This window comes from Saimiri boliviensis, chromosome 7 (assembly GCF_048565385.1).
Source record: "Saimiri boliviensis isolate mSaiBol1 chromosome 7, mSaiBol1.pri, whole genome shotgun sequence".
Lineage (NCBI taxonomy): Eukaryota > Metazoa > Chordata > Mammalia > Primates > Cebidae > Saimiri > Saimiri boliviensis.
Window position 1 is genome coordinate 79,349,219 of NC_133455.1, and position 134,896 is coordinate 79,484,114.

The 134,896-nt window shown below is 36.8% G+C and overlaps 1 protein-coding gene across 1 annotated transcript; it reads left to right on the forward strand.

Moving 5' to 3' along the window:
• The first annotated feature begins 39,997 nt into the window (after positions 1-39,997).
• On the forward strand, positions 39,998-120,971 carry LEMD3 (LEM domain containing 3). Its single transcript, XM_039471847.2, has 13 exons — positions 39,998-41,561; positions 82,551-82,588; positions 87,203-87,269; positions 90,071-90,138; positions 109,334-109,413; positions 109,496-109,641; positions 110,767-110,868; positions 110,970-111,072; positions 111,715-111,893; positions 113,637-113,718; positions 118,303-118,408; positions 118,495-118,573; positions 118,776-120,971. The coding sequence occupies exons 1-13, from the start codon at positions 40,040-40,042 to the stop codon at positions 118,937-118,939; spliced, it is 2,736 nt and encodes a 911-aa protein (XP_039327781.1). The 5' UTR covers positions 39,998-40,039; the 3' UTR covers positions 118,940-120,971.
• Positions 120,972-134,896: the final 13,925 nt, after the last annotated feature.

Sequence of the window (134,896 nt, forward strand, 5' to 3'; positions counted from 1 at the left end):
TTATCCTTCATTCTGTGTATGTGGTGTGTTATATGTATTGATTTGAATATGTTAAACCATCCTTGCATCCAGGGAAACAACTCATTTGATTACAGTGTATACTCCTTTCAGTGTACTATTAAATTTGGTTTGCTAGTATTTTGTTGAGGAGTTTTGCATCTATATTCTTCAGAAACACTGGCATGTAATTTTTTTCTTGTTATGTTTTGACTTTGAAATCAAGAGAACACTGACTCCATAAAGTAATTTTGGAAGTGTTCTTTTCAATTGTTTGGAGGGGTTCAAGAAGGATTGGCATAACTTTTTCTTTAAATGTTTGGGTGAATTCACTAGTGATGTAATCTGGTCCTGGGGTTTTCTTCACTGGAAGGTTTTTAATTATCTATTTAATCTTCTTACTCATTATTGGTCTCTTTAGATTTTCCAATCTTCATGATTCAATTTTGGTAGGTTGTATGTATCTAGGTATTTATTCATTTATTCTAGGTTATCTAATTTGTTGACACACAGTGATTAACTTTGAATAGTTAACTTACTTGAGATTTTCACTTGCTTCTTTATGTCGTTTAATAGTATTATCTAAATCTTTTACATTCAACATGTAAAAAGAAGAAAAAGTAGTAAAACTATTTCACTTTGTTTGAAAATATTTAATTTTTTTCAGAGAGGTGGAATCAAAATTTCTTGTCTTTTCACAAATGATGATTGTTTTGGAGTCTGCTATAGTATTATTAAAGGTCAGCTATCAATATATTTGATAAAGGCAAGTCTTACAAAGACCTCTCTCATTTTTCCAAGAATACCAAGGAACTGAATCCACTCTAGAGCCTTGCTTACAACTTATTATAGTCTACAGAATTTTACCTTCTCTTTAGGCTCCTAGCACCATTTGGGAGTCAATGTAGAGTCATGGAAAGAATACAGACTGTGGAATCAAGACTTCTCCCACTTCCCCTCTCACCTCCTAACCTCCAATTGATTACGTATATGAGGACTCCTTATTTGATTAGCTACTTCAGCTCAGATTCAGTTTAAGGAATACTTCTGGCTTCACAATATCCCGAAATATAATATACGCTTCATGAGTATCTATTAAATATATATTGAGAGAGTTATCACAGTGTTTGGCTGGTTTCCTTTTGAAAGTTACTAGTTTCTTTCAAATTACTATAGGCAGTCTATGAAAATTTACTCTTAACTCAGGCCTTTCTAATAATATAAACACCTGCAATATTTATCACTCATTTGTATGGACCCGCATAACTTATTCCCAAGAGGCATTTGTTCTGCCTTTTGGAGATTGCAGTAGAAAGTTTTGTATATTGCAAACAGAAAGGCATTTTCTCTGCCTTTAGGGTAGATAATGGGGGTACAGGTCTAGGTTCATCAACCTTAGCAGCACCAACTAGAATCTCAAAGGAAGGAATGTAACTCTAAAAACCCTTTCCATATGCTAAAAGAAAAATATTCATAATTAAAAACTTTTGCCAAAGACCTTATATATCATGGAATTTGCCTTATTGATTACTGACAATCCCACTTGATCATGTTTACACATCTTTCAACGTGCTATCAAAATCAGTTTGCTAGTATTTTGTTTAGGATTTTTGCATTTATATTCTTCAGGGATATTGGCCTATAACTTTTTTTAAAATAAGAGTTGAGTTCTGCCAGATAGGGTGGCTCATGCCTGTAATCCCAGCACTTTGGAAGGCTGAGGCAGGTGTATCACCTGAGGTTGGGAGTTCGAGACCAGCCTGACCAACATGGAAAAACCCCATCCCTACTAAAAATATAAAATTATCTGGGCATGGTGGCACGTGCCTGTAATCAAAGCTACTTGGGAACCTGAGGCAGGAGAATTGCTTAATCCCAGGTACTTGGGAGGCTGAGGCAGCAGAATTGCTTGAACTCAAAAGGCAGAGGTTGTGGTGAGCTGAGATCATGCCATTGTACTCTAGCCTGGGCAACAAGAGCAAAACTGCATCTCAAAAAAAAAAAAAAAAAAGAGTTGAATTCTTGTGTCTTGCACTCATTCTTGAGAATACTTAAGACCTGAACACGATACATTTCCTTTCCATGTATGGGAAATCAAACAATACCAGATTGTGTGACTGACTTTATTCTGATGAATGCTGAATAGCATTGGTGCCAGTAGTAACCTTCTTCTTAGAAAATACATAATTATAGAATTTTAAAAGGAGACCTTCAACATTTCAAGGGAGATCAGCTAATTACAAAAAGAAGACCTAATGAAGGGATATTACCTTGGCAGAGTTAACACTAAAAAGTTTTGTGCAGACAAATCTAGTCTTATCAACTTCCAAGTTGATCAGGACCTCAGATTGCTTCAGGCTAAAAAATACTCAAAACAGACTGGCATAAACAAAAATGATTATTCATTAATCTCTATTTTGTGTCTTTATTTTTGGGTCAGTCAGGCACAGTCACAAGGTGAGACACAAGAGAAGCTCAGGAAAACAAAGTTTATTGTACTCACGGGTCCCAGAAACAGGAGGAGGCTCAGCAAACCACACAAGGCCACATGTGGGATAAAGCCTTGGCTATGGCCTTTACTGGAGTTTCCATGGAAGAGGCAGGGCAGGACAAACAGCCTAGGATTGGTTGTTTGAATAATTTCAGGAGGTTCCAAACTTTAAGGACAGTCCCTATCTGCGTGGTACCTGGCCCTGGAATGATTAAAGCAAAAGAATATTGCTTCCTAGGATGTAAGGGTAATAAACAGGAGATATGGCTCTGAACTGGTTAGTTTGCATGTCAGAGGTATGTTATTTTTGCTATTTCTAAGAATTGGCTTGTCCCCAGAAGGAGCGGTCTCTCTCCAGCAAGAAAGATTTTTAAGCTGTCAAAGCATTGTAATTTACAGAAAATAAACACATATAAGCAATACAATATCCAATATGGAAGTCTATCTCTAGAGACTAGAGCACAAAAGTAGCACTTCAAGATATTCCTTTCCTAGTGTGAACTTACCTGGGAAATTCAACTGGTAATCAAAAGATTGGCGAACATTGATCCAGGATGATCATCCAGCATGAGACTACTAGATGGCAAAAGAGATACTTCATCTTGGCCAGTGTGACTCAACTGTAGCCTACCAGGAAGCATTTTAGAAATATTTCGGTTGTTGAGCCTGGAGAGTACTTCGGGCTCTTACAGCTATAAGCCAGGGATGGTAGATACCCTGCTATGCTTGAGATAGGACTACACTGGAATTGTCCCAAGTTTACATATCTTCTCATTGCCCCAGCGGAGATTTACGTAGATGAAAAAACCTATTCATACTTATCCGAACCCTAGAAACCTAGCTGCATTTTATATTAAAAAACACTCAAAAAAATATTTTTTTGAGAGAGTCTTGCTGCAATGCCCAGGCTAGAGTGCAATGGTGTGATCTCACTGCAACTTTCACCTCTTGTGTTCAAGAAATTCTCTGCCTCAGCCTCCCGAGAAGCTGGGATTACAGGCATATACACTAAATTTTCCAGAACTACAACTCTTGTGATAAGATTCTCTGAAAAGTACACTGCCATGTGTGTATCTAAGCAACAATCTTGCATGTTCTTCACATGTACCCCAAAACCTAAAATGCAATAAAATTAAATAAAATTAAAAAGAAGAAGAAAAAAGATACATTGTCAGTAAAAAAAAAAAAAAGAAGAAGAAGAGGAAGAGGATTCTCTGAAAAGTAAGAAAGTAAAATTCTACTTGGATTTGTTCTGATCCTTACTAAGAATTGTTCATATTTTAGAAAAATTACATCATCATACCTCTGATATTTTTCTTTTTATTTTCCTGTATTTTTTAACGCAGAACAGCTTTTGATCTTGTTACTTCCCTTAAAACAAAAACTTTTTAAAATCAAAGTAGATGTAAGCATCTCATTACTTCACTTGTGCTCCATACTTGTCATTGTGAATACATGATTTTATTAATTACTCTTTTGCTTCTTTTATTTATGTTAGAGTAGTATAGGATTTTTTTGAAATTATATTTGTCAAAGTAGATAGTATTATTTATGGATTCTATTTGAAGATTATAAAGAGATAATAGCAGAATATCTGTTATAAAAGGGAAGCTTTGGCTCATCCTGTGAAGGGTATATGCTCTATTATTCCATTTATGTGACATTCTAGAAAATCAACAGAATGGGGAACACATTAATTGTTATCAGGGACTAAGGGTTTGAAGGAGGATTTGATTACATAGGAGTAGAATGAAGGAATTTTTTTTGGAGAGGGGTTCAGTGTTAACTGCTGTGAATATTGACTATTGTGGTAATTTCATGACTACTTACAGTTGTCAAACATTATAGACATAAACATCAAAAAAGGGAGTTTTACTGTATATAAATTTTAAAATAAATTTAAATAATTTTAAAGCTGGAGGACAAACACAAATAAAATCTGAATATGAAACAACCAAAATGGTGGCATTCAGTCTCATGTTAAGAACCACTGAACTAGGCCTTTGAAACCCATGATGACATTCCTGCCTCCAGAAACAGTTCACATCTCTAGTGAATGAACTATTATTCCCGTCAGGGTCAATTTCATTCTCCTGTGACTAGTGTCAGTTATGTGGAGAAAAAAAATTCTTTTTATTGACTTCATGGTAATGAATGAACTATATTTCAACCAAAGCCAGCAACATATTGGCAGTTAGAATGAAAACTTAGTTTACTTAATAATTCTAATGATCTTTTTACTATGCCATACTGCCTCACTAGTTTTCTGCTAACGTGAAAGAATACTGTGAATTCTTAAGTCTTTCCATTCATTGCTGGCATTACACCTCTAAAGTAAAATAAAATAAAATAAAATAAAATAAAATAAAATAAAATACCACTACTCACATTATAGTGCCACCTGAGTTTACTAAGAAAGCAGAAAAAAAAGCAATTTTCTTAATAACATTAGCATTCAGATTCCTAGAGAAAAGTGTACTGTAACGTCACTTCTCTTGACACAAAATACAAGTCTCTTGTGTTTTTATAAGGTGTTTACAATAGGTTAGTGTTTTGGCTAGGGTGTTAAATGCTTTTTGCCATTTATGTTATATTCTGTAGCCTTCTAAAACTGTTTTGGGAAATTTTAACATGTAGAAATATTTAGTTCACTTATTGCAAGCAATTAAAATAGTTAAGGGAGGAACATTAGCTAATAAAATGTCTTAATTTGGATAATATCCAAATAATAGGTGTCAAAATGATGAATTAATAGCTCTTTAAATTGACTTGCCAAACAACTATTCAACCAATTAAGCTTTATGAGTAAGAAGCAAGACTATAACATTTAGATGACTATTAATTGGCACCTATGCTAAAAACCTGTAATTGAAATTGAGTATGTTTGGCTTTCTAAAAGAAGAACCAAATAAATGTTGGTTTAATAAATTTGCTTCATGGCAATTGACATTGGAATTGAATGTGAATTCAAATAATTTAGAAATAATAAACAAAATGTACTTTTATGTATTGCACACTGAATCTTGGATTTGAAGGCAGGATGAGAGTTCTTCGTGCCCACATTGCACATTGTACTATCTGTAGCACATAGTCAGCTTTCAAGAGGTATTCCTACTTCAGCTACTCATGACTGAGTTTGCAATTATCCTATCCACCATCAGTTTAAAATTGGTAGTTGCCATGATTTATCTAACAGGGGAGTGAGTAGGGTAGAGGTATAGATGAAATAAGACTGTCCATGAATATTCAATTAAGATAAATATAAGCTGAAATTTCTCCTCCTAGCTATGATGGAGTAACTGGAACTGGACTTGTCCTCCTATTGCAAACAACTAGAAAGTTGGAGTCTCTGAGGGGACCAAAAGTGGGGAGGCTGAGGTAACTGGAATTTGTAGAGCAAAGAACTTAAAGAGAATAGAGCTATGGAAGGAAGGAAGGTAGGGAAGGAAGGAAGGAAGGGAAGGAAGGAAGGAAGAAAGGAAGGAGGGAGGGAGGGAGGGAGGAAGGAAGAAGAGACCAGCAGAAAAGGAAGAGAGAAAGAGAGAAGAAAGATAAAGAAAGAAGAAGAAAGGAAGGAGGGAAGGGAAAGCAAAGGAAGGAGGAAAGAAGGAGGGGAGGAAGGAAAGAAGAAAAAAGAGAAAAAAGAAAAGGAATGTAGAAGACAGGAAGGGAAGAAGGAAATAAAGAAAAGAAAAAGGAAGGAAGAAGGGAGGAAGGAAGGAAGAAATGAAGACAGGAAAGAAGGAAGATAGGAAGGGGGAAGGAAGGAATTCTACATTCAATGATAATATTCTTCAATAAATTAATAAGAAATTTAAAAATTTCAAACAGGCATTGAAAGAATTTGTCACCAAAAGACCTGCATTTCAAGAAATACAAAAGGAAGTCTCAGGCTGAAGGAAAACCAGAGAGAAATCAGAAGTGCTAAATATGTAGATTAAATATAAAATAATATTTTCTCTTTTAAAAAATTTTTTGAAAAAGAATTGATTCTTTGAAGCAAAGATAGTAACAATGTGAAGTTTATAATACATAAAAGTAAAGGTTATAACAACAGCACAAAGAATGAGAGGGTGGAAATAGAAATATCTATTGTAAGCTTATTATATGTGAAGTGGTACAATATTATTTTAAGGTGAATGTGTTAAGTTAAAGATGAATATTATAAATCCTAGAAAAAGCCAGGCGTGGTGACCCATGTCTGTAATCCCAGGATTTTGAGAGGGCAAGGCAGGTGAATCACCTCAGGTCAGGAGTTCGAGACCAGCCTCGGCAACATGGTAAACTCCATCTCTGCTAAAAATACAAAAAATTAGCCAGGTGTGGTGGCACACACCTGTAATGCCAGCTACTTGGGAGGCTGAGACAGGAGAATTGCTTGAACCTGGGAGGCGGAGGTTGCAGTGAGCCAAGATTGTGCCATTACACTCCAGCCTGGGCAACAAAGTGAAACTCCATTAAAAAAAAATCCTAGAAAAAGCACCAAATAAATAAATAAACAAACAAACAAATAAATAAATAAAGAGGTGTAGCCAATAAGCTACTCTTAGAGATTAAATGGAATACTAAAACACAGTCAATTAGTCTAAAACAAGGAAAAAAGGAACATAGAACAGATGTGGCAAACAGAAAAAAATAGCCAAATGGTAGATTTAAAGGTAACCATGTTATTAATTATAGGAACTATAAATGTTCAAACACCGCCATTTAAAAAGCAGAGATTGTCAGGATTGTTAAAAGAAAGACTCAATGATGCTGTCTATAAAAAAAAAATGTATTTTAAATATGAAGACTCACATAGGTTAAAAGTAAAGGAATAGAAAAAAAACATATACCAAGAAAACACTATAAGAAAACTGGAGTGGATTTCTTAATGTCAGGCAAAATCAGCTTTGGGAGTATGAATACTGGCGGAGAAATTGTTGAAGATGGGTGACTGATAAAGAACAGTTCACGACACTATTCTATCTACTTTTGTTTATTGTTGAGATTTTTCATAATAAAACAATAAAATTGAGAAGTGAAAAATGTGTTAAGACAATCAAAAAAGTGCATGCACGTGTGTGTGTGTGTGTGTGTGTGTGTGTGTGTGTGTTTACACTGAATATACTCATCACTTATTTTGGTTACCTATTTTGAAACAAAAATAGCTTTAATGTTTTTCCATTAGCAGTCTTATATTAGAGAGGCCTACTCTTTTCTTCTTTTATTACTCTAATTTCTCTTATAATGATTATAATACGCACATTTTTAAAATAATGATACCTAGGGATATTAAGAAGGGTTAATAATTCTCCTGGTGAATATGAGTATTAAGTTCTGGAAAATGGTGGTAGATTTCAGTTTTAAAGAATTCCCAGAATTACTGTATATTAAAACACTGTTTGAAACTCTTATTTTTAGCTATTTTTTTCAAATACTCCGTAACAGAAAAGAATGCTTTTTGTTATTAACAGAATGTTTTTCTTTTTTTGCAAAAAAAGAGAAGCAATGTGATAAAAAGGCATTTAGTTTACATGACAAAAATCACTTCACAAGAGAGGTACTATAAATAACATTTAGCCCAGTATTGAATAGATTTTATCATTTAACTTCCTTTCTCCCTATTATTTATTATTCTTACAAGAATTTCATGCAGTTTATCACAGATAGGTATTATTTCATTTTCAATCTCAGCAAGGTTTTGTAGATAAGCACCTAAGCTATTCTCATATTCAGAAGTTAGAAACAAAATATGTTTATGCATTTTGTTTTCTAATTTACCAGGTATCACTCAAATTTCCATCAGAAACTGAAAGATAATACAATTTAACCAAATATACTGCCTTAAACAGACAGCATTTTTTGTTACTCAGTAATTTTAACCTTGTAAATTTTTATGAAACCATACAAAATCCTTTCATATGGTAATTCATTAACATTTATTTAGCAAATATCATGTGCCAAGCACTTTTCGTGAGCAGAAACACAGCTTTATTCATTTTAATTTATTCCCTAATTTGTTTTGACAAGGATTTTAAAAGTGTTTAAAAGATACATTGGATATAACTAGATTGCATGCATTTTCCAGCCAAGGACCATCTTACTAAGTCAGAACCTATCATTGCATGCCTCTGCTCCAACTTCTCCAAGAGCTTCCTTTCCCTCTCAGGAAAGAGCCTGTCAGTTGCTTGTATTGCTCCATTCGTGGTTCTCAATCCCGGATGCATGTTGGAATTACCGAGGGTCCTTTTAAAACCTACCCAAGTTTAGGTTCTATTTCAACCCAGTGAAGTCAGGATTGGTTGCACCCAGTTGCGGCTCTCCGGGCAATTCCAATGTGCATTCAGGGTTCAGAACATCTACTCTGTACCCATCAAGCTTTATCCAGCGCATACAATCTTCCCTCATCCCTCCATCCCCCAAAACCTCTTCTGCAACTTTCCTCACAAACCATTTCTCTCAAGCCACACTAGCTCCTCAAGGATATTCCAACACACTGGGCATACTCCCAGATCATGGCCTTGGCCTCAACTAATCCCTCTACCTGCAATTCTTGCAATCCCAAGTCTTGCTCCTTCACTTCTTTCAGGTCTTTGCTCAAATTCATCTTTGAATTGAGGGTTCCCTGTGTCTGCTTTTTAAACCATACCCTCCTTCCACCATGCTCTGATACTCCCTAATCTCCCTTTTCTGCTTTATTTTGATTGGCAGCACTTTTCACCCTCTGATTTATTATACATTTTATTTATCCATCTGTTTATTCTTTCTCTCTATGTGTCTGTAATCGCCACATCTTCCCACTCCTCAAAACTAACTGCTCTAAGCAGGGCTTTGTCTGTTCCATTCATGACTGTATTCTCAGAACCTAGGACAGTGCCTAATACTTACTTGGCACACATTGCCTGTTTGTCGAATTAATTAAGAGAAAACAAAACAACACCTTATATAGGAAAATGGCATGAACCATCTCACAGTAATCCTTACCACAACACTAGGAAGTAGATACTTGTAATTTTTTTCTGTCTCTGTCCTTCTCAGGCCACCTCCCTTTAATATAGAAGAGATACTTTTCTGGACCACCACACATTTTGGGCTCATTCCCATCTGCAATCCCAAATCTGTTGCTATTCTCATATGATGCTCTTGGCTTCACACAAGCATCAGGAGGAAGTGAATGTGGGGTAGACCACACGTTCAAGCTTGCATTCCCCACTCACCCCTTACATATTAGTACAGATATATCACATTTCGGTGAAGTCTTGGGGAAGAAGAGAAAGATGTTTATGTTAAGGAAGTGCAAAAGTAGACTTGAATATTAGACTTCCTTTTCCTAAAAGTTCTATATTGGTTCACCTTGATTCAAACTGGCTTTCTTTCTACACAGACTCCAGGCTTCAGCATGGTCATTTACCTCGTTTCTTCTCCTCTCTCTCCCGTGTTCTCCCTCATCCCTAATTTCTATTTATTTCTTCATTAAGTACAGTTTAGCCATCTCTTTAGTTAAAATTTCTCCTTCTAATACATACTCTTAGGCCCTACTTGCACTTACAACTCTTTCTTAAGCTCATTTCCTAAATAAAAATAGCTCTCTTCTACCTTAAGAAGAACTACATTGCCAATCATAGAAATAATTTTTCTCTGTTAAGAAGTAGTTACATAGGACCAATGTGGTGGATCACGCCTGTAATCCCAGCACTTTGGGAGGCAGAGGTGGGCAGATCATGAGGTTAGGAGTTTGAAACCAGCCTGACCAACATGGTGAAACCTGTCTCTACTAAAAATACAAAAATTAGCTGGGCATGGTGGCATGTGCATGTAATTCCAGCTACTCAGGAGGCTGAGGCAGGAGAATCGCTTGAACCTGGGAGGCAGAGGCTGCAGTGAGCTGAGATCATGCCACTGCACTCCAGCCTGGGCGACACAGCGAGACTCTGTCTCAAAAAAAAAAAAAAAAGTTACATAAAAGTTGGGTGCAGTGGCTCATGCCTGCAATCCTCACACTTTGAGAGGCCAACATAGGAGGATCACTTGAGCCTAGGAGTTCAAAACCTGCCCGAACAATATAGCAAGTCTCCATTGCTAAAAAACACCACCTCTTAAAAAAAATTAGCCAGGCATAGTGGTGTGTGCCTGTAGTCCTAGCTACTGAGGAGGCTGAGGCAGGAGGATCACTTGGGCCCAAGAGTTCAAAGCTATAGTGCATGATTGTGGCCCTGCACTCCAGCCTGGGTAACAAAGCAAGACCCTGTTTTTATGTTTTCAAATTATATACAAAGAAGGGAAAGAGGTTAAATGACTTCCCTAAGGTAAAATATCTAGTAATTAGAATTCAAATCTAGATGATCTGTGATACCTATATTTCTTGATTTGTTGATGATTTTTTTTTAAAAAGCTCTGGGTTATGTAGACATTAGCATTGCCATTTCACAGAAAAAGATACCATCTCATTTTGTTCAGCTTTGTTTATAAATAAAAAGACACTGGTCTTTTCATTATCACACTGTAACAAAGCTGAAAAACCTTATGTTGAAAAATTGTAGGTTTGGTTTGTGTAACAAATATAACTGTCATGTTCTATTTTGAGAAACTATAAATTAAGGGAGATATATAATTATAGCCAACAATTTATAGCATTTTCCAGGTAACAGGCACTCTTCTAAGCATTCTACATGTGTTAGAGTACATAACTGATATAACCTATATGACAACCCCATGAGGTGGGAATTATTATTATTATTATTATTATTATTATTCTCACTTTATAGTCACACAGCTAGTAAATGATAGAGCTGGGATTTTAAACCAGATAGTTTGACTCCAGAGTATGTGCATATTACAGAGTATATCACTCTGTAATATGAAGAAACCACTCCTACTTTAAATTCTGACCCTGCCCACACATTTGAGGTTTTACTATATGCCAGACTATTCTAAGTGCTTTACGTATCGTATTAAAATCTATTTAGTCTGCTATTAACAAAATACCTGAGACGGGCTAATTTATAAAGAACAGAAATTTACTTCTCACAGTTCTGGAGGCTGGGAACTTCTTAAGGTCAAGATGCCAGAAGATTTAGTGTCTGGCAAGGGCTGCTCTCTGCTTCCAAGATGGTACCTTGAACACTATGTCTTACGGTAGAGAACAAAAGGGGTGAAAGGGAGCTAGCTAGTTCTTTTGGGCCCTTTCATAAAAGCACTAATTCATTCATGAAGGCAGAGCCTTCAGGACCTAATCACCTCGTAAAAGCCCCACCACTTAATACTACCACACTGGCAATTCAGTGTCAACACGTGAATTTTAAGGGGCATTAAGACATATGTCGTGTGTCATTTAATTCTTACAAACTCCTGATGAGGTAGGCATTATCACCCACATTTTATAAATATGGAAAGTAAGGCTCACACAGCTAAATTACTCATACACACTAATGGAGCAAATAGATGGTAGAGCCAACACTTAAATCCACATCTTACTATATTATAATATATTCTCTTTTCAGAATATATAGTGCATATAGAAACATACACATACAAATACATACAAAATACATGGAAGTTATCAGTGAACTTACATGTTAAAAAAGAAATGTGAACTTTTGATTTTATTTTCAATTTTTAAAAATACAATAAAAATGATTAGAACCATGTTTTTCTCTCGACTTAAGGGAAAAGCTAGTGTCCTATTTTTTGTATCTCAACACTAAGCACAGTGCTGGTGAATGAAAGAGCAGATATTCATTCCCATGAATAGGGATTTACTTCTTAAATCCTTAATTTTGGATATGATGGACTCCTAAAAGTGGGGCTTGTGCTTTAAGTGTGATAGATATTGGAAGTTATCATATAAGCAGGAGAGACAGTGTGATATTTGGAAGGTATTTGTCCTCACAAATAAATTAGCTGTAAACATTTGGCAAAATGAGAGCCAGTCAAATAATATGTCTGAAATAAAATAGCTATTAATATGGGGGATTTGGTTAAATAAACTGCTTTTTGGGCTGTGGAGAAAATAATTATAGTCAACATGAGAGTTTAAGATTGTGTGTGTTTTTAAAAAGAAAACGGATAATAAAAGTGTCCCGAACACAGGGTAATGTCAACCTGGAAACAGTGCTTGGAAAAAAGCACCTGATGGAGAGTAAGAGCAGTGCTTCTACATAGGTTTCTGCAATGAACCATCCTGGGCAGAAGACTAGGATGGGGTGGTAGGAGCTGTGGTCCCCAAATATGTCCTAATCTGAAACCTGTGGATATGTTACTTTACATGGCAAAACAGTCTTTGCAGATGTGATTATGTTAAGGATATTGATCGTGAGATTATCCTTGTGCATCCAATATCGTATCAAGGGTACCTGTAACTGGAAAATGGCAGCAGGAGAGTCAGAGTTAGAGAAGGAGATGTGACATCCGTAGCAGAGATTGAGATGATGAGCTTTAAAGCTAAAGGAAAAGATCATAAGCTGGGGAATGCAGAGAGCCTCTAGAAGCTGGAAAAGGCAAGGAAACAGTTTCTCCTCTAGAACCTCCACATGAAATGCAGTCCTGCCTATGCTTCAATTGTGAGACCTGTTTTGGACTTCTGAATTTCAGAACCATAAAACAATAAATGTATTATTTTAAGACACCAATTGTGTAGCAGTTTGTTACAAGAACAATAGGAAACTAATACAGAAGCCAAGTTATCAATCATCATCACAGTCCAAAAAAGCAGTTTTTAAAGAGGACAAGGCTGAGCAAGCAAAATAATACATCACAAAGAATAAGATTAATAAATGTGACTAGGTAAAATTTCCATATATACCAAATAAAAGACAAATGGCATACTGAGAAAAATGCCTGCAATAAATATGGCAGAAAAGAAATACCATTATTATTGATAAAGAGCTTTTCCAAATTAAAAAAATAATAGCATCCCTATGGCAAAGTAAGCAAAGGACATCAATACATAATACTCAGGAGAGTGCAAATGGCAATAAGTATATGCTTAAAAAATAACCTCATTTCAGATGAAGAAATACAAATTGAAACAAGACTGAAATACCATTTTTAATTTACGAAACTGGAGCAGGCTTTTTAAAAAAATCATATTTAAACTTAGCAAGAATTCCAATAGTAGTCTTAGCCACTGCTGATAAAAGTGTTTAGTCATGAACTCTTTTTGGAAAACTATTTACTAATATGTATTCAAAGGTTTTAAAATGTTTACATTGTTTGATCCAGTAATTCTACATTTAGTGACTGGGTTGGTAATTTTTTTGCCCCATACACGTCTCTATTCCACCTCCTCTTTGTCCTACTCTACGTGTTGTATGGATTAGATTCACAGAATTCCTTGCTCTATAGCTTCTAGTAGGGTTTAGCCAATAAAGGCATTAAAGGAGCTCAGAGGGAAGAAAGGAGATTTGGGGGTATTTATTCCCCCTAAGTGCTCCCTCCTTGTAGCCATAGTTTCGTGAGTGGCATCATTCCTCTAAGTCAGTCTTTCTCAAACTTGAGTGCATCAGAATCATCTTGGGGCCTTTTTTTCTGACTCAGTAGGATGGAGACAGGGTCCAGGAATTTGCATTTTCAACAGGTTCCAGATGTTTCTGATGCTGCTGATCACAGCACTACATTTGGAGAAGCACAGCATTAAAGCGACAGTTCCCCTGGGGCAGTCTCTATTCCTCAGCTGAGACTTTCTGTGTGTTCCAGTGACCCTATAGCCTCCCCTTTCTCCTTCAGATCTAGGTGCAGGTAAGGGTTCTTTGACAATCCCTAAGTGTTTCACTATTCCTTGTTGATTCCCTTATAATCCTGTCTCTTCACCTCTTATAATCAGTCTCTTCATTAAATTCTCTTGAACACTTTGAATGTGTGCCATCAGTTTCCTGCTAAAATCTTGGCTGATGTAGAAATTATTTGTCCTGGGGAAATAATCAAAGATGAAGACACAGACTTATGGTAAGGATATCTTTTTGCAGCATAATTTGCAATAGCAAAGACATTAGAAACAAGGTATATATTCAACAACGAGGGAAACTTAGAATATTATGCACCTATGAATGACTAACTACATAACTATACTGACTAACCTGGGGAATACTCATGATAAAATGTTTAAATAAGAATAAGATATAAAACTATACTTAGAGAACATTTGCAATTTTGTAATTACATGTGGATATGCTTGTATAAAGTTTAAACTGAGGTGAAATTGAAAAGAGTGTAGTTTATGTGACAATGACTACATGCACGGTTTGTTAGAGGAGGATTTTCTGTGCTGGTGTATTTGTTTCTTTCTGATTGTTTTGAACCAAAAGTGTAATTCCAACTTAGTTTTTTTTTCTCCTTTATTTCCAGTTTGTCTCAGCATGAATACCATCTTTTATATAAAATACAAATATACTTGAATAGAAAAGGGTCAGAATTCTATTCTAGCAATGGAATTAATTCCTTATGTCACAACCATTTTCTATACCACCCCTTTTTAATACATGGATTCAGACAACTGTAATCCACAGATATTTACTGAGAGCTTGCCCTCAAAAAAATTGACACTCTAGGAGGAAACGTAAAACACAAGGATGCAATCTGGGACAGTAGAAAAAACACAACTTGGAATGAAAACTGAGTTGGAGTTGGAGTCTGGGCTATGTCATAATCACAATTAAGCAGTTCATAAAATCTTTTGCAGAGGATATAGTAGAGTGTAAATTATAAAGCTCAATTATGTAATCAAGGAATCATGAAAAGCTTTTTCACTAGAGTCTAAATGCTCTGTGGCATGGATAATAGCAGGTATATGTTTACTAAGTCGAAGTTAACATTAGTCTGTCCTTTTAATTCTTCTCCAGTTCAGAACAGACATACACATTGTTCTCACTGCATAGGCATAATTACAAAAGTTTTGGCATATTGATTACGTTAAGAATGAATATTCAAAAACCAGAGCTGATGGTTAAAACAGAGGTGACATTATTCTTAGAGGGGAAAATCAGAATACTCTGATTCTTAATTATGGTGGGTTTTCATGAAGAAGGCTGGAAAGGCTTCTTAGGAATCTAACTTATGGAAAGAAAATGTGCAGTACAACATTGGTGTAAGCCAGAGGTAAAATGATAAAGAAAAATTATATAGCAGAAAGATGACACAATAGTGGACTAATGGCATCAAGCTGATATTGATTGAAGGATTCAAATAAAATTTGAATGTATGAGAAAATGGCCCATCAAATTGAGGGACATGAGCAACCAAAATGCCACGATAGTTCAAATTCTGATATTTTCTGTCTTAATTACAGCATTCTGATATTCTAATTATCCCATTCTTTCACGCCTACTGAACCTATTTGTTCAAATAATAAACTCCAAATCTTTAGTTTTCTCTGTTCTTTCAGAATATCTACCTACCTACTGCAGCACATTTGCCTTCCTACCCTGTATGACCCTATGGCCAGCCTTGCCAGTAGTACTCTTGTTTGAACATTAGCCTGCACTCTGTGGTATTTGCCAGTCTTCAAGCACAGGAACTCTCTACTGTCTGCATTCTTTGCTCATACTCAAAAACTGCCACACCTGTCTATAGAATCACAGAACTTTTGCCTAAAATGGTGATAAAGAACACAATAAAAATTCTCTTCCAAATTCCCACCAAATTAACCAGGAAAATACATGAAATGAGGGAAATCATCTATGAACATAAGGTAAAATAAAAGATAGAGTCAGATTCTATTAAGAAACAAAATGATCCTTCTTACCTACCTGTGAAGTAGGATTGAAATACGACAAACTTTCTTCTTGAAAATTACTCATTGCCACAGTGACCGTGACTCAATAACTAAAGTTATCAACATTCTACTAATTCTTAGTTACCTAGGTCATTTATTATCACATAGGGAAGCAGTGGGGTGACATTTTCAGGTATCCAAGGACTCAGAAACCAGATTGTTTTCCCAAATAAATATCCCGATGGCCTACTTTAGGACCCCAAGATATTAATAAAAAATTAGATTCAAGGAAAAAAACGTGGTGGCTTAAATGAACTGATCAATAAGATGAATTAAATATATAGAGATAAATTGAATTTATACAAATAGTTTCTAAATTTGAAATAAAGTTTCTTGGAACAGATTATTTATACTATTTAGTACAAAGACAATTATGTAGTTTATGGCTACATTTTAAATGCAAAAGAAAAACAAAAACAAAAACACAGGAGAGAAAGGAGGAACGTCACCAAAAGGAGACAAAGCCTTGGGTGAAATGTTCTTCAAAAAAGGGAACCAAGTTCTTACATTGTCCTTGATTTTAGTAATTAGATGGTAATGGCCTAAGAATGGCTTAAAGTAAACAAGGTGCTTTGTTTATCAATTATTGCAGAGAAAAAGACCAAATTAATAGTCCATATCTAAGAAGAGGAAAGAGATTATAACTCAAAAAGTGTAAAATAAGACATTTTATTTCTGTAACAATTAAAATGGTCATTTGCTGATTTTTCTGCCCTGCACCTCTGTATTTTCCTGAGAAAAGAACTCTATTCTCCCATCCCCACTGTAATCATAGACTCCAAATGGAGATAATGTGGTTTTAGATGATCTTATTTTCCCAGTCTAGATAATCTAGAAGTGACTCTTTAATTTAAGCTGAGTCAGTCATAGAACCTCATCTTTCTTACCCACTTGCCGTCCAGCCCTGTGCAGAGGCACGCAGACACCTGGCACAAACTGTGACCATCATACTTCTCCGGCATTTGTTCAACTGGATCTGCTGGGAGACATTTTTTTCTCCAAGGACATAGAGCTGAGAGATGTGTGGTGTGTTGTAGGTGGAGGAAACTAATCAGAGAGAAGCAAAGAAGGGAGGCAGAGTGAGAAAATACTGGTGGTATTAAGTGTCTGGCTCAATGGGTCTCTAGCTGCGCTCGTGTAGGAACCAATGAATTTCCACTTGCCTAAGCTAATTTGAGAACAATATTTACATCTTGTAACCATATACTAAGTGGAATAACTATGATTATAAATGCAAATAAGCTTAAATCTCTTTAAAAAAGTCAAAGACTCAGATTGGAATGGAAAATGAAATCTAGTTATTTAAAGAAAGATATCTAAAAGAAATAACAAAAAGATTAAAATAAAATAATTTGCAAATACAAACCAGATGGATATAGAAGGCAAATATAATTCAAAGCTGAAAGCATTCAATAGCAAAAATATTGTCCCTTTGTATGAATTAATAGCACGCTCCATAGAAAAGACATAGTAAGGCTGATGTAGCTGCTTAAGAATGTCTTCAGGGAACTTTTCTATTTCTGTTTCACCATCCTTGGCATGTGGCCCTCATTCTGGTTACAAGATGGATGCTTTAGCTTCAGACATCACTTCTGTGTTCCAGGCAGAAAAAAGAAGGGAGAAACAAAGCAGAAGGGATGGCATCTAAATTAAGAAAGTAAAACTTTCTAGGAATCACTGGCAGGCTTCTGTTTTACATCTCATTGTTAAGAAGTATATCATACAGCCATCCATAGTCGCAAGGGAGGCCAAGAATTTATAAGCAGGGCACAATGACACCCCCAAATCATAATTTTGTTACCAAAAAAAGGAGAGAATGGAAATTGCATAGACAACTTGTAGTGGCTGGCACATCTGTCAAAAGCAACATAAATTAGCCACTCTCACATCTTTTATAGTCCTCTGGTTTTTATGACAAAGATTTTTCCTAAACACTCCTTAGTCTGTTTGTACAGCTCCTGGCCTCAAACTTCCCCAGGGAAGGTGGAGTGACTTCTCTGCTTAGTGAGTTTAGGGTGAGAAACAGGCATACATAGTTAAGTTGCCTCTTTTTTTCTCTTTACAGGAAACACATTTTGGTCCACTGCACTATGACATCGGCATTTTACAGCACTGGGGTCATTGTGAGGAGGTCTTGCTTTTCCAGATATGCCTGGAGTGCTGGGATGGGTGGGTAAGCATGCCTGGTTCTGAGTCTCGGTGCCATACATATAAGCCACTTCCTTCCACGTGGCCTTTATCAATACTTAGAAGGATATTTAGAATTAGCTTGTCAAGTTCTTTCTTTCTTTTTTTTTTTTCCTTTTTTTGATACAGAGTCTTGCTTAGTCACCCAGGCTGGAGTACAGTTATGCGAGTTCAGCTCACTGCAACCTCCACCTCCTGGGTTCAAGCGATTCTCCTGCCTCAGCCTCCCCAGTAGCTGGGATTACAGGTGCCTGCCACTACGCCCAGCTAATTTTTGTATTTTAGTAGAAATGAGGTTTCACCATGTTGGCCAGGCTGGTCTGGAACTCCTGACCTCAAGTGATCCACCTGCCTCAGCGTCACAAAGTGCTGGGATTATGGGCATGAGCAACCCTGCCTGGCCAGCTTGTCAAGTTCTGTAAAGAAATGGGATTTTGAGTGGTTGCACTGGTATCCTATGTTTAATTTTTTGAAGAATTGCCAAACTGTTTTCTAAAACAACTCTACCATTTTCCATTTCCACAAACAATATGTGCATGTGTACATATGCAATGTGTGCATATATATGTGCATATGTATATATACAACACATACATGTTGTATATATTCTCATCAGACATATAATTTGCCGATATTTTCCCCCAGTGGGTTTTTTCACTTTCTTGATAGTATCCTTCAAAACACAAAGGTTTTAATTTTCATAAAGTCCAATTTATTTTTTTATCTTGTTTGTGTTTTTGATGTAATGTATAAGGACATATCATCTAAAGTCATGAATATTTATACTTTCAGTTTTGTACAGGAGTTTTATGGTTTTAGATCTTACATTTAGGTCTTTGATCCATTTGAAGTTAACTTCTTTAGTATATATTATGTGATGGGAATTCAATTTCATTCTCTTGCATGTGGATATCCAGTCATCCTAGCTGCATTCATTGAAGAGATTATTTTTTTCTCATTGAATGATTTTGGCACCCTGTTGAAAATTAGCTGGCCACACGTGTTTCGGTTTATTTCTGGGCTCACAATTCCACTGCATTGGCCTATGTGTCTATCCTTATGCCAGTACCACACAGTCTTGATTACTGTAGCATTGTAGTGAGCTTTGATATTGGGAAGTGCGAGTCCTCCACTTTTGGCTTTTTCAATATTGTTCTAGCTATTCTGGGTCCCTTGCATTTCCATAGGGTTAGCTTGACAATTTTTGCACAAAAGCCATTGAGATTTTCACAAAGATTGCAATGAATCTGTAGAGCAATTTTGGCAGTTTTGCCTGTAATTTCAGTTTAAATTCCCTCTTTAATCAAGAGTTATTTAAAAATTTTGCCAATCCTTTTGTTGCATTCTTTTTATTGCATGACTAGAAACTCTGAAATTGTGCTTTCTGTTGCTTAGATTTTGTTGAAATTATCTTTGTTCTCTAATCCAAAATCTATTTATTTGATAATGTGTCATAGACATTTGTATAATCATCTGTGTTCATGTCTATATATGTTCACACTTTTAAATTGTTATTAAATCCTTATTTATTTTTATTTACTTGATATATAAGTTTATAAGAGGGTTTATTGATAGTTTCCACCATGATTGTGGATTTGTGATTATTTCTATATTTCTAACAGTTAAAAAAGATGTAATTTGAAACTCTTGTTAGACCGTTAGGAATGTTAACTATCACATCTTCATGGTCATTTATTTATTTCATTTTTTTCCTTGCAGTGATCAGAGGACAAACTATATCCCCTTCAAATTTTTTTATACATATTGAATTTCTTTTTTAATAATCAATAGCTGAAATGACTGAACATGCTCGGAAGAAGACATTACACTTAAGTGCTCTTTCCATACCCCTTCTACAGCCCCCTCCTCAGTACTTCCCATCTTGAAATCATTTAGGCTTTTATCTCTGCAAAATTCATCTTTATATTACATATTAATCATGAATTAGGCATAATAATAACTTTCAAAGTTTTTATTGCAATAATTAATGCCTTTAAAGTGCTTTGTATGATGCCTGGCACATACTAATCACTCAGTAATATTTGCAATGATGATGAAAAGTATCAATATTACTGTCATTCTGCACAGAGCCATTCTTCTCTTTCTATAAGGTCTCTTACAGTGACCTTATCTTCAGCTTTTACTATCACTACTGCCTGGATGATAAACCTAACTTGACTCTGCTTGGGAGTTCCTTGTTTTATTTTCCATTTCCATTATAGATTACCACTTAAATATTCCATCAGAACATCAAGCTCAGCACATCCAAACTAGACTATCTTCTAGCTTCCCAATTTCCATTCACAAAACAAGCGTTCTTTCATTTTACTCATCTGAAATGTTGGGGACATCTTTGCTGCCCCTTTCAACTTGCCATCAGCATGACAATTGAGCCAGTGTCTGTATCAAGCAGGTGCTCATTTAATGTTTGCCTTCTTTTCTCCTTTAACTTTGATATATTGCTAAGCCCTGCAAAAACTTTTTAAAATGCTGGGTCTATTTATCTTCCCCTTTATGGCTGCTTCCTCTCAATGTATTTTTTAAAATCTAATATTGAGTAAGACTTCTAGGTTTCCTCCTTATATTTTGGTTTCTTCTTCCTTCTACTTGTTTTGTAGGTTAATCCTGTTTAAATATAGTGCTAATCATACATTTGTTATATCCTACCAAACTGGCTCCTTGCTTTGAGCAGGAGTCCAAAGCACTTGGCCCACCACTCCAGGCTTTTTACTGATATGGATCTAACCTATATCATCCACTTCCTGCTTTACAGACAGTATGCATCAGTTAAAAGGACACACTGCTGCCTTCCTGAAAACACCAAACTCTCTCTTAATGGAGTGGTTTAATCCTTGATATTCCTTCTGCCCTGAAAGCTTTCTTGAAGCATCTCTGACTATCAAAATCCTACTCATCCTTCCAGGGCCTTCTTAATAAAAACCACTCTTGTCAAAAAGCCTTGATTCACACACCACATATGATTTGCCTCTTGTAGAAGTCACTATAGCATTTTGTATGTCTCTTGTAGTGATGAAAACACTTTTGCTTTGAATTACAGATTTTTAGGAGTTTTTATCTTAATCATTTACCCAATTTTAAGATTTATATTTTTGCTTTTACCCTACTTATATTTTAAATTTTTGTAGATCCTTCTTAGTGTAGCATATTTCACAAATTAGCACTCAGTAAATATTTGTTGAGCTTAACAGAGACTGTATCATTTAAGGCAAAGCAAAGATAAATAATTATCTCTTCAACACATGGTGTGGGGAAAACTAGATATCCATATGCAGAAGAAAGAAATTGGAACCTTATCTCACACTATATACAAAAATCAACTCAAAATGAATTGAAGATTTAAGCATAAGACCTGAAACTGTACAACTACTAGAGAAAACACAGGAGAAAGTCTTCTTGATAATGGCCTGGGCAATTGTTTTTTGGATAAGACACCAAAAACACAAGCAGTAAAAGCAACAATAGCCAAGATTGCATCAAACAAAAAGCTTCTGCACTGCAAAAGAAACAATCAAAACAGTGAAAAGACAATCTATGGAATGGGAAAAAAATTTGCAAACCATGTAACTGTTAAAAGGCTAATATCTAAAATATAGAAGGAAATCAAACAACTTAATAGCAAAAGCAACAGATAACCTGATTTTAAACTGGGCAAAGGACTTGAATAGACATTCCTCAAAAGAAGACATAAAAATGGCAAACATGTATGTGAAAAAGTACTAAATATCATTAATCATCAAAGAAATGCAAATCAAAACCACAATGAGATATCGCCTTACACTTGTTAGAATGACTATTACCAGAAAGACAAAAGATATGAAAATATATGTGTGGGCAAGCATGTGGAGAAAAGAGAACCCTTGCATGCTGTTGGTGGAAATGTAAATTGGTACAACAGTTATTGAAAACAGTATGGTGACATTTTTGTGCACACACACACACATACACACACATATATATATCTCACATACATATAAAATAGGGTATTATTTAGCCTTTTAAAAGAGAAAATTCTACTATTTTAGAAAATGTGAATAAACCTGGAGATTTTGCTAAGTGAAGTAAGCCAGGTACAGCAAGACTAATACTGCATGATCTCACTCATGTGAATTCTAGAAAATCTGAACTTATAGAAGCAGAGAGTAGACTGGTGGTTACCATGGGCTGGAGAATGAGAGAAATGGGAGATGCCTGTCAAATGGTACAAAGGTTCAATTATGCAAGATGAATACGTTCTGGAGACCTAATGTACAACAATGCTACTCCACTTAACAGTACCACATTGTATAACTGAATTTTCTGAGGGTAGAGCTTATGTGTCCTCAACCCACAGAAAAAAGAAAAGAAAATGGTAACTATGTGAGGTGATGCATATGTTAATTTGCTTGATTGTGGTAATGATTTCACTGAATGTATATAGTGAAATACCTCAAGTTATATATCCTAAATATGTACAATTTTTATTTGTCAAAGATACCTCAATAAGTCTGAAAAAGAGATGATTCTGAAAGGATAACCAAGGTCTCTGAAACAAGGCTATATAAAATAAAGACTTGTTTAAGTACAGAAAGGCTATTTCTATAAGGAAATCCTTGCTTGGAGAATGAACTAGCTAAATACGTTTCTGAATAACACAAGAGAAGCATATACCATTTTTATGGTGGTAGACCTGAAGGAAACATGTACTTTGCAAGAAAACCAGACCACAGAAACAGCTGTGGCATATGAATAGAAGTCTTTCTGAATATTTGATGAAGTGCCAGAGGTTGGCTGTTGCACGGTTATTAGAAATATGTGGCTGTTGCGTACAGTTACTTAGAAATGTTGCCTCTGGAAAAAAAAAAAGAAAGAAAGAAATGTTGCCTTTGTTAATACTGACATCGTAATAACAACTTTCAACCACCATACTGTATGGTCTGAGCAGATATAAGAAAATAATGGAATATAAATCTAGAAATGCAGGTTGCAACTTAAAGTTCTTTGAATACTGGTACACTTTCAGTCTCTTTCCTCTCTCTGCATCAAAACTTTAGGAGCTATTTTTGGTATCTTTTTTATTTTGACCATCATAATCATTTATAGGTCAATTGCTAAGCCCTTTTAATAGCTTTTGCATCAGCATCATTTCCCTCCTTTCTATTACTGCTGCCACATTGGTTCATTTGACATCTTCCTATTTATTCTAAGTAGGCTAGCTAAACCCTCACCACCAGGGTCTCCTTCCAATCTATCCTACTCCCTGCTGTGTGGTTAATTCTCTGGAAGTACATCTCTATGATGGTGTTCACAGGCTCAAAACCAAACAAACAAGAAACAGCAGCAGCAACAACAAATTACAATGGACTGCCTACTACATAAAATCCAAATACTGTAAGATTAGGGAGAGAGAAACAAAGACCCAAGAGGAGTGTGGGTACCTGTCTTATTGTTCCTTGTTAGTCTAATATATCAGTTTCTCTTCCTTTGTTTCCTCCTTTAAAAGTTAACACTTCATAGGCGGGTGTTGAACAATGAGAACACGTGGACACAGGGAGGGGAGCATCACACACTGGGGTCAGTTTGGGGGGCTAGGGGAGGGTCAGCAGGAGGTGGGGAGGTTGGGGAGGGATAACATGGGAAGAAATGCCAGATATAGATGATAGGGGACTGGAGGCAGCAAACCACCTTGCCATGTATGTACCTATGGAACAACCCTGCATGATCTTCACATGTACCCCAGCACCTAAAGTACAAAACAAAAAGTTAACACATCAGGTAATTCACTAATATTTAGGTAATGTGTCCATTAGATAATTCTTTTTGCATAGCAAATGGAAAAAATACTTAAAGCATTCATCATTTCCAGGGTTGTTACCAGTGTAGAAAAAAAGATATGGATATATGCTTCTGGGGGAAGTATAAAATGGAATTGGTTTCATGATCAGAGGCACATATACTATGTAGTTTGGGTTTTTACAGTTTAAATAAAGTTTATTAGAATGTAATTTACATGTAATAAGGTACATCCACTGAAGTGTACTGTTAGGTGATTATTTTTCAAAAGTATATAAACACTAACCCAATTAAGATAAATTTTATCAATCCAAAGAGTTCACTCACATCCCTTTACTGTCACTCTTTCTCCACCCTTTACCAAAGACAAACATTCTGCCTTCTTTTATTATGGATTATTTTTTTTCTGTTCCAGAATTTTATGTAGAATCATATAGTGTATGTTCTTTAGTGTTGAGCTTCTTTAACTAGAGTAATGGTTCCGAAATGTGTGCAGATTGATATGTAGCAGTACTTTATTCCTTACCATTCCTGAGTAGTTCAAATGTAGCTCCCCTAAAATTTGTTTGTATACTCACTTGTTGATACTTTTAAAAATTATTGCCTATTATGAAAAAGCTGTTACTAAAATTTGTATGTAAGTCTTTGTGTGAACATGTGGTTTTATTTGTCTTGAGCAAACACCCAGGAGTGAAATTGCTAGCTTATAAGGTAAGTATATATTTAGCTTTATAAGAAGCTTCCAAAATGTTATCCAAAGTGGATGCACCATTTTACATTTCTACCAGTGTTGGATGAAAGTACTGACTGCTCCACATCTTGGCCAACACTTGATATAATCACTTCTTAAAATTTTAGACATTTTTGTAGGTGTATAGTTATATTTTATTGTGTTTGAATTTGCTTTATTCTAATAACTAGTGGTTGGACATACTATCATATGTTTATTGGCCATTTATATATCTTCTTGTGAGATAAGTGTGTTCAAATGCTGTAAATTAAAATGTTTAATTTTTTGCCTTTCTATTATTTATGAGAATGTAATATATTAGTTATTTACCAGTTGTGTTATGAATATTTTCTCCATCTGTGGTTTACCTTCTTATTTTATTAAAGATGCTTTTCCATGTGGCACATTTTACCATGGAATACTACACAGCCATAAAAAAGATGAGTTCATGTCCTTTGCAGTGACATGGATGAATCTGGAAGCCATCATTCTCAGCAAACTGACCCAAGAACAGCAAACCAAACACTGCATGTTCTCACTCATAAGCGGGTGTTGAACAATGAGAAAACATGGACACAGAGAGGGGAACATCACACACTGGGGTCTGTTGGGGGGATAGCAGAGGGTGTGAAGATTGTGGAGGGATAACATTAGGAGAAATACCTAATGTAGGTGACGGGGGATGGAGGCAGCAAACCACCATGGCATGTGTATACCTATATAACAATGCTGCACAAGCTGCACATGTACCCCAGAACTTAAAGTAAAATAAAATAAATAAAAAGATGCTCTTCTGAGAGCAGAAGTTTTTAAGTTTTTAGTTTTACATGCAATTTAAAAAGCAGGCATCACCTAAAGCAAAAGAACAGAGGTGATGCCAATTTTGAAGAGCAGAAGTTTTTAGTTTTATAAGCAAATTGCCTGCAATTTCTCACTTCTTCTTTAATGACCAAAGTTTTAGAAAATCAGGCTTTAAGAAAATGCAAGCCTCAGCTTTAGTTTTCTACCTGTCCGTTATTCACTTGGGATGCTAGAAAATTGTAGAATTGGGATAGAATCCAGAAAAATCTTACCAAAGTCCAAGAATGAGACAGCCATTTTTGTTTATATTAATAGCTATGTTTAGTGGGTATATAATATGCAATGAACAAGGTGCTAAAAACTGTACATTTAATATGTAATCTTTACAAAAAAGCCCTACTAAAGAAACTGGATGTGTTAGTCCGTTCTAGCACTGCTATAAAGAAATACCTGGCTGGGTGTGGTGTCTCACGGCTCACACCCGTAACCCCAACATTTTGGGAGGCCGAGGCAGATGGATCACCTGAGGTCAGGAATTTGAGACCAGCCTGACCAACATGGTGAAACCTTGTCTCTACTACAAATACCAAAAAAATTAGCTGGGCATGGTGTCATGCACCTGTAGTCCCAGCTTCTTGGGAGGCTGGTTCGGGAGACTTGCTTGTACCTGGGAAGCAGAGGTTGCAGTGAGCCAAGGTCATGTCACTGTACTTCAGCCTCAGCAACAATGTGAGATTCCATCTCAAAAAAACAAAAAAACAAAAACAAAAGCAAAAAAAAAACCTGAGACTGGGTAATTTGTAAAGAAAAGTGGTTTAATTGGCTCATGGTTCTGTAGTCTGTACAAGAAGCATTGTGGCTTCTGCTTTTGGGAAGGCCTTAGGAAACACAATCATGGTGGAAGATGAAGGCAAAGCAGGCACATTTTACATAGCTGGAGCAGGAGCAAGAGAGTTATGGGGGAGGTACCACACACTTTAAAATGACCAGATCTCATGAGAACTCACTCACTAGAACAGTACCAAGGGGAATGGTGCTAAACCATTCATGAGAAATTCCCCTCATAATCCAGTCATTTCCCACCATGCCTATCTCCAACAAGGGGGATTACATTTCCACATGAGATTTGGGCAGGGACACAGATCCGAAACGTATCACTGGGATTTAGAGTAAAAAAGTTATATTCTAAAAGCATACACATCATCGGTGGCAGAGGTAAAGTCTAACTGACTCTAAAGCCCTTTGAATCTTTGAAAATATGCAGTATCTAAGAAATCTTTTGCTGGGCACAATGGTTCATGCCTATAATCTCAGCACTTTGAGAGGCCAAGGCAAGAGGATCACTTGAGCTTAGACTAACCTGGGTAGCATAGTGAGACGTCATCTCTATAAGGGATTTTAAAAAATTAGCTATGTGTGGTGGTGAGCACCTCTGGTCCCAGTCACTTAAGAGGTTGAGATGGGAGGATTGCTTGAGCTCAGGATCTGTAGACTGCAGTGAACAGTTACATACCACTGCACTCCAGCCTGAGTAGCAGAGTGAGACTCTGTATCAAAATAATAATAACAATAATAAGAATAATAATTTCCATTGTTTGTTGCTCATATGTAGAAAAATAATTGAATTTTTAATGTGGAATTTTTGTCCCAAACCTCGCTATATTTACTTAATACATACAGTAGTTTTACTTAAGGTTCTCGATGTTCCAAGTATAAAATCATGTTATTTCTTCCTTGATATGTGTATTCCTTTTGTTTTTCTTGCTGTAATACACTGGTGAATTTATAGTACAATTGCAAGTATGATATATTAGATATGACATGGCATTTCTTTTCCTTTTTCCTTTTTCTTTCCATTCCTATTTTACAAATGACTTGGCATTTATTTTCACTTTCTTTGAGTGTGACTTTTGTACTGAAGTAGATGGAAAGCAAAATGGTAAATTTCCCTGACTTGCTTGCCACCAGGATTTCACATTTCGTTAGATTCCACCAATTTGATGCACCTACACACATTTGGAAAAGTGGTGCTAAACAGGACGTCCCTTTACTTCTGATTTTGACTATTTAATAATTGCAAACATGGTTATAGAAATGTGGGGGTTTATGCAGTGTCTGGTCTCCAGTTTCATAGTTCTCAAGAGGAAATTGCAGTGGTAGCGGCGTCAGCTTCTTGAGTTCTGAATTGCAGCTACAGTGTTTGTTTTGTTTCAACTTTAATAGCACTAGTGTCAGATTATTGATTACCAACCTTCCCAATTATGGCAGGGGAGGTAACTCCTCTGGGAGGTCAGTTTCATGGTGTTCAGGGAATCGCTCCTGGAGCTCAGCTTATAACCCACTCTTTCAGCCCTTCCAGTGATTTTATAATGATCCTTGCATTAAATCTATTTTAAGTACTTCAGATGGTTTCTCTCTAGGACAGACATTCAACAATGGCCTCAGTAGCCAATAATCAGCAGAGGCAGAGATAAACAGTTGAGGGATAAGAAATTAAGTCTTTGACTCAGAGACAGGTGTGCCAGAGTCTCCATCACAAGAAAAGAAAGCACTATCCTAGTTAGCAGGGAACCAGGACAATAGCTTCAGAACAGGCTGTGCTGCAACACAACGTGTGGGTTGAGTTAGTAAACCTCCTTCTTGGGAAATGGTTTCCAGACTTCCATTTCTAGTCATCCTTCTCTACACAAATTTTAGTTTTTTAGCGTCTTTATTTTTTATTTTTTATTTTTATTTTTATTTTTTTTTGTGGGTGGACAGGGTTTTGCTCTATCACCCAGGCTAGAGTGCAGTGGTGTGATCGTGGCTCACTGCAGCCTTGACCTCCTGGGCTCAATGTGATCTTCCCAAGTAGCTGGGCACAAGGTTTGTGTCACCACACACAGCTAATTATTTTTAAAATTTTTAAACATTGTTAGTAGAGACAGGGTTTCACCATGTTGTCCAGGCTGGTGTTGAAATCCTGAATTCAAGTGATCCTCCCACCTCAGCCTCCCAAAATGCTGGGATTACTAGTGTGAACCACCCTGCCTGGCCTTAACTTTTGTATATAACCAGCAAAGTTCACTCCAAACATCCCTCTATCACTGCAGTCTAGGATTGCATTAGCTTTTTTGGAAGCTGTGTCATAACATTGGATTACATTCTGTTTCCAGTTAACAAAAATTCCCACATCTTCACCCAGTAACTTATGTTAATTCAAATCTACTTACCCTTGTATTTAGGTAGTTGGTGTTTTGAAACTATGGAAGTACTGACCAAAAAATTATCTTCTTTCACAGAATTCAATTATTTTTGTTCAAAGAAATTTGCATCAATGCCTTTAATTGCTCAGTTTTGCTACTATGGCAACACTGTTAGTTGTTACTATTTTTTCAGCCATTACATTTCTCATCAACTTCTTCCTATTTTCCAACTGGCATGTAACACGAAAGTTTGTTGTTGTTCTCATTTTGTAGCTGAAATTATTATTATTATTATTATTTGAGATGAAGTTTTCTTCTTGTTGCCCAGGCTGGAGTGCAATGGCGCAATCTCTGCTCACTGCAACCTCCCCTTCATGGATTAAAGTGATTTTCCTGCCTCAGGCTCCAAGTAGCTGGGATTACAGGCATAAGCCACCATGCCTGGCTAATTTTGTATTTTTAGTAGAGATGGGGTCTCGCCATGTTGGTCAGGCTGGTGTCAAACTCCTGACCTCAGGTGATCCACCTGCCTCCATCTCCCAAAGTGCTAGGTTTACAGGCATGAGCCACCTTGCCTGGCCAGGTTATTCTGATAGATCATTTAAATATTTCTCCTAATAAAACTAATTGTAGAGAGAAAAGTTAAATAGGATTCCGAAGGCCTGAGTACTATCCCATCTACTAGCTTAGTGATGTTGCAGAAGTAAATTAAACTTTCTCAATTTCATCACCTGTATAAAATAAGAATGTTGATAACTTGCATCTAGTATTGAATAAGCTTATTTTAAAGTTCAGTGACATCATAGAAGTGCCAAAGGAGTATTGATTTAAAACAAGAAAAATGGCCAGAGATCCTAAATTGAGTTATAATCAAACTAGCTTTTCTTATTCTGCTACTTTTTTCAATTAAAGCATAGTTCCATAGTATAGAGAATTGGTCTGGAATTTAGGATACCTGGGTTCCAACCCTAATTTTCTCACTAACTAGTGAATAATGTTGGACAAGTAATATAACCTAATAGGCTTTATTTCCTTAACCAAAAAATATAATAGGATTTACCTACATACTTTTTAAGATGCCTCTCAGCTCTCTGAATTTTAAAAAATCTGTCATACTGGCCCACACTCAAGAATCACTTAAATCTTATTTGCCCTTTTAATATATCAAGGTACATCTCTGGTGGCATTTATGATTATTTTATTTACGACATAATATTTAGGCTGCATTTCAAATAGAAGCAGTGGTGCAGTCCTTATAAGAGCAAAAGGCTTTTCAAGGAGTCCTAAAATACCAAAGTGAAACCAAAAGATTTCAAGTAATTCAAGTAATTCAAACAACTATTTGTACTAAACTGGAAAGAATTTGGTACTCACTTAATATAAGTTTTGTAACTCAGGTTCCCAACTATGGTACTAGAGACTTTAATAATAAGAATACATCCTGCTTAAATAAAAACAGTTAACTTTTAAATATGAAATTTTAAAAATGCAGATAGTATCAATCAATTTTTTCTTTCCTTTAGAAAAAAGTGTACCACTTGAACTTTTATGCCAAAAAATCCAAATTCTAAGAAGCGAACCTAAGTAAATATGGGCAATAGAAAAAAATGACAGACAATTTGGGGCATTAATTCCAGTTTTTCTTATGAAGCATATTTTTATTGAAAACATGATTGAATATTTGACAATTAAAGTAAATATTTATGACCCCACTATGGTGAAGTAACTTTTAAAATTTTTGTTTATTACTTCTTACAGGCATATATTTGAGTTCCTTAACCTTTTGAGAATCATCACCCTTAGGTCTTTGTACAGAGTCCATTATCCATTGGGAGAATAAATGGTTGAGGAGAGTCTTCCGGAATGTAGCTTAAAAGCTAAGAGGTATCACTTTCTTGCTTTTCCTCCATCTCACTGTCATCTTGTTTTCAGTTTTCTCTGTAGGCTCTTTCTCATCTCCTCCAACTCTACATGTTGGCGTACTTCTGGAATCAGTTACCAGATCTTTTCTCTTTTCTATCCTGCTAATTTCCATGGCTTTACATTTCATCTCTCTGCTGCTGACACACATTTATGACTTTAGCCCAGAGGTTGCCTCTTGAACTCCAAGCTCATGTATACATTTTCCCCAAACTCCTTTCCTTGGAAGCCCCAAACATCACATGTTCAAATGAATCCCGTGAATTCTCTAAAGATTTACTGTACCCCAGGCAGCTACATCTCAGTAAATGGCAACTCCGTTCTTCTGGATGCTGAGCCCAAAAGCCTTGAAGTCATTCTTGATTGCTTTATCTCACATCCACAATCTAATTTGTAAGGAAGTCCTTTAAAATGCACTCAGAATCCCAATACTTCTCACGTCTTCTCACTACCATCCTGCTCCACTGCTCCAAATCATACTCTGTTCACCCTAGATTATTGCAATAGCTTTCCAACTTGTCTCTTTGTTTTTCTCTTTCCTCTTCTAATGTCTACTTTGGACACAAGAGGTCTTAAGATGTAAATTATATCACGTTGCTCCAGTCCTCAATGCTCCCTCCCCCTACAAAGGCTTGCCATCTTATTCAGAGTGAAATCCAAAGTCTTTATCATGGCTTAAAAGGCCCTACAAGATCTGTACTTCTCCTCTACCACTGATCTGATCTTATTGCTCATGGCTAGTGCCCCACTACCCATCCTATATCAGTGATATTGGCCTCCTTTCTATTCTAAGAATAATCCCATTTTGCACATTCCCACTCTGGGGTTTTGCCCTTGCCAATCCCTTCTCTCGTAGATGTCCACCTGGCTTACTCCCTCACTCTCTTCAGATACCTGCTCAAATGTAACCTGATCAGAAGGGTTTTCCTAATCATCCACATAAAATATGTAGCATCATTCACCTGAAGCCTTCACTTTCTATACCATTATACCTTCCTTTGTCTTTCTTTTTATCACCTATCTCTGATATATTACATATTATTTACTTAATATCTATCTTCTTCAGCTGAAATGTAAGATCTAGAATGTCTATTTTATTCATTGTTATATTCCCATCACCTAGAGTGCCATGATATTTGTTGAACAAATGAATAAACAAACCAGATAGTCTTAACCAAATAGTCAGACAAAATGTACAGGGGCAGGTAAAAGTAAACATGCTATTCATTGATTTAATACAGTGAAAACAACTGAAATAGAGTTATATATGGCTGAATCTCACAAAATATTGAGCGACAATGTAAGTTGCAGAAGGCTATGTAAAATGTGATATCATTTACACAAAATATAAACAAAATATTTTATATACATGTGTGTATGAGAGAGAGGAGGAAAGAGAGAGAGAGAGACAGAGAGGAAAGAGATAATCCATAAGAATGACAAATACCAAAATTATACTACAAAATAACTGGTTGTTAACTGAGGGGGGTGGTAATGGGCATGGATAATGACATTACTCTTTAATGTCTTGAATGTCAAAACAAAAAAAAATAGTTATGTAGACCATACTGAAGACTTCTTAGGGGGCCACAGGAGAAAATTTATATCTCATACAATATGACCAAATAAAATTCCCATTACACACATTTGTTTTGCTTCAGAAACCTTCTGCACTACCAGGCATCTGGTGTTTCTACCTTAAAAAAAAAAAAAAAAAAAAAAAAAAAAAAAAAAAAAAAAAACTTATTTTGGGAAATTTCAAACACGTAAACAAGTAGAGAGATTAATACATTAAATCCCCATGTACTGGGATTTCTGCTTCCTGTCAAAATGGCATAAGAGAGACTGGATTTATTCTGTAGCCTGAAACAAGTTTCAAGACAATGGGCAACAAAGGATAGTTTGAGAGAGAGGGGAAACAAATAAGGTGAGGCTAAGATCGTCCCAGTTTATTGTCAGGAGAGATGTTTCAGGCTATGTAGCAGAAAGGAGGAGCCCAATGACCATTGCCATTTATTGTAAGCCTGTTCTTTAGGGCCAAATGAACAATGAAAGGATACACAACACTCAGAAACATTCCTCTTGTGTGAATGGGCAGAAAATGCTCTCATTTAGAAGCAAGCAGCAGAGGTCAGGAGCAGGTCTTAGCCATGGGTAATGGAAGAGGAAGCTTTCTAGCCCATCAACAAAAACTAATATTGGCCCTCTTCCCTTCTACCCTCTTTGTCCTTTAAGAAGGTTTAAGCTTCTGAGAAGAACAGACAAGAAACATGAAGGGATAAATAAACCTAAGTTTAAAAGTATTATTAAACCAAACCCTGGTGATTCTTGATGCCTGTTTCATATGAAGTTCTCTTACAACAAATAAAATAACATTTAAAGAAAGGTTTCTATTAGTAAGAATGCATAATCATAAATGGAGGTGCTCAGACCTCTTTGTTTACACCACTGCTCATATCATGTGGGACAGGAAAGCATTGATATTAAAACGCTTTCTGCTGCTTAATGAAACCAAACCTCTAGAGCACCCTGGACCGATCCTCTTTGCAGATGCATTCCTTAAAATTCATGCTCAATTTGTAGACTCATATTTTTCACTTATTTTTATAAAATCCAACAGGAGGCCTACTCCTAATGTATTTCTTTGTGTATACCTCAAAGTCTTTTTAATGCCACTTTGTGACATGTGGTATCTCTTTACTATTTATGCAACACATTTGTATTGAGTACTGTGCATAAGACAGTAAGCTAGGAGACGGGAGGGATGCAAATTTCAAAAAGGCATAGACCCTTATCTTAAGGAATGCAGAGTCTAAGGGGCAAAATAAAGCATGTGTTTATAATAAAAAGTAAAATAACAAATACTATAAGAAAGTGCTCTCAGAAAGTTTTGGATTTGGAAGAGATCTAAATGGTAAAGTACCTTTACTAACTTTAGAGATGAAGAAACTGAAAGCCAAAAGATTAAATGACTCATTCCATGCAGTACATGGGACAGCATGGTGGGTTAGAAAGAACAGTAGACTTAAGGGTCAGACAACCTAGAGTGATTTTGAATTTCAGTCCTTGCTAGGTTGCACAAAGGACAAATGATAGAGCTTTCTATCCTGATTGAAGAACAGATGAGACAATAAACGAGTTTTATAGGCTATGAGGCAAAATAGAAATGTAAAATATTACTACAATTAATTGTAGAACTGGGAGGAGAACCCAAACCTCCTAATTTTCAGCCCCTTGTCCATCATGTATTAAAGTGAAATGTTTTCTCATGACTTTTACTTAACAATTTAGGCAATTCACTCACTTGCATAGTTAGAGTAGAATATAATTATCAATCATAGCACACATATGTTGTTTACTTGAATCCTATGATAATTTCCCACCTGTTTGAGTTATATATAGAAAAATAAAGCAGATACTCTCACTACAAAACTTTCTTGGCTAATTCTTACAGTAACATAGGATAAAAATTTTATCCAACATTTCTCAATACCATGTTGTATTTTCAGGATGTTTATTCTGGTTTCCTCCTTATAAGCAGTGTTAGTGTTGAGGAATGTAAAAAAGAAATAAACATCAGGAACTTTGTACATCAAAACTAATGAACACATCCTAAAAGCATTTTAAGAGAAGAGATAACATCAATATAATATTGTGCTACTTCTTTGATCTGCTAAAGAGGTAAGTGATATAATCAGTTTTATATTTCTGAGTTTTCTTTCCAGTTGTTGCATGTACCAATAAAGCTAAGAAACAGGTTAACTGTAAAAGCCTTTGTCCTCTTCCTCACCCCATTACAGATGTCTTCCTCTTCAGGGTGGGTGAGAAGGAGGGAACTAAGTTATTTTTACCACCAATTACTGTATGATTCAACTAAAGTATTCAAGGTTGATATGGTATAGCAGAAAGAACAAGGAATTTGGATTCAGAGGTCTTGGGTTTCAGCTTCTCATATGTCTATTGCGAGGAGTCAAGTAACTTTTCTAGCTTTCAGTTTTTTCATCTGTAAGAGATGAAGACTCATACAACCTACTCAATGGGTTGTCAGATGAATTATATAAAAGTATATAAATGAAATGATTTAAGGCAGCTAAAAAGACGCATATCATATTAGGAAGATAAAGGAAACATTAAAAACATGTTAAATATATATTTTTCTTTTTTTCTTTTTTTAGAGACAGTCTCTGCTCTGTCGCTCAGAATGGAGTGTAGTGGTGAAATCACAACTCCCTGCTGCCTTGAACTCCTGGATTCAAGCGATCCTACTGCTTCAGCCTCCCAAGTAGCTGGGATTCTGGTGTACAACACCATGCCTGGCTACTTTTTATTTAATTAAACTTTTTGTAGAGATGGGGTCTTGCTATGTTGCTCAGGCTGGTCTTGAACTCCTGAGCTCAAGTGATCAGCCTCCCAAAGCACTGGGATTACAGGCATCAGTCACCATGCCTGGCCAAAATAAAAATTAAAAAAAAAAAGATTTTAAAATGAGGCACACAAAAATAAAGCTAGGACATTTAGATGGACTCAGCAGTGAGGTTAATTTATGAAATATAGGCTATGTAGCCCTATACACTTGATCTGACTGGACCACAAATTTGAGTAAAAACTTCTTAGCTGTCATCTCAAAAGGGGAAACATGGCAAGTCACCAAACAGTGGTTATCTGACAAAGGAAAACTTAAGACAAAATAAATTTGACAGAGTTTATTTAAGCAAAATAATAATTAATGAGTTGGGAAGCATCTAACCAAAAAGAGTTTATGAACTCCACTCTAGCAGCCTAACCAGGGAGGTTTTGTTTGTTTTTTTTTTTTTTTTTTTTTTTGCGTTTGTTTGTTTGTTTGTTTGTTTTTTTGTTTTTTGGCTCAACATGGAAACAAAGAAATTACCTGATTGGCTACAGCTAAGCATTGGCCTTATTTGGGTATGGTCTGATCGGAAGTCTCTACTTATGTATCTAGTTATATATCAGCTGTTTGGATGTTTGTGATTGGCTGAAGCTGGTGGTTTTTTTTTTTTAAAGTTAGTCACAAGATCTGCTTCCAGTTCAGTTTCAGATTTGCTTATATAAGAGCTCTAGGTACACAGACAGCCTCAGGCTAATGGTCTTCTTGCTATTTTCTTTTCTTTTCTTTTCTTTTTTATTGAGACTCAGTCTTGCTCTGTTGCCCAGGCTGGAGTACAGTGGCACTATCTCGGCTCACTGCAACCTCTGCCTCCTGGGTTCAAGCGATTTTCCTGCTTCAGCCTCCTGAGTAGCTGGGATTACAGGCACAAGCCACTACACTTGGCTAATTTTTGTATTTTTAGTAGAGATGGGGTTTCACCATGTTGGCCAGGCTAGTCGTGAACTCCTAACCTCAAGTGATCCACCCGCCTCAGCCTCCCAAAGTGCTGAGATTATAGGCATGAGCCACCACATGGGCCTAATGGCTTTCTTCTTATTTGCTTGAACACATCCATAAAGTAAAAACAAATTAGTAGTTTTGTGATTTCTCAAAAAGTTCAACATAGAATTACCATATAATCTGCAATTCCACTTTGAAGTATATACCTAAAAAAACTGAAAACAGCTATTCAAACAGATACTTATATGCCAGTGTTCATAGTAGCATTCATTATTCACAATAACCAAAGGTAGAAACAACTGAAGTGTTCATCAACAGATCAATGGATAAATAAAATGTGGCATATTTATAAAATGAAATATTTTATTATTCAGCCATAAAAAGAAATGAAGTACTGATACATGCTGCAACATGTATGAACCTCGTAAACATTATGTTTAGTGAAAGGAGCCAGATACAAGAGGTCATGTAATGTATGAACCCATTTACATAAAATATCCAGATGAGTTAAGTTCCTAAAGACAAGAAGTCTATTATAGTTGCCAGGGGCTGGGGAGAGAGGAGAATAGGAAGTGGCTGCTTAATGGGTTCTTGATCTACTTTCGAGGTGATGAAAATGTTTTGGGACTAGATAGAGATGACGGTTGTGCAACATTATGAATGTACTAAATACTACTAATTTATATTTTAAAATGATTAATGTTGCCAGGCACGGTGGCTAACACCTACAAAACCAGCACTTTGGGACGCCAAGGCAGGTGGATCCCGAGGTCAGGAGCTTGAGACCAGCCTGGACAACATGGCAAAACCCTATCTCTATTAAAATATAAAAATTATCCAGGTATGGTGGCATGCACCTGTAGTCTCAGCTATTTGGGAGGCCGAGGCAGGAGAATCGCTTGAACCCAGGAGGCAGAGGTTGCAGTGAGCTGAGATGGCGCCACTGTACTCCAGCCTGGGTGACGGAGCCAGACTCTGTCTCAAAAACAAAATAAAATAAAACAATTAATGTTATGTGGATATCATTTCAGTAAAAATTAAAACAACAACAAATGAACTCCTCTGGAAAAATACAACTGTTTCTAATGATGGGACCAGAAACGACATTCTTTAAGGAAATGAACTCTCAGCATCCAGCCATCCACATTTTAAAGAATAATGAATTAAGTTTCTGAGAGCCTAAGATTTGCCCTAAATCCCATAACTTGAAACTGTAAACCTTTAGTTCCTGGTCCAAACGTTGCGGACCCAAAGGGCTGAAATGACCAATGACTGTTTACCAAGCCCCTTGATCTTCATTAACTTTTAATTGGGATTACTTAATGCCTTACACAAAGTTTGACTGTTTCCATTTTTTGTCTATGGATTAGCATTTCTTTTAATTGCTATTACATAGAGTTCTCAGGAGCCATGCTACTGAAATGGCTGCACACAATGCTTACCTTTATAATATGACTAACATTTGTTGAGTGCACACTGTGTGTTAGGTATGGTGCTAGGCATTATGCAGATATAGTCTTATTTACTCCTTAAAACAGCCTTCTGAGGAAGTTTTATCACCCTTCTTCTGTTTGTACAGAAACTAAAGTTTGAAAGGATGAATTAACTTGCCCAAAGTTACAGGCAGAAGTATAAATGGTTCAACAGCCCCTATAGGAGGTCATTTAAAGGTTCATAAACCTCTATGTTCATGACCTCTAAGTTCACTGACAGCTATGATTCCTATCAGAGAAGCCAGTATAGTATAAAACAAATGTTGAACCAAGAATGAAAGTAAGAGACAGGGCTGGGTCCACATCTAGTTTTGTTTAACTCCAAGGCTCACAGCTTAACCACTCTGCTACATGGAGACACAAGTCCGCTAAGTTTATAATAATTTTAGTCCCCACCCAGATAATTATGGCAATAAAGTCTGGGTCATCATCATCATAGCCACTATAATTTACTTTGCAAAATTCTCTTATAAGTGCATAACAGTCATAGATTCAAGAACATTTGTAAATCTTAAAGGCTCAATAATTAAAGGACAAGTGACTGTCCTCCACATAAAAGCTTTTTTTCTTTTGAGAAGATGGCAAGCTTTTGCTAGGAAAAGTAAAAAATTAGGGTTAGTATTATTCTGCTGTTTGATTCTGGATATTGAAAAGCTAGTATCTATGCTTTTTTTTTTTCTTTTTCTTTGAGAAGGAATCTCACTCTTGTTGCCTAGGCTGGAGTGCAGTGGCGGGATCTCAGCTCAGCTCATAGCAACCTCCACTTTCCTGGGTTCAAGCGAGTCTCCTGCCTCAGCCTCAAGAGTAAGTTGGGATTACGGGTGCCCATCACCACGCCTGGCTAATTTTCTTTCTTTCTTTCTTTCTTTCTTTTCTTTTCTTTTTTTTTTTTTTTTGGTATTTTTAGTAGAGATAGCGTTTCACCACGTTGGCCAGGCTGGTCTCAAACTCCTGACCTTGTGATCCACCCTCCTCTACCTCCCAAAGTGCTGCGATTACAGGCGCGAGCCACCGCGGCCGGCCAGATCTATACTTTTGGCTAACATTTTTTTCTGTACAGGGGTGTAATGTAATAGGTAAAATAACTCATTCAACAGAAAAAACATTATTGTAGTATTTTGTAGCTCCTAGGATTGAAGAACTTTAAAGAATTGTCTGTCTGCCAAGGTTTGGGGAAATGGGAAAATAGGAAGAGATCTTTACCACACTGGGCACATTTCAACTCTCTGGGATTCGTTTCCTATTCTGTAAATGGAAGAGTTGGGTTTCCAGGTCTTTTGTTTGTTTTTTTGACTTTGTGTGAAGGTTTCTCCACTTCACCTGGCACTCGTCTCATTTCAAAATATTCATCTCATACTATCCTCTCTTTGCAATTCTTTAAGTCATTCAACAGATATTTATTGAGCGTCTACTAGTCTCATGAATAACAGAAGCAAGTTTCCTCCACATGGGGAGCTTATTATAGTCTAAAAGGATAGGACAATAAATAATTTTGAAAATAAACAAATACAAATATTTATTAATAAATAGCAAATAACTATTGGTTGGAAAGGTGCTAAGAAGGAAATAAATAGGGTCATGTGTTAGGTCTCTGAGAGTCTTAAAATGAAGCAGATAAGCTCTTTCACTTTCAAAAATGCTGACGTAGTAAAGTCATTAGGTTTCAAAAAAGGAAAAAGAAAGATAATGTCTTCTAATTAACTAATGAACGAACAGCCATTACTCTAGAAGAAAATTGTATTGTGATTGGTGTACTCTGTATTTTCTCGGAATAGGAAACGCCTCTCAAAAAAAGCAGCGAGAGAAAGTCACTTAATTTTTTTTTTTGTAAGTCAAGCGAAAGACGAACTGAAAATAGACACCCTGAAGTCAGACGAGAAAGCTGCCAATCTAGTCTGGCCAGCAGTATTTCTTTCAGTCGGTCTAGGCTCCCTCGGCAGTGGGAATCCAGATGTAAAGAAAACTTATGCCATGAACTTCAAGGTAGATTTCAATGATTACTGCCCAGTGGCAGGAACCTAGGATGGAGAGGTCAAGGCGTGGTTTAGGAAGAGACAGCTCCCGGGAATGGCACTTGGAAGGGCAGGGCAGAGAACAGCCGGAGATGGGACGGAGAGGAGGGCGAGAATGCGCCGACACCTCAAGGTGAGAGAGTAGACACAGTCTCTGCCGTGGGAGCCGCTCACTGCTCAGGTGGCTCGTTCCCGCTCAGGTGAGCTCCTCCCGCGCCTCCCATTGGCCGAGACGTCCGCGGCGCTGGGAGGGCGACGCAGCGCGGTCTAGTTCAGGGTCTAGGGCGGCGCGTCACTTCCGGTAGCGCGGAGCTTGTAAAACACCCTGGAGAGAAAATGGCGGCGGCAGCGGCTTCGGCGCCTCAGCAGCTCTCGGATGAGGAGCTTTTCTCTCAGCTCCGCCGTTACGGCCTGTCTCCTGGACCAGTGACGGAGAGCACCCGCCCGGTCTACCTCAAGAAGCTGAAGAAGCTTCGAGAGGAAGAGCAGCAGCAGCACCGGTCGGGGGGCCGCGGCAACAAGACGCGGAACAGTAATAACAATAACACGGCAGCCGCCACGGTCGCAGCCGCGGGACCAGCGGCAGCAGCGGCCGTGGGGATGGGGGTCCGGCCGGTCTCGGGCGACCTCTCCTACTTACGGACCCCTGGGGGCCTGTGCCGAATCTCGGCCTCTGGCCCGGAGAGCCTCCTGGGGGGCCCCGGGGGCTCCTCCGCCGCCCCCGCGGCTGGCAGCAAAGTGCTGCTGGGCTTCAGCTCGGACGAGTCGGACGTGGAGGCCGGTCCCCAGGACCAGGCCGGCGGCGGCGGGAGGAAAGACCGGGCTTCGCTCCAGTACCGCGGGCTCAAAGCGCCGCCGGCGCCCCTGGCCGCCAGCGAGTTGACTAACAGCAACTCGGCCGAGCGAAGGAAGCCGCACTCGTGGTGGGGGGCCCGGAGGCCGGCGGGCCCCGAGCTGCAGACCGCGCCGGGGAAAGATGGAGCGGCGGAGGACGAGGAAGGGGAGGGAGAGGACGGCGAGGAGAGGGACCCGGAGGCCGAGGAGCCGCTCTGGGCCAGCCGGACCGTGAATGGCAGCCGGCTTGTCCCCTACAGCTGCCGGGAAAACTATTCGGACTCAGAGGAAGAGGACGACGACGACGTGGCCTCCACCAGACAGGTATTAAAGGACGACTCCCTTTCCCGGCATCGGCCCAGACGGACCCATAGTAAGCCTCTCTCCCCGCTGACTGCTAAATCGGCCGGCGGCCGGCTGGAGACTCCAGTTCAGGGAGGGGGAGGACTCGCGATGAATGACAGGGCGGCGGCTGCCGGGAGTCTAGACAGGAGCCGAAACCTCGAAGAGGCGGCGGCGGCGGAGCAGGGAGGAGGGTGTGATCAAGTGGACTCCAGCCCCGTTCCTAGATACCGTGTTAACGCTAAGAAACTGACCCCTCTCCTGCCCCCGCCACTTCCTGACATGGACTCAACCTTGGATTCGTCAACGGGCGCCCTTCTGAAAACCAATAATCATATTGGCGGTGGGGCCTTCAGTGTGGACTCCCCCAGGATTTATTCTAACAGTCTCCCTCCCAGTGCGGCGGTGGCCGCCTCTGGTTCACTCAGGATCAATCACGCCAATCATACGGGCTCCAATCATACCTACCTGAAAAACACATACAACAAACCGAAGCTTTCTGAACCCGAAGAGGAACTTCTCCAGCAATTTAAACGGGAGGAGGTGTCCCCAACAGGGAGTTTCAGTGCCCACTACTTGTCGATGTTTCTCTTAACCGCCGCCTGCTTATTTTTCCTAATACTGGGACTGACTTACCTAGGAATGAGAGGTACAGGAGTGTCTGAGGATGGAGAACTCAGCAGTAAGTATTAAATCCTGTGGGTAAGGTAACAAAGGGAATGTTGTTAGTGGTCCGCTTTAACAGCTCTTAGCATTTTACGTGAAGTGACTTACCTGCAAGAACAGGGTTTTACCCCAGCAGTGAGTGTATGTGTCATCTTTCATTAAGAAAGAACACCATTACCGAAATGATAGCATATGGCTGGTTTTAAAAGTTTTCTGCATGATGTGTTGTGAAATTCAAAACAATTTATAGAAGAATATTATAAACTTGTTAGTAAAACTCATTTGTATATGTGACTTAATTTTCTTTTAGGCCTAAATAACTATTTGCGCAGATGCCAATTACTCAACAGATTTGAGGTATTAGGATAAAGACACACCGTAAATGTAGTGTTTTTTCAAATTGAGTTGTGATTCTAATAGGCAGTGTACTAGCTCTTGAAATTTGAATTAAATATTTTGTAGTATTAACTGTATGCATAAGTTCGGATTAAATATTTTGTGGTATTAACTGTATGTATAATTTCTTCATAGTGAATGAATACAAAAAAGCAGCAAGGCACCCCTCTCAATTGATTTCCCAACCCAAAGCACTTTCCCTATCATCTGTACAAAAAATAGTGGTGGTAGGGCAGTGCAGGAGCTTGCAGTCAAATTTCCTTGGATTGGTTTCCAGGTCCTGCTGTTTACTTGCTAAATGACTGTAAGCAGCTGTGTTCATTGTAGAAATCAAAGTATCTCTGCTCTTAAACACAAAAAGAAGATGAAAGAGACCATTTTGTGTTCTGTGAAGGAAATAAGGATGAGTAATTGACATACACAACTTTTTTTTTTTTTCCTTTTTTGTAAAAAATTTACCACACTACACTCATGTAGGTGTACACAACTTTAGATTGAACGGAGGAGGTACTATCTGAGGTGTGACCTGAAGCAGAAGGAGACAGTCGTGTGGAGAGACAGGAGACCATTCTGGGCCGAGATTGTAAGAGGAAAGGCCTTGAGTTGAGCAAGAGCCCTTCTTCTTAGTTACTGTGATTAAGCATCTGGAGCGAAGGGGAGAGAGTAAGAGTTAAAGCTTCTGAATTTTCCTAATATGTAAAATGATGCCACTTTGACTAGAATGATGTTTGTGAAGATTAAAAGAGAAAGTAAATTAGTACAAAATGGATTTCTGAATACATAATTTCTCAATGTTAGGTCCCTCTCTGCATTCCCCTTGAAGGCTTCCTGCTCTTTTCACCCAAGCTGAATTCACTGTATTGTGATTTGTATTTATAAAATTGGCTTATTAGTTTTATTTCAAAATAGAGTGAAAGATGCAGTTAGCCAACTTAGATAAAGAGTAGGAATCAAATTAGTGTAAGGTTTGATTTAGGTATAGCCAATTCCAAGACAGTCAAATAACTGATTATTACTATATTGCTTAATTTAAGGGGTTACAAGAGGAATGAAATTCAGCTCTTTATTTCCTGGGAGCATGATTGTATTGTGTCCTGCCCCAAATATTTGGGAGAAAAAAATAAGGGCACACTAGAAGTTAAACTAGTAAAAGTTCACTTAAACTACATTACCTATCTGCATCTGTGTCTGTAACAACTATATGATCTGGCTTCTTTTCTTCTTTTTTTTTTTAAATGGAGTCTCACTCTGTTGCCAGGCTGGAGTGCAGTGGCAGGATCTGGGCTCACTGCAACCTCTGCCTTTCAGATTCAAGTGATTCTCCTGCCTCAGCCTTCTGAGTAGCTGGAACTACAGACATGCGGCACTATGCCCAGCTAATTTTTGTATTTTTAGTAGGGAAGGGGTTTCCCGATGTTGGCCGATCTGGCCATTTTTAAAGAGCTAATTGCTTTACACCTATTGTATCATTTAATCTTCCCAGCAATTCACAGAAGCAGGTGGAATTATCTTCATTTTATGGGTGAGGATGATACTAAGTTAAGAAATGCACTGAGTGTTGAACAGTTAGTGGTAGGGCTAAGATTTAGTTTCAGATTTTATTTCCACCTATAAAGACCATTTTAACACTATTTTGGGTATTGCTTGTAGATAGATTTCTAAATAGGTGGATACCTTTATTATGATTAACAAGATAATTGGTAGGACTTCATACGGAATTATTGATAAGCACAATTCTCAGTGAAGGTGATTTTCACATCTTTCTCATCAGTGTTAAGATGAATGACTAATGTGATGTACTAAAATTTCAGGTAGAATATGATAGGAATGCTAGGATTTTGGTACTCTCTTCGCCTTCACTGATAAGGAAGGAAGGAAAGAAATTATATTTGCATTTTAGTAAATGGTAAATGTGAGGTAACCTGGTCGTTGGAAAGAACAATGGCTAAGAAGTAGAGGATCTAGGTTCTAGGACTTGTCTGAATGACTGTGGTCAACCTCCTTAATCTCTGAGCCTCATTTTAATATACTAAACGGAAGTAGTAATATCTGCTATCTCTGGGGTTGTGAAGGTCAAGTGAGACACAGTGTTAAACATAAGGTGGTATTATTCAGAAGTTTAGATAAAATTTGTTATATTCCTGGTAAACTACAGTATATCTAGAGAGAGAAATAGTTCAGACATTTCTATAAATGATATTTAGTAGTGCATTTCTTACCTGTTTAACATTTGGTTTTTATCCTATTAAATACACATTATTGAAATTAGTACAGAAATTTGAATCAAAGTGTAATAAATCCTTAGATATGTGATATACTTGACATATTGTATGTATACCCTGGTGGAAAGAAGTGCCTGCTAACTTCAGTTAGTCTGCGCACCTAACAGTGTTAGGGTATCACAAGTGAATAATATTTTCACTCCATTCCATATCCTTTGGCATATTATGATACTTAACCATAGAGTTCATTGGTCAAATAGTTTACTTAGGGAAACACTTTTACTTAGAGTAATAGTTGTCACCAAAAGATTGTAGGCTATATGTGAGATTAGGTTTTAGGAAGGTTTTATTAGTTATTTGAATTACATAGAACATATAATAGATCAGTCTTTTAAATTGTTCTTAATCATATAGTCTTTGAAACTTTTTCATCGGTATCCTATTTTTTATTAATTAAATTGCTGTAAGTCTCTTCTTTCTCATGTATAAAACTAGGGAGTTGGATTAGATGATCCCTAAGCTCTTTCCAGCTCCAACGTTTCAGATTCTAACTTTGAACTGCCATACCAAAACAACTCAAGGATCAACCTGCAGAGTAGTCACTTGTTCCACAGGTGATTAGATCATTATAGCCCACCAAATGAAAATAGAGAAGCAGAATAGATTGACTATTCTAGGCTCATGTGATCATTATTAAATTTTTTTTTTCATTTATAAAAGACATGACTTCTGCAGAAAGTTTGAATAGAGATGAAGGAAACAGTGAATGATTGTTGTATGCCTCTCTTCCTAGCCTCCTATGCAGTGCCCATATAAATAAGTTCAAGTATTAGATCCTTTCTGACCTTTCTTAATATTTTTCATGTAAATACATCTGTGTGTGTGTTATGTGTATGTGTGGAGATTTTCATTCAACAGTAAGAGTGTCTACTATGTACCGGGCACTATTTTAAGCAGCAGGGATATGTGGTGAACAATATGTTGGTTACATAGAAGATGAAGTTTCTGTTATGGAACTTACATTTCTAGGAGGGGAATGGACAAGTAAATAAGAATTTCAGATAAGGTAGTTGCTAACACAGCTATTGCTGGCAACTTTTGGGGGCTGAGGTGAAAAGATATGCAATATTACATACAGGTGGGCAGGCCCTTCTAGGGAAGGTTGTTTGAATTGAGAGATCTGAATGACTTGAAGGAACTAGCCATTGACAGTCAGCGAGAAGAGCATTCTGGCCGAAGTAACAGCAAGTGCAAAATTCCTGAGGCAAGAACAGGCTTGCATGTTGAAGGATCAAAAAGAATGGTTAGTGTTGTTGAGATATAGAATGAAGGAGAAAATGGCATACCATGAAGTTACAGGTAGGTATGGTCCAGATCATAAGGGACCTAAAATGCCTTGAGGGCCATTGAAGTAAGTCAGAATTTTAAGTGACATTATAGCATGCATATTCTGCAATTTGTTTTTTCACTTAACATTGTATCATGGGTAACTTTTCCATATACTGATTTTAAGTACAGAGGTATAATTTTAATATCTCATTTCCACTAGTCCCTTTCTCTTATAGAAATGATAAAATCTCTACCATTCTAAAAATGTTGCTCTTCAACCCTCTTTTCTTCTCTAGTTGTTACTCTATTCTCAACCAAGCTTTCTGCCTCTATTTTCTTCCCTGCCATTCACTCAATCCTGTCTAGTTTAGCTTTCTTTACCAGCCATTCCTCTGCTATGTCTCTTCTTAAAGTTACCAGTTACTCAGTTTTCAAATCCTCACGTCTTTGGTACATTCAGTGCATTGACAACTCACTTCTTCATGAAACTCTCTAAGCTTCTGTATCACCACTCACTCCTTGTTTTCATACTCCTGTCTGCCTGTTTTAAATATTGGTGGTCTCCACAACTTTATCTTTGGCTGTCTCCTTTTGTACACATTTCCCTAGGCAGTTTCATTCACTCTCCTGGCCATTATCTTCCAGTTTTGTATTTTTACCTTGCATTTCTCTCCTGAGATCTAGGTATACCTATTTGTTTACTAGACATCTTTTGGGTACACTGGAAGTATGTACCAATGCCATCTGACATTTTCCTTATCTTTACCTTGTTTTTGTCCCTCTTCCCTGTTTTAGTTAACGGTGCTTCCATCCACCCAGAGCTCAAGAGAGAAACCTTGTATTTACCTAGATTCTTTCCTTTCCCTCACCCTCCTACAAACTCCCTAACATAATTGGTAACTACAAGTCCTGTAGTTCTGTCTTCTACATATCTTCTGAATTTTTTTCTGTCCCTTGCCACTATTCTAGGTTAGTCTCTTGCCTGAACCCTTTTATTGACCTAAAATGGTGTCCCTGCTTTTAAGATGTAGCTCTTCCAGTCCATTTTTCAGTACAGAGCAGTATTTCTAAAGCACGTATGTGATCATCCCCTCTTGCTTAAAATTACACAATGGCTTTGTCTTAGTTATTGGCCAAATTCTAAACTCCTTAGCTAAACTAGTCATGATCTGACTATGCCTGCCTTTTCTACCAGTTCCCCTCATCACACTTACTTTCTAGAAAACTGAACTACTTGGTGTTCTCTGAGTAAGTCATGAAATTTGTGGTTTTCTGCTTTTACACAGGTTATCCCCTTTTTGGGGAATGTTGTTTCTTTATTGTTTAACTGTGATTCATTCTTAAGTATGTCATCTCCAGACATCTCTGACTCTCTGTCTCTTTGCCCCAGAGTTTGGCCCATCATTTTGTACTCAAATAAGATCTTAATGCATTCATCATAGCATTCAGGACAAAGTATTATAATCGTGTGTCCATCATGCCAAATAGATTACAGATCCTTTCTTTAGAGTAATCTTTCTATGGGAGTAGAATACAGTGGTAAAGAGTACAGGCTTTTTACTCAGTTCTGATTTTGGCTCTACTTTTTGAAGTAGACTATACTAGAGATGTAATTGCCTCATACTAAAAATGCAGATGATTAATACTATCTGAGGATGACTTGGATTGAGATAATGCATCTACACTAGTGTTGTTGTCTGGCACATGGAAATCTCTTAGTAGATGGAAGTCACATTAGTATCTTCAGCACAGATTTGTTGATTCACATTAGTATCTTCAGCACAGATTCAGCAAATATTTGTTGAATAAATAATCACATATTAGATATCCAGTATATATGCACTGTTAACTCATATTATCTAACTCAGTAATTGGTTATCTACCCAGTATCTGGTAAGGATATATAAAAGAAATCTTATTTCTGTAGAAGCCTCCACACCGCTAATAACAGTCATAGGAAATGGCTAAGAAATATACAGGATATTGTGTGGTGTCACACTTTTTTATAAAAGGGGAGAATTCACTGTAAATTCTCTAATGATCAGTCTTAAATGATCAAAAGCTCTCAATTCCACATTTGGATTTTATTCTGTAGGTTGAGTAATGGGAATCCATAGAGGTGGTAAAGTAGAGGACAAACATGATCAGATTGATATTTTAAGAAGGATAAACAGGTGATGGTGTAGATAATGATAGGGTTGGAGGGAAGTAGAGTCGTAAAACCTGAAGGAGGTTGATGAGGGGGAATGGAGTTGGGTGGGCCTATGAATGAAATAATTCGTTTGAAGAAAGAATCAGTTTCTTTTTTTTTTTTTTTTTTTAAGATGAAGTTTCATCATGTTGGTTAGGCTGGTCTTGAACTCCTGACCTCACACCTTGGCCTCCAAAGTGCTTGGATTACAGGCATATGCCACCATGCCCGGCCAGATTTTTTTTTTTTTTTTTTTTTTTTCCCTCGAAACAGAGTTTCACTCTTGTTACTCAGACTGGAGTGCAATGGCATGACCATGGCTCGCCACAACCTCCGCCTCCCGGGTTCAAGTGATTCTCCTGCCTCAGCCTCCTGAGTAGCTGGGGTTACAGGCATGTGCCACCATGCTTGCCTAATTTTGTATTTTTAGTAGAGACAGGTTTCTCCATGTTGGTCAGGCTGGTCTCAAACTCCTGACCTCAGGTGATCAGCCTGCCTTGGCCTGCCAAAGTGCTGCAATTTCAGGCATGAGCCACCGCGCCCAGCCAAGACATATGTTTTGAATATGGAGAATAAAGGAGAGATAGGAGTCAAAGAGTATTCTGGTCATGAGCCTGGATGACTGAGAGAATGGTAATATCGTTGGAGGTATTAGAGATGTTGAAGATGGATCTTGTTTAGGGAAAAGTGGTTTAGGGAAAATGAGTTTACTTGGGGCTCACTGTTTGAGTTGTTCAAGTGAAAAATTCTTGTAGGCTCTTGTAGATACAGAATTGGAGTAAAGATGAGAGACTGGTGCTAAATGTGAGTACTAGTAGTGTTTACTAAAGGAATAGATACTTTTAAATATTTGTTCTTTATATATACATATTTTATTTAAAACCTAGACCAGTTGTTACAAAGAGGTACCATGTTTTATGTCATTGTAGTTTAAAAAAATATTTTTACTCTTAAAAGTGGACTAGCTAAAAGGTCCCGAACTTGTAATCTAAAATGAACATGGGGAATAAGGATTTTGAAAAGTACTTGTTGTTCTCATTCTTTTTTTAATATGAGACAGGGTCTTGCTGTCTCACCCAGGTTGGAGTGCAGTGGTGTGAAAATGGCTCACTGCAGCCTCAACCTCCCCAGGACTCAAGCAGTCCTCACAGCTCAGCCTCCTGAGTAGCTGGGACTAAAGATCTGTGCCACTACACCTGGCTAACTTTTTGTATTTTTTGTTGAGAGAGGGTCTTACTTTGTTGTCCAGGCTGGTCTTGAACTCCTGGGCTGAAGTGATCCTCTCACCTCTGCCTCTCAAAGTGCTGGGATTACAGGTGTCAGCCATAGCACCTGGCCTGTGCTCTCATTTTTGAAGAATGAAAGCTCCGTGTTATGTTTGAAGTTTTACAATTTGACTACTTTGTAAGAAAATAAATCATAGATCTATGAGAATATTCCTGTCAGTGTCAGGGATTTGCAGCAGTTTGATGATTTAAGAAATTAAAGTTTACTCTTTGGAAATGTTTTTCATTTGAAAATTATCCCAGGAATGATTTAAAATTAAAAATAACTTGTGAATCTCTACAAATGTATCCACAGAGACTAGTTTGTGAATACACTGGCATAGGTATCAGAGAACCTGGGTTTCAGTATGGGCCCTTCAACTTGCTAGCTTCTTTTTTTTTACTAAGGCAAGTTGCTTAGCCATTGTAAACCTCAATATCTTCATCTGTAAAATAGGTTAAATGAAAATTAAGTAATGTGTGTAAAGTAAAACTCATACATGGCACATAGTAATAATACCTAACCCTTATGTAGCATTAACTGTGTGCCAAGCACTGAGCTAAACAATTGTTATTTAATCCTTATGAAGTAGGCACTTATCCCATTTTATAAGTAAATAGAGGCACTGAGAAGTAACTTGCCCAGGGTCATGGAGCTAGTAAGTCAGGTGGCAGTATTTGAACTCAAATAATGGCTAACCATTCTTCTAGATTGCTTTTTAATATGTATAAATACATAAAGGACTTGTTATATGTTCTTTCCTATTATTGTTATTATCAGAAAATTGTGAAGAGTATAGATGCATAAAATCCTAGAAGTGGCAGGAATAATCTATGAAACCTAACAACTTTAGGAAAAGTTGTATTCATTCAACAATTATGAATCACATGGAACTGTTTATCCTTAAGGTTTTAGATTAATTCATCAATTTAAGGGGGAGGGGGCATCTGCTATAATACAAACTATAATATTTAATATATTGAACAATAATACCATATGATAACTTTCTAATTTTTAAAAGATTTGGACAGTCTCAAATCTGGTAGGGAAAGAGATCATTTGATTTTTATTATCACTTGTTCTTTCCATTGTTCGTTTTTAGGATATAAAGACCTTTTGTACCTTTGTTCTCCTTTTTTTGCTCTTTTTAGATTAACTTCATATTTTCCCTTTATATTTATGTTTGTTTTAACGGAAATGATGCGTTTGATAATTTCAGTGACCCTTCAAAAAATTACTTTCATGATACCTAAGAGTTGGGAAGTTTTTAAAGCTTGCTTCTCCTTGCTCATTGATTATTCAATATTAACCCTGCCTTTCTGAAAAATATGTTATATAAATAAAAGGAAATTTACAGCCTCAGTGCAAAGATAATTACATAGTTTATCAGTTGTTTAAAAGAGAAGTATGCCTTAAACTGTTGGCTCTCTCCTCCAAAATATAATTGTTAGTAAATAAGTACTACTAATGTCTTTGTGAAAATTTTATTACTAGTGATATAATTTAAATTAGAGTAAAGATATATTCTAGGGGTGGGGAGAGCATTAGGAAAAATAGCTAATGTATGCTGGGATTAATACCTAGGTGATGGGTTGATAGGTGCAGCAAACCACCATGGCACACGTTTGTTTACCCATATAACAAACCTGCACATCCTGGATATATATCCCAGAACTTAACATTTTAAAAAAGGTTTATTTTAATCTTTATTACATACTAAAAATTGCTGCCATTTAATTTGGGAATATAGCTTAATACTAATTGTGGCAATTATTCTCTAACAGTTATTTGCTTATAACTTTGAATTTTGATTTCATCTTTAGAATTTATTTTTAGCATAGATTTTATTTTTGGAGACAGAGTCTTGCTTTGTCACCCAGCCTGGAGTGCAGTGGCACAATATCAACCCACTGCAGCCTCTGCCTCCCAGGTTCAAGTGATCTCTTCCCTCAGCCTCCCAAGTATCTGGGATTACAGGCACATGGCACCATGCCCAGCTACTTTTCGTATTTTTTAGTAGAGATGGGGTTTCACCATGTTGGCCAGGCTAGTCTTGAACTCCTGACCTCAGGTAATACATCTGTCTTGGTCTCCCAAAGTGCTGGGATGACAGGAGTGAGCCACTATGCCCAGCCTTAACATAGATTTTTTTTTTTTTCAGCTCTTCTGAACTAATTGGGTAGTAAGTATGCACCAACAATTGCTGTCCTGTCCTGAATGTGACATGAATAGAAAAAACCCTTTAGTAGCAAATGGGTATTTTAGCAAGTAGCAGAAAATTAATTTTGTTTTTCAGTTAGCTCATGTATATCTGAGTATGTATACACACATACACACACACACACACATAATTTGCTGACTATAGCTAATTCCTGAATGCATGCTATACTTACAAAGGAAGCCTTTGCTCTGTAGGAATTCACCAAGTTATAACTTTCAAAACATATATGAAGAGGATTGTTGAAATTAATTAGAAGGTGGGGGGAATCTTAGAATATCTATTTCTTCTAGCCTTTGAACTACGGCTTGGAACCTTGGTCAGCTTTAGTTATGACTTCCGTGGTTTTTAAGTGTATCTCCCATGGGATCACAAATGATATTTTTTGTTTGATTAGTTCACTTGAAGAAACATTAAGTTTCTCCTCATTTTTTAATTTACTCACCCATTCACTCAGATTATTTATTGAGCACCTATACTGTGTACCAGGTAATACCAGAAGATGAGTATATATAATACTTTTTAGAACTCTAGGAGTGTCAGTCTCACCCTTATCCCAGCCTTGGCTGACATTCTCTTCTTTTTCCTAAATATTTCTGCCCCAGCTAGCCTCAGAATTGGGATTTTGTTACCATGCAACAATGTTTCAGAATTATATATTGTGACTTGGGAAACATACTTTAAAAATTAGTCTCTGTAAATTTGAGTATACCATCTGGTTAAGCTTACCACAGTGTATATATACACGAAAGAAATAGTTGGATAATTTAAATAATACATGTTGATCATTCCTTTCACCTTTTCTGTATTACCATTTTCTCAATTGGGAATTCTACCTTTAAAAACCATACAATTTAATAAATGTAGGTTTTATTGCAGGTTTCTAGGAATAATTTTTAAAAAAGGAAGAGACATGAAGAATGAACTTGCCAAAAATGAAAATGTTTTAAAATCCGAACATTTATGATTATGGTTCAAGATGTTCTAGAAATACTCATGCTTTTGACAAAAGTGTTATTTTGTTATTTTTTTTTTTAAATGTCATCTCTAAATGTCCCTTCTTTCAGATTCTAAAGCCTTAGGTGATAAGAGCAAACATTTATTGAGAATTTCCAGTGTGTGTGAGCACTTTATTTTAATTTTCATGAGGGTAACTACTCATGCCATGTCTGTGAATAAAACAGATAAAGGGAATAAGGTTATAAGTGATTTGTCCAAGGTCCCACACCTCGGTGTTGGAGCCAGCATTTGAACCCAAAATCTGTCTTTAGAGTTCACAGTGTTAACTACCAGACAGCAGTAGAAATGTTTATACTTTATCTTATTGTTAGCTACAAGCTTTATTTGGGCAAGTAAGGTATACATAACTTCTGGGCCTTGCTTTTTGCATCTATTAAATGAAGGTATAGTAAAATCAGCTCTACTTCAAGCCAGTAATTTTTGGAGAGAACTACTGTGCTAATAATGTCTGTAGAGATGCTTTGGAGAAATTTGGAGTGATACATAACTGTAATTTTAATATTATAAGTTAGGACTTAAGAGCTATAGTAGTTTAATTTAAGCAACACATATTCAGCACTATGACATGTCCTGTCAGTCATGTTAATAAGTAATAGAGTTGGCTAAACTTATAGTCCTTATCAGTATTTTTAAACTTTCACTCAAGCTGTCTGAGCAGATAAAAGGGAGTTATCTTTTCACATTACATAATTAGTGCCTTTCTTATCTCCAGGACTGAAAAATAATGTTTTTCTTTTTGCAGCTATATTAAACAGGTGGTGACACAGCTTGAAATTGGATTGTAGCCTTGCTGATCCCCAAAAGGAAGATTTGCTGAAAGGAAAGTCAGAGATGGGATACATTGCTTTAATCCAAAATACAGTACTGAATTTGAGACAGAAAAACATTTTTTTAAGAATGAGGATGGGTCTTAGAGTAAGCTTCTGTTAATATTATGTGAAGAATAGCAATGCCTACAGTTGGTAGAGAAGAGTGGCTTTTCACATGCTGTTCTACAGCTAGTTAGTAAGATACCATGAGTACTGTTATTATCAAAGTGGGAAGATGATGTGTGTCTCCATGAATATGCAATAGGTGAATATTAAAATAATACTACTTAAATTAGAAGATATTTAAAGTGCATTAGGATCTTCAGTCTCTTAGATAAGTCATATGAAGCACATAATGAAATTTCCATCACGTTTTGCATTTGAAACTGTTATCAGTGATGGCTTAGACCACAACTGTCCAGTAGAAATATAAGTCATACAATAGCCACATTAAAATATAAAAAAGTTGAGATTAATTTTAATGATTGATTTTATTTAATCCGGTATACCTAGAATATTATTTTGACACATAATCAATATAAAAATTATTGATGAGGTATTTTATGATCTTTTTTGAATTCAGGCTTCAGAATCCTATATGTATTTTGCACTCATCGTGTATCTCTATTCAGACTACCCCTATTTCAAGTGCTTAGAGCCACATTTGACCAGTTAGCTACCCTTTTGGGTAGTGCAAGTCTGGACCGTTCTGAATTATGGAGTTACATTATTGATTTAATGAGACCTAATGACTGTCAATTTTTGAATGCTTATAATGTGCCATGTACTAGATTTTTGTAGTAACTCTATGATGTCAGTTTTGTATCATTTTAGACAAAGACAGTGAGGTATGGAGATACTAATTTGTCTAAGATATTAAACAGGTAGTATGTAGGGGAGCCGGATTGAAAGCTAAATCTGACCCTAAAACCCTTGTCCTGTTTTCTGTATTGCGCTGTTTTAAAGCATTGACACTTAAGGGTTGGGCAGGTAAGTGAGTGAGCTGTAGTTCTGCCATTGGTCATCCAGTGACTTATGATTTAATTTTTCCTTGTTTTTAGGCACAAAGGACTTCTTAGCTTAGAGTAGAAGTGCTATCTTCTAGGTCTTTACTCATATTCTTTATTGGGAATGTCCCTTTATACTCGTTCCCCATTTTTCATTCATTAAACTGCTTTCTACGACTCTAAACATGTAGAATGGCTCTTACCTTAAACATGTAGAATGGAGAGATGAGGGAAAACTCAGCTTCTATTGGCAAAAGTGAAAATGGATGTCTAGTAAAACTTTTGTCTTGATGAAGAAGTTTCCCAAGGGTTTCAGTACTTCATTCTGAGAAAGATTTGGGAAGTTCTTATTCATTATATATACTCTTTAAATTGTAAATATTTTCTCAGTTATTTTACAGGATTTTATATAGTGGATTAATACTTAGCAGCATCTTCTAATTAATTTGAATAATTTCTTTGAGTTACATTTGGATTTTCAAGAATATTTGTTCACAAAGACAAGCCTTTTCATTTCAAAAGGAAAAATAGGCAGTTCCTAATTTTTGAATATGTTGTCTTCCAGATCGGGTGTAAAACAGTTGTTTGAACTTGGAGCATGTTTTACTACACTGTTTTTAAGTTCCCAGGCTAGCCCACAGAATCCTATTTAAAACCACATCCTATTTTAGCCCTAATATACTGTTACTTTAAGTTTAGGGACTCAGAGCATTGGAGCGTGTTCTGCAGGAGTTGGAGGAGAAGGGAAGTTTACTTATGGTGTTTAATATTTTCTCTTCTTATACTTTTTCATCTCTTAATTCCTGTTTTTTAACTCATACTGGTTTAAGCTTTCTGTTATTTTACTGTAATCTTGGCTCAATAACTTTAAAGGGTTTAATAACTTTTAAGTGCTCAATAATGTCAAAATTTTCTGTATGAAATAGGTTTCCTTGTTGAGTGCTTGGCAAGTAAACATTTTAGCTCATTCATCTTACTTAGTCTTAAGAGTTTTATGAGGTAGGGACTGGTTTTCCATCATTAATGAGGAATCTGAGGGTTAGGTTAATCACTTTGCCCAAGTTTATAGGGCAGGGAGAGGAGTTATGTGGTTGGGTAAAAACCTTAGCAACATGACTTGAAAGCTCATCCACTAATCATTGTACATACCATTTTCGTCTTTCACTTATCCTCTTCTCCTTTCTCTCTTTACTAAGTCCCAACTCCCCTTATTGCCTCAATTCAGATACTTTTTTTTTGTTTGTTTGAAAGAGACGTGTTTTGCTATGTTGCCCAGGCTGGCCTCAAGTAATTACTTGGGACTTGGGCTCAAATAGTCCTCCTACCTCAGCTTCCTGAGCAGCTGGGTGTACAGGGATGTACCACCAAGCCTGGCAGTCATCTACTTTAAACTAAATTTTAGGGTAAGCCATTTGATTGAATGAATTCATAATATAATATTGTAGAGCTCTGTTGATAAAAATCGTATGATTTTATGATAAAATTTGGTAATGTGATTATCTTTGGTGAGGATTGAGTGACTATGGAATCAGAGTTTAGCCCTGCCTCTCTAAATTATTCTTTATCCTTAAATGTGTAGTAGCTGGGTTGCCTACAATTCTACATTTTCTGTTAAAATTTATGGCAGTAAAAGTTTCTAACTATGGACTGAGAACATTTTGGGAACTGTGTCCATTATAAAGTATTGCCTAAAGACCTAATAAATAATTTTCCTTTCATACTGTTCTATTATTTTTCAATGGTATTTCATTACTGCAGTGATTAAAATATAGCATATTGTATGCATGGTAGAATTTTGTCATATTTTCTTAATAAGTGGATATCAAAAGTACTGTTATGGGGAATCTGAATATCTTGATATAAATGAAGAGGTCCTTTTGCTTTAAGAGTGGAGAATCATTACTTAAAGAATGTTACAAGGAAATGATATATAAATTTTATTTACTGGTAATATTTTAGCATTTATCTTTAAGACATTCATACTGAATGCCAGAAAATCAGTTGTAGTGTTGAAATGACTGACTGATTGACCAGTTGGTAACGCCTTAATCTCAGAGGTGGCTGTATGAGATCTTGATTAACTCAGATTCTTTTGGCATCTTTCATTGCTAAAACATTTTTATTTTTTAATTTTTTTCAGACAGAGTCTTGCTCTGTTGCCCAGGCTCACTGCAACCTCCACCTCCTGGGTTCAGGTGCTTCTCTTGCCTCAGCCTCCCGGGTAGCTGGGATTATAGGTGCACGTCACGATGCCTGGCTAATTTTTGTATTTTTAGTAGAGATGGGGTTTCACCACGTTGGTCAGGGTGGTCTCAAACTCCTGACCTCATGATCTGCCCACCTCAGCCTCCCAAAGTGCTGGGATTACAGGTATGAGCCACCATACCTGGCGTGGTAAAACATTTTTGGCAGTAAGTGAGAAATTTAGTCATTATAAAAGACTCAGGGAGCCTTGCCTTGGAGTTTTCTATCTCTCTAAGTAAGAACTGTCATTTTATCCCAGTACCTCGATGGTAGGGACAGATCAAGGTTGGAGTAGCAGTATATTATTTTATAAACTGTGCTATTTTTTATTTAATGCTAGGATTGGGAAAATATGATTTATTAATCTATCTGAGATATCTCCCTCCATGCTAGTGGGCATAGTTACAAAACATCCTGTTTTACATTGGGTTACTAGAGTCCCAGAGAGGGTAACTTGCCTAAGATTGTAAGTCATAAACTTTGGAGCTGGTATTCCTTGCCTCAGATTTTTTTTTTTTTCTCATTTTACTCGTTGCTTTTTATTATGAAGAGATACTTACTCATCTAAATCTGGCGTCCCCCAACTACAGCCCGCGGGCTGCATGCGCCCCCCTGAGGCCATTTATCCGGCCCCCTGCCGCACTTCAGGAAGGGGCACCTCTTTCATTGGTGCTCAGTGAGAGGAGCACAGTATGTGGCGGCCCTCCAATGATCTGAGGGACAGTGAACTGGCCCCCTGTGTAAAAAGTTTGGGGACGCCTGATCTAAATGATATAACTTTTGGAGCAAGCATTACTTAAAAGAAAATTTGTATTTTGCTTAAATTTTAAAAACGTAAATTGTTTAAAATTTTAAAACTGTACAAGGTTGAACCAAATACAAAAAAGCTATAAATTATATTAATGCCATCCTACCCAAGAAGGAAAAAGGATAAAAATATTCAGTACCTTTTAAAAAATTCTAATATTTCGGTTAGGAAATGAGAGAAACTAGGATGATTTAGGAGAGTCTTTTCCTGAATTTTGTTTGGGGCAGAATATCAATCCAAATGTACTTTAAAAAATAGGAGTATAATACTCTGCTAGATTGGTTTAGTTTGCTTTTTTTCTTAAGCCGACACCTTCTGTTTTTTGTTTTTTTTTTTAATTCCTTTTGGTTAATAAATTCTTCAAGCGTTAAAATAATAAAAGACACTGATGTTACGTCAGTAAGTGTGTAGTGATGAAGAACTATAATACAAACACGAGCGTTAACTAAAAATATATAAGTATGGTGTATGGGTTTTGATGTTTAAAAAGAAAGATTAAATAGGCTATAGTAGTATGTTCAATTTGGAAAAAAAATAAACAACTTAAAATGGCAAGTCAAAATTCAGCTAAGACCATATGCTAGCTAGTACAGACATAATATGAATATAAATAAGTTACTTGTGCTTTAATTTGCAAGGCTTTTTACATATGTTGTTACACAATCAGCTTTACCAGTTTATCACAGGGTTGTTGCCATACTTTCCATTTATTTTTGCTAATTCTTTTAATTAATTGCTAGTTCTGTGGAAAGGGAGGATACACTGAATGAATAAAAGCAGATAAATTTAAAATCAATGTTTTTGCTGCGTAAGATCATCCTAGGGCTTAAAAGGGTTTTAGAAGCCATTAGCTGCTTTAGACAATATTGGAATTTGGGGGAGATAATGTTTTTAGTTATCTCTGTTGGTTATAAGGACAGTTTTAAGAAAGTGTTCACTATGAGGATGTGTGTAGACTTGAACTGTAGATACATTAACAATCAATTCAATTCAAGGAATTCCAGGCCTGTGCTTGTGTGTTTGCGCCTCTGTCTCTCAGTACTGTGCTAAGTTTTTCTTGGATTATTTCACTTAATTCTGGAAATTGAGGCCTAGGGAAGTTAAGAAACTCATCCAAAGTCAGTAAGTGGCAGAACCAGATTTGAGTACAGATAATTTGATTCCCATCATCAGATCTTTGTTCCTATACTGTATTTGCACAATTTTGTATTATTTCATGTATTTGTAGTTTAGATTTCCTTTGGAATTATTCCCACTTCTGCCCTTAAAAAAAGTCTTAAATTCTGCTAGACCAGTTCTTAAAACAGTGGTCCATCAATCTTAAGGAAGAGATAAATGGACTCCAGGTAAGCAGTAACTCCTTGAAATTGTATGTACAGTTTTGAATATGTATGCATTTTTAAAGGGTTCATAAATTTTATTAAATTCTCAAAAGGATCTCTGCCCTCCAAAGTAATAAGAGTCACTGTACTATCAGCGGCTCTAGGTAAGGTTCTGAGTTCTCATCTTTGTATTCCCTAGCACCTGGTTTTTGGTTACTCAATAAATATTTGTTGAACAGACCTTAACAAATAGAGATGGTATGTAGGAAAATATGTTTGAAATGAGTCCTAATCCTGGATTTGAAGATGCCATCAGTGTTTATTTAAAATGGTATTAGGGATCAGTCTTACTGTCTTGGTCCAGAAAACTGCTTTCTGGCAGATTGAAATTTTATGAATCAGGTTTTTTGAAGTGAGTTTTTTTATGTCAGAGAATAAAGCAATATTCAGCCTTTAGAGTCCTATAGTAAGTTCTCTAAAAAAGGCCAGGGTTTCCCCCGCCTTCCAGTGTAGTATTAAGACTCTTTTAATATTGGATAAAGCATTAGGGACGATTACACATTTTAAACATGAAAATCATACTCGGTTGAAGTACATTATAAAAGCTACATGGAAACTGAGAGCAACTGAAGGTGGGATAGATGAAGAAAAACTTTAGGCAAAATAAATCAAACAGTTTATTTGATTTATGAATTGGGCAACAGTCAGAACTAGCAGTTGTCCAGAGAATTCCTATCCAAAGCAGTGATGGGCAACGAGCTTTTATAGGCTGAATGTGGAAGTAAGGCAAAACGTTAAGTGGAAAGGCCCTAGTTAGAAGTTAGTTGGTGGTTTCTGATTGGGTATACTTAAGTTTTGTTTTACTGTTTACACGGGATTGAATTTTAGTTTGCTTACAGAGGAGTTCTGTTCACAGAGAAATCTTCAGGCTAATGGCTTCTGCCTTATATGCTTTAACAATTCTCTCCTTTTGTCAGCCTTTCAATCTTGAATGCTTGAACAAAACTTCAGCATTGATGCCACTTTTTGTCACCATTATAGCAGACTTACTTGATCTCAGTATGGAATACGTAAATACATAAGTCATGATGTCAGGCTCAGGGAATAAATACTCCTTTTCTTTTTTCATCTTATTTTTGTTGCCCTAATCGCAGTGAGACCATTTGGCATATTGCTGGTGGCTGCAAACATTCATTTAAGACACTAGAGAGAATACAGTGCACCAGAGATATGACAATGGGCAAATCAGAAGGATAATAGTTCTTTCTTACCCACAAGAAATATGTTTCAAGACCCGCCCCCCACCCCTTACTCCTGCAGTGGATGCCTGAAACTGTTTTACTGCCAAACCATATATATACTGTGTTTTTCCTATAATACATACCTATGATAAAATTTAATTTATAAATTAGGCACAGTTAAGAGATTAAACATAATAACCAATGATAGAAGAATTGTAGCAGTATATACTAATAAAAGTTATGTGAATGTGGTCTCTCTCAAAATATCATATTTTACTGTACTCATCAATTTTTGGTCCATAGTTGACAGTGGGTAACTAAAACTGTAGAAAGTGACACTGCTGTAAGGAGGGAGGAGGGACTACTGGTACCAAAGGATTGACATATGCTTTTTAGACAAGGCCTATGAACAGAACCAAGTAAAATAAAAGAAAAACAGGTTGATGGCTAGAACAAACCATAAACTCGCTCTGTGTGTTCAGAGGGCAGTTGGTTAAGGTTTCTAGATTTGAGCTCAAAGCATATTTTCTAGGTTTGCAGTTTGAATTTTTCTGGTTATGGCATTGGGCATTTTGGTGAACTCCCTGAGTGGCCCATTCATCAGCAAGGATGAGTGTTGCCCAGTACCAGCCTGTAGGTCTTCAGGAACAGCGCAGTTTATAGATACAATGTCAAGGTAAATGAACAGGACTAGAATCTGATATGCACAAGGGTGCCCTATAGTTCTCTACTGAAATATAATTTTTCTCTCTACAGCCACTCCCATTTCTATCAAAGATAATCACAATGAGACTAATTTGTTTGCAAAATAGGTCTAGTCTCATTAAACTTGGCTTGATTATTACATATTTGCCGCAAGAGTAGTGATGGACCATATAGGCTCTTTTAAAATCTGCTTTGCTGGAATTTTTAAAGATATCTCAGATTAGACTTTTAAAAGCCTCTCTAGGCTATGAAGCCATGCCAAAGACTTACAAGTAGATTTTGCCTGTAACACCTATAGATTTGGATGAATTCCTCTCTTCTCAAAGTCCTCAAAATATTTTTTAAAGTTACTGGGCCTGCCTTATTCAACCCTTAAGGCCAGGAAATCTGTAAAGCCTCATACCACACCAGTTTTTTCCAAGGGGCTTTCATGACTTCATAAAGTAAACCTTAGCTCTTTAAAACTGGCCATATCCAGTTCTATGGACATTTTCAAATATAACTTTCCAGTCAAAATCCTTGACATTATAACCAGTGTTTCCAATTATAATTTGTTATAAAGAGAACAGATTCTTATTGAACTTATGCAAATAACTTACTGTAAACCAAAAATAAAATTTGAAAGCCCCCTGCAACCATCTGAATGGACTCCCTCCTTGGCCAGGGCACCCTAACATTTATCCTGAATGACTGCTTCAGGCCATGATGGGAAGTGGGGGTTGCACATGCCTCAACCATGCCCATGACGGGCATGTCCTTAACCTTGGCAAAATAAACTTCAAAATTGATTGAGACTTGTCTCAGTTGCTTTTTGGTTTATACTATATTACCATAAAAATAGAAATGCTTGCTGATCGTTTCTAAATTCTGGAGGTATCAGATAGTTGAGAAAAGGTGTTTAATCTTCATTTACAAAGGTATACTTTACCAAATTGTTGAAAGTAGTAGAGATAGCTTAAGAGAAAAAAAAGTTTCCTTAAATCTGCAAAGCACAACATTGCAGAATCAGCAGTGTTTTAAACAAAAACCCCATTAAAAACCTATAATTTTTCTTCATCAGTCATTTAGTCTCATGTCCTTCCTTTTTTGCTTAATGTTGGGTTAGCAATTTTATGAACCAGTTTCTTCATTAGTGTTGTGGAAACTCTTAGCTAGACCAATGGTATAATCTTAAAGTTATAAGAAACCTGTAGTTGTTCAGAGTCTTTTTCCATGAGTCTCCTTGAAGATGAAACACTAGGCTTATAGTTGCTTGCAAAAGCTTTCAGGAAAGCAGCAGAGTAAACAGTTAACTCTGTGGATGACAGGACTTAAACTGGCTATGATAATAATTTATTATAATGCAATTGATAAGGACATTTTATTTTTGTGATGTCAGTATTTTAACATAAAAATCAAAATTATGAAAAATCTGGAGACAGATGCTGGAGAGGATGTGGAGGAATAGGAACATTTTTACACTGTTGATGGGAGTGTAAGTTAGTTCAACCATTGTGGAAGAAGACAGTGTGGTGATTCCTCAAGGATCTAGAAATCGAAATTCCATTTGACTCAGCAATCCTGTTACTGGGTATATATCCAAAGGATTATAAATTGTTCTTTTATAAAGACAAATGCACATGTATGTTCATTGCAGCGCTGTTTACAATAGCAAAGACCTGGAACCAACCCAAATGCCCATCAATAATAGACTGGACAAGGAAAATGTGGCACATATACACCATGGAATACCATGCAGCCATAAAAAAGGATGAGTTTGTGTCTTTTGTAGGGACATGGATGAATCTGGAAACCATCATTCTCAGCCAACTGACACAAGAACAGAAAATCAAACACCACATGTTCTCACTTATAGGCCAGTGTTGAACAATGAGAACACATGGACACAGGGAGGGGTGCATCACATACTGGGGTCTGTTGGAGGGGTGTTGGGGAAGGACCGTGGGGGGTGGGGAGTTGGGGAGAGATAATATGGGGAGAAATGCCAGATATAGGTGACGGGGGTTGGAGGCAGCAAACTGTCTTGCCATGTATGTACCTATGCAACAGTCCTGCATGATCTGTACATGTACCCCAGAACCTAGAGAACAATTTAAAAAAAAATCAAAATTGAGACTGATAACATCATACCAGGACATTATTAGATTTGTAGGAATTTTATACCATTTCTAGAACACTCAGTAACATATCCAGGCAGATAGAACTCAAGGAAAGTTAAATATCATCACTTGTTTGACAGTACTTATGCAAATTTAACATACTAAATACAGCTAATTAGTTTAACATCTCTCTCTTTATGAGGAGAGAGAACAAATTCTTTTGAGATATTATACGTTTCCCCAAGAAACTACCAAAGTTAGTTAAAGGTCAAAAAGACCTAACAAAGGCCAGGCGTGGTGGGTCACACCTGTAATCCCAGCACTTTGGGAGGCCAAGGCAGGCAAATGTTTGCTGAGGCTCACCAGCCTACTGATCCCTCTGACCAGCCTGACCAACGTGGTGAAATCCTGTCTGTACTAAAAATACAAAATTTAGCTGGGCATGGTAGTGTACACCTGTGGTCCCAGCTACTCAGGAGGCTGAGGCAGGAGAATTGCTTGAACCTGGGAGATGGAGGTTATAATGAACCGAAATCGTTCCATCGTACTCCAGCCTGGGTTACAGAGCCAGACTCCGTCTCAAAAAGAAAGAATAATGGAATAAAATTTTGGGAAAGTTTGTCAAAAATATCAGAGGTTTAAAATACTTGATTAAAATAGATCACAGTTCACTTGAAATAATACCTACTGATTTAACCAAAGCGGTAATTAAGAGGCAAATACAGAAAGTTACATAGTTGTTTAAAAAAAAAAAAGGACCTTAGCTCTTTTAATATAGAGAATTCAGTTTTCTTAAGCAAAGCCTTAGTAAAGCAAGAACAGACCGATACTCCAAGAAAACTTTGTACCACTGTACTTTTGATATTAAGATTCATCATTTTAAAAAGTAACTTTTAAATATAAAATTCATTCACCTACTAACCACCTTGACCACAAATAAAATTACTTTTTCATGATGCTTTTCTACATGTCTACAGTTTTCTTGTATGCATTCAGTTTTGCCTTATACCCTTCTTTCTTCCCATTGTGAACAACCAGTCATTCTACTTTAGGATAGAAATTACTTTTCCCCTTAACAAAAACATCTTTTTTTTTTTAAAAAACGAAAGACATGTCTTATTTTTCTCCATACAGAGTTGTTTCCCTTATGATTTCTAGTTTTAATTACCATTTAGTAATGAGAACTTGTGAATTTTAGTAAATTTAACTTTTAGAAGCATGTGCTTCTTCATGGTAGTTTTTCAGTGGGACATGGACATGATTGCTAACAGACTTGAGTATCTTTCATTCTGAAATAAGCCAAAAGTGGATAACTTAAGTTCAGCAGTTAATGTTTCAGTATTTTATCTTATTTGGAAATGATCTAGATATTCAATGAATATCTGTCATTTAATTTAACTTAGTAAAACTCCAATGATGTAAGTTGCCAGAGATTTTTGAAACTGGTTTTAAGTAGATGTATTATAACATAAAATAAAGCTAGCCATTATCAAGTTATTTCATTGTTAGCTATATTTACAGCATGTACATGTTAGGCAGTCATCGTGAAAGCAAGAATCTTATAAGAGTTAAATATGTGGAGTTTTTTTAATTGCTTTACTGCTGTGCTGGATAATACATGAAGCTGTTAGCAGAATATATTTGAGAGACATGGCACCAAAGTATGTTACTAGCGGCAAATTCATATGGGTTTGCAGCAACCTCAGTTCTTGTCTCCTCAGAAGAAAGAATTTGACTGAGAGGCATAAGGCCGAAGGAGAGATCGAGGCAAGTTTTAGAGCAGGAATGAAAGCTTTAGAGCAGGAATGAAAGGAAGTGAAGTATACTTGGAAGAGGGCCAAGTGGGTGACTTGAGAGGTTAAGTGTGCAGTTTGACCTTTTGACTTGGGGTTTTATATAGCGGCATGCTTCCTGGGTCTTGCATCCTTTCTCACCTGATTCTTCTCTTGGGGTGGGCTTGTGCAGTGGCCTGCTAGTATTTGGAAGGGGCCAGCATGTGTGGTGTGTTTACTGGAGCTGTATGTATGCTTATTTGAGGTGTTCTTCCCTTACCACTCAGATGTTCCTGGAAGGTCATGTTTCAGTTAAACTCATCTATGTTCCCTCTTAATGCATATGCTGGAGCCCAAGCAACCTACGCCTTGAGATCTTATTAGAAAGCTGCTGATCACCAGTTTCAGGTGTTTCTGTTTATTGGGAAACTGCCTCTTATTATTTTAGAGAGACAACTGCCTGGCCATCACCTGATGGCCACCAAACATAACTGGTGTGTGTATCTTTTAGGGGAGGGGGGCCTCTCCTGCCCTGTTCATACCTGACTAGCTGCCTGCTGTAACAAGGCGCTTGGAAACTGGACACTGCACTGTTCCTAGCACATTTGTTCTTAGGTCAAACCCATGGTTCTAGAATCTTAAACATCTAGTAAAGGTAACAAACTTATTTGCAAAAGCAGGAAAAATTAAATGTTATGGTCATATTGTACTTAAAGCTGATAACTCAGAAGACACAGCTGTTTTTATTAAACCAACAATATTGAGCTAGTCTTATTTACCCAAGTCATGTGAACTTTAAAAATATTTTGGGTTAGTTTCATTGTCTCTAAGACAGTCCTTCTGTCAAGGTTCCATGACCCCCTGTGGAAACCAAAATCTGAAGATGCTCAAGTTCCACAGTTGGACTTGTACATAAAAAAAGTCAGCCCACTATATTCTTGGAACCATCAGTGGGTTCATTTTTACCTGTTGCACAGATAGAGCTGATTTATCAAGACAGGGGAATTACAATAGAGAAAGAGTTTATTTCATGGAGAGCAAGCTGAATGGGAGACTGGAGTTTTATTTCTTCTTAGATTCACCTCCCTGAAAATTTGGAGGCTAGGGTTTTTCAAGGATAGTTTGACGGGCAAGGGAATGAATGCTGCTGATTGGTTGTGGATGCAATCATAGCAGTGTGGAAAATGATCCCTGTGCATTGAGTTCGCTTTTAGGTAGGGGCCACAGGACCTGTTGAGTTAAGAGTCATGGGTCTGGATAGGGCAGTTGGTGGACAGAAAGATAAAAGCTTGAAAAGACATCTCAAAAGGCCAATCTTAGGCTCTACAATACTGATGTAGGAGTAATTGGGGAAATTGTAAATCTTGTGGTCTCCAGGATAATGGCTGGCAATTGATATCAATACCTTAGCAGAATTTGGGCTCTTCCCAGCCTCCTAATTTGGTGGTCTTTCATTAGTTTTACATAGGCAGTTTAGTTTTGGGGAATGGTTGTTATTATTTAAACTATAATCTAAATTGTAACTATAATTATTTAATTATAATTATTGAAGTATTGTAATTTATAAATTATAATTATTACATTATTATAATCTTAAGTTATTAAAACGTAATCTAAATTTCTCACAAAGTTAGCTTGGCTCAAGTCCCAGGAATGACTAAGGAAGATGGGAGTTGGTTAGATCAGGTCCCTTTCACTGTCATAATTTTCTCAGTGTTATAATTTTTGCAAAGGTGGTTTAATTCTTGGGTTCTGCAACCTGCAGCTACTGTATTTTTGACCCATGGTTGGTTGAATCTGCAGATTCAGAACCTTTGGATATGATGGGCCAGCTATGCTTAATTTACATAAACACTTTCTTTAAGCTAATTAAATGGAGCTCTTTTATAAATTATCTTTGGCAAAATACCATCCTGAGATAGAAACATATCACACAAATATAACACATGTATGTAAATACATAGGCAGATGTAAACAGATCATACAGCTCTCATTTTAAATTTTAGTTGTGTGCCAGGTCTAAATACAAAACTAAATAAATACAAAACTAAATAAATACAATTATTTATTAAAAAAAAATAGCTAGATTCAAATTGTGTATCTGGAGAGATGGCTACACTTCTTACTGATAATTATAAGACTTAAGATTTTTTATTTGCCAATTTCCAAATAGTTGTACCCCCTTTTTCTTCTTCTGATGAGTCTTCTTCCCTAAATTTACATTTCTAAAGTGATGGCTCTTAGGTTAGGCTAGGTAGAGCATTTATATCTCAAAGGCACAGGGCTAAGGCTTCAGGCTTCAGTACTATCATTTACTGAAACAAGGAAAGAATGGTGTAGGTAAAGGCCCAGTTAAAACAAGATGGCCAGGAAAAGCTTCTGAAATGCTTGGGTAAAGCTAGTTATGTAGGTTTAAGTCATTGCCTTCTCCATTCTAAGAATTTCTAGTGATTCAGTTCTACTTCTCTTTCTGGTGCAGAGAGGGAGACAAATAGAGATTTCTTTTATAGATGTAAATTTCCCTTACAAAACAGTCTAAAAATAACTGGTTAAAAATAGTTCTTATGCCAGTAAGGCATATTTTGAAAACTGATTTGGCTAAAAGGATCAAGAAGTCCTGGATCTTGTGCTCCAATGAGAATTCCGAATTCCTCAGCAAATTTCTGGGGGTTTTCTTTTGGGACAGGGAAACCTTTGCTTGATCTGAGCTCAAGATTTTGACCAAGGCATAAAGGTGGTTAAAGATATAGACCTGGTTGATGTGTGGGCCTAACTTTATAAACCATTTGTCTAGCTTTCATCTTTGGGTTGGGAAGGTAACTTAGAAAAAGCTTAGTAGATTCAGAGTAGGCAGAGGATGGGGTGGGGAGGTGGAGTCAGAGTTAAGTTAGTCAACATGTAATTTAAAAAAAAAATCAACTGCGTAAGTTTTTCATTTGTCTTTGGTAGGAAGTCTTTTGAGAGAGACAATTTTTGAGTCTTGTAGAAGCCTTTGCATACCAATAAAAACCCAAACAGAACTCTACTGAAACAGTAGAGGTAAACACTGAGGTATTTTGGATTTTTTTCTTTTCTAATGTGCCTTGCAAATGAACAGTTTTATCACTGTGGCTACTGTAACTCTTGAGTTACCTTTGGTAAGTTTCACTCATTTCTCTAGAAAATCACAGGTTCTGAGCATAGTTCTTATACATAGAAGTTTAGTTCTTATACATAAAATTGGTGGACGTTCCAGATGGCAGAGTTCTAGACTCCTTGCCTGCAGATGAGCCCATGATTCACTGCCTTCTCAAACTTATCTAAGAGGCCTCCTACTAGCTCAGTATAATCTCTGTCATGGCTTACAGGCCCAGTCTTGATCAGAAATGTTCATAGTCAAGAGAACTCAAAACTCTCAAGCTTGTATCTGAGAAGGACCTACCAGTGGTGAACTCCAAATGCACAACAAAAAGCCATGAGCTCAAGGGGCTCAGCGGGACACTTATGCCTGTTACTCACTGCTCCTGTGGGTCATCATTGGTGGGATCTCCTTCAGATCCTCATTTCTAACACTAGAACTGTTAAAAGAACTTTAAACAAAATAAATTTAACAGAGTTTATTTAAGCAAAGAATGGTTTATAAATTGGGCAGCACTCAGAACCAGAAGAGGTTCAGAGAGTTCTGTGCTGAAGCATGTGGGCAGTGTACTTTTATAGCCTGGACACAGAAGTAAGATGAAGAAAATATATTTGGCAAGATTCTAGAGATCAGTTGATGGTTTCTGATTGGTTGAGGTTAAGTTTCATTATCCTGTTTACATTGAATTGGGTTTTGGTTTGCTTAATGTAGGAGCTCCATTCTACAGAGCTCAGGCTAATGGCTTCTTTCTGATTAGTTTTAATAGTAGTCATATTTCCCATCTCAAGGTGTGGCTGAAGCACATTTTGTTGCCTGTATCAGCCAAGTAGGATGGTTATGGGAAATTGTAATATCATTTTTTTTTAGCATTTACTCACACATATTTATGTTCTCTTCACTACAAGTAGAAGTTGTAGAAATTGGAGTAGATGTTAAGTGAGAATCTGATATGACTGCAGTGTATGCTGAATATTCTGTCCATTGTATTCATGAGGAAGCATGGTTTTTACTCTCAAGGTTCCATATATTATAATCAACAAAAAAGTCTTTAGCCTACTTTACCACATGTTGTAACTGCTTAAATTGTTACTTTACCCAGTAGTTTTTTACTTGATGACATATTTAAGTTTCTCTGTTTCCTAGATGACTTTTCATCTGTGTCTGTTTTCTTCCGGAGGTGAAATCCAAAGATACATATTATTTTTAAGCAAATTTCTCATAAAGTCAATGATGGGAACTTCTTCAAATTTAGTTTATAAGTTTATTCTGGTTATACTTCCACCTCTATATGTTGTCTTGTATGTATAATACCGTTTTCCTTTTTTATCAGACCTCTGCTCTTTATTCCCATTCAGTGAATGGAGGGGAAACGACTGCTATTTAAGTCTTATTCACTTCATTCCTCTGTGTGTTTTCTCTCCACAGTTTTCTTATTTGCATATTGTTTTTGTGCCACCCAAAACTAAAACTGGAGATAATCATTGAAGATGTTAAATACATGCATTGTAATTTTGAATGTTATAAAGTAGAAGACCTATTGTATTTAATTGTATGCAAAACTCGTATTACTTTATTACATTGAACATCTTCAGTGTATCACAAATCCCTTTTGGATCTTCAAATTCTCATTTAGCAATATTCCTTCAGAATTAGTTTTGTTATTTTTAAAGTTTCATTTGTATTTTATAATGTAAATTTAGAGGAACTGTTATAGTATCCAGTGTGTAGCAGTTAATGTTTAAAATTTCTTCCTACAGTGAGCTGTCACCATGTTTAATAAATTGCAGTATTCATTAGCATAAATGACTTTGGGTGCCAAGTTAGCTATTGCACAGATGCTTGGTATTATTTATAGATTTGTATCTAACCTTCACAAGTTGACTTGCTTTTGTTTTTATATTCATTTGTCACCACGCAGTAGGCAGTAGCAAAATTATTTAAGTGTCATATATACAAAAATAGTTTTCAGGAAGAGATCTGTTGAAACTCCTGAGAGGTAGGTCACTCAAACTTTTCTACCTTGAGCAATATAGTAAGATTAAGCTCCCATAATTTAAGTAGACATACTGCTTTGTCTTTATTTGAAGCCGATCCTTGTATATTAATCGCTCGGTATCCAAGAGGGATTGATTCCAGAACCCCCACAGGTACTAAAATCCACAGATGCTCAAGTACCTCATATAAAATGGTGTAGACTTTGCAAGTAATACCTGCATATCTTCCTGTATACGTTAAATCATCTTTAGATTATTTATAATACCAAATATGATGTAAATGCTATATAAATGGTTATACTTTGTTGTTTTTAAAATTTGTATTATTTTGCGTTGTTAGCTTTTATTGTTTTGTTTTTTCCCCCAACATCTTTGTTCTCAGGTTGAGTCCTTGAATACAGAACACATGGATATAGAGGGCTAACTGCACTACCGTTTTTCCCAACATTGTGGTAAATGTAGGGGTTTCTTTAGCTGACAGAATTAAATGGAGCCAGCACCTTACTTGTTTTCCTCTGGAATTTTGAGCTGTCGAGACTTACTTATGTCTTTGTGGGAGGGGTGAAGCAGAGAATTAATTATTAACTTTATCTTAAATTGTTGATGTTTACTTAACATCTTAGAGTCTTCTCTTAGGTTAAACTTTTGTTTTAATGAGAACTTCAATTTTAATTACTAGTCAGATTCGGGAAGAATAATTCTATTTAATGTTCTTCTTTGAATTGTGGATCCTGTATAAAGATACTGGAATACATCTTTGGAAGGAGCAGACTGTCATTAAAGTCTTAAATGTCTACTTTGGTATTTTCTGGATTTGCTAATTATCTGACTTTCTAATTTAGTAATATTTAGATAAATGAAACCAGATTTATGAAATCATTGATGGATGAGTCACCTCCAACTCAACAGGTTAAGCATTTTAGAAAATAATTTGTGAATATTTACATTTATAGTTTAAAAATTACTAGACACAAGATCTTACATTTTAGCCATTTTTCTTTTTTTTCCCTTTTCCTGTGAATATCTGTATCTCTAAGGACCATAGCCATTTTTCAATATCTTATGTTTCTGACATTGTTTTAGTAAAAAAGATAAGATCTTATTTCTAATGTAAATTATATGAATTTCTGAAAATAAGGCTATATTAAATGTATCTTTCCAAAACCAAAAAAACTGTTATATTACAATGACTCTTTTAGGTCTTTGCAAAAGAGAGGGAACTTTTCTTTTTCAGTTTCCAATTAGTAAAGTGTTTACACTGAATTATGAATAATTAATGGATGCTGCTGTAAATATCCATGTGTGAGTTTTTTTTTTTTTTTGTGAACATAAAGTTGTCACCTACTTTGGGTAAATACCAAAGAGCATGATTAATGGATCATATGGGAAGATTCTGTTTAGTTTTGCAAGAAACCACCAAACTGTCTTTCAATGTGGCTATAACATTTTGCATTCCTACCAGTAATGAATGAGAGTTCTGAGGCAGGAGAATAGCGACTGGAGGCAGGGAACCTAAGACTGATTGGCACTGGCTTCCTAGAACTGAATCAAAAGGAAAACCCCAACTTTCCATGCCCAAGTAACAAAGGAACAGAGGTTACACCCTTTGTAACCCCTACACCCCAAACCCTCTGCCACCTTCTGCATTGCAGATGAGAAATGGAAAGTACCTTTAATTGGTCCCCCTCCTGCAACCAATCAGACTGGTCACTGGCCTAGTCTTCATTTGCATAAGGGTGTAACTTTGTGACTTCAGCCTCTGATTGGTCACCTTCCACCATCAATCAGACTGATAGTGGGCCACTACTTCATTTACATAGGGTGTAACCAAGTAACCAATGGGAAACCTCTGGTGGGTATTTACACTCCAGAAAATTCTGTAACCAATGCTCTTGAGCGGCTTGCTTGAGCCTGCTCCCATTCAGTGCAGTGTACTTTTGTTTCAATAAATCTATGCTTTTGTTACTTAATTCTTTTGTTGCTTTGTGCATTTTGTCCAATTCTTTGTTCAAAACACCAAGAACCAAGATGACTCATAGTCAAGACCTTCCACCAGTAACAGTTCCACATCCTCACCAGCATTTGTGATGTTAGTGTTCTGGTTTTTGGCCATTCTGATAGGTATGTAATGGTATCTCATTATTTTAATTTGCATTTCCCTGATGACATATGATGTGGATCATCTTTTCTGTATACCTTTAGTGAGATGTCAGTGAAGTTGTTTGGCCCATTTTTTAATAGGGTTTGTTTTTTTGAAATTTTTTTCATATATTTTGGATAGCAGTACTTTATCAGATATGTCTTGCAAATATTTCCAGTCTATGACTTCTCTTTTTATTCTCTTAACAGTGTCCTTTATAGAGCAGACATTTTTTAATGTGAATGTCAGCCTATCACTTCTTTCATGGATTATGCCTTTGGTGTTATGTCTAAAAAGTTACTGCCTAGATTCCCCTTATCTTTTAGAGTTTTCTAGTTTTGTGTTTGATATGTAGGTGTGTGATCTATTTTGACTTAACTTTTGGGAAGGATAAAATGTCTGTGTCTAGATTAATTTTTTTGCATGTGAGTATCCAGGTGTTCCAGAATTATTTGTTGAAAAAACTATCTTTATTCCATTGCATTGCCTTTGTTCCTTTATCAAAGATCGGTTGACTGTATTTATATGGGTCTATTTCTGGCCTTTTTATTCTGTTCCACTGATCTTTTTCTCTGTTCTTTTACCAATACCACACTGTCTAGATTATTGTAGCTTTAGAGTAAGTCTTGAAGTCAGATACGGTCAGTCTTCCACCTTTGTTCTTTAATATTGTGTTGGTTATTCTTGGTCTATTGCCTTTCCATATAAACCTTAAAATTAGTTTAACAGTATCCCCAAAATAATCTGCTGGGATTTTGATTATTATTGAATCTAGATCAAGTTGAGAAGAACTGACATCTAGATAATGTTGAATTTTCTTATTCATGGACATGAGCTATTTTTCAGTTTAATTAGTTCTTTTTGATGTCTTTGATCAGAGTTTTGTAGTTTGGGTCATATAGATCTTGTACATATTTTGTTAGATTTACGCCTATTTCATCTTGGGAGGATGCTGATGTAGATTGTGTTGTGTTTAAAATTTTAAATCCGACTCGTTCCTTTATGACATAGCAAAGTAGTTGATTTTCGTCTGTTAACCTTGCATCTTGCAGCCTTGCTGTGGTTGCTTATTGTTCCAGGAGGTTTTTTTTTTTTTTCGGTCAGTTCTTTTATTTTCTGCATACATTGTCATATCATCCGTGAACAAAGTTTTATTTTTTTCTTTCAGCCTCTGTACTTTTTCTTTCTCTTCTTACTGCATTAGCTATTACTACCAGTATGATGTTGCAGTTGAGTGGTAAGAGAAGACAAAACATTCTTGCTTCATGGCTCATCTTAATGGGAATGCTTTGAGTTTCTCACTATTAAGCATGGTGTTAACTGTAGGTGTTTCTATTTTTGTTTTGTATTAACAGATATTCTTTATCAAGTTGAGGAAATTTTCTTGTATTCCTAGTTTACTGAGAATTTTCTTTTCTTTCTTTCTTTTTTTTTTTTTTTTTTTTTGGTGCGTGGGTATTGAACTTTTTTTTTTTTTTTTCCCTCTTGTTGCGGCAGCTGGAGTGCCATGGTGCAATCTCAGCTCACTGCAACCTCCACCTCCTGGGTTCAAACGATTCTCCTGCCTCAGCCTCCCAAGTAGCTAGGATTACAAGCGTGCACCACCACACTTGGCTAATTATATATTTTTAGTAGAAACAGGGTTTCACCACATCGGCTCAGCTGGTCTCCAACTCCTGACCTCAGGTGATGCCCCTGCCTTGGCCTACCAAAGTGTTGGAATTACAGGTGTGAGCCACCGTGCCCAGCCTGGGTGTTGAACTTTTGTCAGATGCTTTTTCTGCATTTGTTGGTAAGATCATGTAATTTTTTTTTCATATGGATTATATTATTTTCAGATTGTACACCTGCAATAAATCCCACTTAGTTGTAGTTTATTGTTCTTTTTATACTTTGTTGGATGGAATTTGCTATTTGTTGAAGACTTTTGTGTCTGTGTTCATGAGAGATATTGGTCTGTACTTTTCTTGTAATGTCATTGACTACTTTGGCTATTAGGATAATGCTGACCTCATACCTGCTTCTGTCTTCTGAAAGACGTTATAGAGAATTGGTGTAAGTTTTTTCATAAATCTTTGGTAGACTTCTCCATCTGGGCCTGGTGTATTATTTTGGAAGGTTGTTATTTACTGATTAAGTTTCTTTAATAGGTATGGTCTTATTCAGGCTGTGTCTTCTGTGAGTTTTGACAAGATTATGTCTTTTGAGGAATTGATCTGTTTCATCAAGGTTGTCAAATTTGTGGGCATAGAGTTGTTCACAGTATTCTTTTGTTACCCTTTTAATGTCCATGGGAGCCATAGTGATATCCTCTTTTATTTCTGGTATTAGTAATTTGTTTCTACTCTCTTTTTCTTAGCTAGCCTGCATAAATGCTTGTTAATTTCATTAATGTTTTCAAGGAACAAACTTTTGGTTTCTTTGATTTTTCTCTATAGATTTTCTGTTTTTATTTCTTTGATTTCTGCAGTAATTCTTACTCTTTCTTATGCTTACTTTGGATTTAATTTGCTCTTTTCCTAATTTACCAAGGTGGAAGCTTATGAATTATATTAGGCCTTTGTTTTCTAATTTATGCATTCATTAACTCATTTATGCCTGAGGTTGCAATTAAAAAATTTTTTTTCAATCAGGCTTTGGCAATGACCTTGTGCAGTAGCATGTAAATAACTCCCACATGCTTGGCGTTCCAATAATGGAACACTAGACATAAATTTAATAAATTTCCCTCTAAGCATTGCTTTTGCTGTGTCCCACAAATTTTGGTACATTTCTTTTTCATTTAGTTCAAAATATTTTAAAATGTCTCAAGATTTCTTTGTAAACCCATGTGTCATTTCAAAATGTGTTGTTTAATCTCCAAGTATTTTGGGACTTTTGCAGCTATCTTTCTGTTGGTTTCTTGTTTAATTCAGTTGCGGTCTGAGAGCAGACATTGTGTGACTTCTATTTTAAATTTGTTATGGCATGTTTTATGGCCTAAAATGTAGTCTGTCTTGGTGAACATTCCATGTAAGCTTGAGAAGACTGTGTATTCTGCTGTTGTTTGATGAAGTACTTTTTTGTTCATTACATCCAGTTGATTGATGATTTGAGTTCAGCTATGCTTACTGATTTTCTGCCTGCTGGAGCTGACCCATTTCTGGTACAGCAGTGTTGAAATTGCTACTATATTAGTGGATTCTTCTTCTTTTCATTTCTATCAGTTTTTGCCTCACATATTTTGATACTTTGTTGTTAGCTACATAAACATTAGGTAGTGTTTTGTCTTCTTAGAGAATTGACCCCTTTGTCATTATGTAATGCTCCTCTCTGTCACAGGTAACTTTCCTTGCACTGGAGTTTGCAATATCTGAAATTAATACAGCTATTTTCATTTTCTTTTATTGGTGTTAGCATGGTATAACTTTCTCCGTATCTTTGCTTTTAATCTATATGTGTCTTTACATTTGAGGTGGATTTCTTATAGACAATTTATAGTTGGGTCTTGTTTTGTTATCCACAATGATGTTTTAAGTAGTGCATTTAAACTATTGATGTTCAAAGTAACACTTAATATCATCAATAGCTTCTTAGAAACTGCCACTTTTTTTCATTTTTACTTTTTTAAGTTCAGGAGTATGTGTGCAGGATGCGCAACTTTGTTACATAGATAAATGTGTGCCATGGTGATTTGCTGCACAGATAATACTGTCACCCAGGTATTAAGCCCTCTGTTCATTAGCTGTTCTTCCTGATGCTCCCCTCACTCAACTTAACCCTCTAATAGGACCCATTGTGGGTTTTTCCCCCTCCATGTGCCTGTGTGTTCTTATCCAGCTGTTCCCACATTTAAGTGAGGACACGTACAGTATTTGGTTTTCTGTTCTCGTGTTAGTTTGCTGAGGATAATGGCCTCGAGCGCCATCCGTGTCCCTGCAGAAGACATGATCTTGTTCCTTTTTATGGCTGCATAGTATTGCATGGTGGATATGTACCACATTTTCTTTATCCAGTCTATCACTGATGGGCATTTAGGTTGATTCAGTGTCTTTTCTATTGTGAATAGTGCTGCAGTGAACATATATGTGCATGTATCTTTATAATAGAATGATTTATATTCCTTTGGGTATATACCCAGTAATTGATTGCTGGGTCAAATGATATTTTTGCCTCTAAATCTTTTTTTTTTTTTTTTTTTTTTTTTTTTTTTTTTTTTGCCTCTAAATCTTTAAAGGCCCTTCACACTGTCTTCCACAATGGTTGAAACAATTTACACTCCCACCAACGCGTAAGAGCATTCCTTTTTCTCCACACCTTGCCAGAATATACTTCATAAAGACTTGTTGAAAAGCCTGTGGTTAGAAGTCTTTCTTACAGCTTTTGTTACAGAGATCTCAAACTGACAGTACAATTATAATGTGGACTTGGTGCTTGAATAAATATAAATAATTTCAGTTATAGTCTTTGCATTAGTCCATTCTCACACTGCTGTAAAGAAATACCGATGACTGGGTACTTTATAAAGGAAAGAGGCTTAATTGACTCAGTTCTGCAATTTGCAGTAATGGCAGAAGGAAAAGCAGAAGCGAGTACCTTTTTCACAGGGTGGCGACAGAGTGTGAATGGAGAAGAGCCCCTTATAAAACCATCAGATCTCATGAGAACTCACTATCATGAGAACAGCATGGGGGAAACTGCCTCCATGATCCAGTCACCACCCACCGGGTCCCTCTTTCAACACATGAGTCTTACAATTTGCGATTCGATTTGGTTGGGGACATGGAGCCAAACCGTATCAGTCTGATATCAGTTTTCCCCCCTTGGGAATCTTCATTTTTATGGTGAGCAAATGTGAGACTTTCAAATGATTGCAAGGTTGAAAGAGATCATAATTTTTTTAATCACATATAAAGAAAGAACCAGTTAAGTGACAAGGATAATGGAACATTTGATTCTGAGTTTTGACCTTTTACTTCCTTAGACACATTGTTTTCAGTTTTCTTTATATTCTTAGTACTCTGATGGCCATGTTTAACGTTCTTTAAAAAAAAAAAATTAGTGTGTACTTTCTCTCATTTTTAAAGAATAGCTTATTTGAAAACAGCATAGGATTGTTGCCTCTCAAACAGGGACAGGTGAAAATTGGGAGTTCTGTAGGAAAGCAGAAGTGGAGAAACTGTTCTGTTCTTGCCCTCTTTCCCTTCTCTTTCACTCATTATCCCCACCTAGGTTTGTAACTCTGTAAATTCAGATCAATAGATGGGAAAGAGTATTGATGAATACAAGGGTGGTGGTACAAGAGCTTACCTTAGGCAAGTTTTATGGAAGACAGTAATAGATACTTTTGTCCATAAAAATTTTCCTATTTTGATTATGTAATCTCAATATTCATAATAATTTGTTAACTATACATCAAGTGGATGTATAGTTCCTGTCATCTAAAATGACCATCTATTTAATGAAGCCATGAAACAATTAGAGAACTTTCAGAAAACAAATGGGCAAAATTCTGTGTTGCTAAAGAATGTCCTGCCTTGTTCACCCTGTCCATTTTTAGATTAGTCTGGATGCTAGTGAAATGCAGAAGTGTTTGCCACACAGGTGCAGTGTTTTGCAGCTGTCACCCACAACCCTCTTTGCTTTCTTCACATAAAATTATGCTGTGCTTAAACCATTAATGCTAGAAGATGGGATTTGAGAATTTGAATGTCTGTTTACAAAAAGATGTAATATATAGAGAGAACTGCTCATTCAGGCAGCTGAATGTAACTGTCTGGATCAGGCGTCCCGAAGCTTTTTACACAGGGGGCCAGTTCACTGTCCCTCAGACCATTGGAGGGCCACCACATACTGTGCTCCTCTCACTGACCACCAATGAAAGAGGTGCCCCTTCCTGAAGTGCGGCGGTGGGGGGGCGGATAAATGGCCTCAGGAGGCCACATGCGGTCCCTGGGCTGTAGTTTGGGGACGCCTGGTCTAGATGACTTAACTGTTCTTAAGATCACACTAGCCTTAAGGTCACACTAGCCTTAAGGAGTTTTAGATACAAGAGACTGCCTTTAAAACTGCTGTCTGAGCCGGGCGCGGTGGCTCAAGCCTGTAATCCCAGCACTTTGGGAGGCCGAGGTGGGTGGATCACGAGGTCAAGAGATTGAGACCATCCTGGTCAATATGGTGAAACCCCGTCTCTACTAAAAATACAAAAAAGTAGCTGGGCATGGTGGCACATGCCTGTAATCCGAGCTACTCAGGAGGCTGAGGCAGGAGAATTGCCTGAACCCAGGAGGTGGAGGTTGCGGTGAGCTGAGATCGCGCCATTGCACTCCAGCCTGGGTAACAAGAGCGAAACTCTGTCTCAAAAAACAAACAAACAAACAAAAAAACTGCTTTCTGTAGAATTGCTGCCCTCCAGACTGAACTTTCCGAGAACAGGGCTATGTATATTTTTAAATCTCTTGTAACTAGCCTAATACCTCGACTTAGTAGGCACTTCATATGTTTCCAAATATTTTATGTTGCAAGATGAAGCTAAATTAAAATATTGTTTAGATGTAGTATGGTACTAAATCAGAAATTATAATTTTTTTAAACTGATGCCATGTGGTACACTTTATAATAGTCATATAAACAGAGTGCCATGGCCTCAGAGAGAAGGGGAGTGAATAATTCCAAATCCATGGAACTCACTGGATACTTTATATTTTGATATATCATGGAAAATACTTCCCTAGACTACAATTGAAGAATTTGTTTTGAGAGGAATTTTTTCCTCATTTAAGAGACAATAGTGTGTTTTCCAACAGCAGTGGTTCCCCCCCCCCATATCCCCATTTTTGTCATTTTTGATGCATTATATCAATATCATAAGCAGATTAATGGAGCATGCTTTCTTTAAATAAAACCAATGTTTTATTTTCTATAGCTGTTATTTCAATAATGTGAGTTATTTAGGCTTTGGAGTCAGACATAAATAGGTTTGAATCTCAAATTTGTGAATCCCAACTTCTTAAACTGTGTTTACCTCAAGGAAACAACTTAATCTCAACATGTCTCAATATTTCTGTCTGTAAAAATAGAACTAATATAATCTCTAAATGGTAATGTTATGAGGATGAAATGAGTGTACCTCTTGAGTACATGGCAGCAGCATTATTCCTGGTGCATATTAGAGACTCAATAAACAATTTCCTTTTTATTCAAAGGAGAGGGTTGTAGTGATGAAGACTATAGCACTTTTCTGGCATTGATGAAGCTGCTATTCTAGGAGACTGTAGTATGCCTTCAAGTTTCTATTTGTTCAGCATGTGCGTAGCACTCAATATCTGTAAAGGCATTGAGATGCATGGCGATATTACAGTCTTGTTGGGGCTGGGGGTGAGGGGCTGAACCCAAATAGTAAAATCATAAAGGGTAGCAAGTTACTGAGATTTTGAGAAGGGGGATTCTTAGAAGGAGGTCATGATAAACTGCAGTGATTAGGCATCCTTCATGATTGTAGCATAGCTGTAAACTGAATCTGCAAGGCAGAATGGAGATGAAAAACATTCAGGCTTAAAGAAGACCACAAAGATCAAATGCTCAGTCTTCTGAGAGAATATTTTTCTGTGCTGTAATTGACAGTGGTTCCAAGTATGCAGAACAAAAAATTGTCGTAGCAGACTGAAGCCGGCTGTGTTGATCCAAAGAAAGCTGTAGGAAAGCATCCCGAATCTACTACTGCCTGTTTTCCTGAGTCATAAATAGCAGATATTTATTCTGCCAATGCTTAGGACTCTTAAGCTAGCAAAGCATATACTTTGAAGTTTATAAACATATAGATGTGTGTGTAAGTTTTTCCTTTTTATCTGAGAATTCATAAGAGTTGATAAATTTTATTTCTATGTAAGAGAATTTTCTCAAATGTAAGCAGTTTACATTTGAGAAAAGATCAGTAAAACTAGTAACATTTTTAGAATTGGTAGGGGGTTGGGGTAAGAAGGGATTTGGAGGAGAAGCATTGTGTGTTTATAAATAATTATCATAAGATAAGAATTTGTTCCTTGCAACAAAATGTCATTAGAAACCATTGGAAGATTTTGAGGGTTCTAATGAAACATTTTAGGAATTTCACTTTGCAGTTATTAGGATAGTTTAAAGGGACAAGAAGTCAAAATATTAAGGATATTTACAGAGAAAAGTTTGGTGTATTTGAGGCTTCAAATAATCTGAACTAAAGTATTGAAGTAATGTCCAAAAAAGCAATAGTGAGAGGCTGTTGAGAGTGTAGGGTTAAAGGAGGACAACAAATCAAAAATGGCTTCAAGGTTGTGCCTTTAGGGGATGGAAGAGTAAATTTTGAAGTACCATCTTGGCATTATCATTGCTCTAGGACAGGCGTCCCCAAACCGGCCGCATTCGGCCTCCTGAGGCCATTTATCCGCCCTCACCCCCCCCACCCCCGCACTTCAGGAAGGGGCACCTCTTTCATTGGTGCTCAGTGAGAGGAGCACAGTATGTGGTGGCCCTCCAACGGTCTGAGGGACAGTGAACTGGCCCCCTGTGTAAAAAGTTTGGGGACGTCTGCTCTAGGATATAGGATAGAGCTGTAATTCATTCTCAGGTCCCTCTCTAGAAAAGTGACTGAATAATGAATGAAGTGGCAAATTTTTGGTGTGGATGCTTTTGAAACAAGGTGTCTTCTCTTTAGTTACCTAATTGGGAGAGGGTGTTGTATATTTTCACTAGGGGTAACAGTATATGTTGTTTCCATTAAAGACTAGGTAATCTGGATGAACTGGAAGATATTGGTGTGTTTTTGGAAACACTGAAATGATTTGGGGAAAGAAAAAAATGTATAAAGATACTTCGAAAACTTTGAGGGCTTTTAATTTGTTGGAGTTGCTGTTTTTGGATGGCGTTTCCTTGTAAAAACTTAACCCCAAGGATATGTTTTACTTCCGCTGTTGTTAATAGGTCTCTGTTCATTTAATAGGTGGTGATTATGATAAGCATTTGGGGAAAAAATTTTTAACAGAAGGTTTGTTGGGCACAAAGTATCCTCTTGGCTGTTTTAGGTATGTTGTATTCTCAGGTATTTTAGACTACAAGGCAAGAGGCAGAAGTCTAGAAGGATACTAGGGGCAGAGCGATATTATCAGTTTTATCAAAAAAATTGTTTTTTCCCTCTTCAGCTTTCTCTGTGTTATCCTATCCTTCTCCTTCCCCAGTAGCTCAGAACATACCTTCCTCCAGCTTCCTGCAGAATTTAACACTTTTGCTTCAATGTTAACACACAAAGTGAAATGAAGAGGAGTGCCTAGATAGCACAGCCAGCATTTTTCAAGCACTAACTGTATGCATGGAACTATGCTTGGTTCTGGACATACGCATGCGAATAACACAGAGTCCCTGTCCTGAGAAACCCACAGTAGAGCAGTCTGGTGAACATTCATAATTTACAGTTATGCTTTTATGGAGCCACTCAAAGAACTGATTTTCCATTTGATAGTCTTGACAAAAAGTAATTTTGTATATAATCAAAAAGCAACACTAGCATAGCTTTTCTTCATTGTTTTTGAAACTGCACACTTTTATATTTTTAAGAATTGTTTTTATAAAGAGCAAATAAAATACCTTTTATACTTAGTATTGTTTGGCTAATTTATTGTCATTTTCTTGGCGAAATGACAAGGCACTTTTTGGTAGTATATTGAGCTAAGTATAGCTGTTCAATGTTTACATTGAAAAAATAATATTATTAAAAAGGGTGTCTTTTTAGTACATGTGTTCTGATCCTTAACATTTTATTTCATCTTGAAGCTATATTATTTCTTCTCTTGATTCCCCTTTTGAGTACTTTTGATTTTCTGTAGTATCTTTCAAAACTTTTTCTTTCCCGGCATTGAAATCCTATCCTTTTGATGTATAGAGAAATGTTTAAAAATCCATTAGCAAAATCCCTTATGATGATAACAGGATACATTTTTTTCCCTTGCTTTTTTATTGTACCTTGTTAAGCTGGTCTCACTTGAACTTTCTTAGAATCAGACAGTTCCTGGTTCCTATGGGTCTTCCTGTTTTCTCAACTAAAAATAGAAAAGCATCTCAGAAAGGAAACCTGGTCAGTGTGAACTACTTTGTAAAATCAGTTAGTTTTAGTTAGTCTTAGTTGTGACCTGGATTATACAAATACATAGTCTGTGTAAAATATAAAAGTTTATAGGTATCTGAAAGCTTTGAATATTTTTGCATGTGATATTAAAATAAACAAAATGATAAGGAGAAGATTCTGAATAAAAACCCTGAGAGGTGCTACATATTCAGCATAAACATTTTTTATCTTAGTTTAGAGGTGAAGGAGGGGAACAAGGGTTGGATGGAAAGTGGTAAATCCTTTCCTTTTTGTACAGTATTTTATTGGAAATTTGGAATTGTTTAATACTGAGACTTAGTTCTTAGTTACTTTGATCTGTATTTTTTTTTCTTGGCACTTTTCCTGATGTTAGCTAGGATTAGAAGGTGAATTAAAAAAAAAATCATTAGAAGTCAGAATTCTAAATGAATTACTCAGTTTTAAAGCATCTTGTAGATTTCTTTCAGTAGTTAACTGCTTGTTAGTCTATATTTTGAAGAGAAATCAAGGTGGAAACAAATGATATAGTCATTAACAGTAATAATAATACTGTATATTGAGTGCTTATTAAGTGCTTGACATGGTGTCAAACATTTTATCTTTTTTATCTCATTTAATCCTGAAAACTACTGTATATGGTAGGTATCATTGTTATCCATACTCCTTTAAAGAAGAAACTGCAATTTAGAGTAGCTAATTAGATGTTAGTTCAAGGAGACATTGCTAATAAGTGGTAGAGGTGAAGCTGGTACTTGAACTCAGTTTCTCTGACACCAGAACACCTATTTCAATGATCATGAGGAAAACCACTAATTCAAAGTGAGAATGATAAGTATAATAAGTCGGAAAAATTACTTCCTCAACCTTTATTATCACTAGTTTGTTTACATTTGGTTTGCATGTTTATACCCAATTTCAGCAAAGTACATGCTGGCAGTTCAGAGAGTTTATTTGGGGGATTTTAATTCTTAAGTGATGCTAATACTTCCCTTTTTTTTCTTTCCTTGATAGTAGAAAACCCCTTTGGTGAAACATTTGGAAAAATACAAGTAAGTAAAAGATCAGTACTGATAATTTTGTGTCATGTTTTATATGATGGAAGTATGGGATGACTATCAACTAAAAAAATAGTAATTTTAAAGTAATTCTAGTCTGAAACAATAGGTTTTGTCAACTAAAAAAATAGTAAGTTTAAGGTTATTTTAGTATAAAACAACAGGTTTTCTTATTCTGAGTATTCCCTAACTGAACCATAATTAAATCTGACACAGATTTTCTCCTAAGAGCTGAAGTGTTTATCACTTTACTGTAAAAGACAACTGCCAAGTAAAATGAGAGTGGCCTATCATCGGTGGATCTGATCTTACACTTAAAAGTATGCCTGTTGCCTTTAGTTGTTGGATACCGTAGAGTTTTTTTCTGTTTTGCCCTCATTTTACCTCTTTGGATCTTCTCCATATTGGAATGCCTATTTGACCATCAAAAGGTCTTAGAAAGGAAGCATATCCTTCAGGCTGTTTCTTTTGTTTTTTTAAAGAGTGCTATAATACTAATTTTAACCTAAATTTTACTTACATAAAAATATTTTCCACTTATCCATCACTGCAGGGATGTCAGAGATTATGATGTTTAAGCTTGTAATTAGTTGTTTATTATAGGAACTGTTGTATAGACCTGTATAGAAAACATTATTTGTTGTACTGAAGGATGTGTAATAATGTGTAATCACATACATAGAATATTACTTTCTATTGTTAAAGTGGAACTCTGAAATGATTAGTAATATTCTGTTGCGGTGATACTTGTTTAAAACAAAGTTGACTTTTTCAGTTGCATTATTAAGTATAACACTGCTACAGTGTCATAATTTAAATTTGATACACATACATACACACATACACACACACACACACACACACGCACACAGAACATTGGAAATAGAAGACTGTTTTCTTCTGCTTAATTTTTCTCATGGAGGAAACTGAAGTTCTGAACTTCTGAATAATAGTAGTAATTATAATGAAGATAATGGTTGTTTACTTACATTAAATGTTCATTCTGTACAAGGCCCCATGCCAACTTGTATTAGTCTGTTCTTATGCTGCTAATAAAGACATACCAAGACTGGGTAATTTATAAAGGAAAGAGGTTTAATTGACCTCTTAAAGAGGTTTAATTCCACATGACTGGGGAGACCTCACAATCATGGCAGAAGATGAAAGTCATGTCTTATGTGGTGGCAGGCAAAAGAGCATATGCAGGGCAACTCCCCTTTATAAAACCATCAGCTCTCATGAGACTTATTGACTCCCATCCTTCATGAGAGTAGCATGGAGGAAAAAACCCACCTCATGATTCAGGTACCTCCCACGACATGTAAGGTTTATTAAATTCAAGATTTGGGTGGGGACACAGAGCCAAACCATATCACAGGTGTTAAAATTCATTATAATTTAGTCAAAGGCATAATGCAGACAGTTGAAAATATCCTTGAAGAGAAAATTGGCTGAGGATTGAAGAGGGAAATATTTAATGGTGACAATATATTAGAAAATTGGATAGAGTCACTCTATAGATTTTTCTCCCTCCAAAATGAAAAATAATAATCAGGGCCTTACTAAAACACACAGTTAGAAAGTTGCTAATTCAAATTATAAAATTGCCTTTATTTAATTTATTTGAAAGCTTATTTTATGTATTTACTTGTGAAACTCTAACTAGTTTGCAGAATGATTAGGGAAGCCTGTAGTTAGACATTAAGCTGCAATATTAGGAGACAATCTGAAAAGCAGTCAAAATGGAGGAAGAGTATAATCAAACTGTAAGCCAGTAAATAACCGTAAAAGTTGATTTGCATACTTTTCAGATTTACTGCTTACTGGTACTAAAGATAATTGAACCCAAACCTTTCTATTTCTTTCTCAAAATATATTCACTTAACAACATATATCATCATGCCACTGCACTCTACTACAGCCTGGGTGACAGAGCAAGACTGTAAAGAAAGAAAGAAAAAGAAAGAAAGAAAGAAAGATAGATAGATAGATGAATAAAGTAAGTAAATAGTATATATCATAAATACCTACTTAAATTATAATTTAGTCAGTCATTTAGATAGCAGTTGAGGCCCTTCTAGTATATAGATGGTCATTTAAACTGTTCATTTATTTATTTATTTATTTTTTGAGACAAGGTCTCACTTCATCACCCGGGCTGGAGTGCAGTGGCATGATCACGACTCACTGCGGCCTCAACCTCCTGGGCTCAGGTGATCCTCCCACCTCAGTCTCCCGAGGAACTGGGACTACAGGTGTGCACCACCACACTTGGCTGATTTTTGTATTTTTTGTAGAGACAAGGTTTTACCACATTGCCCAGGCTGGTCTTAAATTCCTGAGCTCAAGCAGTCCTCCTGCCTCAGCTTCCCAAAGTGTTGAGATTAAAGGTGTGGGCCCCTGCACCCGGCTTTAAATAAATTTTCATTGGAAAGATAATTCTTGTAAAAAACTATAGTTGAGCTTTCTGAGTTCTTATTTGTATGAGAATGTGACAATATGTATGTCATCCAGTATGAAATCAGTTCTATCTGGTTAAGCTTTGTTACTTCTACTTATCTAGTCCAGTGTTTAATTTAATCTGTGAGTCAAAAACTGAAGTTTGTTTCTAGGTCCCTCTTAAGTTTATTAAAGATGTAATCACAGAGGACAGATGCCAAATGTTTAAATTTTGTTTTGATTTTGAAAGGGAAGTGAGGAAGAGCATGATAGGACATATAAAACAAAGAGGAAATCAGTCTCTTTTCCAGATGAGAAGAAAGAAACACAAAACTTTCAGTTGCTTTAATCCCAAAGCTTAACTAGATTCACGTTGGTTTTATGTGTCACATCCATAAACTACACTATTATTGGAACACCTACTCATCCTGTTATGTTGAAGATATTTATTACAAATGATTTCATGGTTTCATGTATCATTAATGCTTAGGCTTTAGAAACCTAAGTTTCAGCCCCTGCTCTTACTTTTTGATGTCTGATTTTTGCAGTTTGAATTTTTGATCTTATGTGAAAATAAGGACTGCCTTGATTCAGAATCTGATTGAGATAAAGTTGAGGCAAAAATGTATATATAGGAAGGCAAGTAATAAACTGAAGGAATAAGTAACTTATCTCAGTCAACCATCTGACATAAAACTAGGGACTCTGGTGATAGGATCTTGGCGCTTTTGATGAGTTTTCTTCCTAGTGTCACTGGTTAAAGCTGCAGTGACAAAAGCATGCCACCCATAGTGTGCAAATTTGTTCTCTTCTGTCTCTGAACATACAGCACAAAATAAATGGATGAGGTTGCATGTTGTTAGACATATAAGTGTTACTTTTCTAGCCTTTTATATCTTGCTTCAATTTGCTCCATGATCCTATTCATCCAGTAATTCTGTTTTGTTGGAAACTTCAGGAAGAAAGAGAATAATAAAGACGGAGCCCCCGATGAATCATGAATTTATTTTAGATAGTATGATAAGTTATTACCCCCTCCACAGCCTACCCTCCTCCATCGTTTATATCGATCCTTCTTGATTATAATTGCTCTTAAATTGGAGGTCTTGTTGCTTTAGACTATTTGGCAGGTGCTTAGGGTATACCATTTCAATAATTCTCTATGTTAACTCTTTTCATACAATCATTTCTGCTTCTGGGCCAGCCTCAACATTCTGGTTCAGGTAGTATTTCTGATCCACAAGTCTATTTTACTGTCCTGCTAAATTTTCAGAATGAAGTCAAACTCTCTGTTGTGCTATCCAAGGTTGTCTGGTAGTTAACTACTTTTCTAATAGTTTGCTGGATCAAACTAGGCTGCTGGTTATGTAAGAAATATAACCAATGCTTTCATGCCTTCGTGCCCTTGCCCAGGGTCTTCCTTTTGCCTAGAATGCTGATGTTATTTTTTCCTTTGAAATCAAACTCAAATATTCTGTTCCATAAATTCTCTTCCCTCCTCCTTCTCCTTCTGTATTTGCAGAAGGAGGAAGGAAGAGAATCTTCTGTATTATTCTGCAGTTGTTATATAACATTTACTATGTTTTTTGCCCTTGAGAACAGGAACCATCTTGTTCACTGGGTCTCTCACTTGGCTAAGAGAACAGTTCTTAACTCCCAGTAGATGTTTATTGAATGTTTGTTTCATTTTAATGGTTCATGTGTTTATACAGGGGCACCTTGGGAACCCAGAGGAGAACTGAATTTCAGTCAATGTGCCAAAACTTAGTTTTATGTGGTTGAGTCAGATTAAAACAAAACATGAAGGGCAGCCTTGATGAAGAAAACAGTCTCATATGAACAATTTACATAAGCATGCATTGCATAGAGGGGGATTGGGAACTTTGCTTTGGTGGTTGATGGAGTTTATTGTCTATGAGACCTTTTTTACCATTAGCCTTATGCCAATTTTTAAATCATTCTCCAGAAAGTGAAATACTGAGAGTGATAATTTAGAGTCTTAGATTAAGGTTTCTTAAAAATACGGTACCCATTATTTAAATATGAATTTGTCTTTCAGATAATGTAGCTTCTATGATTTTTAATTTACTGGTTTTTTGAATAAGAATTATTTGGTGTGTTTCTTTTTCTTGGAATTGGGTATTTCATAATCACTTCTTTTAATTTTAGGAAAGTGAAAAAAATCTTATGATGAACACATTATATAAGCTTCATGATCGATTGGCACAGCTTGCAGGTAATTGTTTTAACCTTTATAGTCACTAAAAATGTTTTGAAAAAATTATTTGTATATGTTGCATGTTATTAGCAGAATTTTTTTTCAAATCCAATGTTATATTTGTGGAATATTTTTCTTTAGAAGTTTTTATTACCTATACAGAGTGATTTTTTGATTTTTGTATATGTATTTAATCAAGGCTTTTTTCCTACCTGCCATCTGTATTAGAGGTAATATATGTATATTATATGTTATATATTTAAAGTTGATCAAATTTCTTTATTGCATTATAATAGTAGCCAAAAATCCTGAGGATTTAGGGAATTAGGGAAGCAATGAATTAACTAAAATCTTGGATTAAATATACAAATACAGGTTTTCTTTTGTTGGTTGTATAGGTATCATTCCCTTGGATAAAGTAAATTTATTCTTCCGCAAATTTCTTTCCTGATTCATTGCATTTTCCTCATATTCTACTCTTAATAATTCTTTGAGAGCTCTAAGGTAGTCAACTTGTCTGAAATTGGAATAATTTATTGTAGATGAATTGGTATCAAGTTTAGCACATATAAATTAGAGTAGCAGCTTCTCTATTACCTTTTAACTTTTTTTAGTTCTTATTTTACATATAATCTGAAAGGAGAGACTTGAATTCTTATAAGCAATTATAAGAAAAGAAAACTGTAGTTTTCAAACTTTCCTGTTTAGCAGATCTTTTATGTAAAGATTATTGGTAGAAGCCTATAGGTAAATACGGAAGTTCTCTGGTTGAAACTTCTGAGAGTTTCCTATCCTCTCATCTATCTTTGTTTTTTCCATTGGGTTCTTAATTCCCGTCAGTTTTTTAGGCTTATAATTCTGTATTATATCACTAAAAGCATTCTTTGCTTTGATTGACTGTCATTCACACACTATAAGCTAATGACATTTATTTGGTATGCTGTAGCATCCAGAGATAAGTTAAGTATATGGTAGTTATGCTAGCCAGGGATGTTGCTGTCAAGCTTCTACAGCTATCTCTATAGTGTTGTTTTATGAAGTATGTTTCATGGCCCGCTAAATTGGCATAATCTGATGTCCTTTTAAAGATATGGATTCCTTCCTCTTGAGCAGGGGTCAGCAAGCTTTTCTTCTGTGACGGGCCAGATAGTGGATATTTTAGGCTTTGTAGTTTAGACTGCCTCTGTCATAACTACTCAGTTCCATTATACCATGAAAGCAGCCATAAATACTACATAAGTAAATGAGCTTGGCTGTATTCCAATAAAACTTCACTTTTAAAAACAAGCAGTAGGCCAGATTTGACCTGTGGACTGTAATTTGCAGACCTCTGCTCTAACTCTATGGGAGCTGAATCTCTGAGAATACACTAATGAACTTTCAAGACTTGTTCATCTAATAGGTACTTCTCCCCCCCCCTTTTTTTTTTTTTTTTTTGAGGTGGAGTTTCGCTCTTGTTACCCAGGCTGGAGTGCAATGGCGCGATCTCGGCTCACCGCAACCTCCGCCTCCTGGGTTCAGGCAATTCTCCTGCCTCAGCCTCCTGAGTAGCTGGGATTACAGGCACGCACCACCATGCCCAGCTAATTTTTAGTTTTTTTAGGAGAGACGGGGTTTCACCATGTTGACCTGGATGGTCTCGATCTCTTGACCTTGTGATCCACCCACCTCGGCCTCCCAAAGTGCTGGGATTACAGGCTTGAGCCACCGCGCCCGGCCACTTCTCCCCTTTTTATGGTTACTGACATTAAAATCATATTACTTGAACAAAACTGAAATAAGAACATGGTTACTTTTCTTTTAGAAACATTTGCCAAGGACTTTACTTCAATTATTCTACTTTCATGTTAAAAGTTTTTTAACTACTTGAAACACACAGGTAAAGGGAAACATGACAATTGGAGTTCAATATGAGGGTAATTTCTTTCTGATAACCACTTATAGCCTAAATAATAAGCTCTGAATTCTCTTATCAACAATTAAAAGAAAAATGTAGTTTTTCAAAGGTTTATATGTAGCACATTCCTTTGTAGAAACCAGATCATAGGTAGTAACTTGTACCTGATTTCCCTGTTGATCTGTTAAAACAATTTTTTTTTTAAGATTTTTTTGAGACACTCCATATTACTCTGTTATTCAGGCTGGAGTGCAGTAGGGTGATCACAGCGCACTACAGCTTCAAATTCCTGGAGTCAAACTGTCCTCTTTTCTCTGCTTCCTGAGTAGTTGGGACTATAGACACACACCACCACACCTGGCTATGTTACAACAGTTTTTAAGGCATGCACACCCTTTGCTAAAGATAGGATTAGTTATACTTTGAAAATGGACAAACTTTAATACATTAATTAATTTGAACTTATTTGAACCCTTAAATGATTAGCTTTAATAACAGATGTATAAGTTAAGCTAGCACAATGAATTTGCTGAATTTTTTCCCTTTTAGGAATAATACATATTTCTGGAAGGCATCTTGTGTGCCAAGATCTGTGGATAGGCATCAGTGTGACATAGTTCCTATACCAGCTTATAATTTAGTTGAGAATAGAAGAGGAAGATATGTTTCTGTTTGGACTGAAATGCATTTAAAAGTTGTGGTTAATGTAAGTTGTGGTAACTAAAACATTCTGTAGTTGTTTGTTTATACTCTTACTGGAATTTCTTCTAGAAAGTATAAATAATATTGTTCATTTTCTTTACTGATTGTAGTAATATAACCTATAATTGTATAATATGTAAAATATTTGAATTAATCACGTTTCTTTTCTTCTGTTTAACAGAGTACTGATTCAAAATTAATAATATGCTACTCTTTCCAGGAGATCATGAATGTGGCAGTTCTAGTCAAAGAACGCTTTCTGTTCAAGAGGCAGCTGCATATTTAAAAGTAAGCAATGAAATTAGCATTTTAATAGCTTATTTATATAATTTTAAAAAATTATATAAATAATTGTTACTTATACGAATCATATATTTGATTATTTTAATTGTATTGTTAAAAGCTTGGGCCTGCTGTTTGGTGTAATGTGAACAGTTACAAGAAAGTGAAATTGCTTAGTATTTTTTTAGTTTGTTTTAGAACATTCTCTATGAGAAAATGCAAATTAATTTGGAAAGGGTACAAAAAAACATTGGTCAGAGGGAAATTGAGATAGGTGAGTGGTAGCATGTAAGACAGCAGGTAAGCATCTAACCATTTATTTAAAAACTTCTGACTCAGTTCATTTTCATCTCAGAATACTAAGGTAACTTGCTGTTGAATTTTCTAAATTACAGTAAATAATTTCTGGAAAATCTTAATAAAAAGAAAGGTACTAGAACATTAAAGATGCATAAGTGTCATTCTGATTTCTCAGAAGTGGAAAGTGGAATTTGAAAACCATACAGGAAAGCTTGCTGTCAGTCCAGTTCCATAAAGATATATATATTTTAATACGTGATAATTTCTTGATTCCCCAAAGTCTTTTTTTTTTTTTTTGAGATGGAGTCTTGCTTTGTCACCAGGCTGGAGTGCAGTGGCGCAATCATGGCTCACTGCAACCTCTGCCCCCTGGGTTCAAGTGATTCTTCCGCCTCAGCCTCCCAAGTAGCTGGGACTACAGGCACGTGCCACCACGCCCGGCTAATTTTTTTGTATTTTTAGTAGAGACCGGGTTTCACCGTGTTGGCCAGGATAGTCTCGATCTCTTGACCTCATGATCCGCCTGCCTCGGCCTCCCAAAGTGCTGGGATTACAGGTGTGAGCCACCACGCCCGGCCTCCATAAAGATATTTTCATAAAGATCTGCATTATTGCAAATGGAAATTTGGATCCCTGGAAGCTGGCTGCCATTTGAATGTGGTCAAGTCATGCCATACACATTTCATTGCCTCCCCAACCCCTTGTTAAAATTGTGGTAAAAAATATATAACATGAAATCTATTAACACATTTTTAAGTATACAGTACAGTATTGTTAACCATATATGCATTGTCGTACAGCAAATCTCTAGAAATTTTCATCTTGTATGACCGAAACTCTGTACCCATTGCACAGCAGGTTGCCATTTTCCTCTGTCCCAAATCCCTGGCAATCACCATTTTACTTTCTCCCTCCATCAGTGTGATGAACAGATAACTCATATAAGTTGCATCCTGCAATTATTGTCCTGTGACTAGCTTATTTCCGCCAGCATAATGTCTTCAAGTTTCATCCATATTGTAACGTGACAGTATGTCCTACATTTTTAAAGGCTGAGTAGCATTTCATTGTATGTATACACGTATTTTCTTTATCCAGTAATGTTGATGGGCTTTTAGGTTATTTCATCCTCTTGGCTATTGTGAATAATGCATCAATGAACATGGTAATGCAAATACCTCTTTAGATTCTACTTTCAGTTCTCCTAGACAAATACCTAGAAGTGGGATTGATAGATAATATGGTAGTTGAACTTTCTGTTTTTTTAAGGAACCTCCATACTGTTTTTTATAATGACTGCGCCATTTTACATTCCCTCCAATAGTATAGTAGGATTCCAGTTTTTCCACATCCTCAACACTTACTTGCCTTATAGCTCACTGCTTTTCATTTGCATTTCCTTGATGATTACTGATGTTGAGCATCTATATTTTCATATACCATTTATATACATAAACGTGTGTGTATATATAGCATATATACAGCATATATATATATATAAAATATGCTATCGGCCATTTGTATATCTTCTTTGGAGAAGGCTATTCAAGATCTTTGCTGATTTTTAAATTGGGTTAATTTTTTTATTGAATTTGTGGGGCTTCTTAAGTATTTTATGTATTAACCCCTTGTCAGATACATGGTTTGCAAATATTTTCTCCCATCCTGTAGGTTCTTTTTTCATTCTATACACTGTTTTCTTTACTGCACATATGCTTTTTAGTTTGTTGTAGTCCTACTTGTTGATTTTTGCTTTTGTTGTCTGTATTTTTGGTGTCATGTCCAAGAAATTATTGCCCGTATCAATGTCAAGAAGCTTTCTTCCATGTTTTCTTTAAGGAGTTTTATAGTTTTAGGTCTTACATTTAAGTATTTAATCCATTTGGAGTTGATTTTTGTGTATGGTATAAGATAAAGCACCAGTTTCATTCTTTGGCATGTGGAAATCTGGTTTTCCTAGCACCATTATTTGAGGAGATTGTTTTCGCCATTGTGTAGTCTGGCACCATTGTAGAAGATTGATCATACATCAGTGGCTTTATTTCTGGTTCTCTATTTTATTCCACTGGTCCATTTATGTCTGTTTTTATGCCAGTACCATACTGTTTTGATTACTGTAGTTTTGTCATATGTTTTAATGACAGTGTGAGGCCTTTTTTTCCTTCCTCAAGATTGTTTTGGCTATTTGGGGTCCTTTGTGGTTCCATATGGATATTAGGATTATGTCTTCTATTTCTGCAAACAATGCTATTGGGGTTTTGATATGGATTGCATTTAATCTGTATTGCTTTGAGTAGTATAGTAATTTGAGTAATATTAAGTCTTCCAATTCATAAACGTGAGATATCTATTTATTTGTGTGTTTTATTTCATTCTTTTTTTTTTTTTTTTTTGTAGTTTTCAGTGATTAAGTCTTTCATCTCCCTGGTTAAGTGTATTCCTAAGTATCTTAATCTTTTTGATGCTATTGTAAATGGGATTATTTTCTTAATTTCCTTTTTAGATTGATTGTTGTTAGTGTATAGAAAGGCAGCTGATTTTTGTATATTTTATATCTTCCAACTTGGCTGAATTTGTTTATTCTAACAAGGTTGGTTTTTTTTTGTTTGTTTTTTGTTTTTTAAGTAGAGATAGGGGTCTTCCTATGTTGCCCAGGCTGGTCTCAAACTCCTGGGCTCAAGTTATCCCCATGCCTTGGCCTCTGAAAGTGTTGGGATTACAGGCATGAGCCACCACACATAGCCAACTAACAAGATTTTTTTGGTGGAATCTTTAGGGCTTTCTATATATAAGATACGTCATCTGCTAAGAGAGATAAATTTACTTCTTTCTGATTTAGATGTTTTTTATTTCTTTTATTTATTTTTTTTTGCCTAGTTGCTCTGGCTAGGATATCTAGTGCTATGATAGATTGAAATGGGAAAAGTAGCCACCCTGGCCTTCTTGATCTTAGAGGAAAATCTTTTTTTTTTCTTTGAGATCGAGTCTCACTCTGTTGCCCAGGCTGGAGCTTAGTGGCTCGATCTCAGCTCACTGCAACCTCCACCTCCTGGGTTCAAGGGATTCTTGTGTCTCAGCTTCCTAAGGAGCTGGGATTACAGGCGTGGGCCACCACACCTGGCTAATTTTTTTTGTATTTTTAGTAGAGTTGGGGTTTCACCATGTTGGCTAGGCAGGTCTCAAACTCCTGACCTCAGGTGATTTACCTGGCTTGGCCCCCCAAAGTGCTGGGAGCCACATGGGCATGAAAATCTTTCAGGTCGTCATCATTGAGTATATTAGCTAAGAGTTTCCATGTATGGCCTTTAACATGTTGAGATAATTTCCTTCTCTTTCTCATTTGTTGAATGGCTCTAGCATGAAAAGGTATTGAATTTTGACAGATGCTTTTTCTGCGTCTGTTGAGATGATTGTGTGATTTTAATCCTTTATTCTATTAATGTGGCAATCATTTTTGATTTTTATATGTTGAACCATCTTTGTGTCTAAGGTGTATGATTCTGGTGGGTGATTCTTTTCATGTGCTTTTGAATTCAGTTTGCTGGTGTTTTGTTGAGGATTTTTGTATCCAGGGATTCTACTGTTTTCTTATAGTATTATTGTCTGGCTTTGGTGTCAGGATAATGCTGGCCTCATAAAATGAGTTTGGAAGTATTTCATCTTTTTCAGTTTTTTGGAAGAATTTGAATAGGGTTGGCATTAATTCTTCTTTAATAAAATAGATAAACTCAGAAATGAATTTTTTTTTTTAGTCTATTTAAGGATTTGTCAATTTTGATTTTTTTGAAAAACCAACTCTCAGTTTTGCTCTAATCTTTATTATTTCCTTCCTGCTGCTGACTTCAGGCTAAGTATGTTCTTTTTGTAGTTCTTTGAGATGTAAAGTTAGATTTTTCATTTGAAAAATTTTTTTTAATGTAGGCTTACCACTGTAAACTTCTCTCTTGGTATTTATTGCTTTTACTGCTTCTCATAAATTTTGTTAGGTTGTGTCTTTTTTTAATCTTATGAAATTTATAATTTTTCTTTTGATTTCTATGTTGACACACTGCTTTTTCTAGGAATATGTTGTTTAATTTACACATTTATTAATTTTTTAGTTTTTCTCTGCTCTTGATGTTTAGTTTCATTTCATTGTGATGTGAAAAGATACTTAGTATGATTTCAGTCATCTTTAATGTTTTAAGATTTTTGTGTCCTAACATATGATCTAATTTGGAGAATGTTCCATGTGCGCTTGATAAGAATGTGTTTTCTACTCCTGTTGGATGTTGGATGGAACATTCTGTATATTTCTGTTAGATCCATTTGATCTATAAGTGTTGTTCAAGTCCTCTGCTCCCTTATTGGTCTTCTATTCATTATTGAAAGAGGGATATTAAAATCTCCTATTGTGTTGTTGTAATTTCTCCCTTCAGTTTTGTCATTGTTTGCTTCATATAATCAGGTACTCTAATGTGTAATATAGATATATTTATAATTGATAAATCTTCCAGGTGATTGACCCCTTTATCATTTATATAATGAATGTCCTTCCTTGTCTCATATATATATATATATTTTTTTTTTTTTTTTTGAGACAAGGTCTTGGTCTGTCACCCAGGCTTGAGTTGTGGTGAGATCATAGCTTACTGCAATCTCAAACTCCTGGATTCAAGTGATCCTCCTGCTTCAGCCTCCCAAGTAGCTGGGACTATCTATAGGTGCATGCCACCACACCCAGCAATTTTTAAACTTTTTGTAGAGACAGGATTTTACTATGTCACCCAGGCTGACAATTTTTGATTTTAAGTCAAAAATTTGTCTAATATAAGTATGGCTGTCTTTTTTTAGTTATTATTTGCATGGAATATCTTTTTCCATCTTTTGGTTGTCAGCCTATATGTGTCCTTAAATCTAAGGTGTACACATGATAAAATTGGAGCTTATTTTTTTATTCATTCAGCCATTCAGTGTGTTTTGATTTGGGAGTTTAGTCCATTTACATTTAAAGTAGTTACTGATAGGGAAGGACTTATATTGCATTTTTTGTTAAATATTTTCTCTCTGTTTTGTAGCTTTTTGTTTCACTTTTTAATATCTTACTCCTTTTTATGTCCTTTTTTGGAGTGACAAGCTGTGATTTCTTTCTCATTTTCTTTTATGTGTCTTTTGTAGGTATTTTCTTTGTGGTTACTGTGGGGGTTTACATAAAACATCTTATATTCACAGCAATATTTTAAGCTGATAACACCTTAACTTTAGTCACATGGCAGGTCTCTACTTTTTTATATTTCTCTCCATCCTTTATGTTATTGATGTCACAGATTACATCTTTTCATATTGTGTATCAACATATTTTTATAAAGTTGTTTTGTATACTTTTGTCTTTTAAATTGTATATCACAATTAAGTGATTTATATACCACCATTACAGTGTTACAGTATTCTGATTTTGTCTGTATATTTACCTTTATCAACAAGCTTTATATTTTAATGTTTTTGCATTGCTGGATAGCATCTTTTCATTTAACTTGGGACTCACTTTAGCATTTCTTGTGAAGCAGTTCCAGTGATGATTAATTCCCTTGGCTTTTATTCTGAAAAAGTCTTTATTTCTTAATTTTTGAAGGATGGTTTTTCTGGATCTGTAGTAGTCCCCTTTATCCATGGTTTTGCTTTCCACAGTTTCATTAACCCCCAGTCAATTATGGTCTGAAAATATTAAATGGAAAATTCTAGAAATAAACAATTCATAAGTTTAAATTGTATACCATTTTTAATAGCATGATGTACTGCTTCCCACCCTGGCAAACAGTGAACAGTATTCTTGGTTGGCAGTTGTTTTCTTTCAGTACTTTAAATATGTTATTTCACTCTTTTCTGCTTTGTAAGGTCTTTGCTGAGAAATCTTGTTATAGTCTTTGGGGGACTCCCTTGTATGTGAAGAGTAGCTTGTGTCTTAGCTGGTTTCTTCTCTTTGGTTTTCAACAATTTGAACATAACATGTTTCAATATGGACTGATTTTAGTTTATCCTCATTAGGGTTAATTGGCTTTCTTAACTCTGAATGCCTATTTTCTTCCCCAGGTTTGGGGAGTTTGGGGCCCCAAACACATTGTTTTTTGGTTTCTTTCTTCTCTTTCTGAAACTTCTGTATTGCTTATATTACTTAACATTGGTTGACTTGATGGTGTCCCATTAAGTTCCTTAGACTTTCTTTACTTGTCTTTATCCTTTTCTTCATTTTGCTTATCTGACAGAATAATTCTAAATGACCTGTTTTGAGGTTGCTGATTTTTGCTTCTGTTTGATCAAGCCTACTCTTGAACCCCTCTACTGAATTCTTAAATTCAGTTATTCTTTAGCTCCAAAATTTCTGGATTTTAAAAATATTTTCTGTCTTTTTGTTGAATTCTTACTTGGTTCATGCATCATTTTCCTGATCTTGTTGAGTATATGATGGCTTTTTTCGAATTCTTTGTCATGTAATTCTTAGACTTCTACTTCTTTACGTTATGTTTTGGAAGTGTATTTTGTTTCTTTGACCATATTTTCCTGTTTCTTCACGTACCCTGTTAATTCGTGTTGAGATTCATACATTTAACAACAACAACAACAGAAAAAAGCAGCCACCTTTGTAGACTTTGTACAGTGAAAGTTTTTTACTAGTATGTCTATGTAGAGATTCTGGGTTTCTTACATATCTTTTCTGTGGCTGTGGTTGAGTCCTCTCTGGATTTTTGCCTGTAAATTTCCAATTAGAGAAGTTTTGCTGGTTTATTTTCTCACAGTTTATGATCTTTTGATCCCTAGTATCTGTAGATTATCCTTGGTGTCTATATATTATCTGGAGCTGCCATAAGCTCTTCAGCTCATTTTGCTTCTTAGTGCCCCCAGGCATCTAGAATATGCTGAGTTTTATCAGCATTTTGAATCAGGTGAGGCAGAAACCAGCCAGGCAATGCTCCCTGCCCCTGTGAAGTCAGAACTTTGGATGCATGCTCTTTTTTCCTCCCCCAGGGAGAAGCCAAGAATTGGGATTTTTCTCAACTTTCTTCATGCCAAGCTGGGGTTAGGGACAATGGTGAGTGAGTGCTGTTGCTGTTGTTCTCAGTAGTCCTGAGTTTGGTGCCTTTCAACTGTTAGATTCAGACACGACAGAAACCAGTTGCCCCCAAAAGTCAGACCATTAGCTGTATGTTCTAGTCTTCTGTTTTCCCCCTGAGGGAGAAGCCACGAGTTGGGAATTTCCTCTCTGTTGCACTGCTCTGTGCAGTGGGGAGAGTGTCTGGGAAGTGAGTGACATTAATTTTCCTAATAGCTTTGATACAGGTGGTTTTGTGTTTGCCTAGGTGCAGGAACCTTTTAACTAATTTCTGGATTTTTCACAAATGGAATTGGTCCATGTGTTTTTGTTGAATCAGTGTCTCGTTGAGGGAAGGAGGGTCTGGGACTTCCTATTCTGCCATCTTGCTGATGTCACTCCTCCACTTTTTAAAATTTAGAAGGTGGTATATGTTTTAAGGCTTTCAGCAAGGTTTTAGTGATAATCTCCTGTGATATGCTTGTCAATAAAGAGAAATATTGACTGAGTTTTTAACTTAATGTATGACTTAAATATAGGTCCCAAAAAGATGCTAAGACAGTATAATATGGAGATTATATCTGGAGTCAAATTCTAGCACTGCCAAGAGAAGCTATTGCGTTTTGGTAAAGTCCCTTTACCTGTTTCTTTGTGAATGTGGGACTGCTATTAATACCTGTCACAGTTGTTGGGAGGCTTAAGTATGTAAAATGCCTAGTTCAGTGCCTCATGATTACGGTAGCTTCCCAACAAATTCAATTTTTGTGTTTTCTGATTTAAATTAGTGCCACTCTAGTGAGTAATCTCTAAAAACATGCCACAGGAATTTTGCTTAAGGTTTTTTATTGTTTTCATTTTCAATTTTGACCTAGATGAGAACATTGATGACAGTAAAATTTATGGATAGTATAATAGCTAATAGACTGGACAGTTAAAGAATCAGAATTCAAAAACATCTTGACTAAAGAAGAGTTATTATAGGGCTCAGTATTATGGGATGGATGAATGTCAGGGTGCAGGCAAAAAAAAGGGGATTGGATTGAGGAGGCTAAAGGAGACACTGAATAAAATATTCAATGAAGAAAGGCATAGTGGGAATCCAAAGCAAGCAAACAATTCCTTATAAAATAATTGAATGGGTTTTTACTTCTAGTAGTAGGACTGTCTTATCCCATTCAGTGTTTCCTTCCTGCTTTCTTTCTGTTATGTAGTTAAACCTCCCTCTGAGATTTGATCTCTGAGAGGTAATACTACAGATATGTGTTATGACTGGTCATAAATTCCTGGAGCAAGTCTCATTTGCCTTTCAGAAGAATCCTGAGACTCTTAAACATAATTAATTCTTCCTTGGTATCTGGGGGATTACTTCCGGGACCCCTATGGTCACAAATATTTGTAGATGCTCAAGTCCTTTGCATAAAATACTGTAGTGTGTAACCGGTGCATATCCTATTATGTACCTTAAATATTCTCTAGATTGCTGATAATACAATGAAAATGGTATGTAAATAGTTATTATTATACTCTATCATTTAGGGCAAGCTTATCCAACTTGCAGCCTAGGACGGCTTTGAATGCGGCCCAACACAAATTTGTAAACTTTCTTTAAACATGAGAATTTTTTTGCAATTTTTTTTTTTTTTGGCTCATCAGCAATGTATTTTATGTGTGGCCCAAGAGAATTCTTCCACTGTGGCCAAGGGAAGCCAAAATATTGGACACCTCTGGTTTAGGGCATAATAAGGAAAAAAAAAGACTGTACAAGTTTAATGCTGATATAGTTTCCAAATATTTTTGATTCATGATAGACTATATTGAGTCTATTCAGCATTTCAGTCTATGGATGGTAGAACCCATGGATAAAAGACTGTATTGTGTTTGAAGGACTGAAGAAATGGGATAGGAGTTGGGGACGAGATTGGACCTGACTAGCAGTTAAGATGGAGCTGAGGAAGAGGCAGGGGCTGGTGTAGAATTATCAATCTCTTTTTCACTTCTCCCAACCATTTTCTGGTAGCTATGGGTCAGCAATAGTACAAGTTAAAAAGAAGGGACACAGACGCGGGGTTGGGGTAAGTCAAAGCCAGGCAGCAGTAGAGTATAAGATTAGTTCTACTGAAGACTAGCAGCAAAGAAGTTACTGGAAGCACCTTAGCATAAGTTGAGTTGGAAACTGCTTATATCTGCTTTTAAAAAAATGATATTTAATGAACTATAGCTTTTTTTTTGCTTTTGTTTTTAATTGACATGACAGCTGTACATATGGGGTATATAGTGTGATATTTTGACACATGTATACAAGGTGTAATGATGAAATTGGGGTAATTAGCATAGCCATCACCTCCAACATTTATCATTTCTTTGTGTTGGGAACATTCAAATTTTGCTCTTTTAGCTGTTTGAAAATATGTAATAAATTGTTGTTAATCATAGTTGCCCTGCAGTGTTATAGAATACTAGAATTTATTCCTCCTACCTGGTTATAATTTCGTTTAACCAACCTCTGGCTACACTCACTCCGTCTGGCACTTTGCCACTTTCTAGCCTCGACTGACCATTACTCTGCCTGCCTACACGAGATCAACTTTTTAGCTTCCACAAAGCTAAAATAAGCCAGGTTCTTAGTAGTCCTTAACTTGGACTTCTAACTCACTTGTCTTCCACAAATGAGATCATACATTTGTCTTTCTGTGGTTGCCTTATTTCACTTAACATAATGTTCTTCATCAGTGTTGTTCTGAATCACATAATTTAGTTCTTTGTTATGGCTGAATAGTATTCTGTTGTGTATGTATATCACATTTTCTTATTCATTCATCTGTTACTAAACACTTGGATTGATTATATATTACTGTGAATGATGTGACACTAAATGAAAGTACAGATACTTCTTTCACTTACTGATGTCCTTTCCTTTGGATATATACCCAGTAGTGAGATTGCTGGATCATATGGTGGTTCTATTTTTAATTTTTTGAGGATCCACCATAATATTTTTTGCAATGGCCGTACTGATTTCCATTCCCACCAACAGTGGATAAGAGTTCCTCTTACTCTGCATCCTCACCAGCATTTGTTATTTTTTTTTTGTCTTTTTGATACTAGCAATTCTAACTTGGGTGAGTGAATATCTTATTGTGATTTTGATATGCATTTCCCTGATGATTAGTATGTTGGACATTTTTTTTATATGCCTGTTGGTTGTATGTCTTCTTTTGAGAGATGTCTGTTCAGCTCATTTGCCCATTTTTTAGTTGGACTTTTTTTTTTTTAATCTTGAATTGAGTTTTTTGTGTGTTCTGGATATCGATCCCTTGTCAGATGAATAGTTTGCAAATGTTGTCTCCCATTCTACTAGTCATCTCTTCACTCTGTTTCTGCCTTTGCTGTGCAGAATCTTTTATTTTGCTATAACCCCATTTATTTTTGCTTTTGTGTCTTCTCCAAAAAAAAAACCTTTGTCCAGACTAATGTCCTAAAGCATTACCCCTATATTATCTTTTAGTACGTTCAAAATTTTAGGTCTTACATTTAATTCTTTAATCCATTTTGAGTTGATTTTTGTTTATGGTGAGAAATAAGGGAGCTGGCTTCATTCTGCTTATGAATAGCTAGTTTTCATAGCACCATTTAATGAAGAGACTGTCCTCTTCATTAAATGAAGTGAATGGTCTTGGCACCTGTGTCAAAAATCAGTTGGCTGTAAATATGTGGATTTATTTCTGGGGTCTTTATCCTGTTCCAGTGGTCTGTGTGTCTGCTTTTATGCCAGTACCATGCTGTTTTTGGTTACTATACCTTTGTAGTGTATAAGTTTTATAGTGTGATGCATCCAGCTTTGTTGTTTTTGCTCAGGATTGCTTTGACTGTTCATAGTTCCATATGAGTTTTAGAATTGTTTTCTTCCACTTATGTGAAGAATGTAAGTAAGTAGTATTTTGATAGGGATTGCATTGAATCTATAGATTATTTTTGGTAGTGTAGTTTTCATAATCTTCTAATCGTGAACATGGGATGTCTTTACTTTTTGTGTATGTCCTCTTCAATTTCTTTTATTGCTGTTTTATGGTTTTTCTTAGAGATCTTTTACCTTCTTGGTTAAATTTAGTTATAGGTATTTTATTCGTTTATTTTTATAGCTATTGTAAGTGGAATTTAAAAAAAAAAATTTCTTTTGTTTTTGGTATATGTTACTGATTTTGAATATTGCTTTTCTGTCCTGCAAGTTGATTTAATCCATTTATAAGTTCTAAGAGGTCTTTGGTGGAACTTTTAGGGTTTTCTACATTAACATCATGTCATCTGCCCATAGGGACAATTTTTCTCCTTTCCAATTTGGATGCCCTTTATTTCTTTCTCTTGCCTAATTTCTCTGGATAGGACTTCTTTTAGCTTTTTCTCATTCAGTATGCTATTGGCTGTAAGTTTGCCATTTATGGCCTTTATTGTGTCCTTCAGTACCTAGTTTGTTGAGAGTTTCTGTCATGAAGAGATGTCAAATTTTATTAAATGCTTTTTCTGCAGTGAACTCTATAGCCTTTAGAAGATTTTTATATCTTGAGTTATTTTATATTTCAATTTCAGTTTTTTCTTATTTTAATTTAGAATTTCTGTTGTATATTTTAATAAAATTGTAGATTAATTTCATTCTTAATTAGTTAAGGAATTATTTTATATAAAATGTTAATACTCTAGTTAGGTTTATGTATGTGTGTTTTTGTTACCTTTTCTTTTTGTAATCTTACTTTCATGTTTTTCAAATGCTATACAACCTGCTGTGGTTTGTCACCACTATAGACGCAGTTTGTACTGCCTAAAAAAGCAAAACATAACAGCTTTAAACAGGATTTTTTTCCCCCAAAAAATATAGTTTTAAGGTCTATATAAAAGTCTTAAAGTACTACTTTTAATAATGCTTTTTTTTTTCCATGTAAAATCAAATAATACTGGCCTGGCACAGTGGCTCCCATCTATAATCTCAGCACTTTGGGAGGCTGAGGCAGGAGGATCATGTGAGCCCAGGAATTGGAGACCAGACTGGGAAACACAGTGAGATTTTGTCTCTACAAAAAAATAAAAAATAAAAAAATAAATAACTAGGTGTGGTGGCACATGGCTCTGTACACCTTCTGTAGTCCCAGCTACTCAGGAGGCTGAGGTGGGAGGATTTCTGTGATTGTATCACTACGCTACTAGACGACAGAATGAGATCCTGTCTCATAAATACATAGCGCTCATTATTTAATTCATATGGAAAATGAAAGGAAAAAAAACCTGCAAATTCATTATCTAAGGATAACAACTGGTAACGTTTTGGTCCATTTTTCTCTAATTATAAATTTTTTTCTAAAGCTAATATTTAAATAACATAAATTATACTGTAAATATTCATATCTTTCTCTTGAAATTATTGTGTGTATTTCAAAAACCGTTCAATGATTTTTGAAAACTTTCTATTACTGAATAATATTTCATTATATGATTTTATTTTATTGGTTTACGGTTTTTCAATATTATGAAAGCACTCTAATCTTTGCATATAGAATTTAATTTTCTAATATTTCTTAGGAAATAATCCTATAAAGGAAATTACTTGTTCAAAGAACATGAAATCTTACAAGTGCTTTTGATATATGTTGCTATATTAGTTCCCAATTTAGAATGACTGCTTTAGCACAATCTAGCCAAAATTCTCTATTTTATTTTATTTTATCTATATTCTGGCATAAATATGGAGGAATCTCACTACAAAGGTGGTATCAAACAAGGATTATAATATCTATATGGTAGGCTTTCTGCTCATGGAGGAAAAGATCTATTATATTTTTTAATGTATTTGCATTATGGTTCCACCAGTAATACATTTAAGTTTTTGGATTGAAGAATAAATAAACCAAAGAACATGTAGAACTCCTACAGGTATAAGCTAATTTTTTCACAACTTCTAGTACATTTTAAGCACTGTAAGTATAGTAAATGTTTGGTGGAGTAAAATGAGTGAATAACTAAGCCTCAGTAACATGTTTTTGTCTTCTTGAATTTGATTATTTATGTTTAATTCTTAATTTATTCAATTTTCTCCTTCAAAGGAAGTTTAAATAAACTTAATAACTAATTTAGGTAATTTAAACATTATTTTTATAACTACTCCAGTGCTCTTCTTGCGCTTTTAAAAAAACTCATTGTTTTTGATATTGAAAGCTTATTTGAATTTGTGAAAAGTTAAGAGGTCCCTCTGGTGGAACATTTAAGAAATGCATAGTTTATATTTCCATGAAAATACATGATTGGTTTTTCAGTTAATTGGTAGTAACTTTGTATAACTTTTTATGGAATTATGTAATAAACGGGTTTTATAATAATAATTAAAGTTTATGAAGTACAATTTGGTACTTTCTGTATGTTAATTGTAATTTCAGAAAGATCCAACAAGATAGGTGGTATTACACCAATTTCGTAAAGAACCTAACCATAGAGAGGCTAATAACTAGAGCATCCAGCTACTATGTGATGTGACTGGGAAGAGAACCAATGTACTTGGTCTTTTCTATATATTGTTCTACCTCTTAGGTGGATGGAGTGGATTCATAATCCTTAGCTTCAGCTATTGAGTGGGCAAGGATTGTATGCTATTAAGGATTAGGATCTGAAAAAGTGATCAAAGTAGATACATCTGCATAGGTGGCATATTTTCACTTGTCCCATTTAAGGTTGTAAATATAGCTGATCTATAATGGAGCCAGCATCAGATCTGGGGTCTGCTTGATTCTAAAGACTATGTTTTTGTTGTTGTTGTTGTTTTTATTTTAGCAGGTGAAAGATCATACAGTTCTGAATAGGAGTTACATCCTATTCAGCATTGTTGATTTCTGTGTGTTATATTTTAATTAAAGGTAAAAGGTGCCAGCTGATGTAGTGTATATGTTCTCACAATTCACTAGAAGATTCACCAGCAGGAAAGCTGAATAGCTATTACTATGTAAATTATCAGTTTCACAAGCTATCCATATTAGGTTTTTAGTCCTCGCTTGGTTTCTTCCTATACCAGTGCCTTTTCCCTTCTTACTAAAGTTTTGTTGCCTTATTTAATGAAACATTATTGTTTTTGTACTTTGAAACGTTAATCCAAGTTCACAGCATCTGATACTGGTTTTAAAATACACATTTTTGATCCATTATTTTGAAAATAGAACATTTGGGAGAGGTCATGGGAGTATGCGTGCGTACACATATAATGTGTTAGATATAAGATTGGGAAAAATATACTTTGAATTTAGAAAGATTTATATGAAGCAGTCAGTGGTATACTGACTGAACTATTGACTATAAGTAAATAGTAATAAACAATAGTAATAAAAGTCATGCAATAAAAATTAAAAACAGTTTCCTCCCAATTTTTGTCATCAGTTATTGGAAAATGTTTGTTTTATGATGCTGGAATGCCTTACCTCAGAGGTTAGCAAGCTGTGGCATATGGGCCAAATCCAGCTTGCCTGTTTTTATGTGGCTTGTGAGCTGTGGTTTTACAGTATTTTTAAAGCTTGCTTTTTAAAAAAGAAATTTATATGGCTGCAAAGCCTAAAGCGTTTATTCTGGCCCTTTGTGGAAAAAAAGAAGTTGACCAACCCCTGCCATACCCACAGCTTTGCAGGTGGCTACAAAAAGTGAATAATAAAACAGTTTAAACTCTTAAAATCAGGTATATGCTATGGTGTGCTACAATATTACCATGAACTATTTAGCACAAGCAAATAATTCGATTTTTGCTTTTATAAAAATTCCATTTTCTAATACTCCCGAATACTGTATAACTGTGTAGATATATATTTGTGGAAATAGTGGCATATTTTAGACCTCAACACTCTATTAAATCCTTAATGAGGTTTTAAATAATCAATTGTTTATTAAGAATGTGTACCCATAAAACGAATATTCCATGGTTTTGTTGTATTCCGGATAGTGAGTGGATGTCAAGTGATATTAACAAGGGAAAGGAAAACAGGAAAAGGGAAAATAACAAGAGATCCTCTTTTCTTACTGTCACTATTTGACAACTAAAAAGTTTAAGCCCTTTGTTCTTCCTCATATTTAGCTTTTTAGATCCTCAGGTGTCCTTGTTAATTTGAACCTTTATTTACACTTTAAAAGGATATTTGATGAGAAGAGTAATATTTATAATGTCGGTCAGCATCCTAAATTTTTTATATTTAAAATTTGCAGCTAGTAACCTTGGGAGTTTGTTTTTATGTTATCTGAAATTTATGTTTATAGTCTAGTCTTCAAAGACTAGATTATACTTGTCCAATAGTATATGTAGTAATGCAAAGCATTACTACATATACTAGGCAAATCATAGTAATACAAACTGAATAGCATGTATAAGTACAATACAACGTTTCATTGATTTTTAATATATGCATTTATATATGGCATCTGTGTCTTTGAAGAACTAAATGAGTACCTAAATCCTTTTTATAAGTATATAGTGACATTATAAAGAATAAATACAACGTTATCTCCAGCTATACTGGTAACCTATATTAATCTTGTTTTGTAGATTTTCATTTATACACAAAGTGATTTGTAGTAGTATATTTCTAACAATTGAAACTAATTGCCTGAAATAATTTTGTGTAACTTTATTGTATAACATTTGAAAACAGTATTAAAGCAAACAAAAATCACTTGTATCCTCATTCTTTTCTAGTGCTACTCGTGAGTACATAGATTTTATAATTATAAATACAGTTGGCCCTCTGTATACATGGGTTTTTCATCCACAGATTTAACCAACCATAAATCAAAAATATTTGTGATACTAAAAGGAAAGAAAATGAAAAAAATACAGATTTTAAAAATACAGCTGTCTGTATTCATTTACGTTGTATTAGGTGTTGTAAGTAATCTAGAAATGATTTAAAGTATAAAGGATGATGTACATAGGTTATATGCAAATACTATGCAATTTCATATCAGAGACTACAGCATCTGTGGATTTTGGTATCCACAGGGCATCCTGGAACCAATCCCCCATGAATACTGAGGTATGACTGTATATATAAAGTGAATGTTGTAGTTTTATTTTTTTGAAGCAGATAGCTGTTTAGCTCTCATCATGATTATTTCTAAGTTCATAATATCCATTGAAATTGATAGCTGTTTAGCTCTCATCATGATTATTTCTAAGTTCATAATATCCATTGAAATTATCTCATATATAAGCCTTTTTAAAATTATTAAATACATTGCCTGCAATTGTTTTTGATATTTGTAAATGCTATAATAAACATCCAAGCTTAAAAAAAAAGGCCTATAGTTACCTTCACCATCTTAAAAATCCTGATAGTAAAAAAAAAAAAAATCCTGATAGTAGTTTCCTGTAATGATGCCTGAAAAGGTTAATTCTGCTTTATAAAACTCTTTATCATATTCACAAATTTGATACATTAGAGTAACTTACCAGTTTTATATTAGGAAGTAAACTGTACTGATCAAATGGAAACCTCATAATTTTCAATGCCTTTGAAGAATCTGTTGATAAAATGCAACAGGGTACTTCTTAGAAAAATCTTTTTTTTGGAGAGAGTTTTTTTTAAATGACTTCTTATTTCTGTTTTTAGAAATTCATTTTTTCCTCAATGAGCCAGGCATGGTAGCTCACACCTGTAATCCCAGCATTTTGGGAGGCCAAGGCAGGTGGATCAGTTGAGGCCAGGAATTTGAGACCAGCCTGGCCAACATGGAGAAACCCTGTCTCTACTACTACTAAAAATATAATAATTAGCTGGATGTGGTGGCACACACCTGTAGTCTCAGCTACTTGGGAGGCTGAGACACAACACTTCGCTTGAGCCCTGAAGAGAGAGGTTGCAGGGAGGCAAGATTACACCACTGCACTCCAGCATGGGCAACTCAAAAAAATTTTTTTTTTTTTTTGCTCAAAAAGGACATAAAGATACCAATACGAGTTCCAAGAACCCAGGGAATTTTGACTGCATTGTTTAGTGCTGCATTTCTAGTTTCTAAAATAGTACTTGGCACATGGTAGGCCCTCAACAAATATTTGTTAAATGAATATTTGTTTTTTATGTAAAGATGTTTATAACAGTATTATATTTGATTTAAAAAATTGGTTATGCTCTAATTGTTCATTAGTAAGAGGTTGATTATAGAATAATCATACAATAGAATACTATTTTGTTGAAAAAATAGGATTTTTCCCATGTATACTGACATTGACACAATATTTTGTTCCATGAAAAAAGCAAATAGAATAGTATGTATAATATGATACCACATTTAATATTTTAATTTAAAAATGCATACTCTACCCACACATCGCAGTTCTTAAACTTTTTGGCTCCCTATAATTGCCGATGATTCTGGCTTTTGTTTGTGGGATATATACATTTATATGTTTTTGTCTATATTAGAAAAATGTATTTATTTTCTAATGGTAAATATGTATTACAAATACATGTTTATATTAAAAAAACTGAAAAAAATTATTTAGAATAAGAAAAATGAATCTATTTAATGTTAAATAACATTTTTATGAAAAATAACTTTTCCAAAATGAAAGCATTTAATGAGCAGAGTGGCATTGTTACATGTTTTACAAATCTCTTAAATGTGTAGCTTAATAAAAGGCGACTGGATTCTTATCTGCCTCTGTATTCAATCTGTCATGATAGTTTGGTTGAAGTACATCATGAAAATCCAGCCTCACATTGTTATGTAGTCAAAACATTGGAAAGTATTTTAGTTGCCTTTTCAGATAATTGTAGATACACTCTTCTTTGATACCATACCAAACCTTTAGTAAGTAGTAGTTTCTTCAATGTTAGTTGCAATTGTGGAATGTCAAACTGTATCAGTGAACTTCTTGTACTCTTGTCTCATAAAATCCTTTCATTTATTTTGCACTTTGAATAGATCTTTTACCTATGCATGAAGTTATATATGTGATTGGTTTTTATAAAAATTAGTATTTTTCAAATGCATTGGTCACATTTCATTATTCCATATCAAAAAACTGCATTTGTTAATATCACACAAATCTCTCTGGAAAGGTCTTCAAGTATTGTGAAGTTGTCCAGGTCACAAAGATGAATGCTAGTTTTTCAAAATTCTACTTTTTACTTGAATGCTCAAATCTGATGATTGGTAACCCAGTCAGTTTTTCTTTAGTTGATAGGTTTACTGCATTTATGTGTTGATAATATGTCTGTGAAACATCCTAATCTGGAAGAGTTTGCCATTTATTTTTCACCGTAAGTAGTATTGCATTTTAAAAAGTGGTAAATTCACTGTTATGATGGCACTGATAAAATAATGATTAAGAAAAAGAACTTCCAAGCCAGGTGCAGTAGCCCAGCACTTTGGCAGATCACTTGAGGTCAGGAGCTTCCTGGCCAACATGGTAAAACCTCATCTCTCTAAAAATACAACAACAAAAAAATTTAGCCAGACATGGTAATGGATACCCATAGTCCCTGCTACTCAGGAGGATGAGGCAAGAGAATCGCTTGAACCTAGGAGGTGGATGCCACAGTGAGCCAAGATTGCACCACTGCACTCCAGTGACAGAGAGAGGCTCAGCTCCCAAATATGTAAAATTAAAAAAACAAAGCAAAATATTAACACTGATTATATTGTAGTGGGAAAATGGTAACCTTTTCTTTTTTCTCATTCTTTTAAAATTTTTCTGTAGTATTTTATGTTATATAAAGAAAAATTCCATATAGAGTATGTTATAAAGAATACCTTATAGAGAGTCAAATGAATGTGGATTATTAAGAATAGTTTTTTTTTTTTCTCGATTTTTCTTGTTAGGATTTAGGTCCTGAGTATGAAGGTATATTTAACACCTCATTGCAGTGGATCTTAGAAAATGGAAAAGATGTTGGAATAAGGTAAAGTATCTGATTTCTACTTTGACCATTTTGTACTGTGGAAAGTGATTCTGACTTTAAATTCTATCTTATTTTAAAATAGGTGTGTTGGTTTTGGCTCTGAGGAAGAATTGACAAATATAACTGATGTGCAGTTTTTACAGTCCACAAGACCACTGATGTCTTTTTGGTGTCGTTTTCGACGTGCTTTTGTTACTGTAACCCACAGATTGTTGTTATTATGCTTAGGTAAGTTGTAAAGATAAGAAAGGATATAAATTGCAGTATGAATTTTTGTGTGTATTTCACTAAATGCCAGAGTTGAGAAATCGTTTTTGTGATGGTTGCTAAATAAATCACAGCTGGATGTCTTCACTAAATATAATAAAGTTGGGGTTTTTAATATCAGTATCATTCTAAGGGCTTAGAAAACAGTAATATAAGGAGAGGTAGGAATAAAACTAAAACTTTGTCATAAGACTGTCACAGAAAAAATAAGTATGGTCACTGTATACATAGAAATCTACCTTAGAAAGTAGAACTGAAAAATATAAAAATTTAACTTATTTTTAAATAAAATGTTATAAATTTTTATTAAAATTATGTTTAGTTAAAATATCATTTACCTAAATTAAAATTATCATTTTTTAAATTGATAATAGGGATTTAGGTGATAGTTTTTTTTTCTTTCTTCTTTAAAAATGATTCATTTTGGCCAGGTGCAGTGGTTCACACCTGTAATCCCAGCACTTTGGGAGGCTGAAGCAGGAGGAGTGCTTGCACTCAGGAGTTTAAGACCAGCCTGGTTAATACAGGGAGACTCCACCTCTACAAAATTTAAAAAAATTAGATGGGCATGGTGGCACCTGCCTGTAGTCCCAGCTATTTGAGAGGCTGAGGTAGGATGTAGGAGGGTTTCTTGAGCTCAGGAGTTGGAGACTGCAGTTAGCCATGATTACGCCACTGCCCTCCAGTCTGGATGACAGAGCAAGACCCTGTCTCCAAAAAAACAAAACAAAAATTCATTTTATTTAAAGATTTAGTATGTTTAGTCTTATGAGATTCACTTTTCTAGTCATTTTATGCTGCAAAGGAAAAAACTTGTGAAACATAGTTATATTTTATTTTTTAAAAATAGTATTGAGAATATAAATGTTCACTTGTCAATGTAATGGAAGAAATGCTTTTTTCTAGAAAGAAGTGAAACTTTGGAAAATGTTCAGTATTACATTTTTCTAATGTAGTTTTAATTATATGGCTAATTCAGCCATCTGTCTTGAAGGTTCATTCCATTGTGGCAGTTAAAATAATCACTGCAATATTACTGAATGATTGACCACAATTTTTAAAACACAAAGTATATGCCCATTGCAGGTGTAGTGATGGTTTGTGTCGTTCTGCGTTACATGAAATATCGATGGACAAAAGAGGAGGAGGAAACCAGGCAGATGTATGATATGGTGGTAAAGATTATAGGTATGGTATTTGTAAGAATCTCAGCTATTTTTAGAAGAGTCATTATATGATTAAACTACATTATGTCAAGTGATTGATTCATTTGTAAATTTTATTTTTAGATGTTTTACGAAGTCATAATGAAGCGTGCCAGGAAAACAAAGATTTACAACCTTATATGCCTATTCCACATGTACGCGATTCCTTAATACAGCCTCATGACAGGTGTGTTCAAAGCATTACCGAGTTCAAGTAAATCAGAATATAGGTGTTTTCTGCAGTATTGAAAATTATATTGAGTTGTGGGCCTTCTTAACTAACCTTGCTTAGTGCACAGGTTTTTTTTGGTGTGTGTACTTTATACTCTTTCTAAATTCTCTTCTATTATTCTCCTGATTTTGAGTGACAACTGGATTTTTAAGTCCTTCTCATTCCTATGCATTCTTGATTCTTTGTTATTCGTCTCCATCTTATTTCCTTTAATCTCATCTTGATAAAGAAATAGACAGATGATAGCCAGTGGCTTGTGTTTTACTAATGTTTTTAAGTACTAATTTTATTATTAATGAAGCTTTTAGAAAACTAAAATACAGCTTTTGAAAATGAAAGCTAATTCCATATTCTAAAGCAGCATCTTGACTCTAGCAACACATAATCACCACTGGAGCTTTTGGTGAAAAAATACAGATGTTTGTGTTCTAGCTCTGGAAATTGAAATTCAGTAAATCTGAGATGAGGTATAGGCATCTAAATCTTCTTTGAACAAACTCCATGAGTAGTGGTAAGAACAGCTAGAGCTAACCATTACTTCAAATACTAATATTCCCAAAAGATGACAGCAAATTTGCCATTTTGTTCACATGATAGGAAAAAAATGAAGAAAGTCTGGAATAGAGCTGTTGATTTCCTTGCTGCTAACGAGTCTAGAGTTCGCACGGAAACACGAAGAATAGGTGGTGCAGATTTTCTGGTTTGGCGATGGATCCAGCCTTCTGCATCCTGTGACAAAATATTAGTTATACCTTCTAAAGTATGGCAGGGTCAAGGTATGTATTTTTAAACATCAAAAAAGTAATTTTCTTCTAATTTTTCAAAATGACAAAAAATTTTTTAATTAAGTGAAACAGTACAATTCAAAGATGTACAAAGGCAAAGCTCTCTTTCTGGTTCCATTTCATAGAAGGAATCAGTGTTAGCTTCTTATGTATCCTTCCACACTTTTGTCTTTGCTAATGCAAACATAATTGGCTTATCTTTAATAAAGCTGAATATTCTTTGAATTTTGCTTTTTCACTTAACAAAGCAACTTAGTATTATATATATTAACTGCATTCTTTTCATCTAATTTCTTTATGTAAATAAGACACAATTTATATTAATATACAACGTAATATATATATAACCTATATATGTATATAAGTGAAATCATAACTTTTTAACTGCTCTTTTTTCCCATTTTTACTTGCCTCCTCTTTCTTACCTTTAATTAATAAATAGACCTTTCTATTTATATATCCCTCCTGCCAAGTAACTTTTGTGGATGTCTTTCCATGTCTTTCTTAATGCCTACATAGTTTCAAAAACATGTATACATAAGTAAGGGATTTTGAAGGTTGGCTACCATATGTGCCCATCCTTTACTACAAAGAAAAGTAGAAAGCAATGCATCAGAAAATTACAACTTTTTCCTATAAGAGTATGTTTATCAATATTTGCTAAACATAGTATTTGTGGAAAAGGTAAGTAAGTTGTTTTGGACTTGCAATAGAAAAATCCAGTCACTCCCTTTTTATTCTTCAATTAATTTTTACTTTGAAAAAGCTTGAAAAAGAGGCTTCTTTAAACATGGCATATAAGTGATGCTTTGTCAGGGTAAATAGCTGATGCATGCAGGGTTTAATACCTAGGTGATGGGTTTGGGTTGTTAGGTGCAACAGACCACCATGGCACTTGTTTACCTTATGTAACAAATTATCTACTCAATAATATACCCTGATTCTATCAGCTTTTCACCTGCACTGTTGGCCTGTCTTACCCACTTCATTTTTCCTCTCCTTAGACAACTATAATATAATAACCTAACTGGTTGCCTTGCACTCACTTTTGCTTTTACCTAATTGAGTCTCCACATAACAATGTATTTTTTAAAACTGTAGTTTAAAAGACGGATTTTGTACTCTTCTACTCCTTAAAACACTGGAGTGGCTTTCTGTTACTCTTATGATAATGCCCACATACTTTAATGTGACCTACATCATCCTAAATAATCTAACATCTTCTGTAGGCTTATCTTTCTATTCTTTTGACTTCAGCCACATTTGCTGGCTTTTAGTTACTGGAATACACCAAGTTCTTTCTTGCCCCAGGAGCTGTATACAATCAATCACTTCTGCTTGAAATTTTCTTTACACACCTCTCTTAACCCTGCTAATTTTTATTCTTCAATTCCCACATAAATTTCACTTTCTCAGAGAAGTATTATCTAAAACTCTCATTTGAGAGTATTAGATAACTTTTTAGGTTAACTTTTACAGCTTTCTGTACTTTCCTTTCTTAGGACTTAATCACAGTTGTACTTTCTTGCATGATACTCTATCATCTGTCTCTCCCATTAAACAATAAACTCTTTGGTAGCAATTACTATCTGTCTTATTCACCTTAACATCTGACCAGGGGTCTGGCTCATAGTAAAAGCATGCAGTGAATATTTTTTAAATGAACTGAATGATTGAATGCCATTCAACAAAATGGAACAATAAGAAATAGTAAAACTAGTTTGTTTTTTGTAGCATTTCATTTAGATAGAAGAAATTCACCACCAAATAGTTTGACACCATGTCTAAAGATTCGGAATATGTTTGATCCTGTTATGTAAGTATTATGAGCGGGGTACTTGTAACTCTTATTCTGAAGATTTGGCTGGAAAATGCATGATATAATGGTGTCTGTAATTGAAAATGTCTTTCTTCTGAATCTCTACTACAGAAACACTATGTTTTTCGCTTTTATTAAATTCTAAGATTTGGCCAAAGGACCCTAATGTATAAAGATTTGTAAGGCTTTTATAAATCTTTGTATTCATTATGAATCCTCATAGCAGGTAAATAGATAAATGCCTGAGGCAAATTAATGACTCACAGTGACAAAGAGTACCCTTTATTAAATGTATAAGTTATATTATATCCATTTTTGCCTTGATAGACAATATAGATTTTAAAAAAATCACTGCTGCTTACTAATTTCAAATTTCAAATCTCAAATTGTAAAAAGTTTCCTACAAAGATGTGTACACCTTCTTCTCTGTAAAGTCCTATCGCTGCTTGTCAATGTAACATTTGAGGAACTTTTCAGACTTTATAATTCCAACAACATACGCTTCCAGAGAATAGCAGAGTCAAAAGTGACTGCCTTAGAATTCATAGTATTTCATGTGTAAGCTGCAATAATTCTTAGAATTAGCTTCCTGAGGCTACTACTTATCTATCCAGTGATATTACAGATCATATTCTGTTTTTAAAATCCCAACAGTGGCAAACACATTATGTATAAAATACCCCCAAAGTCTCATCTAATAACTCATTGATGAAATTCTAAACAAGTGACAGCAAAGTTGGAAATGTGAGGTAGTATGCGTGTGCGTGCGCACATAGATACACACACACACATACACAGAGACAGACAGTCACCACTTCTGTTTTGCAGAGATAGAAACAACAGTGTGATGATACCTCTGTTGGGAATCTTACCTCATGTCTCAGGAATTCAAAAATCCACTATTTTATTACTTAAGATGAAAATTTGTGATTTAAGGTGAAGTCACGCTCCCCTCTGTCTCACAAGTAAGACAAATGTCCATTACTACAGCAGAAAAACCTTAAAACTGTCATTATAGTAAGGTGACTTTACAAAATGTTAGTTCTATATCATTATTTTGGAAAAGACAAGCTCAAATATAGTATTTACTAAGAATTTTCTCTAGGAATTTGAACATATTGTTAAAATTAAAGAAAATAACATTCAGCTAGGCACAGTGGCTCACAGCTATAATCCCAACACCTTGGGAGGCTTTGAGAGGCCAAGGTGGATGGATTGCTTGAGCTCAGGAGTTTGAGACCAGCCTGGGCAATGTGGCAAAACCCTGTCTCTACAAAAAATAGAAATGAAATTAGCCGGGATTGGTGGCGTGCTCGGGAGGCTGAAGTGGGAGGATGGCTTGAGGCTGGGAGGCAGACATTGCAGTGAGCTGAGATCACACCACTGTATTCCAGCCTGAGTGGCAAAGTGAGACCCTGTCTAAGAAAAAAATAGTATTTAACTTTTACACGAGAGAGATCCAAGATGGCTGATCACTAGCAGCGAGATTGTAGCTCCCAGTGAAAGCGCAAAGAATGAGAGCACGCTACACCTTCACATGAATTCTTGTTGCTTACGCACCAGGAGATTCCCAGCGGAGGAGCCCCACGGGTCGCCAGCACTACTCTTGTGACCAGCGAGGCAGTTTTGCCGGCACCTCAGAGCGTCGGTTCTTGGTGCAGAGTCAGAAAAGCACCATCAATCTTAATGCCGCTGATTTAGTCGGCGCAGTGGGTTGCTCAGATTTCGGCGCTGAGAATCAATAAGTTGGACGTCCACTAAGAAACCCAGTTACAAAGACGGTAATTATAAAGACCACAGATGGATAAATCTACAATGAAGGGAAGAAAACAGCCAAAAAAGGCTGAGAATACCCAAGATCAGAACGCCTCTCCCTCAGCAGGGGATCACAGTTCCTCATGAGCAACGAAACAAGGCTTGACGGAGAACGAGTGTGTTCCAATTACAGAAGCAGGCTTCAAAATGTGGATAATAATAAACTTCTGTGAATTAAAAGAACTTGTTCTAACCCAATCCAAAGAAACTAAGCACTTTGAAAAAAGGTTTGACAAAATGTTAACAAGAATACACAATTTAGAGAGGAATATAAGTGAATTGATGGAGCTGAAAAACAAAATAGGAGAACTACGTGAAGTATGCACAAGTTTTAACAGCCGAATTGATCAAGCAGAAGAAAGGATATCAGAGGTCGAAGACCAACTTAATGAAATAAAACAAGAAGACAAGATTAGAGAAAAAAAGGACAAAAAGGAACGAGCAAAGTCTCCAAGAAATATGGGACTATGTGAAAAGACCTAATCTACGCTTGATAGGTGTACCTGAATGTGACGAAGAGAATGAATCCACGCTGGAAAATACGCTTCAGGATATTATTCAGGAAAATTTTCCCAACTTAGTAAGGCAGGATAATATTCAACTCCAGGTAATTCAGAGAACACCACAAAGATATTCCTCAAGAAGAGCAACTCCAAGGCACATAATCGTCAGATTCACCAAGGTTGAAATGAAGGAGAAAATACTAAGGGCAGCCAGAGAGAAAGGTCAGGTTACCCACAAAGGGAAGCCTATCAGACTTACAGCGGATCTCTCAGCAGAAACCCTACAAGCCAGAAGAGAGTGGGGGCCAATATTCAACATCCTTAAAGAAAAGAACTTTCAACCAAGAATTTCACATCCTGCCAAACTAAGCTTCATAAGTGAAGGAAAAATAAAGTGTTTTGTGAACAAGCAAGTACTCAGAGATTTCATCACTACCAGGCCTGCTTTACAAGAGCTTCGGAAAGAACCACTACACATAGAAAGGAACAAACAGTATCAGCCTTTCTAAAAAATACCAAAAAGTAAAGAGCATCAATATAATGAAGAATTTACATCAACTAATGGGCAAAATAGCCAGCTAATATTAAATGGCAGTATTAAACTCACATATATCATTATTAATTCTAAATTTAAATTGACTAAATCCCCCAATCCACAGACAAGCAATTTGGTTAAAAAACTAAAACCCATCAGTATGCTGCATCCAGACCCATCTCACATTCAAGGATACACAAAGACTCAAAACAAGGGATGGAGAAAGATTTACCAACCAACCAGAGAGCTAAAATAAATAAAAAGCAGAAGTTACAATTTTTGCCTTTGATAAAATAGTCGTTAAAGCAACAAAGATCAAAAGAAGCAAAGAAGGACATTATATAATGATAAAAGGATCAATGCAACAACAAGAAGAGCTAAAGATCCTAAATATATACGCACCCAATACAGGAATACCCAGACATACAAGACTAATAAAGAGACTTAGACTCCCACACAATAGTGGGAGACTTCAACATTAATATTAGACAGATCAATGAGACAGAAAATTAACAACGATATCCAGGACTTGAACTCAGATCTGGAGCAAGTAAACATAATTAACATTTATAGACCTCTCCACTTTAAATACACAAAATATGCACTCTTATCAGTACCACATCATATCAACTTAGAAGTTTAAACGAAATGTTGGTTGGCTCCGTGTTTGTTATTCTTTTCCCTCATTTTCTTTTATGTCTCCATTATTAAGGACAATTATAGGCATACCCATATTTAGACTGCATTCTAGCCTGGACAATAAAGCAATACCCCCATTCTCTCTCCCTCTTCCTCTTTCTCTTTCTTCCTCTTATTTATTTTTCTTACTATTCTTAAAAAAAAAAAAATGACAGAGGATATTATAATATTTCTATTCAACTGTCCTAGATTTAAAACTAGGATAAAATAAAGGTAGACATTTTTGGAAAAAAATCTTTTGGATAACCTTAATATTCACTAAAAGGGCGCTTGTGTGTAAAAAAAAAAAAGAAAAAGAAAGAAAGAAAAATGCTTACAGGAAAATACGTAGTCTTAAGAGCACATAAGAAAGAAGAGCCTGGGTTTTGTGGCTTACACCTGTAATCCCAGGGCTTTGGGTAGAAGGAAGGAGGATTGCTTGAGCTCAGGAGTTTGAGACCAGCCTAGGCCCCATAGGGAGACCCTGTCTCTTTCAAAATAAGTAAATAAATAAATAAAAATTTTAGGATGAAAGAAAAGCTGAGAATTTGTGAGTTCTGCATCCATCTCAAGAACCTAGAACAGTAAATTAAAGGATTTAGAAGAATGGAAATGTGCAGTGCACATAGAGATGTCTGGAAGAATATATACAAAAAAAAAAAAAAAAAACTTTTACAACTTTAGTAAGTTCACAGCTCATTAAGTGCTTATTAACACTAGAAAGAAAACAAATAAATGTTAAGTACACAGGAATTTTAAACATAGGAATGACCCAATCCATTTGTTCTGCTGTGGTGGGTTAGTCTTACATTGCCTCAGCTCTCTGCACTCTCTCACTGGAAAGTGAGAGAAGTGCTGAGGTTTCTGAATACTAATAGTTTTTTAGTCCATCTACTGTTAATCAACAAGCATTTACTTAATACCAATTAAAATTATATGTAGTTTTTAAACTACCCCAATTCTAATACTATATATATGTTGTAAGAGACAATGAAGAATTTTTGCTGAATAGGAATATGATTGTTGATTTTTGTTTTCGTTAACTTTTAGGGAAATAGGGGATCAGTGGCATTTGGCAATTCAAGAAGCAATTTTAGAAAAATGCAGTGATAATGATGGCATTGTTCACATTGCAGTAGACAAAAATTCACGTGAGGTAAAGTAACTTTTAGTATTGAATTTCCTGTTTTGGATTTGTTACTATTAAACTAAGACTATTTTCTTTCTTTTTTGATATCACAGGGTTGTGTATATGTTAAATGTCTGTCTCCAGAATATGCTGGAAAGGCTTTTAAAGCATTGCATGGCTCTTGGTTTGATGGTAAGAAATTTGAATATTATAAACATTTGGAAAATATAGTTAAAACTATACCAGATTTTAAATAAAATAATTTAGCTTTTTTTTTTAGTAGCAATTTTAGATGACTTTGTTTTGTGCTCATGTGTCTTTTACCACAGGTAATTTTCTGCAAATATTAAACACGGTTTTACAGATCTAAAATACTATTTTTATCTTATAACAGGGAAGTTGGTTACAGTAAAATATTTACGACTAGATAGATACCACCATCGCTTTCCCCAGGCTCTTACTTCCAACACTCCATTGAAGCCATCAAATAAACATATGAACTCTATGTCTCATCTTCGTCTTCGGACCAGCCTAACCAATTCTCAAGGAAGTTCCTGAAGAGATTTTCTTCCATTTTTAAGACTGTTATTTACAATAGGAAAATTCCTGTTTGGCTTTTTGTCTTCCTTTTTAAATGCTTTTTGTATGTAATATTTTTACTGATGAATACATCTGTTTGAATGTTCCAGAAGACTTAAGGTTCCAAAGGGATTTAGCAGTGAGGCATCAATGCTGAGTAGGTAGGATAATTATTTCATTCAGTTTTTGGAGCTCAGTTAAACCAATACATTTAAAGTTTTGCATGAGGAGCATTGACTTTATTAAGCATTTTCAGATGTGTTGGTTGTATTTTTGCACCAAGAAGTGTTTGGATAACCACACAAAAGCATGATGAAAAGGCTTCTTGTAGTCCCATAATTTCTTGTGAACTAATGTTGTGAATTTTTGTATACAGTCACCTGCATAGTTCCTACAGGCTAATGTGGTAAAACTGTTGATTTCTCAATTTAACCTTAAGTTTCTGTTGCTTATAAGCGATTCATTTGCTACAGCTGGAATATGAGAAAATTATTTTGGGCTTAGTGATTACAAATATGTGTAAGTGGATGTATATGTACTTAAACTGGCTTTGTATATATGTATAAATGCTGGTGGTGGTGAAAGTAGTCTTGTTTTGTGAGGATGTCTGCATTAAAGCAGTAAAATAAGCTTTCTATTTTATTGATAATCTAACGTGTGTGTATATATATGTATGTGTATATGTGTGTGTGTATATATAGATATTTGTGTATCTATATATACACACACACAAACATATACACATATGGCTGTACTTTTGCATAAATCAAACAGCCAAACACCTGGAAGTATTAGATACAAGGTTAAAATATCTTTTATAGGTTTTATATAAAAATGTCTGAGTATGATTTTGTGTGAAAGTTCTGATACCAGTTGTAATAGATTCAAATTTATGTGAGCAATAAAGAAGAAATTGGCAGATATTGGAAAAATATTTTGCAAAAAGCTGTATTTATTATAAATACTAGGGCTATGACATAGTACCATTGGGATTAAGTCATTTTCCCAATCTATTTATAATTTAATGATATGTTAGTGCCTCTGTTATATGGCAAGTTTAAAGCAGGGCACATTGTTGCAGCAAAATGTGTATTTGACAAATTATACTTGCAATTTTGGGTCATGAAGTTTGCAATATAGTAAATGCACGATTGACCGTTGCTTTGTGCCTCAGTATTTAATTTGTTTCAGTAAAGTTACTTTATTACTGTTTATAATTTCAGATAAAAATAGTTGCTGAGCAAATTTTACTTGTAATCTACAATTGGCTTTTTAAAAATAACCTGTTGATATATCATTGTCAGTCCAAATGAATATGTGAAACAGCTGGAATTGTATCAATTTTGGTTTTGTTTAAAGCTCAGTTTCCTTTTGTTTTATTGTATGTGTTGGGTTTGCAGCATGAACTTGCACAGATAATGCACGTTTTCTGGTTAAGTAAACATGATGCACACTATTCTGTAACAGAAAGCCCTATTGTGCCTTACTTATGTGCTTTTGTGGGCACCTTGTTTATGAAGAATAAAAAATGATTTGTTATCTGAAGAGAATAAATTTTAAATTCTCAGTTTATGTCTCAGATGCTAACGTGTGAAAATATAAATATATATAATATATAAAGTAACCAATCTTCCTGTATTTTATGTGCACCATAGCGATTTATCTGAGCTTAGTGACCCCCATCTTGTAACCTGTTGCAAGAGTGAATGTAAAAAATAGTTGTGGCATTTTAAAAGGTCGCCTTTGATGCAGATGCATCTTTTTTTTGCTTCTAAAACATATTTCATGTAAACATTGTACATTTATTATTGTAATATATACTATTATGCAGCTTATTTTACCTGAAACTGTTAAGCTGACCAAGATCCCTTCCTGCAAGACAGATGGGAATGTGTATAATAACTAGGTATTTGAGAAGTTCTGAAGTTTGATGTAATCTGTTACTTGTCCTGTTTAAAAAAAAAAAAAAAGGAAAAAATTCTAATTAAAAATTTATTAGGTTTTTTTTTAATGTGTCTTGGCTTTTTAAAAACTTTAAGTGTTCTGTATCTGTATTTATTTTTTACCAGTGAAAATAGGTGTCTTTAGTTTAAATCTGTTTGACAGTCTGTGAATATTTGTGCTTATAAAATTGAATGAAGACCCTAAAGTTAATTTTAACCATCCATCTCATCATTTTGTTTTTCCTTATGAAAATGTCTTCATCCAACTTTCAAGTACTTGAATCAAAATGGGGTAAGAATGTCAGTCAGCTGCATCACAAAGCATTAGTTCTGCTAGATACTTTTTCACAGCAAGATTTTCTCAAAAAAAAAAAAAAAAGGAAGCATTTCTTTTAACATTCTGGCTTGAGTTCTACTGCATTATGTTAATGCACAGTTCATAGACTAGCTACTTTAAATAGCATTGGTTTAGACCTTTTAATTTGTTAAGTAGAAAAACTAGTCAGTCATGTGGTATACTTATTGATTACTAACAAATGCCAAGTACTGTTACGTGTTAGGGATACAAAGATGAAAAACACATGACCCAATCCTCAGGATGGTCACAGTCTAGAGGAAGAATACTGAGCAGATAAAAGATAATGTGGGAAATACAGTGAGAGTGAATCAGGCAAATGAATTCTGGGAGTAAAGAAAGGCACCTTATGCATCTTAATATATAGAGAAGACCTCAGGGCAGGGGAGGCAACAGCTAAGCCCTATTTTAATTCAGTTAACTGCTTATTGAGTACCTCTTAATTAATATAGATACAATGATAAAAGTCCTTTTTCCCTTAAGCCCTCAAAAGAGCTCTGTTACTTTGATGAGCTGAATGTGTGTGATGTGTCATTAAAAAATCTATACTCATTGGTATGTAAGTTCATGAATATCTTGTGAATATTGAAGGCTGATGCTGGATTTTGTTATATTTTCCTTGTAGTCACAGTTTGAATGACAAGTTATGATTTCCAAGTGAACGGTGGTTTGATGTATCATGCGCCCAGAACATTTCCTTTAATAAGGTAATGTTACCTGCTCCTGTTGACATCACATTATCGTTAAGTCCCCTACATGGCTTTTTTGCCTTTTTTTCCTAGACTTACTTGGCAAGTCACTTTTTCCAGATGACTCACAGCATGCTAAGTCAAGCAGAATTTTGGCAATCACTCTTTTGGGAAGGATGCAGAAGAATAGATACTTAAGAACTGAGATGATTAGGAACCAGAAGTTGTGTTTAAATAAACTGCATGTCCAGATTGCTCTTGATCTTTAAGCCCCATCGGTTAAGCTTTATGGCTAGAAATGCATTCTCATGGTGGTTTTCTATGCCTGAGAACCTCTACTAGGGGCAACAGGATAGAAACATTTTATTGATTCTTAAATTTTAAAACCAGTAGAGCCAGTGTAACTCGGATTTACTTTTTTTTCATGGGAAGACATTGGAGACCTGAACATGCTCCTGAAACTGGAAAGAAGACAACATAGGTAGAGAGAGCACATGAACGAAGATTGATGAGAAACAACCCACTTTATGCATAAACTAAAAGTAGAACTGGGTGTGGTCGCTCACATATGTAATCCTAACTAGTTGAGAGGCTGAGACGGGAGGATTGCTTGAGGCAAGTTTAAGACCAGCCTTGGCCAACATTTAGACTCATCGCTAAATGAGAAAACAAAGTTATCTGGGCATGGTGGCACACACCTCTAATTCTCATCTACTGGTGGGGCTGAGGTGGAAGGATTGCTTGAGCCCACAGGTTCAAGGCGAAGCCTTCAGTAAGCTATGATCATGCCACTGCACTCCAGCTTGAGTGACGAGACCCCATATCTAAATAAAATAAAAAAATCAACTGGGCATGGTGGCTGAAGCCTGTAATCTTAGCACTTTGGGAGGCTGAGGTGGGTGGATCACTTGAGGCTAGGAGTTCAAGACCATCCCGGCCAACATGGCAAAACCCTGTCTCTACTAAAAATACAAAAAATTGCCGGGCGTGGTGGCTCAAGCCTGTAATCCCAGCACTTTGGGAGGCCGAGGCGGGTGGATCACGAGGTCGAGAGATCGAGACCATCCTGGTCAACATGGTGAAACCCCGTCTCTACTAAAAATACAAAAAATTAGCTGGGCATGGTGGCGCGTGCCTGTAATCCCAGCTACTCAGGAGGCTGAGGCAGGAGAATTGCCTGAACCCAGGAGGCAGAGGTTGCGGTGAGCCGAGATCACGCCATTGCACTCCAGCCTGGGCAACAAGAGCAAAACTCCGTCTCAAAAAAAAAAAAAAAAATACAAAAAATTAGCTGGGCACGGTGGCATGCACCTGTAGTCCCAGCTACTCAGGAAGCTGAGGCATGAGAATCGCTTGAATGCAGAGATGGAGGTTGCAGTCAGCAAAGATCGCACTGCTGTACTCCTTGGTGAGCAAGACTGTCTCGAAACAAAAAACCATAAGCAGTTTCATATGGCTGAATTACTAAGTTTAAGGACATAAATAGGTAAGAAAGAGAATGGTCACATCATGGAAGGCTTTGTAGGTCACATGAAGATTGGATGTCGGCTATTAAAGGGAATTTAGGTGAGAAATGAATGACGATTTGTTGGCTTGAAAAAGAAAAGTTTTGAAGAATAAGAAAATGGAAAAGACTTGATTCATTATTGAGAGAAACTGATGTCTAATTCTTTAGCATGGGAAATCTAAAATCCCAACATTGGGGAATACATGGTAAGGAACAGATTGGATAGGAAAAATTGATAATTTGGGGTTTTGGCTATGTTGAATTGACATGCTTATAAAACATTTAGGTGGATGTTTCTAGCAAGTGAGGAAGGATCTACATTTTTGAGATATTTGAGAACTGTCTGAGGGAGGTATGATTTGGAAGTCAGAACCATGACCATGGGTTAGATGACGTAGAGAGTCCAAATGGTTAATTCCATTTCTGCCATACTTAACAACTGTGTGGCCCTTCGATGCAGATTGCAGATGGGTGAAGTAGAAGAAAAATTTGAACTAAATTTAGAAGGTAGAATTTGAGAAGGTCTTTGAATGATGTGAAGTTTAAGTGTAATCTAATATGACCATCACATTTCTGGCTTGGATAGCTGGTTGGCTGGTGATGATATTCCCCAAATTATAGATTACAATTGTTCCATGGTATATAGGCAGGGATTGGTTCCAGGACCCCTGTGGATACTAAAATCCACAGATGCTCAAATCCCATACATATAAATGGCATAGTATTTGCATACAGTCTACTCATACTCTCCCATGTGCTTGAAATCATCTCGATTATTTTTAATACCTAATACCACATTATTGCTATCTACATAATTGTTATACTGTATTTTTATTATTTTAATTTTTTTTGGAACATTTTCTATCCACTGTTTATGTAAGGTTGGTTGCCTCACTGGGAGCTGAATGGACACACCCATCCCTCTCTGTGCCTGATAACTACGTCATTACCTTAAGTTCATTATCTGGCCTCGCCACATGGCTTCTCCACACCTGCCTCTGCATACCATACCCAAGCCCATACTCAGCACCAAACTATACACTCAACCCCCAGTCCGCTGTTAAAAAACCCCGCAAAAAATTTTAAAGAAGCCCCACCAAACCCTGCCCAATAGCAGTCTGCCCTGTACGTCCCCAGGCGGCCCACTTACCCAGAGTCCTGCCCGCCTACCAATGACAGCTTGCTCCATCCAACCCTGTTTCACAACAGCCAATAAAGTTGCCTTTGCTTTGTTTCCCCAACAGCCAATCAAGGCCCACTTATCCAAAGTCCTGCCTGCCTACCAATGACAGCTCACTCCATGCATACCCTGTTTCCCAACAGCCAATGAAATTACCTTCGCTTTGTTTCCCAAAAGCCAATCAATTGCCTCCCCTCCCAATAAAACCCCACACCCTAAACAGCCGGGCACGACTTCTTTGGCCCCTTCTTGGACCACAGAACCTCGCCCAGGAACTGAATAAATTGACTTCTCATTTTCTTGTACTTGCCTCAGTTTCCTCATTTTACCTCAGCAATAACCCTTACATTTGGTGCAGAAACCTGGGAGGAGTTGTACAACCCCCTCCTGAGGGGAAACTAACTCCTCCACCCGAGGCCGGAACAGGAGCCGCTCTGCCATGAGGTAAGACTTCTGTTGCCCATAGCTTTTTCTACTGCCTGCTCTGTGGACTCCCTGCTTCTAGTCATGGCCGTGTTGGGGGCTCCTTCTTGTCTCTCGCCGTGGGCCCAGGGCCCCGGCCTCGTTCCGAGGACCTGAGCATAGTGGAGATGTCCCTACATTCTTTTCTTCTCCCCGTAAGGGGCCTCTCAGGGCCAGGAATCTGAGGGAGACATCCCCACCTTCCTGAACCCTCTCGTGGTCTCTAGTGCTCGGTGGGACGGCCTGGGACGCAGAGCCGCCCTTCCAGTCATCTCCGCAGCTAAGGTTTAGGCAATCAGAATCTCTGCCAACAAGCCCAGGCTCTGCCCAGGACTAAAACCAGACCTCTGGCTCTCAATCTCAAATTCGCCTTTTGGCAGGCCAGCTCCCACCTAAGTACTTTTGGTTTCTCTCTCTATTTCTGAGTGAGTGCATGAGTGAGTGAGTTTATGTGAAGTCCCATGGCTTAATGGCTACGGGGCTTGTGTGGACTTCCACCCGCGGTTCCATGGGGATGTCGTAAGGCATAACGGTGATTCACCTCAGGACCAAAAGTTCTGAGGTGACCAGGCCCGGGGGTTATATGGGTACACCTTAGCCAAGACAGCCGTGAAATATCCCTTCAGGGACGTGGCTGGGAAGGCATCGACTGGTCTCCCACCTGGGGGGCACCCACCCTTTGTCCATCAGTCCTACATGTGGTTTTATCTGTACTGCAGATTTGCCAGCTACATTAGGCTCCTACTAGCTGACACACAGTGGTTCAGACCTGCTTCCCTTAAAGTAGCAGATATCCTACAGTGGGTAACAGACCACTGTCTGCAGGGGACCTTCACTGATTTCTGGCCTCTAGAAATAACTCTGTTCTCCTTTTTCCTCCTGCTTTTCTTCTACCATTAAAATCACACTTCCCAGTTCTGTCTCCCTTCACTTCCCCGAATTCTTCCATGTGGCAGATAGCTCTAGCCCTATCTTTTTAAATTTTCTTTCTCATTGTAATCATTGCAGCCTGTAGGTTCTCTCAGCCAGCCCCTCTGGGAAAAGAGCTCTTCTGCCCATGTTGGGTATAATCTCTTACTGAGAGAAACTCCTCACCCTTAATCCACTACAAAAGACAAAATATGGGTAATCAGAAATCCTGCCCAGACCCCAAGTCACCACTAGGGTGCCTAGTTCAAAACCTGCCCAAGCTGGGTCTTTCTATAAAAAAGAAAAGGCTGCTCTTCCTATCCACTGTAGCCTGGCCAGAGTATCCCCTGGACAATCAGTCCAAGTGACCTCCAGAGGGGCAGCCTTAACTTTAATGTCCTAACAAACTTAGACAACTTTTGTCAAAGGAATGGCAAGTGGGCAGAAGTTCCCTATATTCAGGCTTTCTGGCATCTCCATTCCCACCCTGACTTCTGCTGCTCCTGCAATACTGCCCAGGTACTCCTAGCCAAGGACACTCCCACACTACCCTCAGCCCCTTCACCAACTTCCTCCTCCTCCTCCTTCTGTGACCCCAATCTGCCCAAAGAGCTATCCCTACCTCCTGCTCAAGCCACTAATCCCCCACCCTATGCAGACACCCAACCTCCTCCTGCTCCTCCTCTTCCAAACTCTAACATGGCCTCTCCTGTTAGTGCTCACACTTGCTTGCACAGCACTCCCAGCGACGAGAGCCCTCTCTTTTGTCCTCTTCACAAAGTGGCCGAAAGCCCTCTCCTTAGTCCTCTCCATGAGGTGGCTGGAGCCAAGGGTATTGTCCGAGTACATGTTCCCTTCTCCCTCTCTGATCTGTCCACCACTGAAAAACGCCTAGGGTCATTCTCCGCCAATCCTACTGCTTACATCATGAATTCCATTATCTCACTCAGGCATATAACCTAATCTGGCATAACACTTATGTAATCCTGTCCTCTACCCTTCCTCCTGATAAGGGTAACTGCATCCTCATGGCAGCCTGGGCACACGCTAATCAGGTACATCTCACTGATCATCAAATGCCCATGGGTGCAGTGGCGGTCCCCAAGGCCAACCCTAATTGGGACTATCAAACTGGCCAAAATGGCCAACGCCGCCGAGACCAAATGCTGCAGTGCCTCCTAGTGGCCATGCAAAACGCAGCCCAAAAGGTAGTTAATTATGATAAACTGTGGGAGATAACTCAGGGTTCTACTGAAAACCCAGCGGCCTTCCTGGACCGACTATCTAACACTATGGTCCTTCATACCCGAGTAGATCCAGACTCTCTAGCTGGGGCTACCCTCCCAGCGGCCCATTTTATCTCCCAGTCAGCACCAGATATTAGAAAAAAACTAAAGAAGGCAGAGGAGGGCCCCCAAACTCCCATATGAGACCTGGTGAACATAGCATTTAAAGTTTTTAATGGCCAAGAGGAAAAGGCTGAGGCCGCTCACCAGGCCCATTTACAGCAACATGTAAGCCTCCAAACGCAAGCTCTTATAGCAGCCCTGAAGCCAGCAGCTCACCAAACGTCTGCTGTAGGGGGCCTATCAAAGCCCCTCCAAAAGGGTCCCTCAGGACCTGCCCAGACTGCTTCAAAGGTCCTGCCCAGGCCCTATTTCAAATGCAGCCAGAAGGGACACTGGGCCCAACAGTGCCCCTGTCTGCATCCGGCCCTTTGACCCTGTCCGATCTGAAAGCGGACCAGACATTGGAAGGTAGACTGCCCATCCCGGACTTCAGGCTCACCCCCTGCACCTCCATGTGAGGGGCAGCCTGGTCCAAGGGAAGTGGTCCCTTCATTTGAACTCCTTGGCCTCCTGGTTGACTGATGCAGCCTGGACTCAGAGACCCCCATCACCCTTGCTGAGCCCAAGGTAATGCTCCCAGTAGCAGGTAAGTCCATTTCCTTCTTGGTGGATATGGGGGCTACCTATTCTGTATTGTCTTCCTACTCAGGACCTAGCATGCGTTCCCAGGTGTTGGTTATGGGAATTGATGGAAAGCCCTCCTGTCTCAACCACACTCCTCCCTTAGTCTGTAATTTTGAGGGGCACCCATTCTCTCACTCCTTCCTAATCGTGCCCTCGTGCCCAGTTCCCCTACTAGGACGGGACATCCTCCAAACTCTTGGGGCCACCCTCCAACTCACTGGCCCCTCACAGCCAACCCCATCCTCCGCCCATCTTCTAGTATTACACCTGACTGGCAACACACTCAGTCCTAACCCCTTGCCTAAAGCCCCTATTCCCCGGGAGGTAGTTAACCCCTCAGTATGGGATTTCTCTAAGCCTGTAGTGGCCACAGTTAAAATATTTCTCAAAAATTCTACCCATTTTCCCTCCCATCCTCAGTTTCCCATCTCATAAAACCACCATCAGGGCCTGAAACCCATCATCACTCGGCTTTTGGCCCAAAAACTCCTTATCCCCACCAGTTCTCCTTGTAATACTCCTTTCTTACTGGTCCAGAAGCCATCCGGTGACTACCACCTAGTTCAAAATCTATGCCTTATCAATGAGGCAGTAGTACCCCTCCACCCAGTGGTCCCCAACCCTTATACCCTATTATCCAACATTCCCTCCACAACCACTCATTTTACAGTGCTTGACCTCAAAGATGCCTTCTTCACCATTCCCCTTCACCCAAAGTCTTACTTCCTCTTTGCCTTCACCTGGACCAATCCAAACACTAACCTGTCACAACAATTAACCTGGACAGTCCTGCCCCAGGGCAGGCAAGTGTTATCGGCTAACCTCAGTTCTTGCCCCCTTCAACCCAGTCTCCTTCTCCAGTACGTGGATGACTTGTTGCTTTGTAGTCCATCCCTCTCCATGTCACAGCAGCATACTGCTACCCTCTTTAATTTCCTTGGGTCTCGGGGTTATCGGGCATCCCCCTCCAAAGCACAGTCCGTCACCTCTGTAGTCTATTTGGGCATTCACCTTACCTCCAGGACTAAAAGATTAACAGACCGTCGGCAGGCACTTCTTTCACTGCAGCCCCCAAAAATCGCCAATGAGATCCTCTCCTTTCTAGGATTTGTAGAATTTTTCCATCACTGGATACCTAACTTTGCCACTCTAACCAAGCCCCTATATGCGGCGGCTAAAGACGCACCCACGAGACCCCTCTCCCATCTGGGGGTTGTAAAACAAGCTTTTAAAACCTTACAGACTGCCTTGTCCATGGTACCCCCACTTCAACTGCTGGATCTTAACCGCCCCTTCCACTTGTTCACTGATAAAAGACAGGGAATAGCAGTTGGGGTCTTAACCCAACTCCTGGGCCCCTCATATCATCCCGTAGCTTACTTATCAAAGCAGCTTGACCCCACCGTCAAGAGGTGGCAGCCTTGCCTGCGAGCCCTAGGAGCGGCAACAAAACTAACCAAGGAATCCCTGAAACTTACCCTAGGCCAGTCCATCTCAGTGTTTTCTCCTCATTGGCTAACTGATCTCCTCTCTGACAAATCACCCGCACATCTAGGACCCTCTTGCTTACAGGAGTTTCATCTGCTCTTCACTGAAAATCTTTGTCAGTCTCCATCCTACTTCTCCACTCAACCCGGCTACTTTGCTTCCTCTTCCATCTCACTCTCCCTCCCCAGCCCACTCCTGTCCTGAACTCATAAATACATTTACTAAACCTCGGGAGGGCCTGACCAACCTTCTTCTACCTGACCCAGACCTCACCTGTATGTAGATGGGAGTTCCATAGTCACAGCCGAGGGGCAGCGAAGAGCAGCCTATGCAATAGTCACAGATTCAGACACCCTCAAGGCACGTCACCTCCCTAATAAAACCACATCACAAAAGGCAAAGCTCACTGCCTTAACCCAAGCTCTCACGCTAGCACAGGAAAAGCGAGTAAATATCTATACTGACTCAAAATATGCCTTTCTTATTACCCAATGCCACTCTGCTCTCTGGAAAGAGCGGGGATTCCTTACTACAAAGGGATCCCCCATAATCAATGCTACCCAGATCTCTAACCTCTTGCAGGCTCTGTCATTGCCCAGAGAAGTTGCTGTCATCCACTGCCAAGGGCATCAGGCCCAGCAGAGTGCCGTTTCTCAGGGCAATGCAAGGGCGGATGCCACCGCAAAATCCTTAACCAGTACCAGGCTAGCCCCCACTCTGGTTCTGTTCCTCACAACAGCCCCACCACCAAATTACTCGCCCTCAGAAAAGCAGGCCCTCATATTAAGAGGAGGAACTGAGTCAAATCAGGGCTAGATCTTCTTAAATAACAGGATAGCCCTTCCTCGATAACAGGCTGTAAAAATTATTACTAAAATCCACCAATCCCTACATATAAGGCCCATGGCATTACACCGCTTTGTGCAGCCTCTTTTTTTCTCACCTGGTCTGCAACAGACCATTGAGCAGGTACACAAAACATGTGTAACCTGCTCTAAGGTCTCATCTCAGGGGAAGCCTAAAGCCACAGTTTCCTACTCATCAAATGTGTGGCAACCTACCAGGCCAAGACTGGCAAATTAATTTTACTCATATGCCCACTCACAAAAAACTTCGCTACCTCCTAACCTTTGTAAATACCTTTTCTGGATGGATTAAAGCCTTCCCTACCTCCAAGGAGACAGTGAATACAGTAGCCTCTCTTCTAATTCAGAAAATTATCCCATGCTTTGGCCTAGCTGTAACCATCCAGTCGAACAATGGCACAGCATTTACTGCTCAGGTGGTCTAGCTAGTTGCCAAGTCTCTCAACATCTCTTGAAAACTACACATCCCTTACCACCTTCAGTCATCGGGTAAGGTTAAACGGGCTCATGGCATCATCAAGTACCATTTAGCCAAACTTACCATCAAGGTAAAACTCTCTTAGCCCACACTCCTACCTCTTGCTCTAGCCTGAGTCCAAGCCACCCTGTGGGGGCCAACAGGTCTCAGTCCCTTTAAGTTGCTGTACAGCCGACCTTCTAATCTCTCACAGTCTCCCAGTACAACCACCTCCTCTAGCTTCCTACCTCCCCTACCTTTCTCTCCTCGGTCACTTACTCAGAGAACACGTGAACCACATTCTCCCACTGGTTTCAAGACCAAAGAATCCCACCCGGTAGCACCTCTCCAGCTAGGCAACAATATTCTCCTCCAGGAGCTCAAGCCAGGATCTTTACAGTCCAGGTGGTCGGGTCCCCACATTGTCATCTTAACCACCCCCACAGCCGCCAAACTCCTAGGTCACACTCCGTGGTACCATGTGTCCCGCCTCAGGGTTGCCCCAAAAACAACCAGTAGAGATCTAAACCCTTAGGTCCCTCTCGCCTCCATCTCACCCAGGGCCCCTACCCATCGCCCCATAATCCTCAAAAATCTCCTTCTAGTTGTCTTTCTAATAACTCCCCTTGAAGCTCAGTTGCATGTTTAGCGCTTCTACCTTCAGAAATCCTAAACCAAAGGCTCCACCACCAAAACCCATTATCTTGCCCAAGCAAACTGCCAGCCTGCAGGCTGCCAATCAGCCATAATATTTAAATTCAAAGCATCAGAAACCAAAACTCTATTATTTCTGGGGTAATGCGGCCCTATGCTTTCTGTATAATCAAACCAAAAACTACTGTCATTAGAGGAACACCACCTATGGTGAATGCCCATATAATTCCTGTGTCTTGCACAAAATAAGACAGGACATACTTACTACTAAGAGACGGGGTAAAGTACAGCTTGCCATATGCCACCCATCGAACAACCACTGGGAAAAAGGAACAGCAGGTAAAATATACAATAAAGTCACAAATAGCTACCCCAGTGGCACATGGCTAATATTCTGGTCCTATACCTGCGTTGTGCCAGTGGAAATAGACCGCCTCAATTCATTAAACAATAACGTCCTACAAAATGAGGCCACCTTAACTAATCAACTCAGGCTCCCAAACAACGCTCTCCAACCTTTCTCCTGGCTAACTCTAGTACGGCAAGGCGTTAACATGTTAAACTTAACCAAAACCATAAATTTCACTAGTTGCTTTTTATGTGCCTCCCTTAACGACCCCTGCTTAGCTGCAGTCCCCCTCCAAGCCGGGTTCAACCTGTCCCTACCGCCTACGGGACCTAGCACCACCTTAACGGGTATCCCCTTGTTCAAAGTACATTCTCAAAATCTCTCTCTCTGCTATGGGATGGCCAGCAGCTTCAGCCTCAGCTGCAACACCTCAGTAAAAGTAGATTCTACCCTCTACGCACCTCTGGGAGGATACTTTTGGTGTAATGGAACCCTAACCAAAGTTGTAGATGCCTCCCTCCCCTTCCCCTGTGTGCCTGTTATTCTAGTTCCACAGTTAGAAGTATACGGGCAGGCAGAGCTTTTATCCCTCCTCACACCTTCCCCCGCTCGCCGAAACAAGTGAGCTGTCTTCCTTTCCACAGTAGTTGGCCTCTTCCTAGCTTCCTCTCTAGCAGCTACTGGAATAGGGAGTGGTGCCCTAGGCTACAGTGTCACTTCAGCTGCTCAACTAGAAGACAAACTCCGTGTGGCCACTGAAGCATCAGATGCCTCTCTGGCATCCCTCCAGCGACAAATCGCATCACTGACTCAAGTAACTCTCCAAAACTGGCGAGCCCTAAACCTGTTAACAGCAGAAAAAGGAGGCACCTGCTTGTTTCTTCAGGAACAATGTTGCTATTACATCAATGAAACAGGTCTAGTGGAGGAAAATGTCAACACTCTCTATTGCCTCCAGGAAAATCTCCGAAGAAAACAAAATGCACTGGCTTTCTCTCTTTACTGGTGGCAATCTCCCATGCTTACCTGGCTAGCTCCCATTATCACACCCATTGTTGTTGTTTGTCTTTTGCTAATGCTAGCCCCTTTTCTTCTTAGGTTTTTACAAGCTCGCATGAGGAAAATTTCCAGGATGGCCATAAACCAGATGCTACTTCATCCCTATGTGTGACCCCCAACCGAGGCACCAGCCAACTGACCTCCCCACTCCGCCCCTATCCAGCAGGAAGTAGCCAGAAAGAAGTGGTATCCTGTATCACCAAAAAGGTTGGAATGTAAGGCCAGTTGCCTTGCTGGGAGCTGAATGGACACACTCATCCCTCTCTGTGCCTGATAACTACGTCATTACCTCAAGCTCATTATCTGGCCTCGCCACATGGCTTTCCCACACCCACCTCTGCATACCATACCCAAGCCCATACTCAGCACCAAACTATACACTCAATCCCCAGCCCGCTGTTAAACCCCCCCAAAAATTGTAAAGAAGCCCCACCAAACCCTGCCCAATAGCAGTCTGCCCAGTACGCCCCCAGCTGGCCCACTTACCCAGAGTCCTGCCTGCCTACCAATAATAGCTCACTCCATGCATACCCTGTTTCACAACAGCCAATAAAGTTGCCTTTGCTTCGTTTCCCCAACAGCCAATCAAGGCCCACTGATCCAAAGTCCCGCCCGCCTACCAATGACAGCTCACTCCATGGATATCCTGTTTCCCAACAGCCAATGGAATTGCCTTCGCTTTGTTTCCCAAAAGCCAATCAATTGCCTCCCCTCCCAATAAAACCCCATGCCCTAAACAGCCAGGCACGACTTCTTTGGCCCCTTCTTGGACCACAGAACCTTGCCCAGGAGCTGAATAAATTGGCTTCTCATTTTTTCGTACTTGCCTCAGTTTCCTCATTTTACCTCGGCAATAAACCTTACAGTTTAATCCATAGATTTAAAGCTTGTGGATACAGAAGGCTGACTGTACTAGAGGAGGGGAGCAGGAAGCCAGTTATGGTGCTAGAAAAGATTTCCTAAAATTGGTGAAATAAAACAAAATAATCCTTCTGACTTCTCTTTGTCTATTGAAGAATATTGTTGGAGGAAGAGCAAGAGGGGACTGTCTTTAAGAATCTCTCCTCTCTACAAAACAGAATTAACTTACAAAATGTTCTGGCATTGTCTGTGACTTTGATATTGATTAGAAATTTTCCCGGTTTGTAGAAACATGAGATGTTGTATAGGTCTGGAAACCTGTGCCGTCAAAAGAAGGAATACATGCTAAAGTCTACTTTTGTCAACTTTTAGACTGTTCTTAAATGATTTGTCTTACACTCAAAATGAGAAACTTGTTTGAGGCTTCATGTTAGCCTGTGTAACTATAGTTAAGTCATTTGGCCTGAAAGTCTTTTTCCTTTCCTTTTTTTTTTTTTTTTTGGTGACTTCATTTTGTTGAAGTGATTTTAAAATACAACTTTTTTTTTTTTTTTTTTTTTTAAGACGGAGTTTCACTCTTGTTACCCAGGCTAGAGTGCAATGGCACGATCTTGGCTCACTGCAACCTCCGCCTCCTGGGTTCAGGCAATTCTCCTGCCTCAGCCTCCTGAGTAGCTGGGATTACAGGCACGTGCCACCATGCCCAGCTACTTTTTGTATTTTTAGTAGAGATGGGGTTTCACCATGTTGACCAGGACGGTCTCGATCTCTTGACCTCGTGATCCACCCGCCTCAGCCTCCCAAAGTGCTGGGATTACAGGCTTGAGCCACTGTGCCTGGCTTTAAAATACAACTTTTAAAGGGCAGTCTTATTTTTATAGTTCCAAATGTGCAGTACTTCTCTTTACATATTTTAAAAAGCTACAAATATGGAATTTTGAAATTTCAGTGACTATTTCCTACTAAATAGTAGCCAAATTCGAGTTGGATTTCAGGGTCTGACTTTATCTGGACAGGTGCTGTTTCAGAGAAATAGATTATTTGTGTAATTAATAGTTTTCTAATGGCCACATTAAAAATATAAAATGAGTAAAATTAATTTTAGTAAGTTTAACCTTATATATTCAGATTATCTGAACCTCTCATAAAAATGCTATTTTACATACTTCAAAATCTTATAAAAC

What these genes read in the sequence shown, in the direction of transcription:
- LEMD3 (XM_039471847.2), top strand. Translation starts at nt 40,040, where the DNA reads ATGGCGGCGGCAGCGGCTTCGGCGCCTCAGCAGCTCTCGGATGAGGAG. An exon ending in AATATGTTTGATCCTGTTAT is followed by an intron (nt 113,719 to 118,302) that starts GTAAGTATTATG and finishes GTTAACTTTTAG; the next exon opens with GGAAATAGGGGATCAGTGGC. An exon ending in GCATGGCTCTTGGTTTGATG is followed by an intron (nt 118,574 to 118,775) that starts GTAAGAAATTTG and finishes ATCTTATAACAG; the next exon opens with GGAAGTTGGTTACAGTAAAA.